Raw genomic sequence first — 144,179 nt, forward strand, 5'->3', positions numbered from 1 at the left:
TAAGAACAAAAGTTCATTTACATTTTACTCGAAGAAAACTTTAATAATTATGTATACATCCAATAATAACTGTTGTCCATATGAAAATCAAAAATATACGAGTACAAAGTAATCGGAACCCGTAAGTAAGACGAATATTATAGCTACATTTCACTAAATATATATTGCAGAATTGAAAGGCTTGAGATCCCATAGCTATCCTTGATTAATTACAATAGTTTCATATAAAAACTTTTTTTCAATTCAGTCGTCAATATATTTATATTTTTATTCCATATTATATATATAATAAAGGTTCTCATTTCTGCATTATGGACCCCTTTGACCTTTACAATATAAAATATACTAAAATTAAAAAATATATACCTAGTCTATATATTATGCCATATTTTAGATTCTGAACGGAGCGATGAATGTATTGGTTTTACAATGATGTTTATTTCTTTTTTATTTTGTAAACACTTTTTCTCCCCCTGAACTTGCTCAAAAGTACAAGTGTAACATATTTTCTGAAAGGTAATGTTCTTGAGCTGGTACTTTAAAGAGGTCATTTTTCGATTTTCGAAATGATACTCGAAATGAAAGCGATTAAAGGAGAAAAAATGTACAACTTCACGATTATGTGGTGTAAAATAATTACGACTTTGTTTATCACCATAGAAACGAATAAAATTAAATAAAAAAGATTCCCTCGTCCGCTCAGAATTGTTTTTTATCGAATGCAATCATAATGCATTCAAATCGAATACCTACAGTAAAATTACACTTTCCTGTCCGAGGATCGAATGGACGATGGACAAACATCCACCACCGAAATGCGCTGATCTACTTTTTAATCTTGATTATTATTTGAAATCTTAATGTGTATTTCAAAAAGTATTATTAAAACGAGTGTATCGTCAAACCTCATGCGAATTACTATAACACACTGTTTCATAAAATTAAAAAACCGCACAAACATCAATACAAATTATAATAAAATCTTCTACATGGACCATGGAGTAATCCATCTATGGACCCTTTAGAAGCTTATAAACCTGCACCGGTTAAAAATCCCTGGTATATATATGTGTGTATTGGTGAAATACTCAACTATATGATTATACTCCTCGACCGAAAGGTCAGACCCAAGCTCTTTAAATTTTCTGATTCAATTCACGTCCATTTATATATATTATATAATATATACATATACATATACCTAGCTGGTTAGGGTAGTCCTGTCTATAGATAGAATATATATAGATTTAGGTATATAATAGGTATATACTAATTCAAATGGTAGTATATGGTTTTTTTCAAAATGTGCGACTGAATTTTCCGTATCATCTCATAAAACACAAAACGATGATTAACAATAACGTATGTACCTATATACGCGTTTTATATCGACTAGAACAAAATAGGAGACGCTACGTGTGTGTTGCATAATAATATACTGAACAGCACTTATATATTATATATATAGAATGACACCTGGTGTAAGTACTCGTACCTAATTTGGATAGATTGTTTTTCTTTAATTATATTTTCACCCGAACAGTGAACGCCCATATTCGTGTTTGCGCTCGTATTGTTCGATATAATATAATATAGTATCGACTGCGTATATATAGTGTGTATATATAATATGTATGCGATGTGTGTAACTGATGAAAGTCACGCAAAAGCTCAAAGCCGAAACGTGAACACCCCATCGTGTATAAATACTATATACAGTTATATCGTGCCCGCATAAACCGTAGGTATGCATAATTATTTACTGTTTAAAATAATATATTATTACGTATTCTATACAAACCCAAAATCATATTCCTATGCATCACGGTATACTTGGATCTGGGGCCGTCTGCGTGCACGCTCCGATTAGGGATGTATTGTATTTTAACACGGTTCAATATTTCCACAATATATAATACACGGCGACATCGCATTGTATGGGTGCGATATTAATTGTTACATACCGAAATATTGGCTTATACGTGAAGAGTGAACTATACCGAAATGCTCATCTCGATATTTCCTCCCTCCCCTTTTAATAATTTGTTTGTTCAAATAAATAACCTAAATCAAAATTTGAAAAGTTATTGCTTAGTAATATGTATATTGTAAGTATATAATATATGATTAGTTCATCGCAAGGCATACGTGCAGGTTTGTATCCAACGAAATCGTATTTATTGCTATTTTATAAATACAATATAAATATACCTACCTAGGATCAGTGTAGGATTTGTGTGTTGAACTAAAATCTTTGCGCTTCCGGTTTTTGAAAGTATGGATTTTAACTTTCGATATTGGTACCTATTGTAGTCTTACATAATATACTAATAATAAAAGATTAAGGGACGTATGTATACATACCATTTGTACTCTATATACCGTAATACACGGCTGTATACGAATTAAACGTATGACACATACTGTTGTAATAATTAAACGGACTGTCAATTAATATATAATAATATAATGGTTTTCGTCGATAATGATTAACGATTATCGTGGATGCGTTCACGTATTTATATTACGCATAACCTATATAGATCGTTACAAAATAATATGTTTCAATAAAGTCAATATAGAGAGTCGAATTCTTCAGATCAACGTGACAAATATTTTATACTACGTGTAGAGTACAGTTGTAGTTTACCCGCATCAATGCACCGTTGTACACATTGAAAAACAATATTATTAAATTAAAAGTGTAACTAATCGTCGTATACGATGTATAATAATATATAGGAACCGAAGTCGTAATTAAGACCAATAAAAAATTAAAATATAAAAATATCGCGAGTACGTTTAGAACTCGCTTTTGAATATTATGGTTAAAATGTAGAATGATTATAAGGTGCTAGCGATCGTACAATATTTCTATTACAGGTATAATGATGCAGATAATTATTATTTAATATAATTTATTCCGTGTGATCGGGCTATTTATTATTAGACTGCAGCTTTAAGTTTTTGACACCAATTTTTTCGTTACGATTTGTCAGAAAATGAGATTAGTTAACTTTTATAGGTAATATTACAACTGCGATCAAATATTGGTAAATATTCTTCACGCTCTGCAAAATCTAACAATAATTGAATACTTTTTAGATTCTGAGCAGAATGATGAATGTTATTATATATTGGTAATTGATTTTACAATGATGTGTTTTTTATCTTCCTGTCATGACCTTTGGGGCAGTAAAAATACTTCAATGATTTCTGGTGTAAAAATGGATCTATTTGGTACTCTAGGGCTTAAAATTTATTTTTTTATTTCTAAACAATTATTAAAAATACATAACCACAGTTTTTTTAAAAATACGAAAATTACAAGTTACAAGCATCTTGTGTAATAAAAAATGTATAAAATATTCAATTTTAATAATAAAGGTTAAAAAATTAACATAATACGCCCCTCGTGACTAGTTCATATTAGGAATAAAAATCTAAAAAAATGTAACCACAATATTATATAAGTATTTTGACGATAAATAACGGTATAAAATATTTTTGTTATAATTCAAAAACATTATTCGTGAGTACTTAAAACATTTAGGTGTGTTCTACATTTTACTATACGCAATGCAAATTTCAAAATAACATATAGATAGATTAATTTTAAATATTAAATATTTATACACCTGCAAGAACCTATTCACACTGCTGCAGTTTTATGGTAAATTTTTTTGAATCAAATGTCAATGACAGTAATGTAATCTGCAGACACTTATAAATATTTATAGTTTTAATAATTAAATGTCAATAACATAATTTTTTGACAAAAATCATTTCGACCAACCGTAATATTAATAGTAAAATAAATTACTTTAACATTAGAATAGGTAATAAAAAAAAAACATAATATCTAAACATGAACTTACAGTGGTATATAAACCGAAAGACCACATTCGCTCAGAATCGTTTTTTTTTTTTGTGTGTTCAATGATATGTATTATTGAATTCAAATTCAACACACCCGTTTTACATTAACCCACATGACATTTTAATGTATAGCAAAGCGTTACCCACTCGCTCGCTATTATAATTATTACTTGTTTGTAAATCGAACGCGATTAAATCTTTTTACAAACATGTATTCGTGGCGTCGTCTGGTGGCAAACGCGCGCCATCACTTCACAAAACGTTATTTCAAGTACCGTGCGATCGCACAATAATATTGTCGTTTAAATCGTCACCCATACGAGACACTTATACCTTCGTACTTCCGGCGTGTCGGTCGCCAGAGAGACCGTCGTCAAGACACCGGAAGGAAATCGTTCGATCAAAACCGTCAGCGATTCCGGGCCGACGTCGACGGAAGCTGTGCCACTCGAGAGCGTCTTAAATCCAACGCTGTCTTGTACAGCCTTACAGAGGCGTGTTCGACGATAATATCGTTTGATTTTCGTCAAACGTCTCGTTCGTGTTCGATACACTGTGCACATCGTTATTGTATTGTTCAATAATTTCTCGTCGGGGCCGTTCGTCGCGACACTCAAAGGACGGTGGAAAAACGTTGCGACAACGGACTGGTGTCGAAACGCCGCAAAACGTGTCGTCGGGCGTGACACTAGATGGCGCTGATCGACCGTCCCACGTCGGCGAGCTACCGAACGGCCGGACGTCCGTCGCTGTCGGCAGCGCCGTGCGCGTCGCTCGTCCGTCCGCGGTCGGTCCGTCGACGGTGGCCGGAACACTCGACGGCGGCACTCGTGGCCGGCGTGTGGCCGCGCGACGACCACGGCACGCCGTCGCGTTCGGTCGGCCGCTACGCCGGCCGCGCGTCCAAAGACGTGCACAAATAAAGGCGACCGCGGTCGCGCACGGGCACATCCTTGTCCTAGGGGAGCGGCGCGATCTGTGATCGTTTAGTGAGCCCGCGCTGCTGACACCCGTAATGGAAATTTGCCCGTGTCCAGCGCCCTAGTGCGTTGTGGCACAATTTTTGGACGTCCCTTTACTTTACAAGGGACCAGATCACCGTCATAGGATTAATCGGTCGACTTCGATGTGTCGAATAAACGAGTAAACGACATTAAAAAAATATATACAAACTCTGTAATCGTTTCGATAGAATAATACTTCTCGCATCGAAATAATGTCTCAAGTCGCTAACGAATGTTGCTTACGAATATCAAAAATTGACCCTCCCCCAAACCGGTGTCATAACTTGTACAGAGCGTAATAATATTGACGTTTCAATTTGCTCGGTCTTTTTTTTTTGTTTTTTTAATTCATTCCGACTCCGTCCGAACGTAAATTAGGCACTGCTCGCGACGATCATAAGTTGCCTATACGTTTCACCTTAAAAACGATTTAACCGACTCCACGATGAAATAATAATATTATAGCTATGAAAAATTACACGTCTACAAACAATAATTACCTACACCGTCTACGATGGAGATTTGCGTTGGTTGCATCAATGTCGTAACTAGAAGAATACGCTGCACGATAAAAATATATAATAAATATCTACCGGCCCATCAAATATACCTATCAGGATTTTTACTAGTCCACAACCTATTCGAATGGATTATTATAGAATAACTTATTGAGCTCAATACTTCTTAGTCCGATGTACATTTACTATGTAATTCAAATTACTACAAAATATTTGTCAAATAGTTCTATTTCATAATTGGCGTATTATTAATATGATGAAGATTGATGACTACAATCATGGAGAGTACATGAAGCTTCCATATATATTATATTTTAAGTACAAAATTAAAAACACTCCTAACGTCTGACCACTATAATATAATATACTTGGTGATTTACCAAGTATAATTACACCCTTTTATCCTTTAATAATGTGATTATCCAATTTCTGATTTTTTTTTGGCGTTTCGTATGTATAATATGTTCTAAAAACTCATCATATTTTTAAATATTTAGTTTTTTATATGCCATTTACGTAATATTCTGTGACGAATGATAACCACCCTTTTTTTAATGTTAATTGTTATGTAGATTATTTTAATAACGTCGCAATAGTTACAAATTACAATATTATTCGTACATTCACATTGGTATATAAATAATATTACACAAAAGACTATATTTTCCACGTTTGAAAGTGTTTTGATTAAAAACAGTTATTCTTACAACCGAAGGCCATAGTGAGACCATACGAAGCATTGAATAGTAACTCAAAAACGGTCCACAAAAATACTATTATGGTATATATTATTTTTATCGTGTTCTTGAGAATTTAATCATACGATTTAATATTGCTCAGCTGCAGATCGACGTCTCATATACGGTCTTAATAACACGACCTACGCGAATTTCCACACAGTGCATGTGTCAGTGTTAAATTTAAATTTTACCGCACCTCTGTTTATTATTATAGTTTTTTTTTTGCGTACATTATAATACATATTAATATAAGTTAAAAATACAAAAACAAAATATAGATGCGAATGCTTCCGACTTCGTATAGACGATTGTCGTAAACAAAAATAACTCGTATCGGTACAATATTATATATTTTTATTTTTATTAACAGGTATACATTATACTAAGCACATTTAAACTGTTTTGCTATTTATAGTTTATAGTATATACACGATACATATATTATAATATATATAATATATATACATACATCATTGAGCAGAAGCAAATTGATAAAAACTACGGCAAGACACTCCGTATACTATATACGATTTGATAACATGCATATAAATTTTGTATCTTGGTATATTGATTTAAAATTTGTTAAGATAGAATGTCAGTGCACAATTTGTTTTTTCAGCTCTTTGACCCACATGTAAAACAGTAGATTAAAGGTAACAAACCTTGTGCTGTTTGCTTTAAAATTAAAGTAAATTGACTTGTATATAATTTAAGTTAAGAACACATGTTCAAATTTGCAAATTGACATTTTACGATATTTCAATTTTTCTACGGTATACGCATGAGCGTCATGAGCATTTTTAATTTTACTCATAGCTTGTATAAAAATGCAAATATCATAAATAAAGATACTGTTTAAACATAGATAATATTCTTAACTTTAAGTTTTATAATAGGCCAATTCACTCTTATAGCTAATAACACCACAAGACTGGCTCTGCACCTGATAGTAAATTTTTCATATCTGTATTGCACACGGAAAAGAGTCATATAATATCGAATATTTTGCACTGACATCCTCTTATTAAAATATATTCTCCGTAAAGTTATTATCATATTAGTTTGATTTGCAGCATAACAAAATAAACGTAACAATAACAAAAATAATATATGTAATATATTAAATCAATTTGAAGCTAAGGGCTATACATATTTTTCAATAATAATGAAACTCTATATTGTAATAACGTCTATAATATTATGTAATAAGCTGTAAGCCTGTTGTTTGGTGATATCAAAAATAAAAACGTAGCATTCATAAGAAAAATATTATTGATTTTTATACTCTTCTTCATTCATATAAGAGCATTTTTCTTATAAATAGCATATTATTTTACATGATATACCTACTGATGTTTAAAAGGAGTTAAATAATGCATCCTGCACAAAAAAAAATATGCGCTGTCTTAAAATTAATGACTCATATTTTTTCAATATTCTTTCAACTGCAGTTTTTATTTTATTTTTTAATATGTATCAACATATTTTTATTGTATAGATATTCTGTGATATTATTTTTTTTTTTACATGTAAATATATAAGCCAACAGAAAGTAAATATTTGTTGTGTATCATAAATTGGAGTATTATAACAATTAACACACATTTTTTATAGAAACCTGCATATAATATAACTTTATACTTACCTATCTATACTGCAGGTTACGGTATCGCACTGCGGATATATTATAAATTATTTCATTCATCCACTTATTTACCTCTATATGGCTTTGTAGATTAGGTTCAGGATTAAATATCGCATAAATACTATATATGACTGAATTTTATGAATTCTATATACCTAATATTGTACTATAACAGCTAGTGTCGGTGTGGAGATGAAATATTTTAAAATTCGTGATCGCCACGGATTATTATATTGTTTTGTTACGCATCATAATATTAATTTAACGTCATTGGTCGCCGAATCCGGCAAAACGTATACCTATAGGTATAAATTTATATCGGTTACGCGTCATCCCGTGGGTTTGTGCCTTATTTACGTATAGCTAAATAATATGTCAAGAGCCCCCCTACACACTCGACGGCCTTGGTATGGTGTATTTTGTTGATGACGTGCGGAAGTAATGTTTTTCTCTTAAAAAAAACATTGCACCACCGTGTTATTTTAAGGCGAAAACTCGGCATTACAACAATAACTGGTATTTATAAACAGCTGATCCGTGAACAGACATAATCCCGGCCCGTAAAGCCGAATCGATGTCCGATGACAAAAAGATCGCGCTCAAGTTGGCAGACGCCAAACGTCTAGAAATAGACCGTTTTGTTGTTTAGCGCGGCAGTTAAGTTTTTGTGTTTGCGCGCATTCCGACCGTATAAAGCTTTTGGATACAACAGGTAGTGCCGCCGAGTGGTCTAACGCTTTGAACGCTGCTAAATCATAATCGCTGAAACATGACGAAAACCACCGAAGAAGCTGGATACGATCTCGTCCAAGTATGTTATACTATATCGCAATAACTAATTAATACATTATTATTATTATTATCGTCATCGCGAATGCGATTTGTTTTTATATATAATAAATAGATTGACCTTTCGTTTTTATTTTCGAAATCATTTTGCACGTCCCGAAAAACAAATATATAATATTGTCAGTGCATCCAATAACAGTCAAGAATGATGTATTTTGTTATAAAATGACATCGATTTACCAACTATAACCATTTTTGTGAAAAAGGACCGACTGCTATAGGATCGTACACCAAAATAAACTATAGTTTATGAATCGTTGGTCATGAAAGGAAAAAAAATTAAAGGGCACGTTGAACCATATTTAGAGGATAAAAACAATGAAATAACATTTTTTTTTTAGCACATAACTATTTAGAACTGCAATAAAAGACGCCAAACATACACGTATATAATTCTCTCAATATACAAAAAATGAATGAATTTCTTTTCCTCTCCGACTGACATAAAAATTCTTTTAAGCAATATTAGATTATTATATTCATTTTGTTGGATTATATAGTAAAATTACTAATAAACAAAGTTCAAATGCTATAGAATTGTTATAGCTTTTATACTAACCATTATATAGAATACATATAAACATAGATTGTATTCCAGAAAAAAAAATCTATAACATTGACTTATATGCGTTAGTATGATTCAAATATAAAGTTGTATATTCCTTATTTCTAGTAATCTTTTTCAAGTTTTTACTAATATACATCAAATTTAATTTATGGTATACTTTGATTGAATAAAAATAGTAAGAAAAAATGTTATATGAATAGAAAGATAAGCAAAAATACCAAAATTGAAATGCATTAAACATCGTTGTTTCAATTTAAGTTAGCTTCTTTTTTTATTATTATACATTCCTATAAATACATTTTTATTTTAATATATGATAATAGATTCATTTTATTTTATTTTTTTTTTTAATAAATCAGTTTAGTAACAAACAATGCAGTTTAATCTTAAATAAATATAACAGCTCGAAATTAAATCTTTTGTATCATGTATGTTTAATTAATTTAAATAGATAAATTGTATATATTATGTAAATAATGAAAATTAATATTAAAATGTACATGAAATCAAGAATCTAGTTTTACATAATACATTATGTATTAATTTTTTTGTAGGCTTTACTCAAGTTTCATGATGGCACTCATGGTGCACGAGAACGCATGGTTCATAAACCTGGTTGGAAAATGCTTTTTATGATGCTGAAATATTTGAACTGCTACCCGGAATTAAGTAAGTGAGCCAAGATATTTACTGCATGACTGTAGGAGTATTAAACGTAAAAAAATACTCTTAAAAATAGATGTTTAAACTTGAAAAAGTTTAAGCACCTATTTTATATTTTTAGTAATATTTTTTTCACATCGTGACATTCGTGTGTATGATATAATATAATATGTGATAATAAAAGTATATATTGTTTTACCATAATATATCGTCAATTGAAATCCTTATAACATTAATTGATTTTAAAATAATCAAACAGTATTGTGTAAAAATAATGGAGTATTAGGTACTCTTTTTTCACAGTTTTTTATACATGTACGCAAAACGAAGAAATAATACAATAAAGTGTTTTGTACTTTCAGTGAATCATAAATAATTCACACTACAAAAAATTAATTATTATTATAATATACTATCATTGTCGTTGTAAATATTCAATTTAATGAAAATTATTATTTTTTATTTTTTTCAATAAATGCATAAAATAAACATTATTTATTTTAACACACCTTGTTTTTAAAGAAAACGTGGGAAATAACAGTTGAAACACTTGAAGGCTAAAATCACAGTATATATGATAAAACCAAAATATGTTTACTCAGTATACTCTAATAGTCTAGTAGTACAAGATTTTTAAAATAAATTTTAATAGTGATCTTAAATTTTTACTCTAATTATACTATATCTTTAAATATAGGCTAAATTTTCTAAGTATATTTTAATTGTGCAATAGGTATTATAATTCAAAACAATGTGAAATATGTTATCATATTATATTATTTGTGCTGTAGGTTGTAACAATATAAAATACTGCTGCAGTTATTATTGCAGTATTGCACAATCATATACTATATTATATAGTCCTCATTTATTAATTATCTTATGCGAACATTTAATTTTATTAATATACGCTCTTAAGTCTCTGTATAGTATATTATCACAATTCTTCTATAAAATTAATTATTCGAGCTAAATATTTTTGCTTATATAGAAACAATAAAAGTGCACAAACCGTTATTTACTCAAATGTGTGTGGTTATATGAATTTTAATAACATTTAATTGTTTGAATATAATTGTTCCACAGCTTCATTGCCGTATCAGTTGACTCCGATTATACTGCACGTACCACCCGAATATCATCAAATTGTCCTGAAAAATCCTATGATTGTTAGAAGACGTCATGTAGAATTATTACCCATCAAATATGGTTATCGAGAATTTTGGAAGACACATATAAACCGTTCGAGGGCGTTACCTTATCAATATTTATTGTGGGAAGGCGGTTTCGTGCTGATTGTATTTTGTTTTTACGCTATTGGTTAGTAAATTAAATTACGATAAATTTAAAAACTTTAATTAACTTTTAACTAGAAGTAAAGTGTAAGTATTTTTTTTTATTTACGATTTACAGGTGATAATGTCATACGTGTGGTAAATATCACGATACATTTTTCAAAAAAAGACGTACAACCCGAGCCTTTGTGCTATCAAGATAAGCTTATGCTAGAAGAGGTGAATTAAATTATATTGATATTATCTATACTTAATTGTACTTTGAAAATGAATAATATAAATATAAATGATATGTATTTTTAGTGTTATCCACTGGATACGTTCAATCCCGGATTTGCATTACCCAAACCTATATCAATCAACACGAATAGGTAACTTGTGTAAAATATTTTATATACGCTAAAAATACAGTACAATTCTGATGCATTATTATAAATTTTTTCATAAAGGTGGACAATTTTGCGAGAGTTAAAAGAATCCAATGACAAAAAAGGCAACGAACTGTTCTTATTATCGTTGTCGCCTTTAATGGACGAATTATCTGACCAAGTTCTAATGGACACAAGACGCAAAATGTTGGAGCTATTGGAAGAAGCTATGAGCTGGAAAAGAAATTTTGATCGTTAAAATGCTGTACCAATCGTGTACTCAGTTAAAATTTAAAAATGTACATGAAAACATATTTATTAGTTATTTCACTTATTTGTAACTATATTAGGTATACCTTACCTATACTACCTACTATTAGTAACTATACCTATGAGTAAGTTTATATTTATATATTTATGAAATGTTCCCGTTATATTTGATTGCTATTATTGACCTCATAGTATATATATTATTAATGATTTGTATTAATAACGTTGAAGTTTATTGTAAAGTTATAAATATTTTCTTTTTTAATACTTATGTAATATTAAGAGGACTTGTGTTATTGTCATGCATATCGTTATCTAACGATTGGTTATTTAAATACCTATATTGTAATACATTAAAGTGTTAGTATTTCGTCTATAGTGATAGCTAAAACAATACAAGTTGTTGGGGTTATTACAAGTCGACTAGAGATTAATATCTAATTTATGATCATATTTTATACCTGCAGCATAAATGTGTACAAATTTAACGTATTAAACACTATATAGTGCTGTATATTATACGACTCAATTTATTCTTATTCTATTTTTTTAACACGCTCACAATGAAACGAAATGTATCAAATAACGAAAAAAAAATTTCACAGGTAACGAACATATTAGTTATATTACATCAATAGATAAAATATATATATGTTGAATGTTCGTATATTGTTAAGTCTTAAAAAGTGGAGAATTTGAAGCAACTTCTTATATGAGCTCGTTGATATCGAAGGCGTCACGATATCAATATACATATACCAGGTACCTATACATGAATCCTTGTGCTTGTATATACGCGTTTGTTTATATATAGGTACTATAAAAATAATACATATTTTTACAAAAAAAATGTGTACTACGTTTACAGGTATTGAAGTATACCACGGTAATATCCATTAACAATGAACATGTCCTGCGTATATGTTCGACACAATATGTATAAGCCAATAAAATGTTTGTCAGACATCATCTTGTCTGTTGAAAATAACCATCTCTGCAATTGTCACGTATACGATCCTATACTGCGTTTATATTGCTCACTTATTGTATAGGCAGTAGGCACTAAATAATTGAGGCATTTAGCACTTTAGCAGGTCACGTACCTTCGGTCGTGCGACTTATAGAAACTATACACTTTGAAATAGATCAAAATCAAAAAATATAAAACATGATGGAATTATCGAAGAGTATTTTTGCGTTCAAAACCAATCATTCATGTGATATGTGTCCTGGAGACAGCGGTCGTCCAATGATGGTTTTTAATGGATTCCAATATGATGAAATGCCAGTCACGAATATTATTTCAAAGGAAAAAATAGGTAAGTACATTGACTGCTCCGACATTCAGACTATATAGACATCTATTCGTATATGTTTTTAGAAAATGGATACCTATACGTAACTAATAATATATATAGAAACCCCATTAATACCACTATGTCCACACTATATATAATTTATATATTACTAGAAATAGGTGTTATATTGCTATTCTATATTGAAAATTTTTTATTTTTTAATAATGAATAATAATACTGTATTTTCCATAATATCAGTAATCACTTGCATTTTTCAATGATATAATTATTAATGTTGACAGAAATTTCGGAATTCGTTGTACTTTTTAAGAATTTAGGGTACCTAATAATAATTGATATTTATAAATATACATTTTTAGAAATTTATATATTTCTAAAAAGACATAACTTATATAAGACATAAATACATATTGCATTACGTGTGTATATAATATTGGTGTTACTTGAATATATTATTAATTTATTAATGTAATATGTTTATCGTTATAAGCTATTATACACAAGCATAATTTAATGTGTACCTACGTATTTTGTAATTTTGAAAGGAATATAAAACAAAAAAATATTTTGTTGTTTCCCTTAAGTACTATTATTACACAGATTAGTAATTAATAACATAAATGAAGCGTTTACGTCAACTATAATATTATTAATTAACAGTCAACACTTGAAAGCAAATTTATATTAATTAACCATTTACAGAAAGATATTTTAAGTTATTTTACAATAATACGCATGTATACCATCTCCATAAGAAATTAAAAAAATAACAGTACAATTCAATTCACTTTTAATTCTTCGATGCGAATGGCACGGTATAATGAGAAAAACATATTTAATAAAACGAATTTCTGTATAACAACTACACTGATATTACAATATCCCGCAGTCAGAGGTCTAGAATTTCCGGCAGGTGTTTGTGAAAAGGTAGAATGGACTAACTATAAAACGGACTATAGAATATTCAGAACGCAATAAATAAAATAAATAGATTATGTAATTTATATTTTATACTCATAAAACAAAATTTATAAGTATCCACCAAACCTGAAACCAATATTTTTATTTAATTTATAAATTATCATAATATATAATATCAAGACGTGTAGATACTCAAGTCCCAAATAACAGAATGTTATGATTTAAAATTGTAACATTTTATTAGTAATTTTCAATTATAGTACCTATAGTATATTATGAGTAAATTTGTATATTATACATTTATACATAAAATGTTCCTGTTCTTTAATTTTTTATTGACCTCATTATACTTAGTATATCATTAAATATTTAATGAAATATGGTATTGGTATAACGTTGGTCTCACACTTACAATCATATACATATTATTATTATTTAACGATTGGTCATTTAAATATATTATATTATAAATGTTTAGATTTTAGTATTTCATCTATAATGATGGCTAAGAAAATATCAAGTTGCCGGGGTTATTAAAAGTCGACTAGAGATCTTATTTATGACCATATGTTATAACCATACAAGTGTACGATACACATTTTAGTGTACATCATAATATATTATGATTCAAATTATTTTCGTTTTGTTTTTATTATTTAACGTGGTGATATTGGAAAGAAATGTGTCAAATTATGAAAACAAAGGTCTTATAGCCAATGGACAAGAATACGACATCGACAAGTATCCGTTCGTAGTGGGCATAATAATGAAAATCGTTTTAAAGTCTACTACGAAACACAGTATTTGTACGGGATCATTAATATCGCAGTGGTTCGTATTGACCGCTGCACATTGTACCGAACTCATGACAATATCTGACATAAATGTATTCTCATACTTTTATACTCGCGTTTATGTACGATAAAAAATATTTTTTATGAAAAGTTCAGTAACGATTACTTACAGGTATTCCACGGTGATAGCTACCGACATATTGAGCGCATATATCAACACGATATGTATAATCCGATAACATTTTTAGCAGACATCTGTTTGTTGAAAGTAAGCACTCTGTGACATTGTAATTTGTATGTATAATAATTATATTGAATTATTATTAAAATACTATTGTAATATATTACGACGTGATGTATAGGCGTGCAGCTAGTCCATATTTGCTCCTCTCAGAAGTCCAAGGTCCTTTTTAGCATAAATTTCATATTTATAATATTATGATTTACACGTACCTACATTATTTTTGCCAAAATTAAAGTAAAGAGTATACAATATACGCATTAAGAAAATAATATAGATTTTGACGATTGTGTGTTTAATAATAAGTACTTGAGTATTTTAATTTTGCAGTTACATAATTATTTCATTTACCTAAACGCCGTCCCTATAACTAAAAAATACAATAATAATCGAATATTGTTTAGATAATGCCTAAATATAACGTAATGATTATGACTATAATAGATCTACCTATGTACCTATAGTATGTTAAAATTTTTAATCTATTTATAAGTCTATTTTTATCTTTCCGAGCATTGATTATGATTTATAACGCAAATGTATGTGTTTTTTGTTTTTTTTTTTTAATTATACGAATTATAATAGCATATACAAAATATGTGTAAATTAATACAATGAATATAATATTATTAAATTTATTAAATTAATATAATATTGTATATCATACAGTAGGTATATACTTAAATTGTTATACCTACTTGGTATTTAGCTACAAAGACCGTTCAAAAATGTCAACCGTTATATAAGTGTGTCTGGCCATCCTGACGATTTCGCTCATGGCAAAAGTTTGAATTGTGTAGTTATTGGATTTGGACGTACTGCAGATACACCGTATCCTAACTTCATAGGGTATATGACCAACTCAAATGTCACTTACGGTCCTACAGCATGTCAATTGTCGAACAGGTTGGTAGGCATACTATATAATTTAAACATTTATCAGATCCTTTATACCACCGATCACGACTTATAGAATCTGCACGTTGAAATAGATCAAGTATAAAAGAGACATGGAAAGAATATTTGTGTTCAAAACCTGACATCCATATGGTATGTCCTGGGGACAGCGGTGGTCCAATGATTTGTAATGGATTCCTATACGGAATAGCTAGTCACGGATACAATTTCAAAGACCTAAATACGGATTTCGAATGTGGCAGTCCCGACATTCAGACTAGACATTTATTCGTATATTCTTACAGAAAATGGATAACTGATATAACAAATACCGGAAATCCATTAATACCATACTATAGTTTATATTTTACTTCTATTATGTTAGTATTATACCTACATTGTGAATATTTTATGAAATAAAAAAATTATTTAACAATAAATTATATTATATTATATTTATAATTTATTGTGAATTGTGTTAAACATAAAGAAATTGTAAAAATAAAAGTATTTTTTAACATATTTTATTCTTTTGCGACAAAACCGTAGGGCGTTGGGCGCCAAACAACTTTAACTGAAATTAAACCTGTGCGTCACGTCGGCTAACAGTATGAATGTTCTATTAATTTACTATTAGTGCTGTAATCATCATTATTTATTAACCATTAATTATAATTTATAAGTTGTATTTCAATTTTTAATTTGGTTTTTCGATAAAACAGTAATCAAATTTCTATTGATCAAAACTTTTAAATTTCGTATACATAATACATTAGATAAAAAGCGCACTCTCTTGGAATAAATAATTATATTTACAGAGAATTAGTTAAACATTTATACATGAGTAGCACAAGAGATTGCGGTAGCAGCAAATACACACGTAATTATTAATTTTCAAAAGTTAGTAGTTAGTTTATAGTTATATATGCAAATAATTTTTCAAACATTTCACAAATGTTGTTTATTCATAATTATTATACATTTAGAACTAGCATTAACTTAAATTGCATTGAATCATTGAAAACGAATAAATAAATGTTAATACAATAATCAATTAAACATTAACATTTCCCAGTTCCTCCACTGGGAGGCTTCTTCCTTTTTTAGAAACATGTATTTTTTTCTCTCATCGCATTCAATTATTGTTCTACTATTATTTAAACCGATTGTAAAATTAAAAAATGTATGAATATGACAATATATATTCGATAACAACAGTCATCAATCTTAAAGGCATAAAATATAAAATATTACATAATATAATAATAGGTAGGTACCTCGTATCTACCTATATTATGTGTACCTACATTTTTAGTTTTCACAAATATTAATACCAACGCAGGTTCACGAAAGTTCCATATGTGAGAATGTAACTCAATGAGATAAATATTGACGTATTTATATCTACCTACTACTTTCGAACTTCCATAACAAAATAAAAAAAATACTTTTCTAATTCAGCCACTAACAAAACCATTTAAATGACGTTACCCGCCTCAAGTGGTGTCTGCACTCGTCTCCGTCTGCTTTAGACACGTACACAATGAAACATTTGCATTCAGTAAATAATAAAATTTAAAGATAACGGTATTATACATAGGGTTTAATTTGTTTATTTTAACATCTTTTAGCGAGTTTTAAGTATTTTAAAATTATAATATTTTACACAATGATAAGGTATATTATAACTCAGTTTAAAACTAAAATACAAATAAAAGCTTAAATTATGTCTTATACGAGATACTCTATATAGATAATATGGTTAGTTATTAGTTTGATAAATAGTTCAATTTACTCTAATATTAAACTTTAAGAACACTTAATTGGTTCTTCTGAACACAAATAATTGTCATCAAAAAATAAATTACTTTTTACATAGTCCATGAATGTACACACAATTCTATTTGAGAGTTATTGCAATTTTTACAAGGGTATTAAGCCCCTTGCCCGTTCTCCCACAAATTTCACGTATGGACAATGAATATACATACGTATGTGTATACGTCCTATACAACATACAGTTAATCGATAAAGGCAGCAGTCCGTAGAGTATAATAAATACTTATCCAACAACATTATACATAATATATTATGTATTATAATTTTTTATCTGCAGTCAGTTATCAAGTACCTACCTACCTACCTATATCTACATGAAAATTAAAAAAATGACTATTCGATAGACAATTTTTTTTAGTTGGCAATTAAATATTATTCATGTAATAGTTATTCACATTAATGCGTATTATTCAATGAGTTTTCTTTTATACGTAATTATATAACCATAAAGATAGCCAGGTAGGTAGCCACTTAAAGGTTAAAAACATCATTGTAGCATTATGTTTTTTAAGTTCTGAACGAAGCAAAGAATATATTGATTTTAAAATGATGTGATTTTTTGTGTATGATTACGCAATACGTAGTCAACAAAATGCTTTGATTTTCAACTTCGAGAATGATTTTAGATAGATAATTGAATAGAATTTAGAATTTCAAGAGATAAAAATCAAGAAAAATGAAGAAAAAACTTTGGTAACTTAGTGTTATTTTAAAGAAGACAAAAAATTTATACTCTGCTATAAAATATGATTATTATTATTATTAGTTGAAAGCAAACTTAGAAAATATTAATAGTAACCTTCATAACAATTATGAGTAATTTTAGTACCGCAAAATGAAAATTATAATTTATTGAACAACTAAAACTTTACATTAGAAATTACAATCGTACATAATTCTAATATATTCTATTCAGACAATAACTACACAATTGGTAATTGATATTATATTAGAATTGTATATTTGTATACCTAGCTACTTGTATACTTAAACAATATTACAATGCAACAAACTATATTACTATTATTAATTATTATTAATGTTAAAGGATAACTTATTAACAAATCCAAATTCACGTAACTTTCTGAAATGTTTTTATAAACTACTAAGAGCAAATTAAAATTAATTTTAACTATTTTTTTTATTATTATTATAGTTTATTAAGAACAATTTATAGCATTTTACTATACTGGACTTTCCAAGTTGCAACTTCAAACTAGTCTATCAATAAAATCAGTAGTGCTTTCGGGGGAAGTGGGCTCTAATATAAATGTTTCTAGTCAATTGTCATACATATAACAATTAACAAACAATATAACTAAAACAAACTTTTTTTAGATTAAATCGGAAAAAAAAAGTAGAAAAATATGTTATAAAGGCCAAGAAAATTACTTATTGCATGCTGTAGACAAGTTGTCTACACATTTCTGCTACCACACTTGAAAGTTGAAATTATGTTGTTTTCTCGCTATAACAAAGAGCTTAAGTGTTTCTATTGACTTCTGTTATCTTTTCTACGTCGCTACTACTCTAGTTTAGTGATTTGTGAACGTAATACAATCAGACATCAGCGGAGACAAAGTATTGCAATTTACAATGAAATACAATAAAAACTTAAACCGACTCACGGAATATTATTCAATAGTAAATTATAGCTATTTTAAAAAGTACATATTTCGACACACGTGGTAATTTAATATGGTAAATATTCAACACACTCGTGATCGAATTCTATTGAAATGGTTCGTTGCAAGCGCGTATAAGTTAAACGATGACGATAGAAAAACGTAAGAAAATAGTGTTTATTGGATTCTATCCCTTCGAAGTCCTGGGTTTCGGGCCACCTTCGGCAGTGGCTCGGTTTTGCCGCGATATCCAGTAGGACAGGGATCTGTGGGTACTCGTCGGCATAGGTATATACTAATCGTTGTACGAGTTTTGGACCTGTTGTGTTCTAGACGGCCGCCTTAGCCGGTAACATGACGTAGATGTAGTATACATATATTATTATCACGTTTATTGCTTTGGAAGACGAGACGTTCAAAGGGGTGGTGGCGATCGGGGGCGACAATGTTTAGGAGATCCCCAAGGTCGGTGGCGCAACGGACGGGGAGAGGAGATCGTCCCCGCCGCCGTACCTCACGAAACGTCTGCGGCGGCGGCGGCGGCGCACGGACGTTGCCGATTCGTGCGACCGGTAGGGATCACAGCCGTCGGAGGGGAATCGGGCGGGACGAGGGGAAACGGCGGCCGGGCGATCCCGCGGCGGGGCGGAGGGGCGGCCGGATCGTCGGATGACGCGGCGCTCGCGCCGTAGGCCGCGCCTCCCCGACCGCGCGCCGGTGCGACGTTGTTATCGCGGCGGCCGCCGACCCGCCTCCCCCGGCCCGCACTACGGCCGGTCGGCGCGCAGGCCGCCAACCGCGAGCGCCGCACCGCCCGGTGCCGTTGGTCGTTGGCCGCGCGGTTGCCGCTTGTTGTCGCCCGCCGTCGTGCCGCAGCGCTCGCGCACCCGGCAGACACCGCCGCCGCCGCCGCCGAACGCCGACGATAACGACGTATACGCATCGCGCCGCGTACATAACGACGAAGCCGTCGTCCGAAACGGTCCGGGTGGCGCTTTCGCTTCGCCACTGTAGTGTGTCGCCGCCGCCGCCGCCGGCTCACCGCCCCGCGCCGCCGTCGTTCGTTACTCTTTTTTTTTTTTTTTTATTATTACTATTACTATTATTATTATTATTATTATTATTTCGTCCGCCACCGCGCCCCACCAACCTACTCGCCGCCGTCGTCGCTCGCTGCGACGTTGCGTTGTTTCGCCGCGCCATGACCGTGCTGTGAACCGACGAGGAAACCGGCAACATGAGCGCGTACAAAAAACGTTACAAGACCACCGCAAGTACGTGTCGGCAAAGTCCTATAAACCGTTTTTTATTATTATTATTATTATTATTACTATGATTATTACTACTACTACTACTATTATTATTATATTACTGTTATTGTTTAATGTCTAATGCTATCGTATTTTATTTTTCTAAAACATTTTGGCTGCTATCTACCGATTTTTTCTTTAATTTTTAATTTTTTTTTTGTAAATTTACCGTTTGTCGACTTTTTTCCGTCCCGCGTACCTCCTCCGGTGACGTGCACCAAATCTCTTTACCGGTCCGGTTACGGTCGGGACGACTTTCTTCGACGACGCATACGTTATTATCGTTTATTATTATTATTGTTGGTCCCCGTAATATTATTATCTATACCTCCCCTGTAGTTGTAGGCGTATTCCTCGTCGCCGGCCGTACCGGCGATCACGTGTTTTCCATCTGTTTTTTCGGCAAAAACTGACTTTGTTCGCTTTATTGTAATATAATGTCGAATTCTCTCCGGTCATCACTGCGTTGTAAAATGTTTAGTAAAATGTTTGTTCTTTGTATCGTTTTGACATTGAATCGCTACAATATTTGGTACCATATCCGAATTTCTTCGAACCGGGGGTATCGTCGTCCCGAAACCAACTAGGTAGTTTTTAGAAACCATTTTTTTAATAAATTGATTTCGAAAAAAGGGCTTTCGTTTCGGCTGAATTGCGATTTGCTTTGTTATGTTATGTACGTAAAAACAAATTTAAACGGTATCAAAACAACAATATTGTTTCAAATAGTTAGACAAATAATATACAGAAAAAAATTGTTGTATGTCTGCGAGTAATGAATAAATTCATTTTCTTTACTCTTGACGTCTTAATTTTGTATTTTATAAAATCATTCAATCGATGGTTGTACCATTTTTTTGGATTTCTTTATGTAAAGGGCTGGTTAGAGGATTCAATTTTTTGAAACTGAACTAATACCATCCTTAGATTTATACAGATGAATACAATAAACATATTTTGAGCTGAAATTCATAAAAATTGTTCATTGTTGATTTGAAAATAATTTTACATTGCTTCTGAATAATTATTTTAACCTTGAGTAATGAAGTATTTGTACCATGAAACCATTATATTTGTGCAGCATAACAGTAAATATAATATAGTGTACATCATTCGATGTTTGTATTGATACTATTAATACTCATAGTTTCTAAGCACTAAATATGTACAAAATAGTGTGTGAACTGAACTACAAATAACTATCCTTGTGGATTTGTCGATAGTATAAGACGTAAAATATCAGAAAATTTTATTAGTGATCAGATGATATATAAATAGTAAACAATTTAAATTATAAAGCATTAGGTACATATTAAAAAATATTATCACCACACATTAAAAGTAGAATTTAGTTTTTTTTTTATATTTATATTAATAAACTAATTAGCCATGTACAATAAATATTATTTAATATTTTTAATGCTGAGCGGAGTGAAAGAAAAGTAATATTAAATGATTTTCGTATGGTATGGTTTTCTATTTTTTTAGAGAAAATTAGAAAATCTAAACAGCCTTATGTAATCTTTTAAGTGGAAATCTAGTAGACTTAAGGTATATGGATTGTGGAACCATATAATTTGCTTGACAATAGTTTTTCTGTATTTTTTTGAAAAATGTTGAAAAATAATAAATCATAGTAAAGAAAATTAAACATTATATGTGCGTTTAGCTAGATAATGGTAATTTTTAGGAAATCAGAGTGGTATAGTCGTTTTTATATGTAATGATTAAATGATTTATAAGTAATTCTCATAATATTATTATATATTTTATACTATGGTCTATAACTATAGCCTTTAGCTATCATAATTTAAAAAAAATATATTAGACATTATTATCAAGTAACTATATACCAAATACGTATAATAATAATTCCATGTATTTTATATTCTTATGTTTGAAATCTTGAAGTATTTAATTAGGTATTTAAACTTCGATTTTTCCTTGGAATTTAATGCAATTAATCTGTTGAAATTATATATAAATTACTTTAATCGTTTTATAATGGAGAATAATTTGCGGTTTTTAAACGATTTATAATATTATTATAATATGTAGATTTTGTTGAAAACTTAAAAACAAATGAGAAGTGAATAATATATTTTTTATATTTATTTAACTTAGGAATTCTTAGAAATTAGTAATTAAAAAAATAGGTACCTACTAATTAAATGCGAAAGCATAAATATTAAAATTAAAAACACTATAATTAGACTATTGGGTACTGCTATGAATAACAGAAAGTTTCGAGAAAAATAAAAAATAAAAATAGATTTCTTTGTAAAATGTCGTAATTATAATTTGGATAACTGCTCTAATTTCGTCATAAGCTGACGGCTGCAGCCGTAAAAATAAATACTAATAAATATCTAATGATTTTTTAAAAATATAATTGACCGTAATTTTATGAAGTACATTTTATTTTTTTTAAGTCCAAGTTTACTCTAGTAAACTAAATTTTATAGGTAGGTACTTTAGAATAATAGATTACTTTTAAAATACATTGATTAATTGAATCTAAAAAGAAATCCTTGATTTAAACTGTAATCGCATTAAAATCGAATTCAATAACCTCTGATAAATTAAGTAGATATTTAAAATTAAATTTTTCCATACTAATTACGTAATAATTGTAATTTTATACAGATTCCCTTAATACTTAGTTCTTAAATTAACTTAAGTCACTAATTGAAAACCTAATACCTAAAGTAAAATATTCAATAATAATACTATACTATACCTAACTTAATACAATTTACAATTTTTTTTGTTTTAAATTATAATAAGTTAACCACGCATTACAAAATATTTAATGAGTGCTATAATATACTATGTTATATAAGTATATAACTGAGAAATGTATAAACCAATTAAATATAATTTTTGTGCCGATAGATAAAACAAAAATAATCGATAACTAAAATATTAAAATAGTTATAATACCTATGGTAGTAACAAGTTCAATCTTATTTTATCACAATCGTTTAAATTACGTAATTCAAATAAGATCCTTATCGAATTAAAAATAATACGGTTCTACCAATAGCAAATATAGACGAAATATACTAAAATAAATGCATTCAATATTCTAAAAATATATTATATCAATGAATGAATGAACACAATAAAATAATCAATACAATAAATAATTAAACTACTTTTTTTCAACTTTTAAATATTCGTAATATTTCTCAGTATATACGTATTATAATTTAAAATCGTAATTAAATAATTAGGCAATCATATTTTGTAAAAGTATGAGCAAAATATGGTAGATGTATTTGTATTATCCATTATAAATTTTCAGTAATAGATACGTCATAACTCATAATATTAGCAAATTGTTTTTATGTATAAAGTTTATCTAAATTATCATTTATCAGTTCAATACATCAAACACAAGTGTTTCTTCTAAATCTCATTTGTTTTTCGTTAATGAAATATCTAGAAAAATATTATTCATTTTTAAACTACAACTAATTAAAATTGTAGAGTAATTCCATTTTTCTTTGCTAATTTTATTAGTTTGTTAATTAATTCATTTTAATATACCTACAGGTACAATAGGTAAATAATATATTACATATACTTTTTTTACACATAATTTTAGGTATTAACATTGTTACATTTTTAACATGATAAACTTAGAATATTATATATTACATAGGAACCAATTTAGTTAGAAGTATAGACGTTATAAATATTATTTATTTTTACGTTTTTCACTTTCGATGATGTCATTCAACTTTGACACAGTATCTTTAAGTTATTTATGTAATTTTCAAAATAACTAGGACAAGTCCTCATTACACTATTGCAGCATGCCTGCTAAACTAAGCCCTGTGTACAAAATATGTATTGAACGCTATCCCGAATATGTCTTACTATAATACTAATATCACTAAGATTTTATCGGCGTCTGGCGATATAAATTCAAAACTATCAATCTTTTTAAACAACCCTCCACATGTGTTAAAATAATTTCCTCCGTTTAATATGTTATTTTACCCCGTGATCGACCTGGAGTTTTTTTTAACCGATTAATGGATAATATTTCGATCAAAATTATCTAAGTGAAGTAGTCCCCAACTATTTTTATATTTTATTAAGAAATTCTACTGGAAAAACAATTTATTACTACAAATTTTAGGGATTTTTTTATTGAATATTTTTGGGGCAACCTAATTTGCTGGTAGTAATCTCATCACTACAATTTTACACACATTTTAAAACAGTGTTGTAAAAAAATATATACCATTTGCGGATTGTAGTTGTTTACCTAACTAGTAAATACATTTCTAAGCATGTTGTTGACTCTTCTTTTGATGTGTTGCAAACGTTTCATATAAATCCAAAGATCGAAGGTCATACTCTTATTATTTCATTCAAATAGTTAATTTAGTTCATTTTTTTTTTTTTAGTAAATTATCTTACCCGCGTTCAGTACAGAATATTAAATAATTTGTTACTTTTGACAATAGACGTTTTCGTATAATTTAAACAAATTCTATAATTAGCTATTCAATTATGATATTATACTTAATAATTGTTGTAACGTACTAACGTTTCTTAATTTATTTTGGATTAGTCATCTTTTAAAATATATATATCGACAAATAAAAGATAAAAGTAATTTCTTTTAAAACGATAATAATATTATCACTAATCAGTAATCACTATATTATTTTGTTAATTATAGATAACTTTAAATTCTAGAACTAATAAAAACAAAATTGTATAAAAAGATGACTACATAATATACATTTATACAGATATATTATAATAAATACGAGTAATTATGTATATGTATTTAAACCTTATTTTTTAACTTATTACCGGATACTAAGTACACGTGTTAACAATAAATATATTTTAAACATCGACATTTCAAAATGAATATTATATTACTACATGGTAATAACAATGATCATAAACGATAAATTTCAAGATGCCATCCGGTATCCAATAAAATATTTTAAACATAAATTGAGTTGAAAAGAATATTTAAGCACATCAGCATATCTCTAATAATTATATCAAAAATTAAATACTTATTTTCTAAAAAGTTAAAATTTGTTTGTTATTTTTTTGTTTTATAGCTTGTGCCAAAGGCTATTATTTTTATTATTTATTTTTACAATATAAATACATTATATAACCGATAACCAATCACAAAAAACATAATATAAAATAGACAATAACTAGGTATGACAACGGCACAGTGTACATATAAAACGATGTAATGCGATGTAAGTGTTTAACATGATTAACCAAATAATGCTCAATAATAATAATTTGTATCACGTTTTAATTTGTTAATTAAAAAAAAAAAAAAAAGATGAATAATAGTTTACCTAATTACCAGTTTTAGCTAATTTACCTGTTTTTTGTGGTCTTAACGTAATAACTAATAACCGAATAGTTATTTTCAAATTAACAGTATATTATACTATATAAATTAATTAAGTATGCTTAAAATACGGTTATAATACACTGTAGTCATCAAAAAAACACAAGATTCATTATAATCGTGTCAAGTATATATGTTCAGATATTTAAGTAATACTAAAGAATATAGATAATAGATACTATATAATTAATAACTACGTTAACTGCAAGATTTGTTTTTTACATGCGATTATTGACGATTTTAATCTGTATAACGAATTTAATCACACAGGCACATAGTGTTTAATTTTAACTGTATTATAAATTATAATAATATGAATTGGTACATCGTAAAATTGCATATTTTAGATAATATATTCATCCTTAAGATACATTTTACACGTATTTTATGATTATATAACATTTAATTTAACCTTGATAATTTTATATTTTTATTCAAAGTTTAAATTTAAAATTTACTGAACATTTTGACAAAATTTTTTGCCATCTAATTTAATTAGTGTTGTCACTGTTAGAACAGCAAATCTATGCTATAGTTATTAATATCCCATCTAGGTTAATTATTAAAAATTGATAATTTTTCATTTAAAAATATTTGTATACTTATTAGTTATTCTTACACTTCAAAGTTAGAACATAGTACACACTATAAAAAAATTCACATTGCAGCTCTCTGTATACTATGTAGGAAGTAGTTCACATGATTTATTGTATGTGTGTATCCACCTATACTGTTTTAATATATATTAGATTATAATATTATTCATTCCTTTCGACTTATTTGTACTTCATACCCAACTATCTAATAGTATACAGGTAACCCATTATGAACCTACAAAATTCAAGTACTTAATAGTCACTTTTAGTCAGTCAAAATTATATTTTTGTAATAATGATTTATAATTAAAATAATTGTATTAGTAAGTTAAGTTAACTTAATTATTATTCAAATGCTGTCGATATTTTTTAACGTTTTATCACTCATCAGACAACGACGAAATTAAAAAAATTCATATGATAACCTCATTACTTAACAAAACAAATGAAAAGATAACGAAGATAAAAAGTATAAACAAAATATTAAGACGTCAGATAAATATTTTTTTTATCAACTTATGCGAAGGCATTAAACTCATTTACTCATTTATATTTATTATTGATTAATTGCATTTGTTTTTATATCTTTCATGGCAAAATAGTATATCTTCATGTTTATTATGATTATTTATATAATGTGATCATGGTCGTATTTAGGGAAGGATGCAACTAGAGGCTATTTCCCGGGTAGCTAATTTTTTTTTAATTTTAATTATTTTGTTTATATTTTCATAACTTTGTTGATTCATTTCTTACGATTAATACTATAATTTTAATTTTATAATAAACATATATCATATTATTAAACATCGATTTTTTTTTTGTTTTGTTGCCTTGGACAGAAAATTCCCAAATACGGTCCTTTAATACTTATTTACTTTTTACCAAAATTGTATCAATTTTGGTATTCTCAAATCTTGTGTGAACGATAACCTTAAATATTTATATTATATGATTTTTACTCAAATGATACGTTTTAAATACTCTATATCGAAAGCAAAATAAAATAAAATATATTATATTATCCTTGAAACGCTTATTAAATTAATAATTATTAAGTGTAGTAAATTGTTTTTATTCATGAAATTTCGAACATTTTAAAAATGTTTTTTATTGGACTAAGATTTATATAGACTTATAGGACTTGACATATATTATAGTATTATACCTACTTATTATATGGGTTAGACTATCAATTGAATCACGTATTTGAATGCCTACATTCTTCATTATCTACATTATCTACGTTTTATATAAATGTACAACATACCAAATTTACGTTCAGCAGAATCCATTTAGTGTTAGGTTTAAAATTTCAGTAAATTGACTTATCAAATCTGAAGGTTGTCATATTAAGTGTTCTCTCGTTGGGTTTTTCATTATTTTAGTTATTAGAGTTATAAGTAAATGAAATATTAAAATTTAAAATGCTTAACTATCGAGAGATCACACATAATATAGGTACTTACTTCCAAAGTTGATTTAGTGTAATATTAAAACTAACTACATTAGTTTCTAACTCAATCAAATTCATTGTAGTCGCCTTTTCACTCCTCATGATATCTTACTATACCGTAATATTATATTATACTATTTAAGTTATAACATTTAAATAATCTGTAGAATGTACATTGTTATTTTTATATTTTATCTTTTTGTAATTTAATCTTGACAACTTTTGACGCCGTAGGTTTATCAACATAATAAACTAACAATAAAAGTTTTGCTGAATATAAATTTTCAATGCTATATAAGTTTTAAGATGAGTATAATAAGTCAATACATGCAATTATGCAAACATCGAGTTCTATCATTAAATGACTATATCGTGTTAACGATACAATTACTGTAGTAACCCTATAACTGGCGTACTAATATAATATACATCATATACAAACGTAGAAACCGTGTAGAAGCTTAAAAAGTATGTTGATTAATGTTTAACATAATATATTTACTTATATTTTTGTATTATAAATTATAATATAATACCAATTACCATTATATTATCATGGCAGTACAACGATGGGACCAATTACAGCCCAACCATTTTATACCCCTTGTGCCGTGGCTAAATTTGTTTACTCAACTGATCTAATAAACTTTCTAAGAACACTTCATTAAAAGGTTTATAACCCAACTGACACAATTGACAAAGTTAGTTGTATTTCAGTTTATTCGAATTTATACTATACGTTTATAAATTATAATACACATTACACACTACATTTTCACCATGTTCATGCGTCTGCCAACTTCCGTTGTCATAGTTACCTCTCACCTACCTGCCAAAATGCCATTATGGATTTTATAAAAATATTATTTGACTATATATTTTGACATAGGTTCCTTCAGTATAACCATCATAAATATATTGATTGTTTGAAATTTATTAAACCTACCATTTTATTATTTTTATTCTTTTTTATTCTATACGTATATTTTTTTAAATAGCACTGATGGCTTAATATATAATAATTATACACAGTTGTGTTTTGACTGTGCGATCCGATTTAGAGTTGTAAATTTGAATATTATAACATATTAAATTTTAGAAACTTAACATACATTTGTGATTATGTTTCATTTTAAACTCGTGTATTATATGTATGCATATTGGGTATAAAATATATCATTATTTACTATGTATATGTTTATCATTATATAGTGTGCTTTTGGAGCTGTGAGCAAAGCTGTTCAAAATACATGTATCCATTCATTGAGTTTTTTTTTACACCGAAAATTAGTACATTAATTGTTAACAATTTAACAATGCGATATATTATCATAGGTTTACAAAATTAAAGACTGGTATTTTTTAAAAAGCCGTAGTTTACCTATGTACTTAAATCAATTTAAATATATTTGTCTTTTTCTTATCATCTAGTTTCAATGTCTAATAAATGTAGGTTTTTAATTATGTTTTTGATAGCTGTTTACTGCAGTGGTGTGTTTAAGGTTTATCGTGGTTTTGGTCTCTCAAGCCGCATTTACAACTCGTCGTGTTGAGTTGAGTTGAATATTATATTATTTAGTTGTATAGCCTGTAGGTATACCTACATTATATAACGTGTTTTTAGCTTCTACGTATATTCAATATACGGAATATTACCAAATGCTAATGGTAATTTTCAATTTTCAGTCTTCCACATGAAGTTATAAATTTCTATTGATCCTCTTTCCAAACCTTGGATTCATTTAAATTTGTTTAAAATAGTTCATGAATAAACAAAAATGTATAGGTACCATTACTATTATTTTTTATATTTTAAAATAGAAAAAATAATTATACTATGCACATGTTGAGTCATATATTTGTGCACAAACATTGCAAAGAGAAATTCGTTTTGTAGAAAATTTGCATGAATGTTGAATCATTGGAAATTTGCGATTTTTTTTATGAAATTTAAAGTTTTCTAATTCACGACTATACGTGTTGTTTAAATTTTAAGATACACATTGGAAATTGAATAATTATATTTAATTTTATTGGCATTCAAACAATTATATTATTGTAATTTATATTTTATAATTATTCATTGTGTATTATGAATTATGTTTAAGATATACGTATATCACCTATATTTTTAATATGCTAATGATATCGTAATTATGTTTTGTTTTCATCATATAATATTAGAATTTGACTACAATAATTATTTTTGTATTTATAATAAAAGACTAAGATAAATTTTAGTTTTCATATAAATTTAAATGGTACATAATGCAATAATATATCATTATTACATTACTTACGCAGTTTAACAGTTACACAGTATAAGACTTATTATACCTATATATATTAAAATATAAGTTATTATTTTGAATTTCATTTTTCAAAAATTTAAGCATTATAATAGAGTCTGAACCGAGCGATTAATGTATTTATAACCTATTGATTATACAACGATGTGTTTTTTTTTTGTATCTACATACGAGATAAATTAATCTATAAAACGCTTGATTTCCACTTTAGAGAGTAATTTTGCAGGATAAACAAGTTGAATCTAGTTTATACTTTAAACAATTGATAATTCTCAGATATTTCTAGGCTCGCGAGACGCAGTTTGGCCATCCCTGTTATATTAATTAATAATCGTTTCACCATTAACATTTTATCGATTTTAGCGAGTATTGCACCTGTGCATTCATCGCTTTCCAATCCCCCTAGATTTTGTCACAAAAAATTGTATATAACAGGTACATTATACTAATAAAAAACTGAAAATAAATATTTCAATTGTTATATAATTCATATTTGCAATTTTTTTTATTTTTATTTTTAATTGCCCAAGAAACACTGTTCACTAAAATAAAAATGTATATTTTATATTGTGGTTATTAATTTATAAGTCAATATCAACTTACCAAAAAACGATAGTGTAAATATAAATTTACGTAATGGCTAAACATTTCAATAGCCTACGATAATAATTTTTTAAATTGCAACAAAATTACAAATATCTTTATTTTTAGTTAAAACATCCATTTTTGTGATAACTTTGAACTTCAAAATTCAAGTACTATAATAGCTTTAATATATTTTCTGTATTTTTAAATTACTATACGAATAACTTATGACGTATCTTGTATTACATTTCAAACTTTTTGAACTGAGAAAATTTTTTTATCAACATTTCTAGAAGAAAAATGTTATACAATTTCAAATACTTCTGATAAAAAAATAATATTATTATCATTAGCCAATATACATTCAAAATTTCGTTTAAATTTTAAAAACTTAAAATCTAAAATTAAATTGATCAAATCTTATGGTTTAATGGATTTTCATTTTTATAAAAATTGAAAAATTTCATAATTGTATAATAATAGGTACATATATATTTCGCACTCGTTATGACTTATGATCACGATATCTAGATAGGTACTAGTAGATATGATGAACTAGATTATGTATCTATCATTTGTAATTAGTTGTGAATTGTTAAAGTATGTTCTAATGACTACTGTCTAATAATGAATTTGTTAATGTTATTATTATGAAAAAGATAACACTAAAAAATTATCATAAAAGTGTAAATTAAAAATAATTTGCACTTTTTTTACACATTTTCAATATAATATTTTTAATAATTTTACCTATGTAATGGTACCTATGTATAACATTTATTTTAAACATTTTTAAAATAATAAATTGAAGTAGAAAAAATAATTATGTTTCGGGCTGGTTTATTATATGGTATTTTATCTTATTTTAATAACATCATTGTTGACCAAAATTCAAATTTATTGTATAGATTTGTATTAATTGTATAACGTTACTACCTGTATAGACAATGTCTATTAGACATTCTAATAAGGATTCTGAATTACGTTTTTAAGGAAGTTCAAGTTGAAAGTTCATAGTTTATGAATATAGCAATAATTAAAAATAAAAGTGTAAATATATAGACTGACTATTATACATTATCTGATTATCATAATTCATAACAAAGAATAACGAAAAGCCGGATATCGGGAAATGATGACGAAGATCAAACCACCAGGTTTGATGTATAATAAAATAACGACGGTGTAATTGCAGTTATTAATTATTAGGTATATTATGCATTTAAACGTGACAATAAATCATCTCATTCGAATAAAACGATTGATTTTGTCCGTGCTTTTTCATTTTATTGCGTTCACGTGAAAAAATATTAATCATTGACATACATCGGAGAAAATTAAAAAATCATTTGAAAACACAATTTACAATTCTTCAGATATACAAAAACGTCTTTGCAGCTATAGCTATAGTGTGCGCGATGAAATCTCCGCGGGACGACTAAACCCTTTCACACAAAATAGTACCTATATGCTATCATAGCTAATATTTAAGACTTCCCCAAAACCCACCCGCTGGGCAACACTCGTCCCGAATGAAAGCCGATGCGGTTTCGTCGATACGTATCCAATGAAGGTTCTTTTCGAGGAACACCCTATACTTGCAAGGAGTCCCTGTTATGTACTACTTATAAGTCATCATTGCGTTGGGGTGTAATGGGTGGAAAGCATTAAATGCTGGTCCGTAAACGTCGCCACCCACTCGAAAAACCGGAGAAACGCCTTAGGCCGGACAGCTGCTGCCGATGCGCTCGCGTCACTATAAATTTAGCAGCTATACCTATACCCACGATTCTATACCACGATACTTCGTTCGGTATATGGTTACTCGCGTGTCGATGATGTAGGATATGACGGTGAACGTCGTCGAGTGGTTCGTACAGGTATATAATAATATATGGTTGTAGACGTTGCCGCCGCAGCCGCCGACCTTGAACGCCGTCGCCGAACTCGACACGGTGTACGATCGGCGGCTGTGCAGCGCAAGCGGACCACGAGGAGACGCGCTCGCCAGTCGCCAGTGTCGGCGAACGCGTCCGGGTACAACCATCAGCCTATTGCTACAACGATCGTGTGCGTCGTCCAGGTCCGCGAGTCGTCGTCGCCGTCGTCGTGTCGTTTTCGCCTCAACGCCGTGTGTTACTCTGAAACGCCGTCCGGAAGGCCGGTTCGCAAATCTTGTCGTTTTTGCGAATTTTCAACCTCTCGAAATCCAGCGTCGGGGCTTTACCCGCCGCCGACGCGACACAATGAGCAGCAGCGGGTCGCGTCCGTGTCGCCGCCGCCGCGGCTGAGGTCAGAGCTCGATTTTTCTCTTATTTTATGTACAATATAATATAACAACGACAATGGGACGTACCCGATTACAACAATAATATTCCGACGTTATGCCTGCCGATGCTTTTGTTTCCCCCCCCTCCTCATCCCCCGGGCCCTCATCGGTCGACGCATTTTTTCCTTTCATACGGGTGAAGGTGTGCGCGCGTTTTGGAAACGGTCTCAAAACGAATCCACATACACAAACACGCGCTGGCACACAAAAGAGCTGATGTTTACGCCGCGCGCGTTGTGCGAGTACGCCGGCGGGCGGTGGAGGTTGCATGTGGTACTCGGCGGTTTCAACCCGGGGGGTGGGGGCAGAATATTTCGATTTGTCAAAGCGACGTTGTCACGTTTCCCAACCGCCTTTTGTGCAGCTCGTGTAATGGTCGAGTGCCGTATACACCGTGATCGTATAAATCCGTTTATGTGATAACATTTTTCTCGTGGTCTTGTTGTTATAGTCTTAATTTTTCCTCTCTTCCCCCCCGTCGTTCCATACTCGACGTCGTCGAAACCGCTAATTTATTTACATTTTTTTTTGTTTTTTTTGCAACAATCGGCCGCCCGTCGTAGTCTGCACTGTGAATTGTGATGAGTTACGAATAATAATTATTATTATACGAGTATATTAATTATCGTATAGTTTTTGATAATAATAATATGTAGGTACTCGTTGAGACGGGAAAAAAACTGCGCGCTGCTACAGCTCGGGTCATCCCGAAAATTTGGGCTGATCGTCGCTGACACTACGAACACTCCGTGTGTCTGATACACTGCATCATCATTCGTCACATTTAAAACGTCATAGTGTTATTATGTAACATACCATTTTAAAACCCCGTCCAACACTTAATAATATCACAATAATATAACCGATCGTCGGTTCCGTACCCCCTGCCGGTAGCATCGTACGTGTCTTCTGCCGACGGTCGACAATTTTGTGTCCCTTATTTTTGCCCCGATGGACCGTGTCTTGTCGGCCCAGAAATCGATTCCGTTCAGTGATTTATCAGCACGTTTCGCCTCCTAGACGACGGTCATCATGAACTCTGTGAATCCGGCGAAGCGCAGCGCGAGACTTGCGGGAAAACGGCGGCCGGCTGTAAGCGTTGCATTAGGAGGAGGAGGAGGAGGTTATACGAGTACGACGGATTGCGGAGAAAACCGCTGGTTAAAAAACGAACGGGGTTAGCGCGCAGTTATTTTTTTCTTGTCCTTCATTAATAGTAATTCAATGATATTGTAAAGTGTTGGTAGAGTTCTGGGTATCTGAAAATTTTCAGTTCCGAAAATTTACAATTAACCGTTATCTGTTCCTACTGATTCCAACTACCTACTAGAAAAAACTACAAAATATGCGAAACGAATGTCATTGTGTTCATTTCGACATAGTGTGGACACCCAAGTCGATTCTGATTAGAGTGTGTGCATGGTACATATTAAATAATATTATAATATTGTTTGAAAACACGAAACTTGCCCACTGTTGTTAGTACCCCTACTTATTAGTCATCAGTATATTATCATGATCGTGTAAATATCACCTACGTTAGATGTATAGAGGATTTGGTTTCTAGGGTATTTATATTACGAAGCATTATTAATAATATAATAAGCAATAGGATGTGTTTAGAATTATAGAATTATTTCAATTATTAAATTTTTTTTTTTAATATTATTCAAGCGAATAAAATTAATTTTACGAACTTAACTGTTAAACTTGTTAACTTCTCTGTGCGTTGCAATGGTTGCAACTTTTTCTTGAAAATTATAAATTTTCACTTATTTTTTGTCTTGCGTGTACCTAAACAATTTAACACTTTTTTCATTTAATAGGTGTTTCAACACTTGTTTTTATACCATTCGTTTAGTTAGGAACACACCGATGTCAGGATCTAATTACCTACAATCATTTAACATATTTTACAATGTAGTGTAATTACTAATAACATAATTTCACAAATATGCGAGTAGTTATTAAATTATTAGATATTATTCGTATTATTAATCACGGGGTTAAACAAAAGAATGTCGTTATTTAGTTACTTGCCTTACTGGCTTATCAATTATTGATTGATGAGAATATGAGATTAATGCGTATGAATATAATACATTCATTTAATCGTTTTTAACATTGATTCCGACAGTTTCTAATTTATATTATTTTATGATATGTATTAAACACATATTTAGTTTCCATCGTATTTTATGTTATAATAAATAATAATATAAAAATAATCATATATTATATTATATAGGTACCAAGATTTTTGTCACATACTTTCTTAAAAAAAAAAACAATGCAATGCACTCTGATTGTGATTTTTGTTTAGTTCGTAGCTCGTATTGTTTTGTTTATAATAATGTATCGGACACAAGTTTTCTAGTTGACCTACTTCGTAGGTACTAAGTAGGTAGATAGCAACTCAATTCTACCTTTATCTTTCTTTAATATTTGATGGTAATGATAATCATTTCTGCAATCGAGATTTATAAATTGTGCGAGCAAACAAAGAGTAATATGAAAAAATGTGTTATAAATAATTCTAGTTGAGATTTGTAAAATATATTTTACTTATACACACAATTATAATTTGAGATAAAATAATTTACTTTTAAGTTCAATACAGGGTTTTATGATTTTTATTTTTATTTACGATTTTTTGACTATCTACCATTTTCTTATTAAAGTATAATAATAATATATAGTTGGTACGTTTTTATAATATTTTGAATGAAATAATTTTGTACATTTTTTCCACTTGATTTTATTCTCGATTTTATTATTATTATTAGTTTTAAATAATTTAATAATTAATAATTCCTAGAAAGATATGTCTTGGCAAATAATTTGAATACTTTTATCCAAACTTGCTACTGTCTACATAAATTAATAAATCGTTTTGTAATAAAATTATTATTTTTAAGTATTTGGTTGGTCTCAGTATATCATTAGTTTCTTATCACATTTGTATGCTTTTGTTTTATCAAATTGTTTGATTCAGTATTTTATCAGTTTCTTTGTAGAAAAGAATTAAAATATTGACTAGGTACTTAGGTTCCAAATAAAAATACTTTATGCCAAACCAATTAAATATTTTGATTTTTAATTTTTGGTGAATACTGAATTGTATATTATTTTATATACTGTGTATTGTAAATAATCATTAAAAAACTAATGGACAATTTTTCTAATTTTTTTATCTTCTGGTAATAATTATTTATTTAATTTTAATTTTTTATTTTAGATGCTGCGAACAGTGATAAACAACAACATGCATCACCTAGAGTAACATTAAGACTTACCAACACGGGTAATAATCAATTTAAGAGTTCGTCTGCTCGACAGGATGAGAAGAACAAGAAAATAGCTGAAGAACAGAACGCCAGCATGACGAATGATACGTAAGTATTGTACATAAAAAAATTATAAATTTTTTTTTTTGTCATACACAACACATTACAACATATTATATAATAAATCTTTTAACAAATAGAAAAACTGTTGAGACTGAAGAAAAACCAGAAACACCCAATCAGTCGATTTCTCAATCGACTGCAAATGTATCGACTAGTGCACCAGCAGAGAGTACATCAGCTAGTACTTCTAAAGAAAGTGAATCCAAAGATGGTGGCTCAGGTGAAGCAACAGATGCTGTAAATAGCTCATTAAACGAATCAACTACAAAGCCATTAAAAGAAGCAGATAACTTAAAACGGCCTCTAGTTGAAGAGGACGAAGAAGTTAAACCAAAAAAAAGGAAAGAAGATAGTCAAAATTCTAAAGGTGACTTACTTGTTTTAAATTTAATAAGTCACTTTTTATGTATATGATTGCTATCAATTGGTTTTAAAAATTGTACTTTAATATTCAACTTTTAATTTCTCAAAATTATCTAACAATATTTTATTACATTTCTTATAGAAATTAAAGCTTAAAAACTTTCTTTTTACTTAAAACTGAATATGATTATTGTTTGTATTAAATTACAAAATTGCTAAAAAATTATAGTAAGATCAGTTAATCATATACTTATATGCATAAATCTAAAATTTTATATGTCATAATAATTTATTTTAAATTAAATTAAATATAATTGTATGTATTTATATATGCCTACGCATCAAAAAATTTGTTTATTTGTATATCGAAATGGCTTTAAAAAATATAATGCATAATTACATTTTATTCAAAAATTGTATCAAATAAATTTTACAGTAGACAAATGTTGAACAAATTAAAAAAAAAAACAACTTAAAATTTTATTAAAATGCATTCTTGCATATTAAAAATGTAAGCTAAGTTAAACAATAATTAAAGGCATTTGGAGCTTTAGGCCGGGGCTACATATAGTGGTTGAACCACGACATTATGCGGTTGAACACGCACCGCAGTGAACTGCGTATGTGTGAACTTGTATCAGGCAGTTGCATTTGAAATCAAAAAATTTGAATTTGTTGAGCGGTTCAACTGCTATGTGTGGCCCTACCTTAGAAAAAATCAAATGTAAATCTGATCTTTAGTAACTAGTAATAATATATTTTCCATACTATAATATAATATTATACTTTAAGTATAATAATATAGTATTTTATACCAAAAAGTAATGAAGAAGTATAAAATTCCATGTTATATTAATTGATCTGTAAAATGTATTTAGAACTCTTAGGAGATATTTCAGATAGAAATATAGATATTTTTAATTATTTATAACATAGTATGATATATTATCATATTATTTGTATAATATGTGATTTATTTTGTTGTTTTTGTGTCAATTAAACTATTTAATTTAGAACTTAAAACTGAGAAGACGGTGATAATTTAATTTAACACAGACCTCTAATCTAATAGATGAAAAGTAATAAAAATATTAAATTTTTCATCTTTTTTTAGGTAAAAATGAGGCTTCTAGTCCTAAACCTGATAGTGATGAAGACAAATCTGGTGGTTCCGGACCTTCTAATGCTGACAGTCCTGGAGGTGGCCCTAAAGTACCCCCATTAAAAATTGTGATACCTACTACTGATGCTGATACGGGTACAAGAACAAATGGCAAGAATGGTAATCGATCACATCATCATACAGCATTACCGTATGTAGTACCATCTGAAGAGTCACCACCGGCATCTAATCAGCCTAACTCACCAAAGTCACCTCAAAAAGCAACTTCTGATACAATAGCCGTTGAAGAGCAAAAGTCTCCTCAAACCAGAGTATTACGGTCATCCAACAGATGCGGTAGTAACAGTAGTGGTGCTCCAAGTCGTGGTACTTCTCCAATTGTTATCGATGAACAGTTGGCTCAAACTACGTCACCAGCTGCTGTGACAGTAGATGCAGGATCAGGTAACCCTTCACCGTCTGCTACCCGTTCAGAACAGACTGAAAATGTATCGGCAATCGTTTCTGGAGATGACAAACAGGCAACTACTACTGCTGCAGCTACTGCAACTACAACATCTGAATCTACTGCTACTGCTGAACTGTCAGGCATGGAGTTACATCCTAGACGACGCAAATTAAAAGCTAGCCGTACTGAATCCGAAAATAGTGATACTTCATCTGCCGCCAATGTTACTACTGTAGAAACTAATCCGTCCGGCACAACCAGTGAACCTGCTCCAGTTACCAATTGCTATCAAATGTTTTTAAACATCAGAAAACAAGTAAATTTTTTTTAAATAATAATATATTATTCAATTGTTGTTTTTATTTTTATATGTTATTATTATACTATATTTATTTTGTTGTAGATTGATAAGAGACGTAAGAATTTGTTTCCTGTGCAACCAAAACCACCATCTGGGTTTAAAGACTATTTAATGAACAGATGCACGTATGTGTTGGCTGGTAATTCTAATAGTCGTGTAGTAAATACACAAACCCCATCACCTGCCAATTTGCACGAACAGTTGAAAAAATTGTTTGTTGAACAAGAAAAGGAGAGACAAAGACTTCGTGTACAGGTTTGTTTAGCTTAATAAAAATAATAATAATAATATTTGTATAAAAACTACCATAATTTTATGATTTGTTTAGCACATAGTAGAAAAAGAAAAATTGGTGTTGAGTGTTGAACAAGAGATACTCAGGGTTCATGGACGTGCAGCTCGTGCATTAGCTAATCAGCTTTTACCATTTTCTGTATGTACTATACTTAAGGACGATGAAGTATACAACATTATGACACCTGAGCAAGAAGAAGAGAAAGATAGACATGCAAGATCCCGTTACAATGGTCGTCTATTTTTATCATGGCTGCAAGATGTAGATGACAAATGGGAAAAAATTAAGGTAATCATTTCATTCATTTCATAAATTATAACTATTTATAAACAAATATTTAAATATTTTATGATCACTAAAGGAATCAATGTTACTGAGACATCACAATGAGGCAGAGAGTTTACACGCTGTACAAAAAATGGACTGGGGATGGAAGTTAAAAGAATTACAGTTATGTACCTATAGTTCAGAACCCAATATCGATGAAGAGCATGTACCTATGGTTCTAGTCAGCGATGATTTCGATCTCTTGCCCGCCTAGTTGTGTTATTCATTAACATATTGGTACAATGTCGACTGTCGAGTAACGTTTATTTATTCGACTAAGCTATAGTTGGAATTATTATTGTTATGAATAAATATTTTACTTGACAGCTTCCAGATGTTTGTAATTTGTATTCGTGCCATTTTATCGATAATATATGTTAATAACAATATTGTATGTTTGGCCAAGTATTGTTTGTTACATCTATCTTTTAATATAAATTTATAATTTCTTGACGATTACTATTATGGTGATAATAAATGTTTTCTTAAACCAATTGTTTACTTTTATTTTTTTTTTTTTTACACTAAATGATTGTTTTAACAATGAACATTAATTATTTTGAAAATTTTAGTGATGATTTTATATATATAATTTTTTTTTTTAGATGAAATATTACTTGATATCATTTATCTTGACAATTCATGGTTAGATTAGGACATGATGTTTGTGTTACTGAAATTCTCAAATCCCAATTGGTCACTCATCTAGGAACTATTGCTTTAAAAAAACTCTTGATTGGTTTATCAATATATTATTGCAATAATGAAATACTACAATACTGCATTTGCAATTAATTTATATTTATATGTATATTAACAACATAATTCTCATCAAAACAATTATCTTTTTTTCAAAAACAGGACAACACACTTTTTTGGGAGTTTAATATAGCCAATTTTAAATTTAAATAAAGACGCCTCATCTTATGTAACTTATCTAAAAAAATGTTCTTGCACAGAACATCAATATAGTACCCATAGTAGCCTTAATAATTTATACTATACATATTAGTATAGCAGAAATGTATACATATCTAACCATTTTTATTTTTTTAACTTAAAAACAGTTAAAATTATTCATTCATTTTATTTTTATTCTACGAGTTTGTAGTAAATCTACATTCAACTGTAAATAATATTATACTCATAAGTTTGTTCCATGTGAAACCGTTTTTTTTTTCATATAACCTTGTGATAACATAACAGCTATTTATCGTACTGACATGGACCACTTTTAAAACACTAAAATTAATACACCTAAGGTATAAAATGTATCTATATATATTACAAATGTATATTGTTTTTAATATTAAACTATTGAAAATTGCCTATATTAAACTCCTTAAATAGCGGATGTGTGATGTTCTCTTCACAGTTTACACATAAACGTCACTAGACCTATGCTATTAATAATTGCCTATACAAAACTCCTTAGAAATGATCATGCTGCAGTCCCCTTATAAAGTTACTAATGATCAATATGACCTATGCCCATATGATTACATCAGCTATGATGTGGCGAACACTGATTTTGAAGACTGGGTCTCAATCAATATCTTTGGTGATCGGATGCATAAGACAGTAGTAGATTAATGAGTTTGAGGTTATAAGCTTAATAACTAACAAAAATGTATTGCATTTATTTAATTTTACAATTTATATTCTATAAATACTACCTATTCTAACCATCGCTCTTGATATAAACAAATAATTAGTTATATTGTATGTTTTTAAGTTAAATTCTCCATAAACAACTAATTATACCAAATATAATATCTAGGTACAATTACTGAATGAAAGCGATTGAGTGGAGAAGAGTATTGCTACGTGCTCTGATACTTCATACATTAAATATAATACATATAGGTACCAAAACGTAAATCATAATAACTAAACGTTTTAATGAAGACTACCTTGTAAAATTCATGAACAAGTTGTAGTAACACCGGGACTAAAAGGGAAGGGTAAAACAAATTACATTAGTTCGGGGGTTAACACCTATACACGAATTTAATTTAATTTAATGGTTATATGTGAAAAGAGGATTATAGGTTTATGACCAAAAGCGACACGAGAGAAGCTTTTCTTGGAAATACTGGCTATACCAGTTATATATTATATTATATTTTTAAATGCATAGTTGTGTCATCACACGATTACAGCATCATCGCACGTACGCTTATGATAATATGATCTGACAGGATGTCATAGATATATGTATAAACGCAGAGCGTGGGAAGACGGCGGATGCACGTGCAACTGACCAGCAGGGACCTGTCGATGATATTACGTGGGCATTTGAACATATGTAAGGGAGTCCGAAATAGCCGATAGGCACTTTTCAGACGTGATTTACCAGAGTTAGAGCGAGCACCTTCACGTCACCCAGTTTAACATTTATGTCTCACAGACTTAGAATAATTTCATCAATTTAAATAAATAATAATTTGGACTTAGAATATTTTACAATAAAACATTTTAAATATATTCTATCAGTATTTATTATTTCAACTATACCACCTCAAATCTACATCACTACGGTTGTTCACACGTGGCACGCTACAGTATTAAAACAAGTAATAAAAAATAATCATTGTATTAATACTATACTAGCAACAATAATTATCGATTAAATATGCAATTTTTAAAATATTCAAACTAATCAGGACTTTATACCCGCATGATGTGTTGTCTCTGTTTTATTAACGTACATCTTAGCAAATTTGTGTTCTGCAACAGAACACATTTTGTGATGTTAGCTTCAATATTAGAGTACATTTACATAATATTATCAAATTTAAAGATAACAACATTATCTGGGAAATGTCATAACATGTCTAGTTCGTGCTTTTATGGATATTATCATTTTAAAGTTGTAATATTTTACATAACTATAATTCACTTTAAAATGATAATTCTCTAATATTAAATCTAACATCACAAAATGTGTTCTGCTGAACTCAAATTTGCTATGATGTACGTTAGTAAGACAGAGACAACACATGCGAGTATAACAATATCATCTTAAGCTTTTATTGCCACAAATCTGTTGATACCAAAATAGTATACGTCAACATTGAGACATTGAGATTGACATTTATATAAGTGAATAATAATAATAATAAATTATAGAATATAATATTATAATGTACTTAATAATAGTTAAATAAATTTCTTATTCTAACATCTACTTCATAAGCAATAGTGTTTCGCTGCTCTTAAAAATGTATTTTCGCTATTTTTTTAATTAACTTTTATAAATAATGTATAATATGAATAATTATAAAAATATTGAGTTTAAAATAAGAATGTTTAAAGTTTATCGAATGAAAAATAATAAAATTATTTATCAATGCGAAAAGTCACTTGTATAAACTGTGACACAGTGACAACCGATACAAAATATTATGTTTACTCCTAAAATAATAGAAATTACCTATACACTTTTGTCTCTCAACAGTGCTGTGAGCTGCTAAACAATTTTTATTCCTCGAGACAAAATATGTCTCTGCTGCCTCTGTGATAGCTATACCATTCTGAATGTACCTATATTATATACATGTACGCGCGTACACAACTACGTATAAATTAATAATGTAAAATAACATTACACGTCAATAATAGGCGATAACCGTTAAAAATATAAGGATACAGAGCATATAATACGCCCATAATATTCTATTATTAAATTTGATATAGATTGATATATTCGAATGACACGAGGTCATTATTTCGACTTTTTTTTAATAATTTAATCTTTAATGTTTAAAAAATTACTCATGAAACACCTTATTGCTTCTACAGTGCCACTTGCAATTCAATATTTAAGAAGACAAAATAACGTTATAGCTTTATGTTTTTTAACAACAATTATTATTAAATTTTTAATAAAGAAGTTAATGGAATGTTATAAGTGTACATTATTATTCACTTGTAGTTGAATGACTTGAATGTATGCGATTAGCTCTATTCGCGGTAAATCCAAACTATCTTATAGGTACTTTGAGTGATTTAATATGGGTAGAGGAGGTGCTAGAGCCTAGAATCTTTCAGTTTCAACTTTCAAATAAAATATAAATAATAGTATACGTAAAATTATAATACAAATATTTACAAGTTAAAGAAAAAAATACATTTATTAGAAATTTAATCAGATTTTATCCTTATATTATGTTCTTTATTTGTCAAGAATAAATGAACGCTCAATAATTCCCCCCTTATAAATTGTTCACATACATTTTTAACCAAGTTTGCATTATATGCTCTTTTATTTTCATTAAAACTTATTTTGGTATTTACTATTTTGTTAATTACTTCGTTAAAAATTCGACTAGGTGTCTGGGTATAGAACCAGAAACCTTTACAATTTCTTTTTTTAAGCATCAGATTTTACGGTTTTGATATTATTTTGATCGGAGACATGCGGATATGTTCGTGATGAATACTTATGAGTTAGTTTTTATTTATTGTTGTTTTTAATATAGCTAGATACTTAAAAGACTTTTCGTGCATTTGCACCGATTAAATTGTTTACAGTCTTTATAGTTTATATTTGATACTGTAAGTACGCGCGAGTATATAACGCAACAAGTATGCACCGCAGTCATCCGCATTCATAATTTATAATGATGTCGACTATTTATGGCGGGCATTATATTCTGTTACTGAGTGCATTATTTTTACGATAAATTTTCTATTTCGTAGCCACTAACCAATTTAGTTACAATATTCCAGAATTTTACTATTATACACAGGCAAGTAATTTCCTGGCACGGAATATTCAAACACATAAGTTCTTTACGTTTAGATTTTAGACGTTTTATTTTATTATAATATAAACATACGTAATAAAAATTTAATAACAATATAAAAAAAGATATACATATATATATAGGTTAGGACGGTTAGGTTAAACACTAAGAAAAAACCTGCGATATACTACATCTATACGCACTTTTGTTGTCGTGTCACCTCGGCAAAAATGTAGAAGTAGCATAAAATCTTGCTGCAACTGAATAAATACAGTGTTTATAAACACGTGTGCCTACACGTCGTACAGGCATTCTGCATCTCTACCATCAAATATATAATAATATAAGAAATTATTAAAAACTAGCTGATCTTGCGCATGACATCGTCTGTGACAGAATGAATTCCCATGGAATTATCCCTTCTTAAACTTCATCAAATGTAAATTACACAGTTTTTAAGTTGTTTTGACCAAATTTAAAATATAAAAAAAATTGCTGATAATGCGAACAGACAAGACACCGTCTGTTTCCGTTTTTCAGCGAGATGAATACAGAAATATGGAATTAAGCGTAGGTATATATAATAATACAAACTCTGTCAAAAACATGATATGTAAAACAAGTTTTATGTTATCATTATGACATTATGCCAACGGACGTTATTATTAGTAAGGCGTATAGTCATAGATCTTATACTAAGTATACTTAGTATAAGGTTTTTGCGTATAGTATAGTCTGACAGTCTGAGAAATATTTTGTCTAGAACACAATTTTTTTTTCACGGAGCATTGTAATACTTAAAAATTATTGTATTATAATTGTGATTATTATTATTACCTATTTAATAGCTCTCAATACCTATCTAAATTAATACAGCTTAACGATTACATAATTATTTGTCTTAAGTTTTTATTCGCATAGGTATATACCTAACTTCATGTTATATAGATATGTGTATATCAGTATAGTAGATATTATTATAATATTATGTGTAAACAATTCTATAAAAATTGAAAAGGATATTTTGTATAAAATTTGTGTAACTAATGGTTATGAGTTAATCAATAACTTAGTTAATAATTGTTAATGATGACTAATAAGACAATTAGACTTACGAATTACGAGCGTTTAAACTTTTAAAGAGGGACGAGCGGGTAGAATGGGAAGATCAGTAGATGGTAACAAAATGTCGTCTGATTAGTGATTAGAGCTTTTGCAGTAGTCTTGTAGTCCACTCATCTCCACTCCTACTTTCAAAGTTTAAGCTGCAGAAACAAGAGTCTAGAGTACAACCCATCACTAAAAAGATTAAAAAGTAAAAAATGAAAAGTTCACTTTTGAACACTGCAAGTCCACGCGCCGTGTTCGAGACACAACCACCAAAATATATACTAATAATAATTAATAGATCCATATTATTATATTTTGTCTTATATGGAGATAAATATCTTGGAACAATTGCAGTTTAGCTACCAAGCGATTTTTTTATTTATTTTTATTTTTTGAAACACGTATATTACAACGAGTTAAGAATGATGGTGCCTAAAAAAAAATTGCTCAAATAATTATTTTGGGAGTTACGTCCTTCCAAAGTTTGCGAATTTACGTTTTTAAATATTATATGCGCACAACAATGTTGTACTTATCCTGCCGCGCGCCGCGTCTATAACGAATTTTTCAATATAGTAAGTTATAAGTTATAACTAATAACATTTAGATTATAATTATTTTAAATTAGGTTATCGTCTTATCGATAACCGGGAAGACAAATAAAAATGAAACACAGACTTCTATATACTAACTAGATAAGATATTCCTACATAATTATTATGATTTATTTATTTATTCTGTCATAGCGTATTTAGTATTTACCTTCACGGAGATATGGAGTGTACTATCGCGATCAAATTATTTTAAATAACAAATTAACAGGTATAGTGGCTTCCTTCGCCTACCGGCTCCGGTTGGCAGACTTGAGGTCTTCTGCGTGGCATTAGTGTTCTGCGCATAGGTATAACTTCCAAAGTAATTACTTGCGCAAATTTTTTTTGGCACTATCGTTCTTAAATCGTTAAAATACATGTGTCAATGATAATAAAAAAATCGCTTGATCGATAAACTGCAATTATACTAATATCTTAAATCATGGACGACAATTTTGTCGTATTCTGTGATTTCACCGATTTGAGATTTTTGTCTCGAGTTTTTTTTTTATTAAACTACCACTGGGGTGACAAAACTCCAGGAAATATAAAAATGTCATCAATGACTACAGCGGTCTTGAATATTATTCGCGACGTCAGCGGTCGTTGCCGCCGTTCGCCCGATTACAAATTTAATATCGAGTTATTGAAACAAGACGTCGAACAGTTATTAAACGTTATTGTAGAGTATGTATTAACAGTATGTGCAACAGTGGCAACACATCAGTTTAAAAAACCCGCAAGTCGTAACTCGTGTATTCCGCGTTTCGTGTGTTTCTAAAAAAATATTTTTAATAATAATAATAAAATTTGGTATCCGTCATCCGACATATTTATTATCCACATTGCGTATTTGTGTTGTATAAATATAAATATTTACATTTTACCGGCATCGGCGTTCGGCGACAAACCATAAACGGGACTTCGCCTTAATTTCAGTTTTTTCTTCTTAAACTATAATTTTTCTGAACCGTCGTTTCCCAAAACCCTAATAAAAAATTATTTGAAATCACTATGTTTTATACTTCGCGCGAAAACCACTAAATTACTTCAGTACGTTGGTATCTTGTATTACGTGTTTATATCGTATTATTATATATATAGTTCGAAAATGTTACCATAATATATTCGTTTTGCGCGTAAATCCCTATATTATCCGCATAGCTTCATAGCTATAATGAGTGTATAACTGCATTAGTTACCATCTAAACTAAACACTAAATTATCTATTAATTGTCCGTTGGCATGACGTTGTGCGATCGATTTGTATTGATTTCATCAAACTACGCTATTCGTGGATCAAAATATATACGTTAATATTTGTGAGATATTATCATTGTAAAAATATATTATATTATTAGGTTCGTCGTTTTATATTGTGAATTGTTGATGTGTTTATTTCGGTATCGTTCATTGGTTCCATAGGCCATAGCAGTTACCGAATACCTTCGGATTGCACCTACAATATAATGGACTTGCAAGCTGCCATGGCCAAACTTTCCATAGAAAGTCCTACTACGGCTGTTCATTATTCTCACTATTCAGCCAAGTTGTATGAAATCTTTATGAAATGGTGTTCAAAAAACAACTTGAAACCACAGTACAAAATAACCGGTAATTCACAACACACATAATATACTTACTATAGTACTGTATTATTATTTCTAATAAAGATGATTTGTTAAAGGATAGGTTCTGTATAGCTTATCTTTTTTGTATGATTGTAAAAATGTAAATTGAGTTGGTGTTTCCTTTAGTTCTTGTCAAGTTCATATGTTATTAGATAAAATATATGTGGGAGGAAGCAATGCGAAAGCGGTCCCCTTCCGCTCGTCGGTTTAAAACGCAAAAAAAAAATTACATGAACACCTTTATAAAATAGGTTCTTTAAGTAATGGTTACAATAAATGTGTTCTAAAGAGAAGAGTGCTAAATTATTTTTGGAATATTTTGGTTATAAAAGTCAGTTAAAAGCGAGATTGAAAGTATTTCAAAGTGTATGTTGTAGTATTGTGACTAAATTATAACATAAAACTTTAACTGAAAAATTAACATTTTTAGAATTTTTGAGTATAATAATGTGAGTGCACAGGCCCTTGTAGATAAATTTAACAAATGAAAATCTTAAGCGAGCAATCTCATTGAAAATAAAGATGTATTTAAATTATAAAAATATAATGGCAATGAAAAATTAACCATAAAACATTGTAAAACCGCATCAACAATGCTGTATATAAATTATTTTGATTAGTACTGCTCCACAAAATATTACATAACTTCTAAAGTTTTATAGCAATCATATGAAAGTAATTTACTTCTTTTAACGGTCACCTCTAATTAACTGTAATTGCTTTAAGTTTGTTTGATGACCATTAAATGGAAATTTTCCTGTATAATAAGTACCTAATATAAATAAAAATGATTCTAAAAATATTAATTACCTACTTAGTGCCAAATACGAAATAGAAGTAGTATCTACTGAGTACCATAACTTGCATTTGAAACCATAATACTTACTAGCTACCAATGTGATTTTTTGGAATTATCAATACTTTCAAATTGTTTGAAATGTAAAAAAGCGATACTATAGCTATTATTGTAAGCATTTTGAATGTATATTTGTACATCAGTAAAATTATGGTGTTTAAAAAATTTGATTTTATAAAAAATTGTTTTGGTCATCTTAAAGTGACTCAAACTTTAATAAGTTCAAGATTATATATAAGATTTAAGATATCTTATTTACTTTAATTATTTTCCCTATGATATAGGAAATTAAAATGGGGACTGTGGTAGTATTACTTTGACCTTAGCTGCAGTGTTTATTGTACCTACTACAAATCAAAAATAAGCTAATTAGGAGTAATATCATAATAAAATTTAATTATAATGTTTAATTGTTTAGTCTTCCAGGTTTATATTTTACTATTTTAAATTGTTAATTTATGGAATAAAAAAATAGTAATAGACAGTACTTACTATATTTAACTTTATATCTACATTTCATTTATGTTATTAAATTTATTGATAGTTTACTTCAATGTAATTTATAGTATAGATTAAAAGTTATTTCATAAAAGTGTTATTAAAATTTTAACATTTTTGGTAAGTTATAATATATCTGTTGGTTCATTAGGTAGTAAACAAGATCATAATGTAAAATTTGAAATAAGGGTACCAAATTATACCTACATAGGTGTTGGAAATGCAGAAACTGAAGAAATAGCTCGAAAAAAAGCATTAGAAGATATCATATCATACTTAGCACGTCAAAATAGAACTCCAGCTATTCAAAAGGTATTATGTAATAAATAATAGTTTTTTTATTTGTTATATTATAAAAGTATATTTTGTTTTTATTTACTGATATTTATTTATTAAATTAGAATAAAAATAAAATAAAGAATGATGACTCTAAAATAGATTCAACTAAAATAAAAAAAGTAAGTAAATATAAGAATATAAATAATAAATATTAGATATTTATCAATATTATATTATCCTAAAATAAATATGAGGATAAAAGTATTAAACATAATTATTTGGTTTCAAAATATGTTTTCTTCATAGCTCGATAGTTTGGAACCAACTGTTGGTAATTGGACTGCTGATACTGCTTTTGAGAAATTAAAGGAATTTGTTGAATCTAACAATAAAGAAAATTTTAAGATAAATATTGAAACTATTAGAAAGTAAATTAACTTAACACTAAATTTTCTAATTTTTTATAAATGATCATTTATTAATTTGTTTTAGGGATTTTGTTGTTCGTATGTCAATATTTATTGAAAAACTAAATAAAAGTAAAATGAGCAATTTAAATATACTTAAGTTACATTGTTTTATCAAATAGTTTTTAATTTTAGCCATTTCTACCTGTGAAACTGGAAATCCAAAGAAAAAAGTTATTCAAAAATGCGAAGTTAATTTAGTCAATAAACTATGTACATTAGGGCTCATTGAACGTTACTCAAGTGATCGAGTGAAAAAAGAAAAATTAAATTATATTAATAATTCGTTCAATGTTGTCAATGTTAATGAAAAACTAGTGAAGGATATATATAGTTTATTAGAAGATCTTAATATTAAACCAATGATTCATAAAGACCAGGTATATAATGATTAAATTTTAATTTTATTCAAATTTAATGTGTTTTGCAATGTTTATTTATTATTAATTATTTTAGGATTATGGTGAAATTTTAAATAGAACACCATTGCTTCTTGACACAGTTATTAAACCACTTGAATCATTAAATCAATTTAATGCTTCTAAAGTGATACAATGGGCCCCTCCTTCGTCTAATTGGAATCCTTGGCTAGCTGTCAGGATTAGTAACCCTGTAAGTGCTGCTAATTCTACTGATTTATTGGTATTTTTGAAAAATTTTGATGAACACCAAAAATATTTTATAATAACATTTTAAATTTTATATTCATAGAAATCTTTACCTGAGATAAGTTATAATATGAAGAAAGAATTAGATGAAAAAAAACAATTTTCATTTAATTTTCAAAAAAGGATAAAACAACGATCTAATTTACCAATATTTAATAAAAAGGATGCTATTTTGGATATAATTAAAAACAATTCTGTTGTTATTATACATGGTGGCACTGGTTGTGGAAAAACCACTCAGGTCAGTTAACTTAATGTCTTCAAATTTTTAATGTACTTTCACATAATTGTCAAAAAATTAGGTTTGTCAATTCATACTTGAAGAGTTTATTCATACAAATAAAGGAGCGTTTTGTAATATTGTCTGCACTCAACCTAAAAAGGTATCAGCAATATCTATTGCAAACCGAGTGAGTTTTGAAAGAGCTGAAGCTATTGGGAAAAGTGTTGGATATATAGTTAGATTTGATAGTACAGTACCACAGTCTTTTGGAGCAATTCTATTCTGTACAATTGGTAAATTTTATAATTTTTATTATGTATATTCTAATCCTGATACCAATACTAAATACAATAATAATTTAAAAAATATATACTTATATTTATTTAAGCACTTAAGCAATTTAATTTCAATCTAAAATATAGTATAGGTATATGCTAAATATTATAAGTATACAAATAAAGTATATAAGTAAATTTGTTTTTACATTTTAGAAATTTTGATACGGAAATTAAAGTTTGGTTTATTTGGTATAACACATATTATTGTGGATGAGATACATGAACGGCGTGCTAGCTGTGAACTTTTATTGATTATTCTGAAGGACGTGGTGCAAAAGTATCCAGATCTTAAAGTTATTCTCATGTCTGCAAATGCTAATTTAAATATATTCAGTAAATATTTCAACAATTGTCCAGTTATTGATGTCGAGGGAAATTGCTATCCTGTAAAAGGTTATGGTTATTTATTAAATAATATACATCATGTTTATGAATACAGCTATTCAGTGGTCTTTTCACTAGATAGAAGCCATTTTTTCCTCAATTTTTGAAATATATTGACTATATTGCATAATAGTTATTATACAATGTCAAGCATTGTAAAATATGTATCTTAATATTAATTTATTACAATTATTTGACCAATTAAATAAACAATAGTCACGAGATATCAGAAATGTACATTGTACATTGTAATTAAATTATATATAAAAATGTACCATATTAAATTTAAATTTATCAAAAATGGTTTTTATTTCATGAAGACTAACTTTTTGAGAAAAGAACAATTTTACATGAATTAAAAGATTTTTTTTGATTATAAAAATTCATTATTTTGGTTATTAATTATTGCTATACATTAAAGTTTCATTATAATTTTTAAGATTTTTTAATGATTTATTTTAAATTTTATTTTAGATTATGAATGTATTGATTTTACAATAATGTGGTTTTTTTTTTTTTTGAGTGTGTGTATACCATAATTTGTTGAAGTAATGCTTCAATTTAAAAATTAAGGGGTGGTTTCCAATGGCAACGTGAATATTCTTGATGCATTATAGAGGTCAAAAGTAAGAAGTTTCCAGATGGTAGTTTTAAAAAAAAATCAATTTTTTTATATGGTTATAAACTTGTAACTCAAAAATGAAAAATTGTAAATTCTTGAAATTTTCACCAAATGTTTATATTAGTGTTATCTATACATTGTTAATTTTTTAAAATATTCTGGCTTTTTTTGAGCTATTTATAGACAAATTATTGAAAAAGTTACTTGAAAATTTCACCTGTTATTTAGATTGGCATTTTCTTTACACAATTTAATTTTAAGGCTATTTATAGGTATTTAAAATATTGTTTTTGTTTAGTTTTTTTTTTTTTTTATACAAATATTGATAAAAATTTTTGGCTATCAAAATACTTTAAAATTTAATACAAAGTTTCTCATGAGTTAGTCATAATATAGTGATTCAAAAATTATAAGAATACGTAGGGACAATTTTTTTATTAGTGTTTGAAGTTTAAATATTGACAAAATTCTTTAATATCATGAATACTTGCTAATTATTTTGTAGTTAAAAATTTATAAAAAATGTTGCATAAGTAGTTAAGAGTTGAAAATTTAATTCAAGATTTTCCATAAGTTTGAATCTAATTTATATTTTTGTTTTAGTTAAAATTTACTAGTCGTCAAAACTTAAAACATACACCAATTGTTTTAATTAGTATTTTCTGTTCATTTATTTTTGGGATATTCAGGTCATTAAAACACAAACTGGTAGTATATCCTAGACTGACATATCATCTCCGCTCAGAATCATTTTTCATATACAATGATAGATATCATTGCATTTAAATTTAATGAATCTATTATTGTGATCAATTCTATGTCCGAGGTCCACTCGATTCATTCCGTACAGCAGAGCGTTATCCACTGACCATCTTTTTTTTTATTTGGTTATAGATTTTTTCTTAGAAGATATTGTTCAAATGGTAAACTATAAACCATCCTTAGCAGAAATAAGAAGCGTTAAAAAAAAAAAAAATATAGACAACTCTGATAATTGTAATTTAGTAGTTCCTGATAATTATCCTAAAGAAGTTAGAGAAGTAGTTGCAATGATCAATGAGGATAATCAACATTTTAAAATTGTTGAAGTAAGAATTATATTTATTTTGTTAGTATTTAATGAAAACTAATAATAATTAATAACTACTATAATTTTAGTTACTGTTGATACATATTGAAAATAACTTAAAAACAGAAGGCGCTGTCTTAATATTTTTACCTGGATGGGGCTGGATTTCAGAACTCAATAATCATTTACAACAAAACGAAATAATTGGTAAATATTTTTTTTATATAAGTACAACTAATATTTGTGAATAAAAAAATGATTTAAGTGGGAGTTGATTACACTATCTTTCTGTCCTAGCAAGTATCTATATCAGCGGTTCTCAACCTGTGGTACGTGGCAAGCTCATAGGTGGTACGCGGAGAAAATCTCCCTTTATAAAAAACATATACGTATACATTATTAATAACAAAAAAAAAAGCAAAAATATGGTCAGGTGGTACGTAAAAATTTTCAAACTGTGTAGGTGGTACGCGAATACTAAAAGGTTAAGAACCGCTGATCTATATGATGTAATTAAGTATTTTTAATGTACATAATAACAAATTTTTATTTTTTATTTATATTTGAGTGATTCAACTGTCAATGATTAATTATTAGTTATTACTAAATAGTAAATACTAAGATCACCCAAGAAGTAAAATAAATAGTTATTCAATTAATTATTTAATTGTGTACATTAATTTGTAAATATAGTTACTAATTTAATAAAAAATATTTTGATCTAGCTGAAAACTGTTCCATTTTGCTTCTTCATTCATCATTATCTCATGCACAACAACATAAAGTATTTAAACCTGTTCCACCTGGAAAGCGCAAAGTAAATTAGATGATTTATAAATAAAGTTATAACCAATTTATAATTCTTTTTAGATTATGTGTAGATATTTACACTAACATGAAAATTTTAAATATTAGTAAAACCTTATTGATAGTTCAGTTATAAAAAATGTTGATATAAGTATACGTTTGGTCAGTACTCAGTTCTGTTTTAGTTAATTTAATATAATTTTTATTTATTTTTATATTACTATTTTTGGATACTTGAATTTGGTTATGAATTATACAATTTATTAACATCAGGTTTTGTGTTCTAGGTTATTTTGTCTACAAATATTGCTGAAACATCAATTACTATTGATGATGTTGTGTTTGTTATTGATTATGGAAAATCGAAGATAGTTAGATGTATTAATAATGTAACTAGATTTGACACAGTTTGGGTATCGAAAGGAAATGTGGTACAAAGAAGAGGACGTGCTGGTCGAGTTCAAGAGGGTTTCTGTTTTAATTTATACACAAAAGTTAGTATTTAAGTTTATTTATTTAAACTGAAAATGACAAGTTAACTTTAAAAAGAGATTGGAAAGTAGTAATTATACTATGTGGTATATATAATTATTAAAAAATTATTTAAAATTATTGCAAAAAATATTATATGTTGTATTATTAGGAACGTTACAACAAAATGGATGATAATATATTACCAGAACTAAGCTATTGTTCATTGAGTAAAATTGGATTAACTATCAAATTGTTAAATTTGGGAGATATTTATACATTTTTAAAAAAAGCTATTGAACCACCACCTGATAAATCTCTGTATCGTGTTAATGATATGCTAAATGGTAAATATATATTATATAAGAATAGAAACCCTTAATAAATAAAAGAGTAGACTAAATTAAATAAGTGGTATATGTAATATTATGTATATTTTATATATATCATTTTTTTATTTATCTTTCAATCTGGGATATTTATTTTGTCATTTTTTCAGAAATGAAATGTCTTGATGAGAATGGAAACCTCACAGCTCTTGGGTATATTTTAGCAGAGTTGCCTGTAGAACCAGAGCTTGGGCGAATGATGATTTTGGGTAATATACTATTGCTCGGTGAATCATTGAGTGTAATAGTTGCTCAATCTTCAACTAATTATGATTTATTCTTGGGTGATTATAGTATGTCAAAAATTAGTCATATTTGAGATAAACAATATTACTTATTTTTAATTTATGTTAAGGCCAAAACGCTGCAAAGCATTATTATTCTGGCAATCGTTGTTCAGATCAGTTAACTTTTTTAAATGCATTTATGCAGAGTGAATCAACATATTATGGTTATTCTGCTGATGACAATGATGATTTTGTGGAAAACGAGTTATCTACTACTGCATTAAAATCAACATACAAAATAAAAGTAATTTAATATTATAATAAATAAATTTGTAATCTTGTATGTATGTATGTTAATAAAATAAACTTATATTTATATTTTGTTAGGAACAAATAATAAATAAGTTTCTGAGGTTTGGTTTTCCTAAACGTTGTTTTAAAACGAAACATTTTGATTTTGGTAAGAATGGAATCTCTAATGAGCCACAGTTGGATATAATTTCAGCACTCCTTGTATTGGGATTTTATCCTAATATTTTTCTTCATAAGGATAAGCGTAAGGTAACCTTAATAATAAAATAAATTATATAATCCTGGGAAATTATTTTTCTCAAAAGTTTTATACTTTGTAACTTAAATATTATTAATATTTTTATTGTCAACAAGTTATAATAAATTTAAAAATAAAAAAACAAATTATTATTTCAATTATACAACGATGACATATGTTTAAAATTTAAATACAACAGTATTTAAGGATATTAATATTTTATCTATAACTTAATTAAAATACATTTTAGAAACTTTTTAAAAGTATAAAATATATTTAAATGATTAATTATATTTATTATTTATTTCATTGTGTGTATATATATATGATGTTATTTAGGTAAATTTAAAGTCAAAGGATTTTGCTGTTATTTGTAAATCTTCTGTTAATAGTCCTGTAGAGGGATCAAGTGATCACTTTCAGTTACCATATTTTGTATTTGAACAACAAGTAAGATGTAGACATGAATCCTTAACCTTAACTAAGTATTTATACATTCATGTCTTAATTTCATATTTTGAAGTAAAATACTTTTCTAAAAATGTTGATGTATAAATAATTGATAGTCAAAAATATTTATTGGATACAATTACCACTAATTACTGTTTTAAAAATAATTTTAGATAAATATAATGTGTATTAACTCAAGTATGGTAAGTCCTATACACATTTTATTGTTTGGTGCTCAGAAAGTAGAATACATTGATGGATTTATTGTATTGGATGATTGGTTCGTTAACTTAAAAACTACTCTACACAAATTTTGATTCAAAATCTTGAAATCATATTTTCTGTTACAGGATATATCTAAAAATGGATGTTAAAGTTGCGTCTGCAATTGTTGCCTTGCGGCCAGCAATTGAAGATTTAATTATAAGAACTGTTGAAGATCCGAAATTGATTTTAAAACCTACTAAAACTGATACTAAGCTAATTAACATTTTGAGATATTTATGTGATTTTAACGCAGGAAGACATAATTTACCCCCTATAACATTTGATACTTGGTAAGTATAATAATATTAATATATAAGTTACATGTTTGAAGAAAATTAATTTTGTTGTTTGTTTAGTGAGAATAAAAACAAGAATAAAGAGACTGAAGAAAAATGAAACATATTATTAAAACTCTTAATATAGGAAATGTATTAACCAAAACAATTTTAATTATTATTTTATTTGTGCAACTTTTGTTGAAAATTTAAATACTAATTCATTTATTTAAACTTTTCTAATTAGATATTATGTTATACATTTCAATATCGATTTAATTATTTTTATAATCCTGTCTATATAATATTTACTTGTATTGTGTGTGTATACCTAATATTATAATAAGATTTTTTATTAATTAAAATTAAAGTTTGTTAGATTGTCTTAAATTTTAAAATGGTTTACTTTAAAACCAGACTTAAATTTATACTAAGTACCAAAGTTTTCATAAATGTATGCCTATTTTTAAAAAAATTGCCAATAACATGACATAAAGTAAAAGCCTATGCCCTATAGCATATATATAACCTATAGCATCGTGCCATCGTTCATTTAATTGTGTGCCAACTACTACCAAGTTGAAAGTTAGTACCTACCTCAGGGAAGCAATTTCAAACTTTGAGCTTTAATTATATTCTTTCATTTTTAATGAATGCTATGTAGTAAAATTAACAAAGGTATTTTGCATTAAGTTTTGTTGAAGTTTTTGTTTTAAACAAATGATAACGAAAAATTAAAATAATATAAAAAAGTTAAGATTTAAACTATTCTACACTTGTAATTTCTATACAGATAAAACTATTTGGCTGTTAATATATTCATTTTGGTTAGAATTTTACATTTTTTATAATGGTTGATGACAAGGCTGTAGCCAGGGGGGTTTAGGGTTCAACCTCCCCCCCCCCGAATTTTTTTTTGAAATAAGACTGAATAGTTAGAATTTCATATTTTATTACATAATATAACATATTTATACATTAACCCCCCCCCCCAAAAAAAAAATATTTTTCTGGCTACGGCCTTGGTTAGGTTAGGTATAAATTTGGTATGTATGCACGGTAAGTGGTAAAAAATTATTGTTACACGATTTCGTAAAAATTTAAAATTCTGACGCTCATAACATATTTCCTAAAAATAAATGACGCTTCGAGTTTTCTCTATAGCTATTTGAAGGAAAACTTATAGAAAACTTTGTATTGAATTTTTTAACCTTAGATATAAATACTTACAATTGTATAAATTTTCAACTACAAAATTATTTGCAAATTTTCGCGATTTTGACATATAGTAATAATTTGAATTTTAAACGCTTATAAAAAAAAATGTGACCCAAAGATTTTTGTTTTTTTTTTTTTTAATCGCAATAGGAACAACTGATAAAAAACCTTGTACATGTTTAACTTTCAAAATTTTTAAAAAAAATACTTAGAAAAATCGAAAATTTCAGTAAGTTGTATATAAATAGCTCAAAAAAATTTAACCGTGTATGGCTAATACAAAAATTTGGTGAAAATGTCAAGTATTTACAGGGATTCGGTTTTGAGTTAATTTTGTCGAAAACTGCAATGTTTCGTTGATTGAAACGATTCCCACTCCTAAAGTGTGCGTACTTGCTTCTAAATCGTTTTCGTAGTTTATCACAATGACTTCGTTGTCTGTAGCGTACAACCAAATACCATTACAACTTGTTTGTTTGTGTAACTTAATTTATGAAAAATGGTCGCTTTGTAACAAAATTGAAGACGTATTTGTTCTCTTTATTTATTAACTTTTATTTCGATTAAGATTTATTACAAAAATAATAACAAGTGAAAATAATAATTATATTAAATAATAATACATATTATAATAATAATTACAAGATGACACAATATCAATATTTATCATGTCCTATGAATAATAGTAGTAAGTAAGTAAGATAATAATCTGATTAGATTGAATAATATAAACCAGAGGAAAATATATACCTAAATATGTAGATAATAAAATGTTTTGTGAAAACATAAGCTTACCTGATAAATAACGAAAGTCGCTATGATGGTCAAAATAACAACAGCTATGTTGAAGATTATGGGTATTAAATAGTGTTGAACGAGACTAACGTTATCGGTTAACAATCGTATCAGTATAACATATATATATATATATATATAACGTATTGCAACGCGTCACTCGTCGTTGCCGTTATGTAAAATAATGTTATCGCAAAGATATATTATTATTTATGACGACCACGGTCCCTACAAACACTAATATAATATAGACAATATCGTCTTGCAACGGCGGACACACGTTGCCGATACGGGAATTGTCTTTTAATAGACTGTCGGGTAAAAAATGATTTTACTTTTTGTCTGGTATTGCAACGGTTAAAGACGTTGCCGAAACAATAAAGTAAATTGGATAAAAATAATGTATCATTAAGTTATGAGTTTCACTTCTTCGTTCCGTATTGCAACGGTTACAAACGTTGCCAGAATCGAGTCGTGAAAAGAGAAGAGAATTTAATAAAATTCTAATTGATATTAAATAACTGGGCAGCTGGGGACACGTGGAGAGTTACAAATCTCACTATCGTTTTGCAACGCTTCTTCATACGTTGCCGATAGTGAAAATGTCATGGACCTCACCGTGTCGCTAGCTTTTTTATTAGTCTAGGATGGCTGTGGTATAGATTCTTACTATTCTGACTCCTATTTGTAGGCGTGCTTGTGGGTATGATAGGTGTAAGCCGTTTGAAAATGTACTTGTCGGTCTCGGATTTTATTGTGAGTATTTTTGATAATAATGTATGTATGATTGTCGGAGATTATGTATTATTGAATATTAATAGATTATTAGTTACTCTATTGCGAATTTGATTTGTTACTTGCAGTTTTTCATTATAAATTTGCAGTCTCTACAAAGATACACTGCTGCGCCGCGCCATCTACAATGAAGTATACCGTGAGCGGTATCGTATTTTCCCTTTGATGATGTTATTGTACTTGATACGAGAGGGCGACACTGCCTATTGTAACGGGTCGTGTCTCGTTACGGCTTGTAATCTTACATGCCGTATGTCATATGTATTTGATACATACTTCCTTCGGATCTTGCAGAAGATGTATCTTGCAAATCGGTCGGAGATTCCTAGGATGGAGGGATTGGATTTCTGGACATAAAAGGAAACCCCTACCGTGTTTATATTGGCTACCTTTAGAGAAATACATCGTATGATACGTAATGTTACTAATTATTCTTACTTATTGCTAGGGCTGGGATTTTGATACAAATGCATCTTTATTACTAGTGTTTCAAAACGTTGCTCCGTAAATTTAAAATGTGTTTTGGGCAATGCTGATTAATTTAAAGTAATTTTTATTTTGCATTTTTTTGTAATTTTTGTCAAAATTAACTTTAAATGCGGCCTTAGGGCATTTTCTTAGTTCTTAGAGTATTTTTCACAATTTGTTCATAAAATGAACGAAAATTGTTGCGATTAACACGATATTTTCGGCAAACTGCAAACGCGCGACGGTACGATTTATTAATTATATAGCACAACAATCGATTATCGTCGATAACAGTTTTATCATAGCTAGGACTTTCCGCTTTAATTATCACCGTCGTAGACCTAAATTGGCTGTTACTGTAAAACAATAAGTCGATAACCCTGTAAGGAAGGGGAGAGTGGACTGAATAATATAGATAACTCAAATACGACTAATTGTTTTTAATATCTAAAATGATGAGTATTAAGGTTACCAGTAACAACGACAAAGTTTAATATTATAATATGTAAACAGCGTACAGAACAATTTATTTAAGTGTGTTCTGCAGAGTGCAGACAAATAATCTAAGGGTTAACTGGCGCGCGACCACAAGTCGTTCGACGGGAAACAATCAAATAAATTTAATAATTGTCGTGAAATAGTATTCAAGACCTTTATACTTAAGGCTTCGTGAAACAAAAAACGTGGTGCACGTTACACTGTAAACTAAGCACATGACATCACAATTTATAATATTATCACGAAACAAATAGATGAGATATTAAGATAACAACGTATTTTATCACATTCTCTCTAGCATAGAAAATACTGCATAGTGACCATACAGTCTTTTAAGTTTTAAGTATTTAGGCGTTGATTTAATTCTGGTGGTTCTCCGGGGCGTTCATCAGGTTCATTCGATATTCCTTCGGTACTAATATTTGTCGGAAATGTTTGAATTATCTCTTCCTTTGGCTCGCTCGTGGTTGGTGTGTTTTGAAGTGTTGTATTTGGATCTATTCTATCTGAAGGTTCTTTATATAACGTTCTGTCACTTACATGTGCTAAATCTCTTAATAAAACATTTGACTCTCTGCCGTTTCCATAGCGTACCAAAGCGTATTCAGGATTTGCTTCGACTAAATCCATTTCTTCCACTGATGGCTCGTACTTCGAAGCACGTACATGTTTTTTTATAGAAACTTTCCCGGGGCCGTTGAGCCATGATGGAAGTATTCTAACATTTGAAGAGCGCCGAGAATGAGTAAAAAATCGTCCGTGCGGTGTACAATTGGTAACAGTGCATAGCAATGACCGAATGAAATGTAAGGCGTCAGCTATTACAGCTTCCCACTACTCTAATTTCAACCCTCTTGTCTTTTTAGCCAACTGGATAGTCTTCCAGATTATTCCATTACACCGTTCGACTTAGCCATTTCCTGTGGGGTTGTACGGCTAATGGTAATGCCTCGGGTGTACAGGAAAGATGTAAGTTCTTGACAGAGAAAAGCTGCTCCCCGGTTCAAACGCAGGCATGTATACAAAACAAAATTCGAAGGGGGGGGTTCATAAAAAAATTTACAATAATCAATATTTCTCGATGAATGATGATAGAAATAAACTACACAACCATTAATTTTTCGGGGGGGGGGGGTTACCCCCCCATTGTATACGTGCCTGTCTAAATGGATGTAGGCTGGCATATCAAATATAGAAAATAGGTAGGACAGACACTTTATCACTGTGACTGAGCTCAGTGTCGTGCACGATATATCAAAACTAAAACATGAAAGCTCAAGTCTCCATCTAATAATTTTATCATTTATAATTTTACTTGAATGTTTCAGGTTAAGCATGAAAGGTACAGCTTCTTGATCTATTATGAGTTTGAATTGCATCCTTATTAAAAAATGTCTCCACTTCCTTAATTCCTCCACAGTTGCATAAGCGTCTTTTTCAATAAATGGGTGTTTCTTTTCACAATTTAAGAGACTTCTTGAGAAAAAAGCTATAGGGTGCTCATTCTGACTAAGTGTCTCTACTAATGCATAGTTAAGGCATCGCTATCAACTACTAAGGGCTCATCACCACTGATGGATTTTATTACTGACAATGTCTAGTTTGATACTTTAAAAATCAGTAATTACTGGTGAGGACATAGGAAATGAATTACAAAGTATTCGATTATGTATTTTGTTTAAGAACTTTCTAACCCACTTTGAATAATGAGAAAACATACCTAAAACCCTCTTTAACGATTTGGCGTCCTTTGGAGGAAATAGATTCAAGAGAGGCTTCATTCGATCTGGGTTTGGACTTACATTTTTATTTGTGGTGTCCAAGAAGTATAATTAAAGAAGAAGAACAGGCATTTATTTTTATTCAGTATGAGTCCGTAAAGATAATAAGTATTGGCAGTAAAATGTAAATAACCATTATTCATTTTTATTATAAATGACATTTTAATTATAATTATAATAAAATTTTAATTTTAACATTATATTATATCTCGACAATTGTATACATAATTTTAATAATAATTATTTTTTTTTATTTTTTTTTTATTAATGACATTTTAATTTTAACATTATATTATAAGATCTCGACAATTTTTAAACGTTTTTAAACTCAACAAGAAACTCGTTGCTATTATTCAGTTATATCTCAATGCATAGTTCCCTAACCTTGCATAGTTCCATCCAAGGTGGATATCCACCTTGGTTCCATTCTTAATATCCGTATATACCAGGGGCGGCCAAACAGGAGGTGGGGTCATTTTTTCCAAATTCATATATTATAGTGATCATGGCTAAATAACTAAAAATAAATAAATAGTTATTTAGCCATGATAGTGATGACAGAATTTTTAATTCATTGTAGCCAACTTAGAAAAATAAAAATCCCACTAATCCTATTTCAATAGTGATACCAACAACAAAAATATTTTATTTAATATTATTTGCATTATAATCATAATATATTTGAATAATTAATATTATTATTACATAACAGAGGCGTAGCCAGGATTTTTTTATGGGAAGGGCTAAACACTTTAAACTTGAGTTATTGAAAATCAAAAATAACAAAAAAATTAATAATATCTAATATTCCCTTTATACGGCGATACTGTTGATTTTGCATTTTTGAAATGTGGGCGTTGGCGTTTGTACTTGGACTGTTTTGTCAAATTTATAACATCGACTGTGTCCAGGCGTGTTTTTGACATTTTTTTCTCTGCTCCGATTAATTATATTTTTTTACCAATTTGTCTGTTTCACATTGTTCCGTGATCATTTGTTTATATATTATTTGTTTTTTCAAAATAATATTATAAGTAAATATGCCTTCCAAAAATTGTGCCGTTATTGGATGTGATACAAAATACACCAATAAAAACATTATACGACATCGTTTTCCTAAGGACGAGAAGACTTGTGCCGTATGGGTCCAAAAATCAGGAAACAATAATTTATTGAACAAATCTGCACTACAAATATTCAATTCTTACATTATTTGTGAAAAACACTTTGATGCCAGCTGCAAGAGCCCAGGTTTTAAAAAACTTATTCATGGTTCTATTCCTACTCTTAATCTTCCAGGTAAAGCTTTATTTTTATATTCTAATATTCTAAATATTTAAATATTTTATACAAAATTAATTTTTATTGTCATTCACATTGTGTTATGTGCATAATTAATGACAGTAATATATTATTATTTATAATGTATATAATATATTTATTAAAGGTATCTATGTAAATTGGGTATCAGCAATTAGCTATTTAAAATTTTCTTTTCTACACAAAAGACTTATCTACAGCTAATTGTATTAACCTACCTATAAATTATTATTCAAATAAGTGAGTGTAATTCTAATTATTGTACCTCTAGCTGTAAACCATGGTTGATTGTTATTAATCAATGTTTCATTAATTATAGCATGTAATTTATGATATTGTCGAGTTGTATGTAGATAGTATACTATAAGTCAATTATAGACTGAACTGCACAACATAGTATTTTAAATTTTAATAAATTAACTTATATTGATATTATGTTAATTTTAAACTTAAAATTGAAATACTACTAGTTAAATGTATGGTAAAATATTATTTTAGTGTTTTGAAACACCAATTTTTAGTGTAATTAATAAGCTGTAATACAAAATTGTATTTTTTGCTGTTTAATGTATACTTTATATACTATAAAAGATAGTGCATGTATAGATAATATGTATCTACTTATTAAGAGTATAGTAACATATATGTGTTACCAAATAATTAATTCAATAAATATTTTTTAGCTGCTGACATTTCTGACACTGAAGTTAAGGATTATGCTGAACCATCAACATCTTTTATGATATGTTTATTGATTTGAACCATACAGAATGTTCAGATGGTAAGAAAATTAATAACATATACCTTTTATAATAATATATCAGTACCTATTATTAATTGGACATATTATATTATTTTAATATGCATATCATGCTGTTACTTATTTATCATGTTAAGAATAAATTATTAGTTAGGTTTGACTAATTTGAGTAGTAATATTTAAGTTTAAATATTTTATTTTTTTGTTTCAGTTTATTGCAACGTCATTGACACGTCCATTGAACAGAGTTTAGAGCCATTAAACTCAACAATTGATATGAACATTACTCAAACTGATGACATAACTTGGCAAACACCTAATGAAGAAGTTCAAGAATCACTCAATACAAGCCAGTCTTTAAATGAAGCAATACAACTGATCCAATAATAAAAAATGCTGTTGTATACCATGACAAATATGTCAAAAAAAAAAAAAAATGATTATTAAGACAAAATGTTAATTATTTTGTGTTTTATGATTTAAAGTATAACCTATTCTAAAAATATTTCAAATAAAATAATATATTATAATATTTTAATAATAATAAAAAATAAATAATAATCGATAATATAAGTATCGATCTTGTAAATATTGTGTAGATATTATAAAAATCGAAACTATCAATTGTTAAAACTCGAGTCAAACACGGGGAACGCTTAGAGTATTTGTATCTAAGCGTGCTGTGGGAGTTGCCTTTCTATTTAATCTTTTTTCTATGGGTACAACTACAAACATGCGTACTGCGTAGAAACAAGCTCGAATATTACTATTGTCAATGAACACTTACCAGAAATAAGTGGTGTATTGTATTGTATGCTATTTATAGTACCACAGAGCAAAATAAAATCAGTCCACTGTCCAGGTAGTGTCAAAACGTACCTATAAATTCAAAGTTCTGAAGTTTTTTTAAACAGTGTTAACAATTATTTTTTATATTAAATTATTTATTTTAGGTACTATACTAATTAATTTGTCTACCGCTAATTCTGTTATTGTAGGTACACCACAACTAATAAATCGTTTATGTATAACAAACCATTTGACATTTCACACTGTTATTTAAATTATGATATATTTTACTAAACAAGTAATTCATTACCTTTCATCAATTATTTGAAGGGTGAACTCTTGTTTCGTGAATTTGACTATAAGTGTTTATCAATTTTCATTTAACGCGATCGTGTTCTCTATAGCATAGTGCAAGACCTTACCTAACTCGTATATTGTGATAGTGCCGTATAGTGTTTTATAGATTTGAAATAATTTGATGTTCAATAATGGTATTGTAAATTATAACGGAGAAAAACTTTAATGAACACCTGATCCTCTATGAACATGGTGTACTAACCTTTAAGACATTGATATACTTTCGGCTGAATTGCGGTTGATAGTCACTCTGACACATTTATAAATTTATCATACTGTTAGAAACCGACCATATAACACGTCTTAAGGTAGTTACATTCATTAAAATATTATACTGATTAATTTAAACACGCAATACTAAAGCCTATTCGTCGTAAGTTGACCCACTCGCTCGACGAAAATCGATCGCGGCCGCGTCTTCGGAGCGCTAGTAGTGTCGTCCCCACCGCTCCCATCGACTACTACGCCGAACATTGCCGAACACCACCGACCAATCATAGACCGCCGATCTCCGACCGGGGGCTTTGAACGTTCCGGCGGCTCAGCAGGCATGCGCGGAAGTGGGTCAACTTACGGCGAATAGACTATATTTATAATTGCATGAATATTAAATAATTTGATTTACCATGTTTAATTGTTTATACAACGCACGTTAAGACTTTCACGTCGTTTTCGAGGCTAAAAATTAAAACACGGCGTATTGTGTTGAAATTGGTTTATAATGAGGAATTTACTTTACAACTGGATGATGCCTTTCTGCCGTTATTACAAACTTAAAGCTCAGCAAAATCGATAAATTTGTTCTATTTGAAAATTCGATATTTCGGAGGAATCGTATAGATCTGCAGACCAAGAGTTGAAGTGTACTTGTTTGTGTCGATGCTTCGGCGTAAGCAGTGCTTTGGGCGTCAACAATATTGACTCCGCCCGTACACATCGAAAATAGCCCATCGCGCGACGACGACTAAGCAGTCCGCCAACCGTACGACGACGAACAAAACAGTTTGCCATTCATGTGTCGACGGCCAAAACTGGCAACCAATCGAACGATTATTAATTGTCGTACATCAGCCAATCGCTTGTGCGGTTCGATATTTACTCTATATTCCAAATTAGAATATTTGTGTGCAAACGACCAGATTACGTTCCTCACTCATCAGATCGTCTACCATCAACGCGTGGCTCGTTACCCATGCGCGAACACAATAATATACATTCTTATTTGGAACAGAGTATAGTGACAAATTTGAACGCTAAATAATAGGTATTATAATACATTAATACATTTGTGATATAATGTAAATTTAGAATTTCACAAAACAACATAACATTTACACAATATTGGTTGGTCGTCGTTGACCTAAATACTTTTCGAAAAATCCGTGACATTTTGCAACCATCCGCCAGAATAGTTAAAAAGAACACAATATATTATATTTCATTATGATAATATATTTTCCAAGAATACATTTCAACGATATTCATTTATAAAACTTATCCTAAATATTTGTAGGTTCAGTATTTTACGTTACACAAGTTATAATGATATTCTGTTTGCTGATTTTTTACTTTATGCACATCATCTAATTATTTTACATTCATGTTCTTAGATTCTAAACTTCATAATTATAAATATGAAAAGTAGTATGTATGTAATTTTTATTTTTTGGTGAATACTTTAATGTTAAGTAAACGATTTAATAATATTACATCCCAACAGCAATTTAGTAAAGTTTTCAGTACATCGACCAAGTAAACACTGAATACAATACTTTGTGTTCACTTCAACAAAACAGTGTGCTTATTCACGAGACAACATTAAAATAAATAAAATGAAATAAATTAGTTCAGCAAACAATATGGTTTATTACATTATTAAGCTTTAGAAAATATTATGGTCTATAATTTTTCTAGTATAACATAAAATTATTTTTAAATTGATATTACTTAATGATGAGAACACAATTATATTGTGATTTATTTAATGTATTAAAATTAATGGAAATTACAACATCCAAAGAATATATAGGTTTTAAATTTAAAAAAAAAAAACATTTTCAAAAATAGGTAATAAACTTTAACATTCATACCATTTGAATAATTAGGTAATATTATTCTGGTATACATATTTGATTTTTACTTATATAAAATAAAAGTATTGTACATAAATTTAGTCCTAAAATGATAGATCAAACTACTACTACTGATAAACTATTCAGAATTTAATATTCAACATATCATATAAAATTATTAAAAAAAAAAAAATTGTTTTCATTCAAAATTTGATTCAACACAAAGTATTTTTTCTTTATCAATAATAAATATGCAGTAAAATCTTTAAAAATAAATAAATAAATAATTGACAAAATAAATATCAATTAAAACATAAACATAAGTACTAAACTATTACAGTATTACTATAATATTAACAAAAGTCAATCATTACAATGCTGATGTTTTATATTTTCCACATAAAACATCAATTGTTGTAACTATTAGACTTCAATAAGTAATTATACAATAATACATATTAGTTGTACATTAAAATAATAGTAACTTTTATTAATTAAGATGACAAGACATACCAACTTGTTATCTGTGCTAAGCATGTTGCCTTCGCAATACAGTGAATATTAAGTTATAACGTGATCTATGATTTAGTTTAGAGATCAAAGTATTAACATAATCAATACACATGATAGTTCAGACAAAAAGTAGACAGTTCAATAATTAACATCTAACGGTCAACATAAATTTAATATACTATGATATATATAATTTCCTGACAGATAACAAATTAATGTGTGGAGTCTTCTCAAAAAAGACAATAAATTACAAAATACAATTTAGAATTGGTGTCCACAAAATTACAGTTTAAACGATCTGAGCAGTGTTGGACAAAATCATAGTATCTAACACTGGGTATAAGTAATCACATAAGTATTACATTTTACTTGTTCAAAACATATTATTATAATATTTTTTCGTGGTTAATACATTTAAAAACGATTCAATTAAGTGATCAAGTTTAATGTGTCGAAATTAAATTTTAACGTTTTAAGCAACATTAGTAAAGGTACTGACTGGTTATAAATGTCAATGAGCGTTATGTTTTAAAAAATATGTAAATTTGGTAAATAGAGAGTATTGAAACACGGCCAATGCTGCTGAATGTCAAATTGCTAACTTATAATCTTGAAAAATTCTTTTTAAGATCATCAGTTAAAAAGACATCCATCAAAGAAATTAAAATTATTTTACATTTATATTATGTTATCAGATTTGACCTTTTTCAATAAAATATCACGTTAATTCTATAACCAAAAAGTAATACCAATGTTGGAACTATGTGACTCAGTAGTTAATTTAGAAAGAAATAAATGTTTACAGGAAAAAATCTTAATATTAAATATAATATACATATAATATTATTATAAGAACAGGACTAATAAGTATCAATTGATTTTAACCATTTTATAATTTAATAAATAACCTTAAATGAAGTATAAAAATCAAAATTTATCGAATGCATTCAAGCTTTCAATCGAAAGGAATAATAAAACAAAATGATAACTGACTTTTACATCAAGGAGTATTTACTCTATAACTAAAAATGATCACAAATTAAAAAAATTAAAACATTTATTCTTTTAAAGTAACTGAATAAAAGTTAATAGTCCAACTTAAATAATAGGAAAATTAATAATTAAAACTTTATGACTTAAAATAAGTACATTGTACTTAGGTAATGTAAATTTTACACACGTAAAATTAATGTTTGACTTATGCCAAATTGGCTGCTTCAGTAGTTGAAGGTAACCAAAATGCCATATTTGTACATGCAGAGGCCATCATCATGTATTTAGGATTAAATTTAACACAATGTACTGGGCCTGGATGATCTCCATTGAGAACACAAACTTTATAACCAGTAACTGCGTTCCATACATGAATACGACCATCAGTTGATCCGCTGAATATGTATTGAGAATCTGGACTGAATGAAGCTTCGATAGCAAGACCTTTATTATTCAAGTGACCAGTAAATGTCTGAATCGGTGTTCCATTAAATGAATTTACCAATCTAATTAAAGATCCATTAGTAGGAATGAGTATAGTTCGGCCATCCTGACTGAATTTGAGGTCAGTCCAGTCACATTCTTTCTCCTGAGGAAGCTTCACAGTTATGAACGGCCCTTTGTCAAATGACCTAAAATTAAAGATGTTAGTTAGATGTGATAATTAAATGTATTCAATGAATATTAACACAAATTACATTTACCTAACATCAAACAGTTTCAGAGTTTCAGAATTAACACCAGCAGCCAATACCAAACCATCTGGATCGAAAGCTGCTACTGGTCTGCCCATAACATTGATATAACCTTGACAGTTTGGAGACCTCAAATCCCATAATCTGAGACTTTTGTCCAATGATCCAGACACAAACATGTCCTCAATGGGGGACACACATAATGACACAACTTTTTTGGCATGTCCCGTGAAATAACGAATGTACTTATTATCATGTAATGATAAATATCTAAAAATTTAAATGTGATAGTTAAAAATATTTGTATTTTTGTAGGTATTTGTAAAACAAAATATTGTTTTAATACTACCCAAGTTGAAAATCTACAAAATTACTAGTTAAGCATATTTACATAATTGTCTAGTAGTTTAATCATGTATTTATTAATCTAGAGTTTAAAAAAAAAAAATTAATAATTTTAAAAAATAATAAATTTGTTCATTTTATCACGAGTTTTATTACTAGTTATAGCATTTGCTTTTAGAAATATAGAAACAAATTCTAACAGCATTTTATTAGCATAAGTCATAGACATGGAAATGTACCCTGTGACGTCACTAAAATTTTCTTCACAGGGGCAAACATTGAATATACCCACCCACTTGCCCATAAAAATACCAGCCGATATACCTATATATTAAATATTAAAAATAATACATTACAATGATTGTTAAATACAAAAATATTGTTACGATGTAACAAAATTACATAGGTATCGACCTATACATTTTTAGAGCAATAGCCTCAAAAAAATAAGCCCGTGACACCACTGAATGTACCTAATGAGTGGTAAATTAATATAATTGATTAATTATAATGAAAGATCATTTTAGTATTTGTTTTGAGCACTGGATATAATAGTAATAATAAATTAAAACACAATTAAAAATAATTTTTTAATTGATTAATAGGTAATATAGTTTTGTAATCTATATTTTATACTAGGGAATATTATGTCCGGATTGAGAATTAATAGTAAAACAAAGTAACATATTATACATAGTATAAACAATTGGACAAAAATTATAAGCAGTAAGTCCTAGTTAAACGTCACCTTATTTAGTGTTGTTTCACTAATGTGTCGTAGAATTTTAGGTCCTTGTGTTTCTTTTAACACTGAAACGATTTTGATACAACATCGATAATAATACATGTGTTCATCAAATTGTTATTGTATGTACTTTACATAATTATTATACATATATATATATTATTTTGTATATAAGTAATTTAATTTTATCGATATTTTTCAGATAATACTGTAATTGTTTTTATCATACATATACAGCGGCGTCTCCTGTATGTACTTTGTAATAAATTTTCATTTTATTGATAATCAGTAAGTTGTTACTAATGACAATTTTGCTGTCGACTAAGCACTTTTCGTGTGCGTAGTACGTACATAATATTACTACCTATCAAGTATTATTTTACTGTTACATATCTGTTAATCTATAATTATTAATGTTCTTCTAATCGAAAATATTAAAAAAAATTCTGAAAACTATAAATTTTCAACAAAAATTAACATTATATAAAATGTTTTGAATCTCGTGAGTGGTAAGCATTGCTAATAATTATTATTTTACACTCACTACCTGCTACTAGCTTAACATGTTATCGAGAATTGGATCATGATAAGAAAGATGCAGCTAAACATAAAACAATCAATACTAGATTTAGTTTTTAAGGAATATATTGTAAATATGTATGTAAATCTCGAGATAAATCTAATTATAAATTTTAGTAATTATATGTACATACTGTCGTAATAAGGAAGAATGCCGTAATTTCCCTCTATGCCATTTTATGGTTAGTAGTTTTTGGTAGTTTTAAAGTCCAGTAAATAAATATAATATTTTTGAAAGTAAAATCCACAATTTCTAATGGAAACATACCTGATAAATGCAATGGAACTATTCAATTTTATTTTACCAAGATATCATTGTTTTGATATTTATACTAAATACGTTATTAATTATATAACACTATAAATAATCATAGTTACGGCATTTTTTCTTAGGAAAAACTTGTAAAACTATAATATTAAACATAATGCAGTATTATCTGATTTTTTTTCGATTTACAGCGTTTTTTCTTAGGATAGCAGCATAGTTATTTATTGGCAGGAACTCATTATATTTAAGTGTTTCACTTTTAACATTGTGTTTTCTAGGAACCTAACCTCGACATTAACCGAGAACTTACTGTACTTTTTTCATCCTAAACAATTATCAACTAAAATCAATAGCATTGTACCTACATTTATTTCTGGGGAGTTCATGTTATACCAATAAACATCACAGATACTTATGTCCAATTTTAATTTAAATCATACTAGGTATTTAAAATATACTTTGATAAAAATAAAGTTTGATTATATGATTTATAATGTTTTATTAACTACCTGTAAAGCATACATCAGTATATCACTATCATTCAAAATATATGTTTTTACAATAGTGTATACTTAAACAGTACATTTACAATTCATAGGTATTTGACAAAAATTGGTTGTCTACACGATTATTAAATAATTTATACAAATCAGAAACTTGTTTAAATTGTAATTGGGAATATTATGTAAGTACTAAGTAATCAAACAGAAATCCTTTACATACTTATATATACTCAGTCATTTTCTAAATTGAAACATTACAGACAAGACTCAGTCGTTGTTGGTGTTGACCAATTATTACAAAATTTAACTACTCAAGCGAGCCTCTGCTACCAAATAAATTAAACCAAAGCATAACAATAGGTCAAAAAGACCACTAAAGCATACGAGGCACAAACTATAGGGAGCTACTTGGTTTTTTGATATATACCTGATAGTATCATCGACTTTGGTCGAACTGTGTATAGCAGTAGTCTTAGTGTGTGCGAAATGAATGAGATCGACGCCATATTTCTTGCTGTTGATAGTCTTGGACAGCTCGCCCTTCTGACTATCGTATATAACGATCTGGTCGTCTTCGCTGCACGATATGATGTAATCACCGGCAGGCGAAAAGTCGAAGCTGTTGATCTTGTCGGTGTTCTCGCGGAACACTTTAGCAACCTGGAAGCTGCGCACGACGTTGTCGACCAGCTTCATCTTGGCACCCATAAAATATACACGTATCACCGGATAACAGACGACGAGTGTACGCGCGTAAACGCTTAACGACAACGAGACGTGAAATCAACCTGAAAACTAGAGTTTTAAACACGTACTATGCTGTAAGTCATCGGATCTACTTAGTGTTAATGTAATGATGTATAGGTATACATACACACAAATGCGTGGCGAGCAGGACGATTGATTATCGACAACACTAATACTGTCGGTGCTGCTGGCTCGGCCGTTACCAATTGGCGGCAACAGTTGGACGTTCCGTAGTGCGCGCCAACACGATGACGAGTCGACGGTGGAGTTTTCGAAGTCGTTTGATACACAACGAGACGTGGGCGACTCTAGTAAGTCGTACGCAGAGTGACAAAAAAAAAAACTAAAATAGTATTAGTCGTAGAGAGTTGAGGCTCTAGAACGCCGAGAATACAGAAAACAAGAGTCGAGGCAGCGGCGATTGGCTAGTAGCGGCGAACTGACAATGCGCACTAAGCGCGGCTCATACTATTCCGAAGTCATACTCGCTGCAGCTGTAGTATGCTTGTAGCGCCCGGGCGCCAGTCGCGTCTTTCCGGCACGAAACCAGTGTAGCCAACCTTTGTCGGCGATCGAGCTATTGCCGTGAAACACGATTGCTCCGAAGTCTGAATACAGCCGCGGCACCGATACGGAGTACTACTCCGAATGTCGCTTGCTCCGAACACGCCAGTGGAATAATTGTTAGATCAAATACTACGAATGGAGCCATGTCCCAATATAGCGACGAGTCTCTCGTTCAGACCGCGGTTATAGTATGAATCGTAATATCTGCGCATTCCTGTATATTACTTGTCGCATATTTATTTCTACAGTTGAATTCTTCTAGAGAATTTTACGTTTGAATGATGACGTAGAAAAAATTTGGATATAGATGTATTGTTTTTTTTACGCCGTTATTTGAATAATGGTTTTTTATAAGCTATTTATTAGCGATGGTGTACGATGGCGGGGACTGGGCCTGTAAAGGCCTACTATCCTAGAGTTTTAGAGGACCCAAAATTCTAGAAAATTCAGAGAATCATTTACTACTTTTTGTCAAACACAGACGTGGGAAGTATTACAATTTACATTAATAAATGTATATTCTTAACACTATTTTATCTGTACCTATAGAACATTTGTTTAAATAACAGTTGATAATTTATTATTATAATATTATTGGTCTGTTATAAATTTATAATTTATAAATAATCCCGATCCATATTCTGTACATCAGTAGGTATTCATGGTTTATATGAATTCTACTATAAAACTAACAGTCGGTAAACATTACAGTTATACAGTTAAAAATCTCTGTAGAATTCGGTCTTATCATGTGATAAAATCGGTATTGTTTCAATAGTTTCAAGCTAATGGCAACTTCATCTCTCAAATTGTTTATCACACAAAGTTTTGTTGTAGATAGTAATCTGTAAAAAAGTAAACCATTTAACATATAAAACTCGTGACTAACTTAAATAACAATTTATTATTATGAATAAGAATACCTAATAATGAGAAAACTGGAGAAGTAATTCTGCTATGTAGTAGGCTGCGTTTGAAATTAAATAGATATACCTATATATATATTTTTTTTTTTTTAGATTATTGTTATAAGGTTTATTTATTATCTTTCATGCGTTAGACAATTGCACCATACGTCCATACTGAACGAATACGCCTACTGTGCAGTAAAGTTAAGCGTTTTCACACTATTTAGCCTACAAGGTATCTTAAAAACTATGCGATAATACAGTATAATTAATACCTATATAATTGTATTACATATATATTTTAGAAATCAGTTAAAATTGACTGTTTGCTGTCAAAAAAATGTCGTATATTATAAATATATCAAATAGCTGATTTTGAAATATGTTATACACGCAGATACGCATTAAATGTAGTAGTTCGAGTAGTCAAAATCACTTGACATCATAATCTTGTATTCTAGATTCATAGACGAAGACGTACAAATATTATTAGTAAATTAAGTAACCTTTGGGAGGAAGTAATGCGAAAGCGGTCCCCTCCCGGTCGTCGATTTAACCAAAAAAAAAAAAAAAAAGTAACCTAATCGCGATTATCGGTAAAATTTTCTGTTTAATTTCAAAAATGATTGTCATATTATAAAATGACATAGAGTAATTAAAAATAACAAAAACATTACAGAAAAATTCAATACGGCGTCTCGGGTATACAATTTTGATGCATTGGTACATTTATTTCAAGGATATCATTATCGTTGTTCTATAATATCATAGGTATATTTGGTTGTACAATAGACGATGTTAAGGAAGTTATTTTTAACGACGATATAATTACACTAAGTTTTTGCGTATATGAATAACGAGAAAATTCTACGGCATTGTTAGTGAAGCAAAATTATCGATATCGAGTTTTTTGATTTTATACACACCACGTCTGTATTATAATATAAAATTTATAAAACAAATTGAATCAACATTAATCTTTTTATATAGTAGGTATATATTATTGATTATTTAATATTAATAACTTGGAAAAATCGATTTCCGCAAAGAACACATATTAGAATTGTACGGTTACAAAATGCAATAAATTAATGAAAGATGGAAAAAATTCACACATTTACTTAATGAATCGTACAAAAGTACTAAATATTTTTAATTTATATAAATTAGATAGCTAGCAATGGACAAACGAGTTAATCGCTTTATATTTCCAATTTTACAATGATTAAAAATATTGGAAGAGACACATTATTTCTCTATCGACCATCCATAATTCGAATCGGCAATACCTGCTCATTTTAATACTTACTTTATTTCGTTAACTTGTTTCTTTTTGGTAAAATAATGTGTATACCATTCATTTCTTCTATGGTAAAAAATAAAAATAAAACACGTTTAAACATTTTTTAACGCATATAAAGGACTGAGCTTAAATTAATTACTTATCTTATTAACTGTAATGCTAATTTTAAATGTTTTCTTACGGCTCAATGTTTATAAAGTCAAGTTTATTACTGTCAGTATGACGGATAAAAATAACATTTTATTGATTTGTTGTGGGACCAATAGTGGATAACATTGTATATAAATCTGGGTTTGACTTGTGGTTTGCGGATCGTGTGGGTTTGTTTTTATCGTAGATGCATCTTAGAAATGGCGAAGCTCGTTACATATATTTTTCCGTAGGATGCGGCACTGTTGTAATCAGTGAGTCACAAAACCGTATAGCTAGGAGTCTTCAATATTATATTTGTGCATATTAATACGTAAAAATTTTAAAATTTCTGTTTGATTGTGGTGATGTTCCATAAAATATTATATTTTTAATCAAATTGCTAGAAATTAATTATGATTAAATAGGATGAAGTAAATTGCTTTATGCTCATTGCTCAATCGTAATTTACTGTACTCGCTGCCTTAAATACATTCCAGTGTAAAATTAATAATACTGCTCTAGTGTTTATTATTAACAAAAAATACTATAGGCACTGGATTCATCATAAATCATGTTGATTACCTAAAAAATAATTTGTATTGTTATTATTACTTAAGTTGTCGAATGAAAAAAATAAAACGATGGGCAAAATAGCGATATAAACGTATTATACGTTATTCAGTATATCAGTATTCAGTATAATACTGATAATAATGAAAATAGTTAAAAATTTTACTTGCTTTATACTGACAAAAATTTGTGTTACTTCACTTTGTTTGTTGTAATACAATATTTATAAACAAAGATATTATCACACACGAAAAACGTTTCTGAGCGTGATTCAAGAAATATGTTACAATAAAAATACTCAGAACATAATTAAAAAATAACACAACAATATTTATATATTTACACTTTATATTATTATACAAATTATATATATATAATATATTTTATCGACTTAAAGGAACTTGTTACTGTATGATACATAATAATATACTTAATAATCTAATATCGACCGTGCGCTGCAGCATTTTACATACCTAATAGGTAGTAAAATCTTAATTAAGAAATTTGCTTAGTGTAACTTAGTGATAAGGAAATCAAAATGTATGTGCAAACCTATCATAAATAGTTCAAACGGAATTTATGTGTTATGATGGCTATAACTCCCAATAGTATCATATCATATTTATCATAATTAATCTTTTATGCCCCTAACAATCTTGTTTATATAGGCACAAAAAAAAAATCACAATTTATCTATTTAATTTAGTATAACTATTTATAATAATTAATTTTTATTTTTTTTAAATAATATAGTAACTATATAAATATCTTTATTTAAAAATTTGATAATTTGAACGTTTTTAAATAACCAGCCATTGCAAAAAAATATTTATTATTAATGTGTCTTATTTCAAACTGTGTATTTTTTTTAAAGCAATAAACCACCATATAATAATTGTAGTATTGATTCATGTCCAAAAGTTACACTGCTTTTGTTGCGCATAACAATATGGTCAACATTTCATCGTCAGTGGATGACAATCGTCGTCAAATCAATCACACTGTTTGTTATGCAAATTACGGGTAACGGTCAGGTGCAGTCACTATACGGCACGGTTGAGTTAAGTCAAGTACCATTATAATATAAAATGTATATAAGCAAGTATAGCGTATCATACCCAAGATTTTAGTTTGTGAATCAACTTAACTCACCATAGACTATTTATGTAACAACTACCCACTATGAATATAAGCAACTCTAAGTAATAATAAATTATTTCATACTTCGATAACAAAATTGTAAATAAAAATTTACCATATAAACTTTTAAGTAAAACGGTATTACAATTTAATGGGTTTTTAATAATTTTTAGATAAATTTAATGAGATAATTTGTACTCGTAAGTATTAAATCATTAATAATTAGTAGGGTATTAAAAAAGAATGTATTATAGAAGAATCGCATGAGCTGGCCACTTATAAAAGTCAAATAATCTGATGAAAGAGGTTTTAAAATGGAAAACTCGTGTGAAAAGACCACTAGGTAGGCCATAAAAAAGTGGATAAATAAAACAAAAAAGAATTTGACATAGATAGGAATGATCTCTATCTCATTCCTATCTCTGCCAAATAGTAACAGTAGCACAGGATAGAGACAGGTAGAAGCAGGTTTATGTTGCAGTAATGAGCTTCAATGGCCTTTAAAAATTGAAGAAAGATATTAGGAACTCGGTTGTATTATTAATATAAATTGATGTATGAAAATATAAACCTTTAAAGAAGATGTTATACATGCATATTGTCTAACTAAAGCATATAACACACCAAATTTTACAATTTTACATGCAGAATAATCCATTTTGTTCAATTATTTTTACTATTAGATAAAATTAAGAATTATTAATTTTTTATCAAATGTAAAGATTAGAGTTATTATCTATAGGTCCCATGTAAGTTATAGGCTTATTTCAATTCTTTAATTTTGAACCAAGTTATATGAATATTGAATATTTTTGAGTTGTAAGTTGTAGAGTATAATATGTATGTTTTATGTTCCTTGTAATATTTACGATTATCTTTTTATAATATAAGACACTATATTATGAAAATTTCAAAGTCATAGGTACGTATAATTTGTTATATTTGTTGAAGTATAATTTTTTATATACTTAAGTCTCAATAAAAGTCACGTAATATTGAGGGGAAAAAATTGTGTGTTCACCCTTTTGCGAGTAAGTGTGTATGGTAGTGACAGGAATGGCGCGAGGTGTACTGTAATGGTACTGTGATGGTATTAAGGTTTGTTTTTATGTACAACGACAAAAAAAAAAAATAAATAATATTGCGTTTAAGTTCCTTTGCTTCAACCTTCTACGAAATAAAATTACGAATAATGCGTTGTATTGGAATCAGCTCTAAATAATAATAATCATATAATATTATTGAATTGTTTAAACGATAACATTTGTTCAATATAACACTTCGAAAAAATGATGTGTGATATCACTGCAGCGCGCGGGTATATACAGCTATTTGTGTATGTTATATAGCGATGGGTGGAACTTAAATTTTCATGAAATCGAAACTTCGTTTTTTCTCAAATTGTTCAAAACATTCGAATTTATAATATTAGATTTCGAGTATTAATTTCCTACGATCTCTGTATTGTATAATATAATATGAATATATCGAATAGTTTGTGGTATTCGAGAGTTTGACTAGTTTGAGAACCCATCTCTATTATAGATTATTATATTATAATATCATATATTATGATGCATTGAATTACGGAGGATACCGAGGCCCAGCCGGGTGTTGGTATAGCGTGGACAGGCCTGCGGCGGATGTGGCCCAGTAAGAAGGACCGGTCGGAAATATAGCGGTCGACGGGCCGGAAGCGGAAGCGTGCTGCTGGCTATACAGGCCACCGGCAAAGTCAGACGGTGACGGAGTAGACGGCACAACGGCTGACGATGGGCCAGCGGGCGCTTGGAGGCCAGACTGTGATGTCGGCATCTGCGGCTGGCTTTGGTGACACGCAGTCATCAGCCCGTGAAAATCGAACTTGTACGCGTACCGCTTACCGTGAACTTTGGTCATGATGTTCTTGTCGTAGTAATACCTGTGGTAACGAAACAATAATGTCAATATTACGTAAACTATATATGTAATATTGTAATAAATATATTACATAGAATAGTTTCAAATGAAATTACACATTCGAATGATCGATAAATAAATAAAACTATTATCAATAAGTTTTACTGAGTACAGTATAAATCGGTTGTAATGACCTTGTTTTACTGTAATTAAATGTTCCAGTCTAACTTCTGTTTTGTAATATTATATGTTTTATAACTGTGATGTATATAGCCAGAGAAAAAAATTTAAATGTTTTTGTATATTGTTCTGCAAATACTAAATGTACAACTTAAAACCGAGACGTAACCATGTACCTATTGTAATTTATATAATGGTTGCTGCAAAGTTTAAAATGTTCTTTTATCATCGAGAATAAAACTTTTAAGAGGTAGGTACTATATTTAATCTACCCTATATAATATTATTCTCCACCCCTCACACCTAAAAGTAAAATCCTGGCTAGACAACTACGAAAAGAAACAATATTTATTTTATATTAATACCTAAGAGCTCTACTGAGCTTATCGTAGTTCATATTGGGCTTCGACTTGCGTTCGCCCCAACGTCTGGCCACCTCGTCCGGATCAATCAGTTTGAATTCACCACCGGGACCGTCCCAGCAAATACACCCGACGTTGTTGGAATCGGCCAGTAACTCCAACAGAAACTGCCACAATTGTATTTGTCCAGAGCCCGCGGCCGCTTGGGCTACAAGTCGACTGCTAGCAGCGTTGACCACCTCGTATGGATCTATAAATAAACACGCAAACGCTTTTAATAATACATAATATGCGGACATTGTACAATTAAAAACGGCATAATATTATATATTATAATACACCGTCAGATTATCACTGAATTAATTTTACAACTGAAAGACACACGCCGTAATGTTTTTATTACTACATTTTATTGAGCGGATGTCAGGATACTATAATTGTCTTCCTTTTCTGGACCATATGCAACATAGACAAAACACATTTGCTGCATTAAGTTGAGTATCACATGAAGTCAAATAATATTAAAATATAAAACTTATACGCCAAACACATTTTATGAATATTATATTCCCTATAATATAGATGCTTTATTTTAAAATTACTTAAAAGTTGTAAACAAATATTTTACGTAAATGTGTTTTGTTTATGCGGTGGCTAGGTCTGAGGGAGAAAACAAATATCGCTCTGGTAGTCTGACATCATCTTAAATATATTGAGGGGTTAATAGTAAGTATTGTAATTATAATATATAAGCAATGCAGAGCTACAGGGGGTCCCAAATCCTTTGTAATCCTATTTAACAAAAATAAACGCGATTCTTTTCGTTGTTTACTTTTTTCTTTTATAGGGGAGTCTAAATTAAAAATTCACATCACAATTATTGGACTTTTATATACCTAATATGTATATATTATGTGTAACTATTAAGATAATATGATTTATTGCGTTTGATTAGATAATTAAAAATAATAAAAATTTATCATCGAAAACGATAATATTAAAAATTCAAATCCTAAACATTTGTTTAAATATACTTATTAAAATGCATTGATTCAAACAGTACAAAATAAATCATATTAATCATATGACTTCTTAATAATATTATTCTATTTAAATCAACTACTTTGATCAATATGGTTGGGTATTAATCTCTAGATAATATTATTATTTGAAAAAAAAAATTAATTATTATTTTATGTTTATGACTAGGTACGTATTATGTGAATAGAAAAAACTGTTGATTGATAACTTTGAATACTCACTGCATTTAATTAAAATATCATTTACCAAACCCATTTGGTATACATTTAGACTATAGTAACTTGCTTAGGAAACCTAAGTTAGTTTGAACTAATGAACTCTTCTATCAGCTGGTAAAAACAATAAAATCAACAGAAAAATAATCATGCGAAGAGTGATCCACTTTTAATATAATTTCGCTCTAAAAAACAAGAATTCTTGAGAGGAAGAATTCTCAAGAATTATTCTTTTGTATAAGATTTATCGCTGAAGTCTATTTAAATCTTAAGACCAACCACGTTATAAGATAAATTGTTTTTTATGCTTAAAAAGTTCTATAAACTTTTAATAAGTAAGATCCACAGCAGTATTAAAGTGACTTTCTGGTTTTTTGAATTGCACACCATTAAGTTGACGTGATCATCATAAATCAATTTAAATTTTAAAAAATTACTATTAACTATTACGAAATGTTGCAGGATGTGACTATCATACTAAAACGAATGTGTTAAGTTAGAATATTAAGTATAACTCATATATGATTATGTTAATGTTATAGTAATTTATGTAGATATTTATCAATATTTTAAAAACTGTATTCTATGTAATACAATTTTCATCTATAAAAATATATATGAATTGGGTATTTCTGATATCAGCTTTATTATAATATTTATTTATATATTAAATTGTAGATACTATAGGGAATTAATTGAAAAGTATTTAAAAAGTTTTGACAAAAAAATTATTGTAATATTATGTAATATTAGTTAAAACAAATTTTAGTTAATTCAATCATGAACACACATTGTAAGAAATAAATTGAAAATAGTTAAATCAAATAAGATATAGGTAGATAAACGTTAAATAGTTTAAAAAAAAATAATAATTTAGCGGCTTATCGATTAAGTCCAACATCGCCGTCATCACTAAATTACCATTAAAATAATAATTAGAAGTGAAGAACAGACAAATATGGATTAAACATTATCTATTAAAAAATATTGATAAACGATAATATATAATAGACAATATCTATTATATAACCACAACGCTAGTACACGTCATATTTGATTAATTTCGTTGTATATTTATATAACATTTACTTGCTGTGAAATTTACATATACTTTTATATAAATAAAATATTAAATAATTATTAAAACTTTATAACTTTATACATAACGTTTGAGTATTGGTTTATATTTGGACATTAATTAGTTGTTAATTTCTTGTTGTTACATTTTTAACCTCAATAAATTGGAGAATTTGTTATATACTAAATATAAACCACCTATGAAAATTACAAAATATGTAGCTAAAATATTTAAAAAAATATTTAGTTATTACTTATATTACTTTATGAGTTATTATCTAGTAAATTGTAGTTTTCAGACCAAGTTAAGATTAAAATATACCTATATGTATATATATTTCGTTTATTTATTTTATACATGGGTATAAACTTATATAAATGATCACAGACCACAGTAAATAGTTAAAATATGGTTTTGTCATACCTCTGATTTATCACAATTATATTTAAAGGAAATTTTATCCATGTTTTTATATGTGAACAACTAAAAATTAATTTGATAATACAAATCAAATTTTATACATTTTACTCAGAGTGTAAACAATATTTTAAAATACCGTTTTAAATAAATAAAACTTGTTGAAATATTTTGAATAATATCAATTAATTCAGAGTATAGAGGAACGCGATGTTTTTGAAGTGGGCAGTACATAGATTCGGACATACGTGTAAAATAAAATGTTATCTTAGACAGTAGGTATTAATTTAATTTTACAGCTTTGGTTATAATATAATATATGTATATATATAATGGAGTACGTAGTATATTATTATTTTTTTATTGCGATTCAACTGCTACGGTTATTGGTGTCTGTAACAAATACATTACAAAAATAAAAAAAAATATTTAAAATATTACATAATATATTTAAGTACAACTAAATTGGTTTGTGTAATGAATAAAGTGTATAAAACTAAAATAGCATAATATCAAATGTTAAAATGCATTATTGTAATCACGTTTATGCAATTTTTAAGATTTGTAAGTAGTTATTGTACCATTATTATATACATTCGTCATTTAATAAATAATAACCAAAAGATATAAAAAAAAAACTTATTCATATTAAAATGACAGTATACAATTAAGAGAGCAGAGAACACTACACCGTTAATCCTGTATTAAAACCCCTTAAATTAACGGTCTGTGTAGTAGTATCCTCTTAACAGTCTTAATGAGTTTAAAGTCTCATGATTGTATATAATACTGCAACGGAATTATACATAACATATATAATTACACGCATCCTTGTAATAATTTATAAAAAAAGTACAAGACATCACTATTATCAAGGAACAGATTTACTTATTTTATTATTCATTACGTTACCTTTTTAATTTTTATGATCTATATTTTTTTAACGGTGTATTTCGTTAAAAAAAGCTTTTATTATTATCAACTTATGGTAAAAATAATTAAAATAACTATAATTATATATAGTTAATTATTATAGAATACGTAACTTACATAAAATAATTATAACCATTCAGATGTATTTTATATTAATTTATGTGTATAAATAACATGAGACTGTAGCGAAATAGTATAGGAGTGATATTATATTGTATATCCCTGAAAATAGGTATATATAATTATATAAATATATAATGATTCATGTTCAATAGCGCAGTTAACAAAAATTATCAGAAACAAGCGTTTATCCACTTAACTTATTATTTAGTTGTGAGTTATAACCTTCCTAATCACAATAATACCACCACGTACTCACTGAAAAAAAGGTGATGCAGACCCTCTAAATATATCCCATTTTACATCACATATTCAAATTTTGGATAATTTTTTATAATTTTTTACTGAAAATATTCTTTTAAATGGTTTTAAACCAATTACAAAGGTACATTTTTGAATAAAAAAAAATATTTTTAGTATAGGAGTATATATCCTAATCCTTAAAATATCATGGACATGAGCGTCACAGATTATATTTTTCTATGTTTTAATTATTAAGTTACTGGTACAAAATTAGACCTATCGCTATTTTTTATCTTTCAGTAAATAACAATTTATTTATTCGTAACCTATAATATTATGTAATGTATATGTAAAATAAACCAGATTGTGTGAACAAAGATGTTACCGTAAAACAATGATTTTTTTTGAGGACAGATATGATAGAGTTAAAATACAATTCATTTGATGAATGGTGTTCTGAAGTTGAAATAAATTCAACCATATAAAGCTTATAAAGTCGTCCTTAAAAAACTATGATAGTCAATAGTTGTACCAACCAAACAGTAGCATAATAAAGAAGAAAATTTGGAATTCCGTTATTGTAAGATTCAGCCATTCAGGATAATAATGAAAAATACTGTCAGTTAATAAAGATATTATATTATATGATGAAATATATTTAATGATAACATACCTAATATGATGGTATGTGGATTACCTGTTGTAAGTTAGATCGGACAAATCAGCTGGTTATAACATTTAGGCTGCATACGAATTGCGTCCTCGATATAAAAATTGTGATTAGTAATATTACTAATTTAAAAAAAATAATTTAACTAATTTAACTTATTTCATATATATGAATTACGACCAGGTTTTTTTATGCGACTATACTAATTGTGTCCTGATTGCAAGTTATTCTGTTAGAATATTAAATAGACAAAAATTAAGCAATAATTTAAAATACAATCCAATAGATTATTTCTATGATAAGTCATCAAAACTAATTCATAGGAAATTATGAAGTATCAACATCAACATCGACATCGGATGCGATTAGTATAATAATCAAATTAATTTCATTGGACGCAATTCGTATGAAAAAAGGATCTTGGGATGCGATTTGTTTGCCATAAACATTTATACCAGAAAAAAAATAGAGATAGGTCAAACATTGCACGACCCCGGTTAGTGATGAATGTATTTATAATATGTGTATTATATCACTTAATATCTATGTAAGTATGTATATAATATTGTATAAACCATTGTAGAAGAGTTGAGCCGAATGTCCGAATGGTTTGGCCCGGTTGAGGGCGGTGGCCATCTGCAAGTGTCTCCTGAGATCATTCCGATCGCAAGCCGACAGTTGCCACATCTATACCTATGTACTTGTGGACCGCCGTGTAAGAGCACACGATATTCACGTCGTTACAGTGCACATCTCATCGGCCGAGGTACCTATATATAATCTTAAGTAATACTATTGCGCTGACGAATACGAGTGATCGTTTATGACGGTGACGACGATAATCACAATTTATTTTATACACTACTTTTAGTCGTAATGAACATTTAATTAATACGATTTATGATTATTACATAAGAATTATACTTAGATTGTACATGAAACATGTGTTATTACAGTATAATATATATCGTGTAAAACAGAATAATATTGTGTAGTTACGACTACGTATTAAAACATGTCGAACGGTCGGTGGCGAGCGGAGCGCGTGTACACTGGCGACGACATCACGCGACCGTTGTCGTAACAGCAATGCGTACTAGGTGCAATGATTGCAGTATCATATAGTATACACTATACACATATAACGGCGCGACTGATCCGCATAAACAGTTTACGGCGAGTTTTCTCCACAATTTTCGTGAAATATACTACCTATATAGAACTACTCTGTTGAGCTAATCCATCCCCACTCGGCCGCCCACCCCTAACCCACCGCGCCAGCGATGGGCAAGCGGCGGTTCGAGCTACCCGCCGATAGGTCGCGGAAACACCATTTTTTTATACACGCCTCCAGCTTCCGATAGAGTCCACGCCTTCGCGACGATTTTCCTGCGCCCCGACGATGACGACGACGTACATTTATATGTTATACAACGTACCAAGTTTATATCAAGTCGTTGCATGTTGTTATGCCACCTATTCGGTGCGCTCTAATATGGTTTGCAATGTGTTATATGCACGCACACGCTTTTGATTTAAGGCACCAAATGATATTTTTCAAAATTTTGTTTTTACTCTAGTTGTGCATGACTCATAATATTATTATTGTCTAGAACACATAATATTGTCTTTAAAGCGACTGGACGAAAAACTTTACACAGATTTATACCATTATACGATATAAAAACACCACAGTTAAAGTAGGTACCTATAGACTATAGGTACTAGTATACGCCTATATACTTACACCCAGTGGCTGCTTGCTATGTCTATTCAATATTATTATAAAACTATTAAAACTACATAAGTATCACTATAAATAAAATCTAATTTCAAAAGTAAATACGATAAAAAGAACGACAAACCGATGAAGTAATACCTCTCTGAAAAGAAATCACTATTAAATCACGTGCGAATAAAGCATATGAAATTAATGCATGGGTACTTAATGACAAAGAAAGGACTTATAAAGTTTAAGGTATAAAACTAACAGTGAAACACATTGCAACCGAATTCATAAATAGGAGTGATACTGACACAGAGTTAATATGGAAGAGATTCTTATTGATACAGCACTGAGGATAGAAACTGAGAAAGAAAAATTAAAGATTACCTATAATACAATTTTTTAAATTAACAATCTTTTACAATGCAATTGAAAAAAATAGTCATTTTTTAATTTTAATGTATTCTCTATATTTTATTTGCAAATAACACAACTATAACTTAGGGCCAATGAATTTGGATTTTTTCTAAGAGATCAATAAAAAAAGTTTAAAAGTTTAAAACACATATTATAGCCATTAGCTTTTTATTGACTGAGTGCATCAGTACTTTTGCAGAAGAGAACAAAACACGATAAAATGACTGTGATCGCTGCTATATAAGATTATTGGACCTGCAACATAATCATTTCTCAGACCGAGTAAATCATTATTTTTTAAGCCACATAACATACGCCATATATCTCAAAATTTAAAAATACATATTATAATATACAAGCTGTATTGTTTAAACCGTGTGTACTAATATAAGTATATGCTATTGTCTTTTAATAAACACTTATGTATAATATACTTTTGTTCATGCGTAGAGGCTAATACATAAGATCTAATAAAAAAATTATCTTATAAATAAATTGTAAACTTTAGTAAAAAGTAACTTGGTGATTCTCATGATACTCCATAGATATACATTATGTATGTATTAATGAGTACCTATAATACTTAATATTATAATACTATTAAGCTAGATACATACAGCGGCATACACGCTTTTTACTTATCGAAACTTATTAAATTTATAAATTTATAATATATTTTATTTATTTTATATTTTATTTTTATTATATATGATATTACACACATTTTTACCACATGTAAGGTTACCGAGTAATCTATAACGTGAAAGAAGAAATTTTCCTCCACTCTCCAAACATAATATAGAGAAATATTCTATTCCATATTCTACCATTAATAACAATTTACGTGAATTGAAATTTGTACCCGTTATGTATCTATACCTTCATGTTATAACTTATAATTTATTACTCACATTTTACTTGTAGACTAAATACAATTTTTCTCAGGAGGATTTATGAACCAAAAAGTAACGAAGACCAAACATGCGAAATTAAGTCTAACAGAGAACTGCAGGAATTATTCGGAAAACCAAACATAATAGCGGAAATACGCCACAAGAGACTGAGTTGGCTAATTGGCTTGGACATGTGTTTAGGGCTAAGTCAATAGAAAATACTGTATTCTGTATTAAGCTCGATTCCTCAGGGAAGGAGGCCGATTGGAAAATCAAAATAGAGATAGATAGACAAAAATAAAAAAGAACTAAACCAACTTGGGATAAAAAATATTATTGAAACAGCTCTGAACAGAGACAGATGAAAGAAGATTTGTTTTCCAGCAATAGGCCTTAATGGCCTTTAAAGCTGGAAGAAGAAGAAGAAGTATAATACATTTAAATATATTTCCTTTTCGATGTAGATTATCTGTTGTTCTATTCCGTAAATAAATTATTATACATTGAGAAGACGTTAGAGCAAAAAAAACCTATATACACACTTGTAGTAGTTACTTATAAAATATGGATTTTAATAATTATTACTATACAATAATGTACTTAATATTTCTATAATTAATATTTAAATTTAGATAAAAAAAAAAATCCACATAGTCGTTTAAATTCGGCGCAACCCATTTTCGCCCGAATCCATTTATCGTAGTCCATTGCGCCCCAAATCATAGCCCATATGCGCTCGATTCAGATCAGGTGAAAATCGTGTAACGTTGCTATTTATAAAACTTTTAAATTTTAATTTGGAGTATTTATCCGAATTTTCTGACTATATATTTAATAATTATATCATTGAAAGATGTCCATTTTTACCATCAATTTGGGCTGAATTATTTCATAAACAATTTAACTCTCAATTTTATTCACTTCATCCTCCATCAACTAGTGTTATTGAAAATTTAAAATTAATACTAATAGAAAATAAATGAGCTCAAAAAGAGTAAAATAAAACCTATACGTAAAGACCAAAAAGAACAAATACAATTTACTTATGAAGCGTGGAATGAGTACAAAGAAAAACATTTAAATAGAGTAGAATATTTAAAAAAAAATTGTATTATTGAAATTCTTATATAATTATTGACTAATGTGTATTATTAATTTTGATTTTACGTACGACCTTACTTTTTTAGACGATCTTAAACGACAACTGACGGCTGATATATATTATTTATTTTTGTTCTATATAAATTTGATTAAATGCAATATTAATAATATTTAAAATTGATATATATATAATATATATATATATATATATATATCTACCTAGAATTGTAATTGTATTTATTAATATTATTTTGATTTTACGTAAAATTTTTACTATTTGAAATTAATCTAATGCCATATAAATAATATTTAGATGTATAATATCTGTGTAGTATTTATCATTATTTTTAGAATGATTATTCTTAATGATTATTAATTTTGATTTTACGTACGATATTATTTTTTTAAATGATCTTAAACAATAACTGACTGAGCGATTATATGTTGTAACGTCTAACGACAAATAATTTTGATTCTATTATTTAATTACAGTTAAAATTACTTTTTAATAAATGTCATATGGTTGTAGCCTTGTAGGTTATTTATTAAATGTTTAGAATATATTAAAACATTAATAACTAAAATATTTGTTTAAAATCTAATAGCATAAAAGTGTTACTATAATATTATAATTAATTTGACCAAGTATGAGCATATTTAAATTAAATAAACTCTGATAGTTTTTTTTTTTTTTTTTGGAAATGTTGTGATTCATAATATTCATAAACATATTTATGAATTAATAATCTAATAAGTAATAAATATTTTATTATTTATAAGGATTGAATGAGTATTGAAAACGTATATATATATATTATACTTATGGAAACAGATCAATTATTATTGCGATTTTTTAGTTTTTTAAAATAGATGTTTCTTGTTTGGTGTGACTGTTTATATACGTTATTGTGGATGTAATGGGTAAAATGAAATCGGAAGGGACTTTGATTAAAAGAGGTCATTTTTAACAAAAGGGCCGATGTTATCCGGTGCGTAGGGGTTAAAACTGTTATCGCGTCTCTGGGGTGTTGACCGTAGTCCTTTTTTCTGTGTCTTTCCACTTTCGAAATCTATATAATATACGCACTGCCCAACGATCCAACGTCCACTTTTCAATGATATTTTAAGTGTGTAGATACGACTCCACTGATTGTTATATACGAGTAGAAATAATCAACGACCTCGCGTCGACCCTGGTGTAGAGATTTTGACACCAACCATCCAGATTAAGCTCGAAACGTTACGCCACACTTCGTCACGATACTAATACGAATCTATTACTATATGGCTACTGCAGTTTCATTTAATCCCCCGACCTTTGCCACTGGTAAAATAATGTATATAAGTGCAGCCTTTATAGGTACAGATAATAAACATTTCATTCACCCTTATACATTCGTTTTAATTGAATACTGCTCAAAACGTATAATATAAGACGCGCAGATACGTATACAATATGGGTTGTTGATTCTTTGCATACCTATATAATCTTACGTTTTCTTTTTTCCGTTTCCGATTAAAAACGATTTTTTGCATCTGTTTTGAGCAAAAATCAATTAAAACTTTAATTAAAAATGTTTACTTTTGGGTAGTATAATATTTACATTTTAACATAAATATATCCAGATAAGTGTCGATAAGATATAAACAAAATACTCAATTGGTTCCTAAGTTAAGTATTATGAGGGATTTTCTCTCGATGTGTTCATTTATAGTTTTAGTAATTATGACTCTTCTTTATTATATTACTGTATTTTATACATATAGGATACATAGTAATGATTTATGAGTTATCAATTAAAAATATATATAAAATATTTGAATCATAAAGATTAAAAATTGAAAACTAAAAACTAAAAAGACTGCACTTCTATACCATATGGTAAGCATGAAATAATAAGGTTTGTACTGGTTGGTGCCAGTTGCTTAGTTTTTTTTATATAGACTTATCACAAACTAACGGATTTCTTGCCATAATATTACTCGATTATAAAAATAGTTAACGTAATTGATACAATAGTATTTCCAAATCGTCATCTATACCTATTGAAATATGTCATTATAATTTAGTCATCGATAGTTTGTAACATAAAAAATATAAATTCATATTATATGAACGATGCTTAGAAAGACAACAACTAGTTTATAAACTATTATATACTTTTATTACATTCTACTATTCTAGAATATATTATTTTAATGACTATTTAGGATAAATAATTGAATGAAGATCTCTTTGTCACACATTCGTTTGAACTTGGAAAATTTGAATAGATATTACCAAACGCTGGTTACAGTAACCATAGACCAATAGCAATGTATTAACACAAGTTATGTTAACTTTTGCACAGTTTCCAAATGCAGGGGGTATGTAAACGGTAAGTAAAATTAAAAATTTAAATAAATAAAAAAATAAAAAACAAAAATCTATGAAAAAAGTTCAACAAATATTAATTGTTTAAATAAAGTATGTCAATTACTCTATCATATTAAAATTGAATAATACATTGTATGAAAAAGATTTATACTATGATGATGTAAATCTCAATAAAATTGTTCACGAATTATAAAATAACTACAGGTTTGAAAAAAACCTTGAAGAATGCTGCAGTAGAAAAACTATTTTAATAGCGTTTTCGAAAGCTTATCGATTGCTCGTTTAGAAAATTAGAAAATTGAAAAAAATAAATAAATAATACTGCATTGAATATACATATGTTGAAAGATGTCAAGTATTATACAGCTATAAAGTCATCATCCAACCGTAATATTATGTAGTTGTACGCCAACTATTACGGATCCTAACTTAACGTTTTTCAACCGCACGCGCGCAGCGTGAAATTCTATTTTATTCGTTGTTCATATTATAATAAGAGTTATAATATATTATAATGTGGTTTATTTATTATTATTTTATAATACAGTATAACACACACACACACACACACACACACATATATATGTATATTATATAAGTGTGTATAAAATAATATGAGTGGGTATCTTATGTACGGATACGCACACAACCACGGGTGGCCTGCTCTACGCAAATTCTCAACACCGGTAGAGATTTACGTCACCGCCGCCTCATCTTTTTCCAGAATTATTATTACGTTGTGGTACCGCAGTGTATGAACTATACTCAAGTAGCACCATACTATTATACAGGCATTGTAGCCGTTTCATAATACACACACGCGACATAATATTTCGGGTGTATAATACGTATTATATACACTGCTACAAGTGTGTGTGTAGACTGCGCGTTTATTATAATTTGATTTATATATTCAATGTCTTTATTGCTCGTCGCGTGGAGGGTGAAATAATAATAACAATAATGACAGCCGACTATTGCGCGTGGAGGGGGTCTCTCTCTAAATATAAGCTGACGTTATTAAACCGCGTTTTCTCCGCCTTTTGGTAGACGTCGAGGGCGACAACGCGTTTTCGTTTCGAGAGCTTTACATATAATACGAATGACGTCGCCGCCGCTTGTTATTAAAACGGCTGTATATGATACGCGTTTTCATTCTTTTTAACGACGTCGCCGTCCTGTTATGATAATATATACGCGTTTGCCAGTAAAGTAAATATCTTTTATAATATATTATAATACCAACACGATAATGTTACCACAAGACCGTCGCATAAAAAAATAGTATTTTAATCATAAATCGTTATATAGGTACCTATACTTATAATGTATAACATCTCGTAATTTATGATGTAATAATATTTTTATTTAAGTATGTTATCGATTTTACTTGATACGTATATCACATAGTGAAAATGTATACAATATTATGCCATTTTCGCAAATATCCCAAATCACATAGAAGTGGTGTAATCTGAGTGTGGAAAGACAAAAGATACTATATTATATATTCCAAATAGCATAACTAATATAAATTATAAAAGTTATAAAAATAAGTATTATACTAATATTGTATTTACAAGTATATAAAACTATGAACAAAATATTACAAAAATATTCAAATTTTATTTAAATCGTATTTATATTAATATTACTTTTTGTATCTAGAAAACTTTCAAAAGCTCTTTCCTATTCTCAGCCAACGAATGAAAATATATTGCTACATCACTAACCCTTACGTACCCCTTTTATACTTTCTTTTCTGAAACTATTTATTTTTATTTTTCTCTCCTTCACTAGTGATGTATTTCTATTGTCCTCAGCAAATTCCGTATTATATTTAAAACTTAAGTGCTTTTGTATTGAGTTGTGATAATTAAAGAGAAAAGAACCCATTCTACCCTTCAACTGTTAAAACATAATAAAATATTTATTAGCGAATCTATAGGTACTATAAAAATACAGTTTAACAGTTTTATTTTTTAAACTTTGAAAACATTTAAGACTAGGAATTTATTTTTTATTTTTATAACATTAAAGTCAACATAATAAAAACCTTAAATATTAAAAAAAAACATTATATTCTACTGAAAACTTTTGAGAAAACTATAATTATATGAGTTGGATACGGACAATATTACAACAATATGACTCAAAATAATAATAATAAGAATCAAAATACTATCGTGCGCATCACTTTCCTATATTCGCTGACCAGACTATGTACCTAATATTTGTATAGCACTCAACAAGAAGTGGACAAGTTTGCTGAGCAAATCTTGCGAGTGCTAGTAGATGACTGTACTAATAATATACGTGAGTGTGTATATGTACTTTGTTTTGTGTTATAGTGTATAAATAAGACAAATAAAAAAAAATAGCCATATACATACTGTAATAGTTGGCGTTTATTTTCTGAAAAAATATAATATAATAATAATTTTTGTCGCCTTGGCTCAATACAGCATATTATAATTATACTATAATATACAACAACTACGCAGCCTTTCTAACTCAATGACCAAAACATGTTCATAAAATAATAAATCTTCTATATTTGGGAGTTTAGAAAATCTAATCATAAGAGTATAGGTATAATAAATAATGTACAAATAATAAAATACCAATTAATAACAATAAGAAAAAACTCACAGTTTGTCAATGTACGGCTGACCAGCTGCTACCAAGTTCTATTTCTAAGTAGAATTTACACACGATAGGTAAATAAAAATAAAATATATAAGTGGCGATTTAATTGCGCCCGCAAATAATATAATAATTAATACCAAAGAAATATAACGATTTTATCTTACGAATAAACACAATAATCGAAAACGGCAGCGCACTCTCCGACGAATTTGACATCTTTTAACAAAATGGCACGATTCGGCAGTTGATACAATAAGAATGAAGTAATTAGCGAAAATTCGTGCCCACGATAAATTTTACAAACTATAGCTATTATAATTATTTTAAAAGCGCACATAGAACATAAAGGCCGGGTCAACTCTTGAAACAATACTGAATTAATTAGTTTATACAATAATTCACGAAACACAGAATAGATATAAATGCATACAAAATGGTGTGTGTGTGTCGAAGACAAATATTGATCGTAATAGGTAATAATATACACATCGTGTCAAGATCGACGAGCAACAATTTATTTTAATCTTTATAACTATATATAGTATAGGTGTACAGATATACTATATATTTATTTAACGATATTATGATATTTCACACGCATATTATTATTTATTATGTGCTGTCACCGTCTTATTAGTTACAAGAGTGTTAATATAAAACACATTTTAGAGTTATCCTTTAACTTTGTTAGTTTTAAAATTTAATCTAACACTATATTATTATACTAAGAGGTCACAGTATTGTCTGTTGCTTAATTTCAAGTACGTTTTCAATATTTTAATTTTAAAGCGAGTTATAATAACATTTTTTAACTTTGATATTTTTAATGTTTTATATTTAAAATAATATAAAATATAGCAATTTTCATTTTTCTTATTACATGTTTATTACATAATTTATATAATGGTATATGTAGAGTTATATTTTATACATTCCAAATTAAATAAAATTAATTAACATTTAACATTGCTTTCAAATATTTTCTCACAGAAGAAAAATTATTTTTCAAATTGCATGCGATCCACTACCTATTTGAATACGATTTCATCATTAGGGTTTAATATATTCGACACACAATATATCCAAGACTAAAGAAATGAAAAGTAAATGGTTCCTAGTGTTATTTTATTTCGGGGTGACTGTTGCATAAATCATGCCTTGGAGATCCTTCCAATAATAAAATCGGGAGGAGGTATGAGGATAAAAAATCTAGTAATCTAAAAGTCAAATGTCGAGAAGCAATAATGGCCGAGGTTAAGCGACAGCATGCCTTAAAGGGGATTACCTGTGTCCCTCTGTGATATATTACGCTCTAGACCCTGTGGGATTTTTATCCCTATTTTCTACTAAGCTTGTCAACAACGATGACGTTTTCTAAAGAAACAGGAAGAAGAAAATATAAGGATAAAATTCTTTAACTATTAGTAAAAATCGCCAAAAAATAAAACTTGTAACGATTGTGAAAGTCAAATCTTCTATTATATTATTTTAATTGTGTATTATACTTATGATCACTTTACTTCCAGTAAAATATAAATTATTTAGATAAATTCAACATCATGTTTCAATGATTAAAAATAAAATTCATTACCAAACAAGAATTAATTTTATGTACCACCTAATAATAATCATTATAAGTATAACATAGTATTATATAATCTTACTTTAATCAATAATAATTAATATTCTGTATTATATATAGATAGATGATATGTTACACATAATATCAATATAAGAAACTATACAAATTTAATGTGAATTTTATTAAAGAAAATAAGACACCTAAATAGTTTTAAATGCCAAATAAAATATAAACTCACTCAACAATTAAGTTTCGCTAACATTTTCAGGATGTATTGTTATCATAAAATTATCTACTAATAAAAACTTATATAAAAATAAAAAAAATTCTATCTAATCACATATAGATTATTTATTATGAGATTATCAAAATTTTCTTACTAACCTAAGAAGTGTACATAGAATTTTAAATGTTTAATAAATCACCTATATGAGTAAAATTATTAAAATATTACTAGTATGTTACAAAATATGAAACATAACCACTTACCGTCTTCTGGTGTTGTGAGGCTGGGACTAGGTGGCGTTCCAGTGACATGTTGTCGAAGTAATGACAGATGTAGTAATAATAATCTGCCAGAACGCCTGTTCCGTGATCTACGGTCAAACTCGGTCCTATCTAATGAACAAAGTTCATAACCTGTATTAGGAAAGTCGTGAGATTTCGGAATTGGGCACAACTCTAAATGTTTGCTACACCATTTCAACCATGCTGCTACGTGATCGTTAGTCCAGTCCAAAGGATCTAAACAAAAGTCATATTCATTTATTAAGTACTGCCTATGTATGAAATACTAAAACCTTTTTTAGATTTAGAAATAAAATTAGACGGTACTTCTTTAATAATTCCATTAAAATTTATAAAATTGTTATAGATTGTGATATTTTTAAAATTAATGTATTTAAAATCCAAGATTCACCAACCTTAACTGTTAAGTTTATAGATTTTAAAATATGGCTATTAACAAAACTGAATTTTATTTTAGAAAATAATTACTTATTCCAAAATATTTAGTATATTTTTCAATAATTGTCAATAAAAAGTGTTTGTCATAGTTTAAAAAATATGAAATTTTAATACAAAATTCTTCATAAATTTTTACTCTTAAAATTCTAAATGCATTTGTCATTGTCAAAAAAACAATTTAATATTTTGTCGATTGGTAGAGACTAATAATTGAAAGAAAAATATTTCTTATTCTGTTGGAAGAGTTGGATTTGAACGCTTGATGTACTAACTTTTTACAAAATATACCAATATAATATACATATATATATGTGTGTATATTGCCATATGGGTAATAGACAAAAGATCGACGTAATCATGTACTATTGATTATTATCTAAATGTAAACTTACATATTATTATTTACTGTCAAAGTGTCGATAATATATTAATATCACATGTATGAATTATTATTGTCACAATATTGTTATAGTAATCGTAGTGAGCCAAATGCGTGATTATTTCGTAATTATTTGTAAATCAAGCCACCAATGCTGTTATATAGGTTTAACAAAAATTGACTATCGAGCATCTTCTAACTATGACTAAATAACTGCTGTCGCGTGGCTTTATTCTATATTTCTATGTATACTATATTATACTATATATGAGGTATAATATATGTTTACAAAATTTAACAAACCTAACTACTAAACGTATACTGTATGTATTGTATACACTTATTATTACCTATTGACTATGGGTTTGGGTGTAATAAAAGTTTAACTTAAGACTTTAGATGACAATGTTAAGATTATGCGATTATAAACTATATTAATTGCTATCACAATTTTCAGTATCTACTTTCATACATTTTTTAGAGCGTTAAGCATCAGTTACGTTTTAATTTCAATTTCTATATGTGGTTAATTTCCGGAATTTTTTTTTTCGAGAAAAATATGGAAGTTATTAAATCAAACACAGTTTTCTGGCGTGGACATTCGAGGATAATGAAAACATCAACAACGTATAAGCAATTAACGTGGAGTGTGGACATGTATAAATAATGTTACAGAATAATATTAACATATTATAAACCCATGACGTGTTAAACTCACCGTTTGGCAGTACGACAGTAGAGGCAGCGTTTTGATCTTCGGGCACTGTAGCTTCGCGGTCGATGTCGGACATCACGTGCAGAAGTCGCTGATAACGTTATCCACACACATTTCACCAGCGGTCCACCATCAAATTCAATACGGCGGGAATAGAAGACAGCTGCCGAAATCGCAACACGTCCACGAATATCGGTGCATCGCGTACACCGAGTGTATTAAAATATATTATTATTGCCGTTAAAAGGAAAAAAGGAACCCGCGAGAGGACTTCAAATGACGTTTGACAGTTGTATATCATATCGCTTATTTATATTTATATAGAAAGCTCATCGCGTAGTTCATAAATCCGTGTCGACGGCTTAATATTATTTCGTGCCGGTACGATTGTAATATGACAACTGCTGCATACTAAAACTGTTGACGCGAATGCAACGATGGTTTGACGAAAACTGAATCATGGGCTTTTTTACACGTATCGCGATGGTGTAGTATACGTGCAGGTGTATCATAGCGTCTTCGTAGATCCGAAGCGTTGTATATGGATGACGCATCTCGATTCCAAGACATCGACCACTGACTAACCCTAGACGACCGTGGTATATAGACGCGGAGCGACCATGTGGTCGACCGCACTTTTTTAGATACATATTATATCCCATACAACCTACATATTATATAGGTTCATCAACTTTATTACATAAATATAGACCTCGTCAGTTTTTATTCAACAATCAGGTATCTACGTATAATTAACAACAACGAATTCGCACAAATATCTTATCATTTAATTATTTGATAAGAATTTAGTATAATGTATGATCGTATAATAATGAATTTTGATTATATCTGGTTTCCGTTGATAAATTACCAAAGCTAATGGTAATATTGTAAAGTTTTGTTTAAACGTATTTAAGATAATTTTAGTTCAACAATTATTTTCTCTCTCAGACCCATACACTATGCACAATGTAGATTAAAAACATTCATAAGAAATCGTATTTTACGATTTTTGAGTCATCTTAAAGTAAAATAACCTATATAAAAGTTTAGAGAATAATAAATACTAAAATACATAAAAATTTGCAAATTTTTTTGAAACAATATATTTTATGCAAATGTATATTATGTCAAACTCTAAAAAAATATTCTTTATAACTTTATAATTAATATTTTATATTTAACCATTATAATGAGTGTTATTTTACACTAAAATTACTTAAAAATATAAATAAAATAATTTTGCTTGATTGCATTTTGACTACATTGCTCATGGGTTGTATGCTGATATCTTCTTAAACTTTCGTTTTTTTTTTAAACCATGTACATAAATGATATCAAACGAAACTGGCGGCGATGGCGGCATTGAATTATTTATAACTTTGTAATTGTAATGTAGGTGATCAATTTTTATGTTCTCAGTCAAAACTTATCATTGAAATTCTTTATTAAATTGACTATCGATAATTTTTAATACTAACATGTTTATATAAAACGTTGACCAAGTTTTTACAGTGAAGATAAATGTACGTTCATACCAGACACCGTGGTTATTAAAAACCGAATTAAAACAGATCGACTTTAACGATTGCATCTTATTAATAAATTAAGCGGTTTTTATACCAGCAAGTGGTGAATGAAACCTAACCATCGAGGTGAATGAAATTTACTATACGTCATTGCTGTATTAAAATAATATTCTTTGCAGTTTCCTAATGTACTGGTAAACAACGAACAGATCCGTCACTCATGCGTCATAGACATTCATGGTCATTATACGTCATCTAACCAACACGGTCACTATAGTATGTTCACTGTTCATTCATAAAAATACAAAATATTAATACACCATCTTTCACATTGCTAACTAACACTAGTTCTTACTATATAGTATTTATATTATTACTATTATTTATTGTAAATGCATTGCTGCCATCTATACAGTGAATGGCCTTAATGTATATGTACCTATCTACAATCTACATAGGTATTATTACTGTAAATGTGTAACAATTGCATATAGGTGTATAGGTATTATATAAACATTATCAATTTAAATACTAAACCACATTCATTATTGATTATTATTATACTAAAAATAATAATACATAGATGGTAGAGACTAGAGAGCCTAGATAATAATATATATATATATATATATATATATATTATTATAGGATCTCTAGTATATGGTATAGATACTTAATACTTATTCAAAATATTTCAAACGAAAAAATTGAATTTGGTTCTTGATATTTTTTACTGCTTATTATTACAATAATTTTTGAAAAATCTAAACTATTAATCAGACGAGTAGTAGATATTTTTTTTAATTTTAACACTAGCTGATGCTTGTAAATGTATAATTTAAGATTTCTTATAACTTATTAGTTATTTTTAACGGAGTTAAAAAATCACGATTTAACTTTAAATTATTTTAAAATTTATTTATTACTCAAAAATATTAACAATATAGAAACCTGAAACATTTCACTATCATTTAATTATCATTTTATGTACACAATGGAAGTTTTAAAATATTTAGACTAATAATGTGATTTTATGGTTCATCGTAGGAAAAATATATTCTCAGTAGATTTTTGTCAAAAATATTTAGCCACCCCCATTAATTGTTTTATACCATATTGCTGCTTGATTTTCTCTACTGCAACAGCACATATGCGTCATATCATATATTTTAAGTCGATAGAAACAAAAAAAAATCTATTAATGGGTTACAAATAGAATAAAGACATGACTCAAATTCGGATCTAGTGGTAGTAGGAAAAGGAATAATTCACATCCGGTTACATATTTTTGATACAGCCGCAGACATTCTAGTTTTCCAGTTTTCACTATACAATAGGTAATCAAAAGATTTCAATTCATAAGACCACTTAAGGCACTTTGCAGTCAGACACATGACTAACGTCTGAGGAATCCGGAGATTTATGTACCTATATAATATATTTCAGTGGTTTGCCCCATATTAAAAGTATAATAATACGTAACCTAATATATAAAGTCATTATAATAATAACTGAATAACCTACTTTTTTATAGGTATACTATAGTACTTGTACTATATATCTTTTTACATTTATACGTTTCTTACTGGATGCAATAATCGTTTGATTATTGATATGAATCAATTAACTTTCAAATTACAGTATAGAAATAAATACCTATGTATATTAAATTATTTTATTTACTTACATTGTAATAAATTAAAAATCAGCTTCCAATTTTCTCTACAGTTTCTGACACATGTGTTCATTGATATTAAAATTACCTAATTATACATTAAATATTAAATATTAATCAGTAATTACTAATACGGTTATATAATATATCTATATACGCACAATAATCTTTTCTGTATATTTTTTAATTTTTAATAAAAAACGAGCAATGAGTAATGACTGCAATTTATTTCACTTTTTTTTATTAAACGTTCAGTATAATCTATTTTCTTTTCGAATATATGACTATTATACTACCTATAATACCTGCACAGACTGCAATTAAAAAATATTTTCACAATATAAATATGAAATGTCTAGGGTATAAAAATGAAGTAGGTATATGAGTCAATATAATATTTTTTAAAAATGAAAGAGAAATCAATTCAATCAAACATTTTTATTTAGTCATGTTCTTTAGCTTATTTATTTTTCAACTAACACTTGTCCATTACATTATAAGCTTTTTAGTAAGCTAATAAAAAATAAATTAATGATATCTTGTAGACTATAATAATTGCTAAGTTATTTTTAAAATTTACATTAGAAATACTTGTACAATATATAAATGTATTTACAATAAGCGCAAGAGCCAATATTAAATATTATACATGAATTATAACTATAAATAAGTGCAGTTGATATATTTACGAAAGAAAAGTTTAAAAAAATTGTACTGCAATAACACGTTTCACGTGATTTCTCTTGTTACTAAATTTAATTAGGTATATTTCAAATAACTGTATAAGGATAAAATTAAACTTAAAAGTTATTTGTTAATCCCTATATCTATTACACTAAAAAAAATGTTACCTATTATTTACTAACCAATAGAGCAGCACATAATAAAACAAAGCTAATGGCATCTGTCTTCGAAGCTGTAAGTTCAAAAATAAATTAATTTAAGTATCGATCTAACAATTCCATTTCCATTTTTGTAACTTAAAATAATTTTAATAAATGTTGGAGGTAATTAATCGGACGCACAGATTGCCCTTCGTCCACGGTCCACACACATCGTGCAATTTGAATACCTATGTGATGATCACGCACAGCATGAGTACATGCTGCAAAGTGCCATTGTTATCACGTAAACATTGCATGTCTACATATTATTTTAGTGCCTTATCAAAAGCATGCAAAAATCATTGAGATAATAACGAATAATATTGTAATTTTTATTAATTGCTATTGTTATATTCTGTGATATTAGTTTAGTAAATATTGTTTATCTCGGTTGGGAACAATATAAGCTATAAGGTCGTACGAGGTTGGATGCTGGCTATTGGGTGGCTTAATGCTATACGTGTTTTTCAGGCAAACAAATGAAAACGAATTTTTTGCACTTGGTTCTTACTAATTTTGTACACCTACTATAATTATTTTTAAAAGAAATGTTATTATAGCAAGTAAAAAGTTTAATATCCTAAGTTTATAATAATATGATTAAGTGATTATCGTTCAAGAGCTGTGTAGTGCGTACATTGTTGGTCGATCGAGATTCAAGACAGTAAAAGAGGTACTAATTATTTATGAAACATACACAATATACCACAATAAGTAGTAATATCAATCATGTCATAAATCATTAAATAATAATAAATGATTTGATCATTAATTATTGGTTCAAACGTTGAGTAAAAATCTAGGAGGAATAAGGCTTTAAATATATTATACTAGGTATATTGTATAGGTAAATTAAGTAATTTTATAAAACCGTGATTAAACGTTTATAAAAATGCAAATTACTTGTTTATTATCTTATACTTTATATTTTTCCATCGTCGCAGCTAATAGTATGAATAAATTCACGTACTTTGCATATGGAAGCAATTTGCTTGCAGAACGGATTCATATTCAAAATCCAACCGCCATAAGGATCGGAATGGGAAAACTGAATGTATGTTAACTGTTTTTGAAAATAGATTTGATTTAGTTTTTAGTTAATAATGTGTTTTTGTTGTAGGCGCACCGTTTAGATTTTAACGAATTTTCAAATTTTTGGGAAGGATGTCCATCTACAGTGGTTCCAGACCCTAAGGAACATGTCTGGGGTGCGTTGTGGCAACTGAATAGTAGTGATTTAAGCAATCTAGATCGACAAGAAGGTGTTGATATTAATATGTATTTACCATTTGAAGTAAACATTGAAACTCCAAATGGCGATAATGTATTAAGTCGCTGTTATAAGCTAGTCAATCAGCCCCTCGTAAAACAAATACCATTACCACCTAACAGAAGACCATCTAAAGCATATCTTGAAACTATACTACTAGGAGCAAATGAAACTGGTTTACCATCAGATTATTTACAATTTCTTAATGAAATACTGGATAATGGCCATGATGGTCCAAAAATGCCATGGTCAAAGCGTGAACCGTTAAAAACAACTGAATTATAAAAGTTCTTGTCTTGTTTAAAATTAAGTTATAATAAGTCTTTTATAAAAAAAAACAACAAAAATACGTGTACAAATTAAAATATTCTGTAACACTCATTGATGTAAAGAAAAAAAATTGTAAGGAGCTAAAATTTAAGGATATTAATTATAATCAGTTTTTATGTGGACAAATTTTTTTGGTAATTTTATTCTTAATATTGTTAAAATAGATCAAGCAAGATTAGTAAAATTAAACTTAAGTAATGTATTTACAACTAAAAATTGAATAAACTGAATAAAATTTAATTGCTTCAACATTCCAATACTATTTAATTACTTGATTCAAACATGAGACTACATCTTAATGGAATTCCTAAGATATATTTTAAAGAAACTTTATTACACATGTCAGACATTCTGATTATTGCATATATTAAGTACTTGGTTACTTTTTGTGTCATTGCAATTTACACTTTAGAATAAACTTTTAATATAAATATAAATTGATTCTATAAATTCTCAAAGTTGCATATTGATGTTTATCAGAATAACCAATCTTAAGAATTAAGATTATTTTCAGTAAATTATAGTGGTATCTTATTTTGCCAATATTTATTTTTTACTTAAATAAACTGATAACCATAAAGTTTTTCTTCTTTTTTATTGAAATGCAATATACTTTAGTTACACACTGTTGTGTAAGAACATTACTTTATTCCTATAACAAACATTTAAAACAATTTGGTTTATTAAATATAATTTTACATTTATAATGTACATGGAATATCTATAATTTGTTAAAATAAAATTGTTTAAAAAAAAAGTAAAAAAAGTATTCTTGCTTCTATAGTTTTACACTATTTACTGTTTCTATATTAATACATAATAAATATTGCTATTAACAATTTTATAATTGGTAGATTTATTTAGTCTTAGCAACAGATTTCCGGTCAGTCTTAATGAAAACATATGTATCATTGTCCTCGTACGATTGGAATCCAATATCAATAATATTCCAAGATGATGTATACTCTTTTATAATGTCTTGAGTCATAGTTAATTTGATAGCTGCTTCTTTAGTAAGTAATTCCATTTCTCTTTTGGGCATTGGCAATACACATTTAACAGCATTGTTAACCTGAAAAAAAATTATGATACACAAGATACACAAATAGTATATTGCCATGCCACCAAATGACTGTATTGTTTGATATTAAAAATTATAACACAAATTTAAAATTTAAAATAAGTTAATACTTTGTCTTTAAGTAAAAAAGAATTGTACACAGATTCGTTTGAATTTTACTTATGATGAAGACAAAACATAAAAAAGCTATATACAAAATTGATTCTTGTCATGAAAAAATTATAAACCAAACAACTGATGTATGCAACAAACCTAGTTACCATACAGTGTGCTATAAACCTATTGTAGATAGAAATCTTCTAACGCACAGTGATTACCTAAAGATGCTCTCTACACCAAAGGGATTCAAATGGACTGATATGCCATCAAACTATAAGAAAGAGTATAGTTCACACAGATTTCGTAAGCGCGAAAATGAAAAATATAATGTTTATGGTCAACAAAAAATGGTATGTATTATCAAAATACAATTATAACGCCATACTGTGTAATTTTATATTTGTTAAGAATTTAATATGAATATATACTTTAAAGAGTCATGAAAAAAGATATGGTGTACTAAATAAAACCATGAATAATCAAAGAAAAATGAATGACAATTTGAATTTAAGTAATAAAAATGATAAATCTAAAAATGATAGATTTAAAAACGATAAATCTAAAAATGATAGATTTAAAAATGATAAATCTAAAAATATACAAAATAAACAAAAAAAGTTTTCCCAAAGTAAGAAATATTTTTTTATTAAGTTAAAAACTAGCATAATAATCTAAACATGGAATAATTGTTTAAACTATATTACTGATATTTGTACAAAAATGTTAAATTTTTAATAATATGTATGAATAAATTATTTTTAGTAGAAAATAAAATTAAGCCAAATGCTAATATAAAATATACATTGAAAATATAATTAATAGATATCAATAAATATGGAATGGGAGATGATTTAAAAAATAAACATGACTCATTAATTCATAAAGATCAAGATACTTCTAGTGAAAGACTTGGAAAAATAAAAGATCAACAAGAAGCAGATTCTTTTATGAAAAAAAAAAAAAAATTATGGTTACAAGCAGAAAAAAAACGTAAAAAAAGAGAGGAAGAAGAAAATAAGTTTAAATTATCTATTCAAGCCAAACAAAAAAAAAAGGAAGAATTAAAGAAAATTATGGAAGAAAAAATAAAAATGAAATTAAAACGCAACCAAATATTGGAAGAACAAAGAAAACAAAAAATTGAAAATGAAAAAGAAGAGATAGCTAAAGCTAAGTTAATAGCAAAAAAAAAAAAATTAGAAGAAAATGAAAAAGAAGCTGAAAAGCTACGCAGACTTGAAGCAATTAAACAAGAAGCAAAAAGGATTGAAGAAGAAGAGGAAGCTTGGAGAAAACAAATAAATAATGAATTCGCCCAAAAAATGGGTTATCCAATGAATTTAAATATTGTCAAAAAAAAAAACGAATATTCCTTGTGTAATAATGGTAAAAAAAAATTAACTCGATATACTGACAAACTACTTAAAGAAATAAAACAAAATAATGAAGTTTTTGATTCAGGAAATTTAATGAAACAAATCATCGAAAGAGAATTAAACAAAATTGAAAAAAAAAAAGTTAAATATAAATTTTTTACTATTAAATTATTTATTTATTGAATAATTTATTTTTAGGTAAAACATAAAAGCCGGGTGCAAGTATGTGAGTCATGTGATAAAAAAAAAAATATGATAATGATAAAAACTAAAGAAAAAAAAGATCTATCAAAAGAAATATTGTTTAAAAAATATTATGCACGCAATAACATAATTGATTCTAAAAATAAAAGAATAAATCGGTTATCAGAGGTAAAATCAAATGAACATTGTATACTAAAGAAACCTAAAAATATGTTAAAATGCAAAATACCCGATATACGAGTACATTGCTATAGTAATACTTCATTTAACACACTTGTGTGCAATTGGAAGAATGAAGTGGCTGATATGATAGCAAATATGCAAAATCGTCGATATAATTGAAATAAATGATAAAACATAATACTCAGAAACATTGGAATTCAATTTCTAATGTAAGCTAATGAACTTACTTTAATATTTTTGTTTTCATTCAATGTAAATACTTAAAGGTTTCTTTAAATTTTTGAATACTTACCACACAATATAAATTTAAAATATAATCACTATCCACTTGTGGCCATTTTTGATTAATTACATCATTTTCCCAGTTGATTTGTTCCCATTTATGATTTATGCGACCAGGTGCAGATATAAATCCACTCCATAAAGCAGATGCAAAGTGTGGAGCCATCGGAGTTAACATTATTATTTGAACAGCTAGTAATCTTTCATATTCTGCACTATACTTAATCAATTCTTTAGGAGACTTCTATAAACATATCACCATATTTAAATCTATAAAAATAAATATATATATTTAAATAGCTCATTAGAATATGTATTTACTCTTAAAATAGTTGTCAATCCTTGTAGCTTTGAAATGGCTACACTCAATTGATATGATTTTCTGAAGTTACTTGAAGTTTTTTTGACATGATAATTACGTGCATCGTGTAATTTATTTTCTTCTTTTTGGAATATAGATGAATCAATTGTATGTCTTTGAATATCATCATTATTTCTGATAGCTCGAAATTCTCTTATAGTTAACCATAATCTATGTTGCCAATTTAAAATTCCAGGAAATGCTAATAGTTTAAAGTACATATTAATAATAATTGACTGTTTATTGAATTACTAATTACTTACTATCAGAATTCCAATTTCTATTAGATGTTGGAGCAACACTAGACAATATCAATAATCGCATGGTATCTACTCCATACTTATTTATAGTATTTTTCGGTTCAACACCATTGTGTTTAGATTTACTCATTTTCTCCCATGTTGTAATAACCGGGTAGTCGCCATCTTTAGTAAAATATTTTTTATCTTTTTTGATTACTTCATCTTCTTTTAAATATGTACCAGTAATTTTATTTTTATAACTTTGACCCATCACCATGCCTTGAACCAATAGTTTTTTAAATGGTTCTAAACTAGGAGATAAACCAATGGAATGTAAAAAGTGGTTAAAGAACCTTGCATAATATAGATGCAAAACAGCTAAAAGAAAAAAAATTATTTAAACTATTTTTATAAATACTATTAAGAATAAATTTACCATGTTCTTTTCCACCAACATATATATCAACAGGCATCATTTTGTTGATCAAAGTTTTATCAAACGGTTGAGAACTGTTTTTAGGATCTAAATATCTCAGATAATACCAACTGGAATCCACAAATGTATCCATAGTATTCGTTTCTCTCTTTGCCTCTTTACCACATCTATAATACTACAATATTAATGTTATGTTTCTATTTCATACACATGTTAAATATACTACTTACTTTGGACAAGTGGTCTTGATCCACTCTTCATCTAATTCTAACGATTTAAATTTTTTATCTTTTTGTACATCAAGCATTGGTAATTTTACTGGCAATTGATCTTCTGGTACAGCTTGAGCTCCACAATCAGTACAATGAATAATTGGTACAGGAGTACCCCAATATCTTTGTCTAGATATTAGCCAATCTTGTAATTTGGAGCTTACTTGATAACCACCAACATTTAATTCTTTTGCTTTTTCACAAATTGCTTCTCTAGATAAATATAAGCTTTCATTTACAGAATAAGAAATATTATGCTCTTTAGCTAATTCTTTATCAATAGAATTTACACATGGCACAGCTAAGCGTGATTCTTGCCCATCTGGGTATACAACACGATCAGTAACTAAAACAGGTAATATGCTACCAGTAATCGGATTTTTGATGTATACATTTTTATGATTCAAAACATAATATTTGTGTACAAAAGAATCAGGTTTAACACAAACAAATGCAGCTAATGGTACATGTTCTGGATGTTGTGTCCAGACATTAAGAATTGTTCTACATACATCATCAGTATAAAGTTGAAAATCAAATTTATATCCATCACATTCTCCAATCCAATGTTTTTGTAGGTTGATAATATCCCTCCAATCTATTAAAGATGGATCATTTAGTCCTTCAAATAGAGCTCTGTTGACAAAGATTTAAAAACGATTAGTTGTGCGCCAACAATAACAGTTATTCAATTCTAACAAAATTAATGATGTATAATAAATAAAAATTGCATATTATATATAATTGAATAAAACCATGAAGCATAGTAAAATTATAAACACAATTTAAATAAAAAAAACAATATAACTTATTTTATGATTTTCTTAAGAAACATAAAGGTGAAAAATACTTCTACAAAGTACAAACTGGACTAATTCTAATCACTAAACAGTACTGATTAAAATTTGGGAAGCACTACTGTTCGAAAGTGTCCATAAAAATATTAAATATTGTATTAAGTATATATTTTTAATAATTGTCAAAACTAGTTGTATTTTAAATTGAAATTAAAAAAAAAAAGAATTTATTAATATGAAAGAGCTACTAAAAGTGATTATTGAATTTAATAACTTTTATTTAAAAAAAATGAAATATTGATTATTAAAATGAACAAACATTAAGTTGATGAATGTTTAAATTACTTGGAAAATTGTGTTGTTTTTATAAACCATTGTTTCAGTACTTTTTTCTTTACAACAGCACCAGAACGCCAAGAACGTCCATTTTCATCTACTTGTTCATTAGCTAAAACTGTTTCATCTACAGGATCCCAATTAACTTCAGCCTAAATAATAACAAAAGAAAATTATTAGTCAATGCTGGCGAATAGTCCATACAATGGAAACACCTATTACCTCCTTAGAATAAACAAGTCCAGATTGAAACATTTTTAGAAAGAACCATTGAGTCCATTTATAATAAGATGGATCACAAGTTGTTATTTCATTAGACCAATCAAAACTGCATCCAAGTTCTTGAAGCTGTTTTTTCATGTGATCAATATTTGAACTAGTCCACTTATCAGCAGGTAAGCCATGTAATATAGCTGCATTCTCAGCAGGAAGCCCAAATGCATCCCATCCCATAGGTTGAAATACCTATTATAAAAAAATTATAATAAATACCATTTTAATCTTATCCAATGTGAATAATAATCACAAATAAATTTACATTTTGTCCATTCATGCGGTGAAACCTAGCAATTGAATCTGCAATTACATACACTCGGACATGGCCCATATGCAAGTGACCAGACGGATAAGGAAACATTGACAACACATAAAATTTTTTATCGATGTTATTTTTATCAAAACTACCTTTACAAAGTTTATCTTTCCAATATTTTTCAATTTGTAGTTTTAAATCTATTGTCAACTCTTCATTCTATAAGTAAATTAAGACATATTTAATTATAAAATAAATTATTATTTAATGATAGATATTAATATCCATAAGTACCTATAGCTACTCACCCAAATATCGTTACTAAGAGATCTACAGTTTGGAGTATATTTCCTATAAAGTCTAAGCTTATTTAGTTTACAAAATATTTCTTTGGTAATCATTACAAACGATTAGAAATAAATACTAAACTACTCAGAAATTTATACAACAATATAAAGTTACTAACATTTAAAATTTAGTCTTTTTTTAATTTCTTGCTTAATACCTACTTAATAAATAATTTACTACATAGCATAATAAATTATTAAATATTAATATATTATGGAATATATTTAACGCATGTCTTTAGATTACAATGATTACACTATCAGTCATAACTGATAAATTGTTATGATAAACCATTTAATCATTCTAATATGTTCTGTGATAATAGCACGGTTGTATACCATAGATCTGTTAATATTTTACCTCAGATCTCTGCAGTTGTAAACTTACTACTTACAATAGATCATAGTTCTGTGATCATAGACAGGGGCGGATTTAAGCATATGGTGACCCTTAAGTGGAATTCATTTTGAGAGCCCCTTATGGCTTATACATAAACAAGAAAATATATTTTTTACTTGTTAAAAAAATCTTAAAATTGTGGGTGCTCTTGGCCTGCAACCCATTCAACCGTTCCCTAAATCCGACCTTAATAGTACCTATATTACTTTATAGATTGTATCGTCAACTTGGATATCAGCAAGGTAGATCTGCGAGAATTTCTTATTTTTTTGTATATAGTTCCAAATATTCCAATTCCAAACAGCCATGATTACAATTTACAAGTTACAACGAACATAACCGTATTAACTGAAAATCAAAAATTATTGAAATTTGTCATTTTGTCAATACCTAAATAATAATTAAATAAATTGTTAGAAAAACTATTTTTATGTAAAATTTTGTTCTACTTAATACAAGCAATTATGAGTACCTATTTGTATTTTTCAGTAATTAATTCATGATACACATTTTGATTTTATTCATTTTATCATAGGTACTTCGGATGTGTGGTTAATTGTTTTATTGTAATAGTTAATTTCTATAATTTCCAAAATGTATTAACCACTAATTACTATTAAATTTACGTCTTTACTCTATTATAAATGAATAAAATAAATAATACATAATATTATTATTATTGTAATAAAAAAATACCGCTAGATCGCGCTAGTTAATTTACACGATAACTTATTTTATACCGGAAAATAGGTCATAATAATATAGTACCACAGAAATACAGAAAAGGACGAATACGGAATAAGTTAAGAAAAGTTTAATCCACAAAGATTAGAATATTATAGTCTTCATGATTTAATCTATAGTTAAATCTGTGATAGTATACTATAAAGTAATTAGTGAAGACCAAAGGTTATATAAAGTGTAGGTAAGTTTATTTGTGTATACACTATAGGTAGGTACATAAGTACATTATAGATTATTGAGGATCTTTTTATTTCGTGAGTTAGTGAACATGTTAAATTGTTAAATCTCAACGAACTACGTTTTATATGATTTATTCATTGGAATAACAGCACAAAAGCTCTAATATGATAAATATTCATTATCATGAAGGAACAATTCTTTTGGTCGAAAATGGTTATTAAAACCATAAGTCCATAGAAATCATATTAAATAATTTAAATCCAATTGGCAATTTCCATATTATGTTTCTGTAGGCATATACAATATACTAAGTATTCATTATAATACATTAGTTATTGCATTATTGCCTATTAGTATTTAATTGTATAAAAAAGTAGTATACACTGTTAGAAATTAGATGGATTTAAATTCCCAAAAAACTTAACGCTTTTTATAACATTAAATGTTTAAAGTTAAGTTAAGGAAAAATTAATGTAGGTAACTTAAAACAATAAAAAATTTTCCCTGTCTACGATATTTTAATGTTTTCAGAAAAAGGTATTATAATGATGGCAATAATTCAAAAATTATTTATTAAAGTTTATTATAATTTTTCTAAAATCTGTTCTTAAAAATTCATAAATTATTTAAAAATACCTAAAGATTATGGTAGGTATATAATGTAATAGTTACAAATATTTCATCAGATTTGCACACATACGTATTACATCGACTGGATAACTGCAGTGTAGATATATCATATATCATAAACCGTAGTTAGTTATTAACTAAAACATATTATAGTTTTTATACCTAAAATTATTTTATGAATACATAATGAGCCAATAAAAAAGGTATTAATGAAAACTACAAGTTTTATTAATGAATTAAAACGGGTTCGGACGGTTCAGTACATGGATCATAAGTCATAACTACATATTTTATATACCACATATGCGAGTAACACACTTAAACATTTACACATTTAATTACATTAAAATATATAGGAACTTAGAATCCTACACTTAATGTGAACCCATGGGAGAATTAAGAAATAATTAATACAATAAAATACTTATAATAAGTCTTTATAATATTGTCAAATATTCAAAGACTCGACATTTTGATTGTGTATCAATGTATAGAGTATTGATTTTAACAAACTACCTAATTAAATTGGTCAGTATATAAATAGATATTAAAATAAATGATTTAAAAACCATAAAATGTTCATATTCGTTTTTACTTCTTTTGATTAGATAGAAACTACCTAGTATATCTACTAAATAACAATTCCACTCAACTAAAACCTACTTAAAACCTAATTTTAAACAAATTTCGAAATCTAAAATTCGATTTTTACTTTATAATTTTTAAATTTTTTATTTGAATACCACAACCCATAAATATTAATAATCAATGGGGCTAGATGTAGCCTCTAAAATACACAAATTTTCGTAGGTACTATACACAAATTAAAGTAGATTTTTAAATTTCGTACTATTCACTTCACTTTTTGTACTGCACACAATTTTAGGGCTGAAATGTAGTAAGCCATTTTTACACCTTGGTACTTTATTATTCATATTATTGTCATAAAATGTATATAACGTTTTGTTCATATCACATATTGAAACTTTTCAAAGTACGTTACCTAGGTAAATAGTTTATTACAAAATTAAAAGTTCTATACAACGTTTAATAAACAAAAATTTGACGATAAAATATTATATTATACTATATTATTATATCAAATGTTTTAACCTTAATAAAAATAACATTATAACTTATAAGTTATAAGTATTAGTGTTGTAATAATATTATATTATTATATATTATCAAATGATTTAACCCTCGAGGCCCCAACTAAATTACCCAAACAAATACTTGTATGATGTTAATAATAATTCCTAAATCAATTATAATATTGAATAAAAAAAATATTTACTAATAAGATAAAAAAAAATCTATTAGGTATGTTGATAAATACCATAATAATATCTTAAGTGTCCCTTGTAAAATTGTGGTTTGTGGTTTACAGCAATTGGCGATTTAATGGTAGTCTGTTAATAATTTAAATTTTTGTATATTAATTATTATATTCATCCACAATGTGCTTAGTGCTATTAGTTAAAAAAACTGTTGAATATCTGCGTACAAAAAAATTGACTATAAATTACAAATTCCATATATTATGTTTATATTAGTTATTATTTCTATTTTCTATACTTTATTATACTTACGTACCTACTGTTCAAAAACAACCTTGAACTATACCTACAACGCACAATGTACTTGATAGTTCTTGGATCAGAAAGTGATATTTCTTTCGCAATAAATATATATACGATATAATACTGTAATATATAAATATGTATATTACCAGGGAGAGCGTGAGCGATACACATAATAAAATATTGTTTTAATATTCACTAGTCTTGTTTTAATTTTATAGATATAGTTGAATCAAATGTATCCCCAATTTTGGGGAAGAAGGTTGATGTAGAGTACAGCCACCTTCGCCCAATAAAAACGAATAGGTTTAGTACTATAATAATAATAAATATTTGATTAGCTGTGCCGCCTATACCTAATTTAAAATGCCTTTACAGAATTAAATAAAGATAGGTACCTAATACCTACTATACGTACTTAATCACTTTTATAAGTTTTTTATACAGTTATTTATTTAAAACGGGTTCCTCCGTTAAGAAACCATTTCTTTTCGCATTCTCGCGATCGATGTTTTTTCCTCTCATCTAATGACATTGTAGTATAATTCCGCTGACGGGCGGACGACTATATTAAATTGTGATTAAAGCGTAATTATAAAGATGTTATTGAATCAAAAAGTAAACTAAATCTAGCATAATACGAGTACATTAAACGCTATTTTCGGAAAGTCTAAGGGTTCTTTTCATTAACCAAAGAAATTGATAATCACGGTTATAATATGTTGATTTATTACCAATTGTGTAAAATTCAACAAGCAATATTCTTTGTTTTCCAGAGCTGAAATTTATATATTATTAATTTTATTATTATGTATAATATCGGTATAGCGGTATAGATATACTGTAAAACAGGGGTGACCAACAGGTTGATGACGACACCATTTATCATTTTCTTAATTTTTTTTCTTCAGAAAACAAATAAAAAATTTGTTTTTTTGTAAATTAGTGTATCTTTGTATATCTCAATAATATAAAAATTGAATTAAGAAAAAAGCAATAAATAATTCTGAAAAACGAGCCTATGAACTGATATCGAGTAACTAAATCTTGTGAAATTAAACGTGTTAATTAGACTTAACATGTGCATTGTGCATACATGCTACATATAATATATTTTTTTTTTTGGCAATCGCGACAACCTAAAAAACCTCAGAGGTCGATCACAAGTCTTTTAAAGTTTGCCACCTCTGCCATATAATACAGACGACATCGGCGTAACAGTACCTTATAGTTAGGCACTCGTTTAACTGCAGGATTTCGGAGATCCGTTGCGAATGAATTGTAACCATAAATTAGGTAATAGTAAACACAACAATGTCCACTACGTTACTCTCCCTACACCACAAATCGGTTCAAAATGTCATCTATTATTATGTACTGTACATAATATCATTATTTAGACTTATTATTACATAGGATTGCACACGAGAAGCGACATTGAATGAGTCAAAGCCTAAATATGTACTCAAGGCCGCGCAAAACATAATGCGGTAATAATATAATACAGTATAGTAGGTACGATAATACATATACATAGATAGGTATAAATGTATAGTAAATAGGTGTATATGTAACGTACAAACTGGTGTAGGCATCCTGAGCATAGGTACTGTCCCGATATATAAAATACAATTCACTTCCAGATTCAGTTTATTCTTACGATCATTCGGGACATGACGTAAATTACAATTATTGTAATAACGCGGTGCAGTGCACGAGATTCGCTAGGAATACAACATTCGTTTGCGTATTATTAGTGCGTGTAACAATAATAATAATATATTACTTTATTGCAAAAAAAAAAAAAAATATTTTTCTGGAAACGTATAACCGTCGCGGATAACTCGTCGATGACTCGTTCGCGTTTTCCTCGTCGGGTCGTTTATATTATACATAGCTGCTTCTGCTGGCACTAATTGAGAAACAGCGGACAGTAACGATAATTATTAAAATATATAATAATATCACGATGTACGATTTTAATTCGCTTAACGTTTTACGGAATTTTAATTTACAATAATAACGATTAATAGTACGATTCGCAAAATTCAGTCAGCAGCTGATCGTAGACCACACGTGTTCATAATAGTCAATAGACGACGATTATTGTAATAATGCTATTGTAACATATGTCTTCGTAGTGCGATGTATAGTGAGTATAGGTATACACATGTGGACGTTTACGTTTCAATCTTTCTATCGTATCAAGACTGATTAAATGAAGTGCTAGTGCGCCTACTTTGGATATGGTATTTTTATTGACAAAAATACAAAAGACATTTATCACAGGTAAGAACGATATTAATTATTATGTACTTAAAAAAAAAAATGATGTATGCACCGAACATCATATTCACAACTATACCTACCTCATTTATCAATTTATGATTCATTTTTTACAGACAATATCTTATCTCGGAACCTTGGAATGGGTATATACTGCGTGATTAACCACTCAACATAATAAAATAACATAATATTAATTGTATCATAGCATTTTTACACCTTCAGTCACATATTATGATGCACAGTTAATATATTTGACAAACTCCGTTATTACAAATGTGAAATCATATACATATTGTATTTTTCGTTTAAGTCTGAAAACTGTTTACGTTCGAAATATTATTATGTTGATCGCTACCACTTGTAAACATTTATAAGTGCACTAATATTACTAAATACTAAGATTACTTTATAACAAAAACATCAGACATCACAACCAGATGAATCAATTTAACAAAAGGCCAATTAATAATTTATTCTTAAAATGGGTATGGATAATGGATTATAATCGATAACTTAACTATAATAATGGCTTATAATTCGATCATTACTTTCTATATTTACCAGCTATAATTGTGCCCGAATGACTTCTGTTTTGTAGAAATAAAAACGAAAAATCACGTATCCGTTGTCACTGGATCATCAAATATGAATTTAATACTCGGCATATGTCTGATGGGCATAGTTTCGTTGACAGCAGCACAAACCAGAGTCAAATGTTTTGACAACAATAAGGGCAAAGATCAAATGGGAATAATATTGGACTGTTCCAATATGGCTGGCAAGAGTCATCCATACACTATTGAAGACTGGATCCGATACCATGCGTTCTTCGATGATGGAATTCTTGCTAATCGTGTATTGCATATTAATTTGGAAAACAATAATTTTCAAGAAATATTTACATTCCCGTATATGACATCGTTGAAAAAATTGTCGTTTAAGTACAACAACATATCGTCCATGGAAAATAAGGCGTTGACGAACTTACCAGCACTCGAAGAACTGGATCTAAGTTACAATTCGTTGAGCAGTATGTAAATTATTTATTTTACTTAAAAAAAATTGTAATAATAGATAAAAAAGACCAAATTTTTCATTTAAATCATATCCTATTCATAAATTATCTTATCTAGTTTTAAACTTTTAATGGTATTTTATAATATATTTTTAAATAATAAACTATTATAACTTATTAGTGTATAGACGTATAGTAGTTATACATACATAACTATATTATAGTATTCAAAATATCAGATAGTAATTAACTGCAATAATGCAATTAAATTTTTACGTTTGAATATTACATAACAAAAACAAGTAGGTATATTTTACTAATTTTCTATGTATTATATTTCTATATATTTTCACAATAACTAATTTTTGTGAAATCTTTATTTTAAACAATATTCTTAAATACTTAAACTAAAATCTCTACCATTGTTTTTTTAATAGATAAATAATTCAGTATAATATACCTACCTATATACTACCTACCCTGTATTAGGGTCGTAGACTTGCGCATGGGTAGAGATGATTGGGGTTTAGCTCCACCTGCAGAGCCTTTTTTATCCGTGGGTGGCTACTTGATACTTAAAAAAGTAACAAGGCATTATATAACCGTAAAAAATTGATAACAAAACATATAAAAAATATAGATATTTACACGATTAAAGATATACCGGTTTCCCATTGAGATTTAATAATATTATATAATATTATATATTTGAATTGTTTTATTCAATTATATTTGGTTAAAATTATTAATTATAGCTCAACAATTATATTAATCGGTTTATATTTCATTTTCCGTATGTAAATTAAAAGTTAAAACTATAAATTCCAAACAACTTTAGGAAAATCAAGTGTAAGTTAGGTCATCATAAACGCATTTTATTTTTTAATAGAGCTTGAGTATGTTGATCAAATCTAATTTTGAAATACGTATACCCTCATTATGTATACTATCTATAATTAATTAGTTTTTATTTTAATAAATTAAATGTACTGTAAAAAGTAATTATTAAATATGTATAGTTATTTAATTATTGAATAAAGCTTGCCGGAGAAAAATTGTTTGTTCATTGTATGGTCCATTATAATAGACTAACTAATAAAATAATTACCAAAGAACTCATTTTGCTGTATAATAATAATAATCGTGTCGAGTGTATCTCGACATTGAGTAGGTCAAATTCAATGACAAATAATTATATATAAATAAATATTATGAGCGGAGACAGTTTGTTACCTATATTTCTAAATTTCTTATGAAGATCTATGATATATCGAAATATTGATATTATTATTTATTAATATGGTAGGTTGAACTATTTTTTGTCAAAAAATAATCATTTTGAACTCAAAACGTTTATAAATAAATATTTTAGCTATGTATTTTTAATATATTGTAATTTTGTAATAAGTATAACTTACAAGGAATTTTGTGTTAAATTGTAAAGATTATTAATTTCTAAAAAAAATTTATGATACATAAAAAAAGTCTAATTTCAAAAGTGTATAAATAACACTAAAGATAAAAAACATATGTAGTAAATACTTATCTAGATATTTGGTGAAAAATTAAATTCTTACTGTTATTAATTATTTTTAAATTACAAAATAAAATCATTATTGAGAAGTATTAGTTTCATGTAAAAACTCGTTTTTTCTAATTACCCTTTCCATTATTTTGATAAATACTTATTGGAAATATTTTACTATTTTTTTACTCAAAATTTCAAGTAGATAAAATTTGCTATCTAGACCACCTATAAAGCTTAAAATAATAATAATATGTTGTAAAACCAATACATTTATTGCTTTACTCAGAACCTAAAATAGTAAATTTCAACAATCCAGTTCTTATTTAATTGAAAATTTAAACTGTGTAATCGTCTTATTTATTATAAAATAATTACGGTATAGGTAGTAGGTACATATAAAGTATAAGTATCTAAAATTCCAAATAACATTTTGTGAACTTTTTTACTGGTTTTGCAAAGGACAATTTCAGTTATAAAAACAATTATTTGTATCCTTCATGGAAATTGAAATTACTATAGGGTGGAATGGTAGATCTAATTTGATTAACCTTCGAAGCATGTGATTCAATTAACCGCTGTAAATTGAACGAAGGAGCTGTACAGACAAACAACCCATAAGACTATATTAAACTTTCACAACGACCGTGTAGATACATATATTGAACATAATAATATACATATACTTTACGTAAGACGCCGGCGAACATCCTAAATTCATCGCCATGCGAACCCTATTGAATTTGGTTCATTTAAATTGACTAATTAGCAATTAAATTACAATTTACAATACCGTATACAGAATATGCAAAACTGCTCACATTCTTCAAGTTATATGCATAAATTTCATCCTCTCATAATATTAAGGCATAATAATGTATGTTGTAGCATGCGCGTTATAAATTGTGCGAAAAATATTGATTCACTATTTAATTTATAAATTGGACATCGAGTTAAAATTTAAATTTAAAATCAAAATATTAAATTATCAACAAACTCACATGCTATAACTAATTGTACATACAATTATTAACAAATTATACAATCAATCATTAAACTATAGGTATATACAATGATAGATAAAACAATGTAAAATGTCGGTAAAGTATTTTTGAAAACCATAGTTTATAATTTTAAACATTATACTAGACTACTAAATATTTGTAATAACTAAAAAAAAAATAAAGATTAGCGAATGTTTTAGCTCTGATATTTAGACACTCATAAAAGCGTTCTGTGAAAACATCTCTATAGTAAGTTGGTACATGAATCAATAGAATCCAAGTAGATAAAACAGGGATGTTTTACAGAGCTTTTTTTTTATTAATTTTATAAATTAAATTTTAAAATGTCATCATTTTTGTCATAATTAAAACTTAAAAACAAACATTTGTAAAAATGTGTTTAACTTTGTTATACTGTGGAAATTTTTTTATTAATTTAGACCTGTAAAAAATATTTGAAAATATTGTACAGAAATAATTTTTGAAAAAAAAAAAGTATTTGCAATAATATACAAGTCTAAAAATTGTTCGAAATATATCTATCTTTTTAGAAAATAAAAACAATTTAAAATTCAATACAAATATAAATGTTTCTTAATATTTTTTTAAAAAATTTGTTTGATCTGTAGTATACGGTTTTCGTTTTCCGAAACTTAAAAGTATATTTTATTGTAAAATACTACATTTTTATCGAAAGCGTATCTCAACTTTTAGTATAGCTTATAAATAATAATAATAATGTATTAACGTTCCACGAGGAAAATTAGTTTAGAGAATCACTGGTATAGACTATCAATATATAGTTACGCCATTCTTATAATACCTACTCATGTTATTTAACTTTTTGGAATTTAACAAAATGTATAAGAACTCTGATGAAAAAAGTTTTTCAATGTTAAAATTTTTCTTAGCAATAAATTATAAAAGTTAAATCTAAATGAGATTTTTCATAAAATATATAAATGATATCAGTATACAATATAATTATTAATTATCTACGTCTACACATATCATATAAAAATGCATATACTTGTATTCTATTTTTCAATGTGTATGATTAAAATATACGTTTTCATGAAATCAATTCATATACAATAATTATTACATCAGTCAAGTTTCATTTTAGTATATACGTGTCTGACAGTTCGTCTTATGTAGGTAATGAAAGATATTTAGGTAACCTGTTTTAAACGAAGCTATTATAGCTTGTTTATTAAAACATGATTTATATGTGTTCAACTTAACTTTATAATTTTTTGATATTTCCGCACGAATACTACGATTAAAATGGAAATGTACAGACAAATTATTAAATAACTATAAAATAATATAAATAAATGTATTAATAATTATTATTAGAATAAACAGACAAAAATAATATTGTATAAATATTTATTTATTAAATGATTACATTTGATAAATATTAAGTTAAATCATTTATTTTTCTTATTATAGTTTTGTAATACTTTTGAGTAGCTTTGTTGTAAATATATTATTTAAAGTAAACTTATAAAAATAATAGTTAAAATAAAATTAATAATTTGAATACTTATTTGAAATATAAAAAAAACATACCATTATGGCTGTATATTATTTATAGTGTTATTTTTATTTACTGTATACATTGTTATTTATTTATTGTGTAATATTAAATACCTACTGAATAACAATAAATACAATTTATTCTAGGTCATGAATTACGTCAATCAGTTTTCCGTCGTTATACACGTCCAAGTTTACCAGCTACAAATGATCCAGCGCTAAAAGTCCTTAAATTAGGATTTAACAATATACATTCGTTGCCGCCAAATTTTTTCCAGCATTTAACGAATTTAGAAAATCTTGAAGTGAATAATAATCCTTTAATGGTGATTGATCAAAACACAGAAATCTCCTTAGGATATTTAACCAATCTCCAGGTAAATTATTATATATATATTATAGAGTTAATAGCATAATATAATAAGTGAAAAACAAAAAAAAAATTGTAGGTATTGGATTTAAGTAACACGGGAATATCAAATTTCCCAACAAATGTGTTTTCTCCATTGCTCAATGTCCAAACATTATATTTGAACGGTAATCAGTTTGAGAAAATACCAAAAGAAATTCGTAATATGCCCCTAGCATATCTCAATATGAACGCAAACCCTATAAGTAACTTGGACAGTGAGTCGTTTGTCGGTCTGGACCAACTTCAAGAACTCATTATTAGTGGTATGCCTAATTTAACCGATGTCGGATACGGCACATTCGCTCCACTTAAGAAGCTCACAACACTATTCATGTCGCACAATCCCAGTTTGTCAAACATCCATTACGACGCTTTCGTGGATAATAGCAGTCAACACTCGTCGTTAAGACAAGTAATTGAAATAAAACGGATTGGTGAATGAACGATATTATTCAGTTTTATCTTTCGATTTTAGTTATCAATAAAATACACGAACATTAGCAGTATAGATTCAAGGCTCTACCCTTGGTCAATGTTAGACTTATTCGACGCCAAAGGTAATCCATGGACGTGTGACTGTAGATTGTCATGGCTTGCAAGTTATATCAATGAAACATTTGCAGAAATACCAGAGACACTTCTATATTATCGGTAATATTGAATTAGCGTTAAAGTTCTTAGAAACATTTACAAACATTTTTATTAGAAACTTAACATAAAAAACGTTTTGAAATAATTAATGAAACGTCTTATGATAATTTTAATAATTTTACATTATTTTATTGCACATATTCCGGTAATCTAAATTGTCAATTTTAAAATAACTTGATATTTTTCTTTCAATAACCACCATTTCTATTAGATTTTTCTGTTATTCACTAATTCCTTAGTAGGTAATCTCTAAACAATCTAAACTATTTAAAGTGATTACTTTTATTTCAATATCATTATGTTTTTCAAAGTTTTTTTAGGTACTACCTAACTACCTAATTTATTATTCACCTGTAGTTTTAAATTTTTAATGTAAATTTATGATTTTTAGGTGTAGCGAGCCGAAAAACCTATATGCCACACTATTATCTCAATTGAATGAACATATCGATTGCGATGATTACATCCATATTTCTAATAATCACAGTCACGGTCATGTCACTCGACTCCGTCATTTTATTATTGTCATCGGATTGGTGATTGGCATTTTCGTGTTTGGAACATTAATAAACATGGGCTGTAGGGAAATAAAGAAAGTGCTTAAGCCCAGGATATATGTTCCAACTGGATTTAGCACAGGTGTAAAATACAAACCCGCAGATTTCGAAGAAAATATAGACACAATAGAAGTGCCTGCCAAAAACGCAATGATCCATGGACGATCGCCAATAGTTATAAACAATAGAGACTGAAATTTTAAATTGTAAGCTTTTTGGCTAAAAACAAATTGGAGCCAAAAGATAAGATAGAAAATATTAATGTGAAACATTAAGCAATATTATTTAAAAGTTAGGTATTTACTATACGTATGTCGTAGGTACATATGTATACGAATAATTGTCGTTGATCAAAATAATAAATGTTATTTTTATTTATTTATGTACTCTAATTTATTCATCAGTTTTATAATATTATGTATAATATGGTATATTATATTAATAAATAACTACTATATTATGTTTAGTGAAAATAAAATACCCGACGTTTTAACCTACATTGTCTCTCTAGTCTCTACATTTAGTTCAAAACGTTTTCTGAAGCGTTCTCAATTTACACATTCTTGCTCTTAGAGGTCTTTACGGTCTTGTCACTGGCCCATTGCAATGGCTCAACGACCAAGAACACTTTTTATCCGTTTCTGTAAAACGTCTAGTGGGCTTTTGACATAATGAGTTTGTCTCATCACATACACACGTAGCTATAATGAGGGCACAACGTCAAGGGGTGTGTTTTTTCTTTCTTTTAGTTCATTGTTGACGAGAACCGGAAACCCTTGATGCCGGTTATTGTTGTGTTCTATGTGCCAAAACGCTTTTGTATATATAAAATTGTTTTTAACCTTGTTACTGAACCTGTGCTCATATTGTTCTGAAAAAAAAAACATACAAAAAAATGACAAAGGAAGTGAGAAGATTTTTAACAAAATGATTTTCATAATAGAAATTAATTTTAAAATATCAGTTTAAACTAGGCATATAATTAGTCAACCTATAAAGTATCATCTTTCATTTATAATACATATTATAGGTAATCATCATTTAAAAAATACAACTTTATACAGCTCTCGCTATTGACCTGTACATATACATTATGTTATTTCATATTTGTATATTTTATGTATAGGTAATAAATATACAGTTTTATACAAACTGCTGGTTTCTTTAAAAACAAAAATCACAGGTTGACAAATAAAATAAAACATGTAATAATATTATTACAAGTAACACAGTTGTGGATCATTTGATACAATATTATCGTGTTATTTAAGTGTAAAGTATTTAATAAAAAAAAAAAATTAGAAATGATATAGTTTCAATTGAAATAATGAAGTAGAGCTCAGCAGCAGTTAGTGAATCAAAAATATTAATCTGCTTACAAAGATATTTAATGTGAATCAAAAATACACATAGGAAATCAATGATACAGTACACAACGGACCTTATATTTTAATGTATACGTATACTGGCTTAAAGTCATTATATTTTTTTTTATTCAACACATTTTTTAAAAAAAATATATTACATCTATATTATTATATACATTATTATAATACATCTATATTATATATTTTTGCAATATGTGTGATCTTTTAAGCAATATCCGTATGGAGAAAAAATGTGCTATCTGTAAAAATAAAATCAAAATAACCATAATAATATTATATTGTTATTTCTAAAAATAATTTATTTTTTTAACACAAATACTGCTTTTCTAATTATACCTTTGAAAATTTGTTCTGGTTAAATGGACTTGACTAATAGGTATATACAAGCATCAGTATATTATTTTATATTCTTGTTCCTTAAGTTCCAAATGATATTTAAAATTGGTTTTTCAAAAGTAGTAAGAAAATTCCAATTTAATGGTATGAATTAGAATTTAAAAAGTATAATTAAACGGCACACCATATGCTATACATATTTATTATATTAGTATGTATCAGGAGCATAGGCGTAACACGGGTGTTGCAGGTTATGCTATAGCAACACCTACGGGCTACAAATAATTACAGTTTTCACTCACATTTTTATTTTTTCTTATTAACTATACCTAGTTAATACTATCAGTATTTATAATTCATAAGATGTTTAACATTGTAATTGAAATTGACTTAAAGTCCTAGTCTGAATGTTTTATTTTTAACTATTAGCATATGATTATTTTTAATATCATTAAAAAAAATTAATTAATTAATTAAGAAAAATTTGTTATTACGACTATATTTTTGTGTTTAATTAAAGCATATTATGTATTGACGTATTATCTATTTAAAATAAATTACATTTTTATATCAATCGAATAAATTTTTAAGACTGAAGAAAAAGTGTTATTATTATTTATTTTAATACATGAATGCTCTTTTCTGAAAATTTAAACACAAATAATTGAATAATTTTCAACAACACCTACCACTAAGTCTTGTGCGGCTGCGCATGCCTATGACCAGATGAGTCTTATTTACATTTAGATCCATGTTCGTAGATACAATATTTTCATTATATTTATTATTGAAATATATAGACGTTTTACTTACATGCAATACGCAAATAATCATATTTTGGTAGTTTTAAATATTTTAATGATAAGAGTGCTTTTCGATTTTCAATTCTTCTTGATAATAAATGTATTTTTTGTTCATTTTAAATACTTAAAGTTTAAGTATTCAACTATAACGAGGGTTTAGTTTTACTTGATAATTTTTAATAGAGAAAAAATATCGTAATTTTTTTTTTTTAATTATGTATATACCTACTTATTACATGTTTTCATTTGAATTAAAGAAAAATCGATCAAGATTCAATATTATTAAAAATAATTTATAACAATTTTTAAATATGAACTTATAGATACGCCAGTAGATATTATTATGATTGGTACTATTAATAAATTGTTTTACATTCTATTAGCAATTCTAAGTATTGCCACCAATGTATCTTTCACACACGTAATTAATTAATATTAGGTACCGCTGCACATGTATGCCCACCTACATAAATATACACACCTACGATGTAAGTTACGATTTCAATTGCAACGTTAATAATAATAAATATAAATGCACAATCAATATAATATTATAATATCTAATAGTGTCGTGTACTGAGCACATATATTGACATATACAATATAATATTATCATTAAGACAAGGATTTCAATCCAAAGTGCATTATTTTTTTAGGTGCTTTAAGACATAGCGCTCCAACTATTTTCAAGTGTCAAGTAGCTAGATATAATTTGTTTCATTTAACAAACATACAAGGTGAAACTTTTGGTTTGCACTAGCTCTTTGTGATAGTTAGGAAATTCAAAATATTAGGTATATCAAGAAGTACCTATTGTTTTCATATTATTTGCTTACCTACTTATTTTAGGTATTTTTTATCCGTACTAAGTATTAATCGTTCTTTATTCATGGATGCGAATATGTGATAACTGATAAGTGATATATAAAGTATATTTGTTTGTCTTTATAGAGATTATATCGAACATGGTGTTTTTTACAACGGAATTCAAATAAAAAAAGTCTAATTATGGTCAGTTAATCGTTCAGGTCACATCGCGATCGCTTTTACTTCGACTAAATACTGTTAATTTATTTTGCGTAGTACCTGTGTTTGGTATTTTCAAAAGTTCTGAAAATCAAACAGTTGTTTTCCTAACTTGCCTATTAAATAAAAAATATTGGATTATATTTTGTACGGTCATTGTTGCGTCGAAAAGCATTTTTTAGGCGATTTTTTAATTTTTTGCCGACCATAATATATTATATTATATTTAGTTTTTAAGACATTTAAATCCTGGTCTTGATCGTCATACATAATATTCATATACGCGGTATCGCCCATTCCTATGTTTAGTACGTCGTACATATAGGTACCGCCGTGCACCACCATCGTCCGCGATCGCGCGATAGACGGATTCCGAGCACCGTACGAAATTACCATAACTGTTAATATATTCATAACGGCGCGGAGTCTGTTATACATATAATACGAATAATATACATCATGTACGCGCGGCGGTCGTGTTGTTATTATTATTATTATTATCATGATTATTATGACTCTTCGCGCCGCCGTCTAAAGTTCCGGATTCACGTATTATACTCTCTCTCTATTTATATTATATTACACTCGGCGGCCCGTACACCTCCCCGCCAACGCTTCCATACCGTCGTCGTCGGCGGCGTCGTCGTCGTCGTCGTCGTGCAAAGGCGGACGCTGCTGATGTATAGCCCGGGTCGAGAATAAGCGTCGTCATCGTGTTCAATCGCAATAACCTCCATAATATAGCCCCTTTAGTATTCCGGGACTTTGCTGCGGGTCGCCCCATAGACAATGGGCTAAATGAAGAACGCAGACGTGCCGCAAAACGCCCGGACCGCCCCTCAGCAGCTCGCCACACCGCCGCCGCCGCCGCCGCCGAAGCTTTACCGCGTGTTTTATACATTTTTGTACACGCGCGTATATATCATTATTACTACTATTATATTATATATGTATACATATAAAAGCCCGGAAAGAAAACTGGGCGAAATGATTCGATTTGCTCCGGTTCGCACTCTTCGCCCTCCCCATACCACCCCCGCGACGGTCACACCGTGCCGATGTATTTTATGCGCATATATAATATTATACTTTATGCAAAACGTGCCTCTTTTATTATAATAATAATAATAATAATAATAATAATGTAAATACTATGGCTATACATAGCTGCCCCGTGCACGGATGAGGCTATATAACCCGATTAAACGCCACCCCGTAAACACGTGTATATATATTATATTATCAATGTGTGCGTGTAAATACATATGTATTGTCAGCCGAAAGTGTATATATATATGTTTAGTCGTGTATATACTGCTGCAGCCCTCCGCCGTATACGCATAAAACGAATCAAAACACGAGCGCCCTTTTATTATTAAAATAGAATTATAACGAGGGAAAAAAATATCGTATCCCGCCAAGTCAATATGTTTTTCGGGCCCTTTTGAAATCGGCTACAATACAGCACCACCGCCGTTGTTGTCGTCGTCGTCGTCGTCGTCGTCGCCGCCGTTGTAGTGGCGGCTCAAAAAAACCTCGTCCCCCCCCACCACCACGACCCGTATTTGTTTTATTAACTCCTAAAACATCACGCAGGCACCCCTTCATCCGAACGGAAGCCAATAATAATGTTACTCGATATTATATTATAATACGCACTCGCACGGTGCCCCTTAGTACTTATCAAAGCGTTGATCCTCTGCTAATATTATAAAATATACTTTTAATGTTTTTAAATGCTTTGATTCTACATATTATAGCAACAATGTATATTATTATATCATTCGTTGTGTACCTAGCTGCGTGTTAATACCAACTATATCAACTATACATTGTTATAATTATTTTAATATGTACCTAATTACTATGTCACATAGTCAATGTGTAGCTTATATATATACAGACTAAGTATGTTATTTGTATCTTTCGAATTCCAAATAGATACCACCGGCCAAAAGACATTTTCGTGTCCACAATTTGAATAAAAGATACCTATAGACGACAATTCATTTGATATAAACAACAATGAATAATAAACAAAAACGAAGAGTAATATAAAAAAAACAAACAATATTTTCTTATAATGTTCATAATACTTTCCTTCCAATTCATTCGAGTTTAATCAAATGCAACACCCCTTGTTTTACATACTTAGGTATATTACCTATGTATAAACACTGTAGAACAGACCTACTTTTATAATAACATATGGTTTGATCACAACCGAACATTACATATTTTAGTTGAATGACATTGAATTTCATTTGGTTTTTTTTTAATGCACTTCTTTTAAAAAAAATTCAAATTGTCAACAAATACATGAGCAGCTAAACAAAATGTTGAATGATCTGCAACTCATTTGATAATTTTAAATTTTTCTTTTAACAACCGACTTTTCGACATGTTTTTTTTTCTATCTTAAAAATCAACTGATTGAGAACCAAATATATTCAATACATTCTATAAAATCGTACTGACTAAAATACAATAAATACGTGCATAAATCAAAACTTTAACTCACAATTATTATTAAGTCGGTTTTTAAGATTTAAAAAAAAAATTAAAAGTCAAAATTGCTAAAAACAAAATAATATAGGTATAATCACACAGTATATTAAAAAAAAAAAAACATCTGCACGGTTAGAATGGATACAAGTACAGAATAGGTTCAATTACATCGTAAGTAATTATAACTATTTTCCAATCTGCAGATTTATACCTATTCTTAAATAATTTAAGTATTATTATACTAATAATGATTTGACAGGGTTGGCGTAATAGATTAGATACTTAAATGTGTAAATTAATACAACATAACGTACGACGTAATACCCCGGAAAAACCTAAGCTCTCTGGGCGTTGCTGGCAATAAAGAAGTAATTGGCGTCGTGCACGTTGACGGCTAATTAAGCGGCATTAAAAACTCTGACATTCTCGTATTACTTGGTTTTTGAATGCCCGTCGACGTCGGCAGCGGTTCGAGAGGGACACGCGCCGTTTACATGGCCTTTCTCTAGGGACTAGCAAACGGATTTAATGGCCCACTATTATTTGTCAGACAACATGAACTTGACTCGAATATGTCTACACGAGTAACTACGGTCTATCGTATAGTTATTAATCCTCTACTTTACCCCCTCCTCAAAAAATAATAATAATAATAAACACATTGAATACTGTTGTGAGTAAAGCAGAAACTTCCTTATATTCCTTTATAGGTTAGACTTCCTAAATATTGTAGCTAAAAAATAAACAACAATAATATTTCAGTCAGATAATAATAATATAATGTCATACATAGCCCAAAGGGTAATTATTTTATCTTATAAAATGTTCTTCCTGCTGTAGATGAAGACCTATTATAATATATAACTATAGCTGTCTCGTGCTGAACTTGATTGACTGTACAGGATACATTCGTGTTGAGTTTGATTGAAAAAAGCTAACATTTAGCGTGACGCGGGTGGATAAATAATATTTTTGGTTTTCTTATTTAGTATTAATACCTATAGATGATATTTTCGACATATGTTGAGTGTCAAACTAAATATCTTTTTAAAAGTAATTCAAATAATTCTTCACAAAGTTTATATACTATCGATTTTCTAACATTTCTTTATAAATTACGAGTATATTGTTCGTTTTTATAATCAGAGGTGAGAGGTTTAACATATAAATTATTTTCTGAACTTAAATAGGAGTAAGCAATATATCAGTTATCCTCGTGCACTCCGTTGCCCGTTAAAATTTTAAAATTACCCCCTTCTGTGAGTTAAACTTTGTTCAATTTGTTTTTCAATTTTTACTAGTTGTTCACTGTCTGTGAAAGTTCCTTTTATAATTTGATGTGCGTATTTGCCGATTATTCTAAAAATTAATAACTTTATTATTAATGAACTAATAAAATGAAAAATGGGCTTAAAATTTTTTCTGCCCGAAAAAACCCACTCAAATATAGTCGCAAAATTTGTCCAGCCGTTTAGGAGAGTTCAATATCATAGGTATATACGTACAGAAGAAGAATATAATATATATATATATATATATATAAATAGTATTAATTTACTAAATATATTATAATATAGATAGATTATATCTCTAAATAGGTAATAGGTACATAAATGTATAATATAAACTCAATATTGTGACCGTTATGGTCATAGTTAACCTTCTATCTTATGCCATAATGTGCCCATACCACAACCTTTTTACTTAAATAAATTATAACACAGGAAAAATTATAAAATTATAATAATATAAGATGATTTTAGCCAAATCCAAAACTTATTATACATTTATTCTCAACAATGATATCGCTATAACTGGAAATTAGAAAATACAGTAATAGTTATTATTATTATTTAAATAACTTCTATATAGTTTTTTTTATTTACCAAAAATGATTTTGTTAATAAAAAAAAAATCGTGGTTATTAATTTATTATTAAAATCGATATTATTACAATAATTAAATTTTAATTTAACATTACTATTTTTGTCGATTGGATGGCTGTTTTATTATAGTAATAGATCACTATATTATATTACATATACATATATTAATAATAATTATATATACCTAATTTATATGTATAATATGAACCAATTTAATCAAAAAATTATTAATTGAACATAATTATATTTAACCTTTATAACTTTTTATAAATTTATCATAAATAAAAATGTTTATGCACACGAAGTTTAATAGTTCAATACAATAAAACAGTAATTAATTGTAATTTATAGTGACTATAAAATTACCGTACGATAAACTACAAAGAGTTTTAATATAAAACTAAAATCATTAATGGAAATTAAGAGAGGCTCTTTAATAAACGAATAAAAAAATAGTTGTAACATTTTCCTATATTAACCTATATAAAACAGACAACAGCAACCACCAAGCATTATTTTAATATTAAATAAGAAAATCAAGTAACTTGAGAAACACACTTCCGAGTATAGTAAATTTCGATTACCTCGTCATTGAATTAAAAAAAAATGTTATCAAAGTATTTTCAATACTTTTAAGCTGCCGTAACTAAATCTTTCGAGAAATCTATTCAAGCAAAAATGTATCAACATAAATCAGGATTACGAAATTATAATATACCTACTATCATATCTTTATACAATAAATAACTTTTACACACTAAGTATCAACATATATTTTGTAAGAGTTTCAATTCGCTAAATAATTTTTTTCTGAGTAACGAAAAAAAAATAAACTCAACTTTCATGTTAACTAATGCTGCTATTGCTGCATAAGTATTTTAATTTTCCAAATATTTTTTATTAGTTTTTCCAGGTATGCCAAAAAATTTACTACATTTAACATATATATTATTATTTTATGTAATTTAAATTGTTCAAATAACTAGGTACTGTTTCATCTTCAATAATTTCTATGATAATAGCCAAAATATTGGGAAACCACTGTACGCGTGGTATTGTCAAGCAAAGAGTATAAACATAATGTAATTCTGATTAAAATATAATCTAATTGATAAATTATCTTTAACCAAAAATAAAAATAAATATTGTTTAAAACTTGAGCATTTATAATTTAAAACGACACATATCCTTTTTAAATAAAAAATTGTATTTTTATTGTTTATCAAAATAAAGACCCATCACACAATCCACACACCCACTTGTTTAAACATTACACAATAATTTTTTAAAACTAAATTAACTTATAATATATCGAGAAATATTTTTTTTCATGGTTTAGAAATTAAGTTATTAAAATTAATTAACACGTAAGTATTTACTGTTTAGTGTTGATTTATATTAACTATTAATTTATAATAAAACAATTAAATATATTTAATTTTTAAATTTTTAGATTATTAAAAATATTTAATAATAAATCGAAATTCGTATAAGTACAATATATAAGTATATATATGTACCTAAATAGTTGAGCGTTAAGATTTAAATTATTTCTCGGCAGTAGCAAATACGTATAGTATGCTCCATTTAATAATAATAACTGTGATTTGATTTGAAATGGTCAAAAGAAAAAGTATTGAACATTGCATTGAGTGGAGGATACTCATTTTAACTTACTTTAGAAATTGATTTCTGCATTTATATTGAGATTCAATAATAAATCGATTAGAGTACACTATTCTATCCGGTCGAAAAAATGATTGTGGTCGAATCGCGAAGTAATTCGATTTTACCATGAACGCGCTGTAAAAGGGATGCACATATAATGAAGTTCCCGGCTTGTGTAAACGACATTATTACATGGGACTTTAAGCAAAATATCGAAATTCACGCGGATAAACTGAGTTTAGTTCAGCCTTTAAATTGCCAATCACTGTCCCATTATATTGAGAGGCGAACGGAAATCCCCCGAGACGACAATCGGCTTTAGAGCAGTGGTCTTTGCTAAACTTAGGGAGTGTATATAGTGTATACGGTACACAGTATACACATACTGTTTTTGTTAAGGGCGGTAGTGGGAGACAATTTATTCTAACAGAACTTTTAACCAACAATATTCATTTCAGTGTATATTATATAAAAAATAGTACACAAAAATTAATTTTAATCATTTTAAAAAATTTAAAATTGTATTATAAACTACATAGGTAATATATTTTTAAAAATGATATAGATTTTCATTGAATTATGTACTTTTATTTTAAACAAACAGTGAATTATTATATTACCGAAATTAGCAGCCATACAGAATTAATTATCTATGCAGAAATAAAACTATTTATATTCAAAATTATAAATGAAGGAAATAGATATTTAATCGCACCTAAATACATTTATATAAATACATATTAAAGTGTTGAGCGATTAATACTTTTAGAACTTAGTATAAAAATTATTTGTTTTTTCATCAACAAAGAGTACCATTCATAATTTTTTACTAATTATCTCCAACTAGTTTTTCATAATGTACATAACTATTCTAGTTATAGTTATAGATATACCTATAACTATATAGTTACTTATTAATTTTATGCATTAAAATATATTAAATATTTGAAATGAAAAACTGTTAAAAATAATTAATATTTAATATAATGATGTCATTGAATATTATAATCAATCAGAGGTATCTATTCATTTATTTAATTAGGTACCTAATAAAAAAACGAGTAATCGTATTACTTGTATATTTATTTAGTGTTATCTATTACATATGACAACAACAATTACCTATTTCTTTATAACTGTTCAGTATTGTTTTCATTTTAATTAAATTATCATAAAATACTCAACAATTACAACATAACATATATTTAGGTATTAAAAATAACCGACAATTCGTACTTTAGAATAATAATTCTTAAAGAAATAAGTTACATTATGTTATTATACGCCTATTATATACATGGCATTTATTAATAATTAATATCGTGTAATGATGAGCTGAATTTGACGAAAAAAGAAATTCAATTTAAAAGTCATTCGCCGCGAAATGTCAACTATACCAGTAGCGATTACATTCATCTATTGTAAGTATGACCTTTGGGGAGCTGCCGCCGTTAATTTTAAATGGCAACCTCAAAATTGACAATTAGCGGCTGCCGTATTGCGTATTATAGTGTTACTAAGCAACACAATTTAAATTTATACAAAAACGAACAATACCAATAGGTATCTAATTGGCTATTGTTTCAACCAAGATTTCTTTTTAAATTTTATTATGAATTAGGAATATTATATTAGTTATAATTAATAATTAAAAATACTTATTAAGATTAGTATTTATTCTACAAATGATTAAAAGGATAATTGTTTAATTTACTATACATTTTTAAAATGTATTTACTTCATAGTTTATTTTTAAGATTTTGATTGGAGCTATTGGTTTTACTACAATTAATTATGCTTGGTATATTTTTATTTTTTATTATAGATAAAAATACTTTGATAGTCACGTTTGAGGTAGATTTTTGGTAAAAAAGGTTAATCTAGATTGCTCTTTGAGAGATAAAAGTAATTAAATAGTTAATATTATAACGCAGTAAAACATTATTTTCTATTATTAGTTGCTAATTGCAATTCCTATTAAAATAATAAACGGGCTAATAATAATAATAATGAAATAAATACAGTTGGTAGTAATACTTATTAGATAGTAGATACTTATAAATTTATAAATTACTTACAATCTAAGAAAATATACTATTATAGATCTTATTATTTTAGGTTCATTCACTTAAGTGTAAGATAACGGTGTATAAGTGTTTACCTATATTATTATTCATTAGTTATTAGTTATTACAAATGTAAATACTACCTACAATTTTAAATATTAAGTATTAGCACATTTAAAAATCTAGTGTGAGTGAACTTTGTTTTACAATATAGTTTATAGTTGTTAATACAACAAATGAATTTGTATTTTTAATATTAATTGAATGTTTTTATTCAAAGAAGGGATATTTATGGTAAAAAATACATACGATAAGATATTATAAAAGTATATACTTAATATACTCACTGTAATATTTATGAGCTTATGAGTTTAACATTGTACTAAATTTTATTAACTTATATTAAATGGAAAGTACTATTAAAATTTAAAATTATAACTTAATGTTATAGAATTATAACTCTAAAAAATATGTATATATTATTTACAAAAACAATAACATTTTTTTACCATAGTTTTTACTGTATAAATAAGTCTCTATTATTGTATTAAATTTAAAATTAAATTTTTTTTCTGTTGGACCACAGATTTATGTAAGTACGTATTATTAAAGTGGAAATTATAGTGTAGAATGATAAACGATAGTTGGTTTTAGTTTTTACTGATACCTGTTTAAATGTTAGAACCAACAATTACAGACTACAGTTACTATTAAAACTAATAAAATATTTAAACTAAAATAAAATAACACATAGGTACTTAAAATATTAAAAATTTTATATTTATACAAGAATCAACAAAAGATTTAAATAGTGTGTTGTGTATATCTTTTACTCCGAGATTTCAACATATTTAATAGAATAGATGATACAATGCACTAACTACTAATATAAACACACACAAATATATCTATACTGGCTATATACTTAAAATATAAAAACCTAAAATTACTATTCGACATCATGTATACTTTTGTAATTTGTATCAATAAAATATAGTCGTTTATCGCGAAATGAGTTCAAATATTGCATCAGGCAAATTTCTTTTTATTCGGAACATGTCTTATGGCACGTATACAGCGTACATGGCCGCATGAGTAACAAAATATTGACTAACCTGTTGTAAACGCTGCTTGTTCATTGAAACATTATTGAGGCTATATGGTAAAAGTGCACAATATACCCTTTTATGACAAACTTACAAGAATATTCTTTAAGGCCATATTAACGTACCTATTGTAAGTCTTCGATATTCAGCGAATTAAGATTTAAATATTTTATATCTAGATATCATTTTTTTGGTTGATTTTAAATAAATATCAAGCTTATTGTACACTGCATTGCTGCAATGCTTCATTTAATATTAGACACTCATTATTTCAGAAAACATTAACGTTTTTGAAAATATTCCTTTTACATAATAATCATATTCTATATTATTACAAAATAACATTTTTGAAAAAAAATATTTTATTTTCATTACTTTTTATTTGTATTATTATAATAATTATTATTTTTTTTGAATGGAAACATATATTATTTGGAGTATTTTGATCTATAAGAATCAAATTTTGGGCAAGTCGTTTAACAGTTGTATATATAATTGTTATAAACTTATAATTTTAAATACCTACTTATAATTGATAATTTACTAACTCCGAAAAATATTCTCCTTTGGAACAAAAAAAAAAAAAATTCATATTTTCATTCAAATTATAAATATAAAAAACAAGATAAAAATATAATAAGTTTTCAATTATGTAGTTCTTAATAAAATATAAGAAAATTATATAAAAAAAAAATATTTTCAAAAACATTATAATAGTTTTTTGAAATAATAAAATGTTCTACGTTAAATGGATCACCGGTATAGTATAGGTATATAAATAAAACTATGTTAGCAGGTTAAAATGGTTAAATTATCTTTCTACAATTGAAGCTGTAAAAGTCAAAAGAGTTTTAATTGAATCTAATTATTTAATTTAACTACATTACGATTTATTAACACTAATTTATTGAGAAATTACAATCAATTAATGAATAAAATGGTGAAATGGTATCAGATTTGTGTTATAATAGGTATGTATAGTAATCATTAACGTTGTAATCAGTATTGTTAGATTTTAATAATGGTGTATTAAGTAAGTAAGATACAAAGGTGTTTGGTGCAGACAATCTCAACAAAGATTATAGATCAGAACAAGCATCACGGTTTCTATTAAAACCCTGAAGCGAGGGTTCATTAAATTTCTGCGTTACACAGATAGAGCACGGATGGTCTGTGCGAAGCACTTGATGAAAATGATGTTTACAAAGGCGTGTTTTTATTAAAATTTAATTAGAAGAGGAAAGGATAATGCGTGTAGTGGTTTTCTTTTTACTCGTCACACATCGCATATATTCCCAAGCAATTAGATCATCTAAATATAAAGATAATGTTACGATAGTGTTAGGTATATTGTATATATTATTAGTTATTTTTTAAATAAACACGTTTTGTTTCATACGCAATAATTATTTTATATACATATTCTACGAATCTCATAAAATTTAAAATTACAATCGTGATAAAAATAATTTATAAAAGATGAAGAACACTTAAAATAATAAAGTTTATAAATACTTGGATGGTGTGAGACTATTTTTCTTACGATAGTATATTATGGTGATACTACCTATACGGCTATACCTATATTCTTTAACAGTAAACTCAAAATTATTTAAACTTTTATAACACCTTATAATAATACTAAATATGTGTTTTATAGACCTACTTATTAAAATACTATTACATGCAAGTTTTACAATTTTATTTTTCCGAAATAATAAATAACAAACATAATATTAATAATATTTTCAAAATAAACATATAATAACTAAAACCGTAATAGAAAAACAAACCATACACGGTAGGTAGTTAATAAATTATTGAAATTTTTATTTTATTTTAGAAATAACTAATTAATATTTATTTTATACAAAATACAATTTATTTATTCACAATATAATACATGTATATTCGTTACATATAAATATAAAATGATTTTTTTTCTTTTAATTGATCTTTAAGCTTCAACAACAATTTTTATTAGCTTATAATTAAGATGGTGTTAGTATTTTACAATTTTAATATTATTATTAATTTAATAATTACATTTGGTTTTTTCTAAAAAAATAGGGTTGGATTAATTTATATAAACCTGTTTGTTTTAAGAATTTTAACATTTTGTCTGTATTTTCTGGTTGTGGTCCAAGGCTTTCCTAAAAAATGACTTGTATAATTATATAGATAGTAAAATACATTCTCATATTGTCATATTGTAATAAATAATAAGTTATGATACATTTATTTCTTCGTTATAAATACAGTGAATACAGTACCTAACTTAAATATTATATTCTTATTTCATAAAATGTTTTTTTTTTTTAGACATATACAACTTGAATAAATAAAAGGACTTGAAAAAGCTTTGATTTTTGGGTATTTTATTATTAATAAAAATATTATACTAATTACGACGCGTGACGTGTTGAAAATGCATATATGAATAAACAATATTCAGCAGATTACAAAATGCACTTTTATGTAGTCTTATATGTTGTTTAAATTACTACAACCTTAAAATGTGGCACACATTACCAAAATTAATTTTTAAATGTGATTCTAATTAATTCTTTTTTAGTTAATTTTGACAAACTAGGTATATATACATAATATGGCTATTAAATGAAAACTTCATAATAAGTTGATATTTACTAACAATATGATAATAAGTCAAAATAAAAGTTGGGAATAAAGGTCTATAATATATTTAGTTTTTATCATAACGATTCGTTGTAATCTTGTATTTTGATGTCCAATGGATATTTAATTTAAGCTTTCTTCTGTTTCAAATATCTAAACACATGATAATAGTAGTTATTATTTTGATAGGGTTTAGAATGTTTAGATATTGTTCTAACTATATTTTTTATGTGATTAGAATAAGTCGGAATATTATTTTGAATCGAAACACAATCTCGAACACCATCATTTTGCATAATAATAATAAATAGGGCTCGGATTTTAAAGCATAATAAACAACTGAAAAATCACAGGATTGTTTTAAAAAAGCAAAATAGAAGCATATTTATTTTTTTAAAAAAGCAAAAAAGAAACCATGACCAAAAATTAACATGAACTAGCTATACAAATGAATAAAAAAATTTGAAATTATAATTTAAATTAAAAAAAAATTAACTACTATGTATTTTCCTAGATTTTTAGTCTATTGTCCGATAGAATATTTTTATGCGTAGAAAACGAACTCTCTACATCAACTGAAGTGATCGGTGCATACTTCATACAAGAGGTTTCAAATTACTACACTAAATATAAAATTTTGAAATGGTTGATATCGATGTTATAAGCATATTGACCGTATAGGTACTGCAGGCTATAATATGTAGATCAATAATCTATACGATTAATACATTAAAATATTGAATAAATAAACTGATAACGAAAACAATAATAATCCAATATCCGCATTCTGTGTTTATAGGTACATTTATTTTTAGTTATTTTTTTTTATTACAATATCATAATAAACATATAAAAAATGCACAGCTGGGATAATTGAAAAAAGCAATAAAAGTGAAAAAATTATTTACATAATAAAAAGCAAAAATAAATTGGTAATTTGGACTCGGAATGATGTGAAACGAATTTATGTATGAAAATTATATTTCTATCTCATATATAAAAAAACAAGCATATTATGCTTTAAAATCCGAGCCCTAAATTAATAAAATATAATAACAGATGAATATTGTAAATTAATCTAAAATAGGTTTTTTAAGATTAAGTGTAATTTATTTATTTTTATATAATACAGCGATAATACAACTATTTTTAAGTATTTTTATACTACAATATTTTCAATAATAACTTAGGTAGATAGCTGAACGTAAATATTGCGTGCCTACCTACGCTACGGTAAATTCTCAATTCATCAGTGTTCGTATTTTTCTTTATATATTACGGATTTAATAATTTTTACTGAGAATCTCATAACGAGAAGAAGCTTTTTGAACACCCTCCTCTCACAAAGCCAGCCCACCCGTTTACCGACTAATTGCTGACAATCCTAACTTGTTTAGTATATAACACTTAAATCTCCGTTTTACCTCCAGCCAGGATGAAGGGTTCCAGTATGGCTACCACCAAGCCAATGCGAAAGGGCTGGCGCCGATCAATGCAGCCAATGGGAGGCACCGAAGGGATGGTCTTTTGGGGTGACTAAGTAACACATAATGCCTGCGCATTTACGGGTTTTGGTGTAGTAAATCGCGAACAATTTGCCCGTCAAGCTTCTCGGAACGCGACGTCATTTATTATATAGTTTAAATAATCAAGCCAAATAAAATGCCAGAAAACCAGAGGAAATCGTCTCCCGGACACTCCACATCATTTTTAATTGAGGACATATTATTCAGATCAAAGAATAACAGACCAAATTCAGAGGTATTTTATTATAATTAAACATATAATGATTATAATATAAACTCTAAACTGTGTGTAGTTATTATATAATATTAAACCAAAATGTTTTCCATCTTATCTAAAAATTATAACCAGTCAACATAATATAGAATATTTGTCTTAACTCTAAATTAATATTTTTGAATATATAATATTTAAAATATTTTCCACGTATCTAAATATTTAATAATGCTTCACATCTGTATGAAAGTAAAAATTAATTTTATCAATTTAATTATTTTGTTATAAAACTATAGTGATCTATATAGTATGAAAAATACAAATCTCATTTCAGATTTTTTGAATTCGATGACTGATTATACTAAATTATATAATGTACAATACAATTTATAGAACATTTAAATTTTTTATTTGTACTTCAAAACCACGACCAATGACGCCCTATGATGGATAGGAGGTTGATAGTTACACTCCGTGGAAAAAAAAATAATTAACATTTTGAATAATGTTATTCTTAGGTACCTACTTAGTTAATTTCCATTATAGTGACCAGAATAAAGATAGCTACAGTATACTATATAGTATATGGTCATGCAATAATTAATTTGCTTATTTATTCATCTAAAATTGATTTAATAATTTATTATAAAAAATTGTAGTATGTATTTATTTGAAAATACGAGTATATAATATAAAATTAAACTTTAAAATGTTTATACTCTGAGAATACAAACTCAGTAATAAAAATGTATGTATAAAAATAAAAAAAAGGTTTCTCTTCTGAATTTTTCGCTTCAAAAGAATACATAAGATAACTATATATAATTAATATTATTAGTACGAGTAAGTATCAGCAAAATTAAATTGTATTTCATAAAATACTTGTAGTGTATTATTTGTTCTATATACAAAAATTAATAATTTATAATTGACTATAGTCCAAAATTTAGAAAGTACCTACCTAATTAAAATTTTTTATAAATTCCAATAATTTAAAAAATAATAAATCGGAATTTTATGAAATTTATACTATGGAAACAGTATAAATAAATGTATATATATATACTATTTATATGTATATTTATTTATTTATTTTTATATTGTGTTATTTTTCATAAAACGATTACTACACTAATATTGATGTATGACTAAGATTTCGAATTATCATTATTAATTTTAGAGATTCTTGGGAATTTAATAAGTGTTGAAACCTCTCTGCAGTAGCGTAACTGAAGCTCTGCAGACCCCGCGTTTTGGGGAGGCCCACGATAATTTGAAGCCTTTGGTTATAGGATTATATTTTATATAACAATATTTTTGGAGCTCATTTTTTTATTTTTACGGAGGGGCCCAAATTTTTTTTTAAGCCACTGAAATTTCCGATGGATTATATTGACACCAAATGTGTATTGCACCTATAAAGCTAATTCTTCGTGAACGTTCGTGTAACGATTAACGATTGTTTATAAATCATTTTATCATTTATAATTTATAAATATCAATATATTGTACACCTAGTATAAAATAGAATAGTAGTTTTTAATTAGTAGGTACTTGTCAAAATAACTAAAAAATGTATTTTTTCCGTTTGAACCGATGAGTTAGTTGCTTTCGCAGTACATCCGGAACTGTAACAATATAAAACATTTAGAACAAATTATGATAGTTAAATAGTACTTATTTATTTATTTTTATAAATATAATGATATAATTATTATGAGTTATAAATAGGGCTGAAATTTTGATGCAAAGGCATCTTTTTTCTAGTGTTTTGAAACGTTGCTCCGTAAATATAAAATGTGTTTTGGGTGACACTGATTATTTAAAGTAATCTGTTTTTTGAATTTTTTGACAAAATTAACCTTAAAAATATCAACCTTTAATGCATTTTTTTAAGGTTTTAGTGCATTTTCTTAGTTTTTAGAGCATTTTTCACAATTTCAACGGTGCGATTAACAAGAAACTTTCTGCAAACTGCGGATGGTACGAATAATAAATTATATAGCACGACAAGTTATCGTCGATAGCAATTTTATCATAGTTAGGCCTCGATAAATATTACTGAATTAGAACCCAATTAGTATGTCCAGAACTGAATAAGTAACAAATACTATAGTAACTATAGTTATATTATATAAAAATAAAAAATAATATAAAAAAAATGTTTTACAATTTTTAAGCTATAATAAATATAACTTAAATACATTTTAATAGTGAAGTTTTTGAGTTTTTTAGTCATTTTTTTAATTTTTTTAAGGGCGTTAAAATCCCAGTCCTAGTTATTAAAAAATGTGTCTACACATCACACACTTTTAATACATTATTTTTATAAATTAAAAGTGAATAAATTCTTTGATATAATTATTTTCGATTTTTAATATTTAATAACGAGTAATTACGTTAACTATAACTAGTTTAAAATAATATATTTAATTAAAATATCTCACCTAAATGTATTGCACTAATATCTATGATTCACCGATGATTTCAGTTTATAAAGATTTATCTATAATTAAATATTATTAGTTTCATTTAATAGATATTCATTGAATTTATCGCATTCTATTTATATGAGTCTATATAACATAATAATTAATAATAATTTAAAACATATTTTATAACTAATAAAAATATAGCTTAGCAGAATTAATTACGGGTGGTATTTACGTTTTTAATTCAAATATAAAATACAAGCTTTAAATTAAATAAATTTATTTTAAGATTTCAACTTATTCATTCTAGTCCTATAAAAAAAAAAAATGTACAAATTTGAATTAAACATATTTGACATATATAATTCTATAGTGGTGATATCCGGGCATCCGGTATCATCATATTTTTTCTCTTTAACTCATGTACAACATAGATAAAACACATTCACACAAATTCGTTTATTAAAGGTTTTGAGTAATCTCAGAATTATATTTTTGAGAGTGTGACGTCGATTTTGTATTTTTTTTATTATTTGACTTATAAAATAAAAAATAAAACTGTTTTGTAATTTTAAATGAAAATTACAGTTTTCTGAGTCAATATTTAAACAGAAGAATGCATGAAATCATAAAAATATTAATCTATATATTTTTTATAGTACATGATTTTTCTCTATAATTACTCAAAAACCATAAAAAAAAATACTTTACATTAATATGTTTTATGAATGTTGGAAGTATGTCAAAGATAGAAAACAACTTGTGTGCTGACATCTTCTCATATATTATAATACTTTTAAAATTAGTATACTATTTTTATTTGTATATCGACGTGCTTTTTAGTTCTTTAAAATAAGTATACCTAACCTGTGTCACTCGCGTTGTAAACGATCATAATAAAAAGTACCTATACAAGTTTTGTTTTTTTACATTTCCTCGTGTTGAATTCATTGTTTGGAAGTCTTAAAATAAAAAATAAAAAAAAAGTTCCAGGTAACCAGTCATGAAAGAAATCGAAATCATCAATTGCCACAAAGTCAAGAATGCTTCCCGATGTTACCATCAACAGTAGCGTCAGCGTATTTATCATATCCAGCACATTATATGCATAAAAATGGTATTGCAGAACCATTTTTCATTTCACCCCAAGGTAATTATCAGTAAGAATCAAATATAAGTACTTATTAGAATGTATTTTATATTTTTCTGTACATATTAATCAATAAATGAACGTATATTATGAGACCATAATAAAATTAGATGACCTGATATATGAGGAAGGGTATAAGATAAAATACGGTGGGTATGATTGTATGGTCCATTTCCACCAAAAAAAAAAAAAAAAAAAATAGTTCCGTATAGTCCTTTTCCACTAAAAACGAAAAAGGTACGATTAGATTCCATTTTATTTTATTTTATTTCCATTTAATCCATTATATTTAAAAAAGAGTTTATCAAATACCTTAAAAATATAATATCTAACACAAGTAGGTAATAATAATAAGTACTTTAGTCAAATAATTATGTACAATTATATAAGAGTTTAAAAAAAAAAATCGCATAATTAAAAAAAAAACAATTTTTACAAAAGTACATCTACAAATTTCTTTGGAACTTTTTTTCATAATTACGTCTTCAGTAATTTTTAATTCAATAAATTAAATAAATTTTAAACCTAGCTTTCTAGATACATTTTGCAAGAATATAAACTGTAACGTCTTTAACCGCTCATAAACAATTATTGTGACGTAGTGCAGCGTATAAATGATAGGGATATTAGGTGTTCAAACCCATCCTTCCGGCTTCCTATGTCTTTTTTTAATATTCATATGTATGACATGTAAAAATAATTATAAAATTATATTATAACTAATATGAATACTTGGTGAGAATGTATACAGTTATTCTCTTTTGAATTACCAACAAATATAAGTAATTCAATTTATCGAAAATTGATATTGTATAAATATTTTCATTTCGTAATGTTTTTTCAATATTTTCTGTTAATTTTGAAAAGATGCTGGAAAATTTTTATTTTTTAAAAAGCAATGTTCCCCCTCCATTCACCACCAAATACCAACTAGATTTAATTTTTTATTAAAAATCACCTTCAACGTTGAACATAATTGAAGTTTTTTTACTATTTCATAAAGTTTTATTTTCTATCATACCTACATGGCTACATATACCAATGCTATATTATGTATATTGTATATATATGATTATAATCTTAATTTTTGGAAATATATTTCGTGTGTTGGTATTTACACATTATATTTTGAAATAATATTAATAATGCAACATGACTA

At 27.9% G+C, this 144,179-nt stretch overlaps 11 protein-coding genes, 2 long non-coding RNA genes and 1 other non-coding gene across 22 annotated transcripts in view; 10 read left to right on the forward strand and 4 right to left on the reverse strand.

Moving 5' to 3' along the window:
* The first annotated feature begins 4,825 nt into the window (after positions 1-4,825).
* LOC114123999 (U4atac minor spliceosomal RNA) lies at positions 4,826-4,950 on the forward strand. The gene has a single exon (XR_003592409.1). It is a non-coding gene; the product is annotated as a U4atac minor spliceosomal RNA (small nuclear RNA).
* A 3,346-nt stretch (positions 4,951-8,296) lies between these two features.
* Positions 8,297-12,320, forward strand: LOC114123997 (uncharacterized). Its single transcript, XM_027987154.2, has 6 exons — positions 8,297-8,597; positions 9,758-9,872; positions 10,953-11,186; positions 11,280-11,380; positions 11,465-11,532; positions 11,611-12,320. The coding sequence occupies exons 1-6, from the start codon at positions 8,556-8,558 to the stop codon at positions 11,786-11,788; spliced, it is 738 nt and encodes a 245-aa protein (XP_027842955.2). The 5' UTR covers positions 8,297-8,555; the 3' UTR covers positions 11,789-12,320.
* A 2,250-nt stretch (positions 12,321-14,570) lies between these two features.
* On the forward strand, positions 14,571-16,411 carry LOC114123994 (trypsin beta-like). Of its 2 annotated transcripts, none has more exons than XM_050200532.1 (4): positions 14,571-14,955; positions 15,006-15,101; positions 15,784-15,980; positions 16,067-16,411. In XM_050200532.1, the coding sequence occupies exons 1-4, from the start codon at positions 14,662-14,664 to the stop codon at positions 16,389-16,391; spliced, it is 912 nt and encodes a 303-aa protein (XP_050056489.1). In that variant the 5' UTR covers positions 14,571-14,661; the 3' UTR covers positions 16,392-16,411. The 2 variants fall into 2 exon arrangements, with proteins under 2 accessions (XP_050056489.1, XP_050056490.1); XM_050200533.1 differs by having other exon boundaries at positions 14,577-14,925.
* Positions 16,412-20,250: 3,839 nt separating this feature from the next.
* On the forward strand, positions 20,251-40,251 carry LOC114123983 (ankyrin repeat domain-containing protein 12). Of its 3 annotated transcripts, none has more exons than XM_027987136.2 (7): positions 20,251-20,709; positions 36,669-36,825; positions 36,918-37,207; positions 38,318-39,090; positions 39,178-39,390; positions 39,464-39,718; positions 39,792-40,251. In XM_027987136.2, exons 1-7 carry the CDS (start codon positions 20,673-20,675, stop codon positions 39,969-39,971), a joined length of 1,905 nt encoding a protein of 634 aa, XP_027842937.2. In that variant the 5' UTR covers positions 20,251-20,672; the 3' UTR covers positions 39,972-40,251. The 3 variants fall into 3 exon arrangements, with proteins under 3 accessions (XP_027842937.2, XP_027842938.2, XP_027842936.2); XM_027987137.2 differs by lacking the exon at positions 20,251-20,709 and adding an exon at positions 33,079-33,393; XM_027987135.2 differs by lacking the exon at positions 20,251-20,709 and adding an exon at positions 34,122-34,607.
* Positions 40,252-45,485: 5,234 nt separating this feature from the next.
* LOC126550193 (uncharacterized) lies at positions 45,486-47,361 on the reverse strand. The gene is made up of 3 exons (XR_007604232.1): positions 47,261-47,361; positions 47,092-47,199; positions 45,486-46,988 (listed from the first exon to the last, which is right to left on the reverse strand). It is a non-coding gene; the product is annotated as an uncharacterized LOC126550193 (long non-coding RNA).
* Positions 47,362-47,453: 92 nt separating this feature from the next.
* LOC114123995 (ATP-dependent RNA helicase A protein-like) lies at positions 47,454-57,060 on the forward strand. Of its 3 annotated transcripts, XM_050201254.1 has the most exons (23): positions 47,454-47,572; positions 47,637-47,825; positions 49,348-49,508; positions 49,598-49,654; positions 49,782-49,903; positions 49,968-50,014; positions 50,078-50,322; positions 50,399-50,554; positions 50,654-50,851; positions 50,913-51,126; positions 51,325-51,564; positions 53,072-53,265; positions 53,336-53,453; positions 53,972-54,063; positions 54,341-54,547; positions 54,697-54,871; positions 55,024-55,206; positions 55,269-55,444; positions 55,528-55,701; positions 56,030-56,140; positions 56,314-56,420; positions 56,491-56,697; positions 56,764-57,060. In XM_050201254.1, exons 2-23 carry the CDS (start codon positions 47,681-47,683, stop codon positions 56,801-56,803), a joined length of 3,369 nt encoding a protein of 1,122 aa, XP_050057211.1. In that variant the 5' UTR covers positions 47,454-47,572; positions 47,637-47,680; the 3' UTR covers positions 56,804-57,060. The 3 variants fall into 3 exon arrangements, with proteins under 3 accessions (XP_050057211.1, XP_050057212.1, XP_050057213.1); XM_050201255.1 differs by having other exon boundaries at positions 47,462-47,825; positions 55,024-55,197; XM_050201256.1 differs by lacking the exon at positions 49,598-49,654 and having other exon boundaries at positions 47,462-47,825.
* A 5,991-nt stretch (positions 57,061-63,051) lies between these two features.
* On the forward strand, positions 63,052-64,805 carry LOC114123990 (uncharacterized). The gene is made up of 3 exons (XR_007604041.1): positions 63,052-63,536; positions 64,241-64,338; positions 64,529-64,805. It is a non-coding gene; the product is annotated as an uncharacterized LOC114123990 (long non-coding RNA).
* A 2,089-nt stretch (positions 64,806-66,894) lies between these two features.
* LOC114123989 (WD repeat-containing protein 82) lies at positions 66,895-73,425 on the reverse strand. 2 transcript variants are annotated; one of them, XM_050200771.1, is made up of 4 exons: positions 73,051-73,425; positions 72,604-72,964; positions 69,746-70,006; positions 66,895-69,673 (listed from the first exon to the last, which is right to left on the reverse strand). In XM_050200771.1, exons 2-4 carry the CDS (start codon positions 72,882-72,884, stop codon positions 69,247-69,249), a joined length of 969 nt encoding a protein of 322 aa, XP_050056728.1. In that variant the 5' UTR covers positions 72,885-72,964; positions 73,051-73,425; the 3' UTR covers positions 66,895-69,246. The 2 variants fall into 2 exon arrangements, with proteins under 2 accessions (XP_050056728.1, XP_027842947.2); XM_027987146.2 differs by having other exon boundaries at positions 72,604-72,971.
* Positions 73,426-76,712: 3,287 nt separating this feature from the next.
* LOC114123986 (DNA-binding protein D-ETS-6-like) lies at positions 76,713-98,019 on the reverse strand. Its single transcript, XM_027987141.2, has 4 exons — positions 97,510-98,019; positions 95,936-96,190; positions 79,988-80,234; positions 76,713-79,464 (listed from the first exon to the last, which is right to left on the reverse strand). Exons 1-4 carry the CDS (start codon positions 97,580-97,582, stop codon positions 79,128-79,130), a joined length of 912 nt encoding a protein of 303 aa, XP_027842942.1. The 5' UTR covers positions 97,583-98,019; the 3' UTR covers positions 76,713-79,127.
* Positions 98,020-101,893: 3,874 nt separating this feature from the next.
* On the forward strand, positions 101,894-103,445 carry LOC114123987 (gamma-glutamylcyclotransferase-like). Of its 2 annotated transcripts, XM_027987143.2 has the most exons (3): positions 101,894-102,267; positions 102,539-102,648; positions 102,715-103,445. In XM_027987143.2, exons 2-3 carry the CDS (start codon positions 102,547-102,549, stop codon positions 103,147-103,149), a joined length of 537 nt encoding a protein of 178 aa, XP_027842944.1. In that variant the 5' UTR covers positions 101,894-102,267; positions 102,539-102,546; the 3' UTR covers positions 103,150-103,445. The 2 variants fall into 2 exon arrangements, with proteins under 2 accessions (XP_027842944.1, XP_027842943.1); XM_027987142.2 differs by having other exon boundaries at positions 101,894-102,648.
* A 518-nt stretch (positions 103,446-103,963) lies between these two features.
* On the reverse strand, positions 103,964-109,948 carry LOC114123984 (probable leucine--tRNA ligase, mitochondrial). The gene is made up of 10 exons (XM_027987138.2): positions 109,704-109,948; positions 109,402-109,614; positions 109,086-109,328; positions 108,873-109,015; positions 107,689-108,366; positions 107,459-107,625; positions 107,044-107,400; positions 106,741-106,982; positions 106,430-106,663; positions 103,964-104,266 (listed from the first exon to the last, which is right to left on the reverse strand). The coding sequence occupies exons 1-10, from the start codon at positions 109,794-109,796 to the stop codon at positions 104,051-104,053; spliced, it is 2,586 nt and encodes an 861-aa protein (XP_027842939.1). The 5' UTR covers positions 109,797-109,948; the 3' UTR covers positions 103,964-104,050.
* On the forward strand, positions 104,291-106,407 carry LOC114123985 (mRNA export factor GLE1-like). Its single transcript, XM_027987139.2, has 4 exons — positions 104,291-104,724; positions 104,810-105,002; positions 105,197-105,891; positions 105,949-106,407. Exons 1-4 carry the CDS (start codon positions 104,437-104,439, stop codon positions 106,294-106,296), a joined length of 1,524 nt encoding a protein of 507 aa, XP_027842940.1. The 5' UTR covers positions 104,291-104,436; the 3' UTR covers positions 106,297-106,407.
* A 4,997-nt stretch (positions 109,949-114,945) lies between the features above and the next one.
* Positions 114,946-122,652, forward strand: LOC114123991 (leucine-rich repeat-containing protein 70-like). Of its 2 annotated transcripts, XM_027987150.2 has the most exons (7): positions 114,947-115,568; positions 115,682-116,053; positions 116,167-116,598; positions 120,802-121,031; positions 121,104-121,478; positions 121,542-121,717; positions 122,109-122,652. In XM_027987150.2, exons 2-7 carry the CDS (start codon positions 116,050-116,052, stop codon positions 122,467-122,469), a joined length of 1,578 nt encoding a protein of 525 aa, XP_027842951.2. In that variant the 5' UTR covers positions 114,947-115,568; positions 115,682-116,049; the 3' UTR covers positions 122,470-122,652. The 2 variants fall into 2 exon arrangements, with proteins under 2 accessions (XP_027842950.2, XP_027842951.2); XM_027987149.2 differs by lacking the exon at positions 115,682-116,053 and having other exon boundaries at positions 114,946-115,568.
* A 16,379-nt stretch (positions 122,653-139,031) lies between these two features.
* The window catches only part of LOC114123988 (brain-specific homeobox protein homolog), a 6,258-nt gene continuing 1,110 nt past the window's right edge, over positions 139,032-144,179 (forward strand). Inside the window, exons 1-2 of the mRNA XM_027987145.2 lie at positions 139,032-139,459; positions 142,858-143,020. Coding sequence (XP_027842946.1) covers positions 139,361-139,459; positions 142,858-143,020 — 262 coding nt within the window. The 5' untranslated portion in view covers positions 139,032-139,360. The remainder of the gene's footprint in view (positions 139,460-142,857; positions 143,021-144,179) is intronic.

Source organism: Aphis gossypii, chromosome 2 (genome assembly GCF_020184175.1).
Source record: "Aphis gossypii isolate Hap1 chromosome 2, ASM2018417v2, whole genome shotgun sequence".
NCBI classification, from domain to species: Eukaryota; Metazoa; Arthropoda; class Insecta; order Hemiptera; family Aphididae; genus Aphis; species Aphis gossypii.

Excerpts from the sequence above, each read along its gene's own strand:
- LOC114123997 (XM_027987154.2), top strand. The coding sequence starts at position 8,556 with ATGACGAAAACCACCGAAGAAGCTGGATACGATCTCGTCCAA. Across the intron at positions 11,381-11,464 it reads ATAAGCTTATGCTAGAAGAG|TGTTATCCACTGGATACGTT; the intron begins GTGAATTAAATT and ends ATGTATTTTTAG. Across the intron at positions 11,533-11,610 it reads ATATCAATCAACACGAATAG|GTGGACAATTTTGCGAGAGT; the intron begins GTAACTTGTGTA and ends TTTTTCATAAAG.
- LOC114123994 (XM_050200532.1), top strand. The coding sequence starts at position 14,662 with ATGATTCAAATTATTTTCGTTTTGTTTTTATTATTTAACGTGGTGATA. Across the intron at positions 15,102-15,783 it reads CAGACATCTGTTTGTTGAAA|CTACAAAGACCGTTCAAAAA; the intron begins GTAAGCACTCTG and ends CTTGGTATTTAG. Across the intron at positions 15,981-16,066 it reads GCATGTCAATTGTCGAACAG|ATCAAGTATAAAAGAGACAT; the intron begins GTTGGTAGGCAT and ends ACGTTGAAATAG.
- LOC114123983 (XM_027987135.2), top strand. The coding sequence starts at position 34,463 with ATGAACTCTGTGAATCCGGCGAAGCGCAGCGCGAGACTTGCGGGAAAA. Across the intron at positions 39,391-39,463 it reads GACAAAGACTTCGTGTACAG|CACATAGTAGAAAAAGAAAA; the intron begins GTTTGTTTAGCT and ends TGATTTGTTTAG. Across the intron at positions 39,719-39,791 it reads ACAAATGGGAAAAAATTAAG|GAATCAATGTTACTGAGACA; the intron begins GTAATCATTTCA and ends TGATCACTAAAG.
- LOC114123995 (XM_050201254.1), top strand. The coding sequence starts at position 47,681 with ATGGACTTGCAAGCTGCCATGGCCAAACTTTCCATAGAAAGTCCTACT. Across the intron at positions 49,509-49,597 it reads GAACTCCAGCTATTCAAAAG|AATAAAAATAAAATAAAGAA; the intron begins GTATTATGTAAT and ends TTATTAAATTAG. Across the intron at positions 56,698-56,763 it reads CCTATAACATTTGATACTTG|TGAGAATAAAAACAAGAATA; the intron begins GTAAGTATAATA and ends TTGTTTGTTTAG.
- LOC114123989 (XM_050200771.1), bottom strand. The coding sequence starts at position 72,884 with ATGGGTGCCAAGATGAAGCTGGTCGACAACGTCGTGCGCAGCTTCCAG. Across the intron at positions 70,007-72,603 it reads AAAGTCGATGATACTATCAG|ATATTTATCATTACATGATA; the intron begins GTATATATCAAA and ends TTAAATTTTTAG. Across the intron at positions 69,674-69,745 it reads CTGAAACTGTTTGATGTTAG|GTCATTTGACAAAGGGCCGT; the intron begins GTAAATGTAATT and ends CTTTAATTTTAG.
- LOC114123986 (XM_027987141.2), bottom strand. The coding sequence starts at position 97,582 with ATGTCCGACATCGACCGCGAAGCTACAGTGCCCGAAGATCAAAACGCT. Across the intron at positions 96,191-97,509 it reads TACTGTCGTACTGCCAAACG|ATCCTTTGGACTGGACTAAC; the intron begins GTGAGTTTAACA and ends ACTTTTGTTTAG. Across the intron at positions 79,465-79,987 it reads AAGCTCAGTAGAGCTCTTAG|GTATTACTACGACAAGAACA; the intron begins GTATTAATATAA and ends TCGTTACCACAG.
- LOC114123987 (XM_027987142.2), top strand. The coding sequence starts at position 102,487 with ATGCAAATTACTTGTTTATTATCTTATACTTTATATTTTTCCATCGTC. Across the intron at positions 102,649-102,714 it reads TCGGAATGGGAAAACTGAAT|GCGCACCGTTTAGATTTTAA; the intron begins GTATGTTAACTG and ends TTTTTGTTGTAG.
- LOC114123985 (XM_027987139.2), top strand. The coding sequence starts at position 104,437 with ATGATGAAGACAAAACATAAAAAAGCTATATACAAAATTGATTCTTGT. Across the intron at positions 104,725-104,809 it reads TTTATGGTCAACAAAAAATG|AGTCATGAAAAAAGATATGG; the intron begins GTATGTATTATC and ends TATACTTTAAAG. Across the intron at positions 105,003-105,196 it reads ACAAAAAAAGTTTTCCCAAA|ATATCAATAAATATGGAATG; the intron begins GTAAGAAATATT and ends TATAATTAATAG.
- LOC114123984 (XM_027987138.2), bottom strand. The coding sequence starts at position 109,796 with ATGATTACCAAAGAAATATTTTGTAAACTAAATAAGCTTAGACTTTAT. Across the intron at positions 108,367-108,872 it reads AAAACAACACAATTTTCCAA|AGCTCTATTTGAAGGACTAA; the intron begins GTAATTTAAACA and ends CTTTGTCAACAG. Across the intron at positions 107,626-107,688 it reads ATCAAGACCACTTGTCCAAA|ATGTGGTAAAGAGGCAAAGA; the intron begins GTAAGTAGTATA and ends GTAGTATTATAG.
- LOC114123991 (XM_027987149.2), top strand. The coding sequence starts at position 115,526 with ATGGTATTTTTATTGACAAAAATACAAAAGACATTTATCACAG. Across the intron at positions 121,032-121,103 it reads GATATTTAACCAATCTCCAG|GTATTGGATTTAAGTAACAC; the intron begins GTAAATTATTAT and ends AAAAAATTGTAG. Across the intron at positions 121,718-122,108 it reads GAGACACTTCTATATTATCG|GTGTAGCGAGCCGAAAAACC; the intron begins GTAATATTGAAT and ends TATGATTTTTAG.